General features: G+C 42.5%; 5 protein-coding genes across 7 annotated transcripts; 3 read left to right on the top strand and 2 right to left on the bottom strand.

Moving 5' to 3' along the window:
• Positions 1-76,365: 76,365 nt before the first annotated feature.
• On the top strand, positions 76,366-88,334 carry cep162 (centrosomal protein 162). Of its 2 annotated transcripts, none has more exons than XM_028424793.1 (29): positions 76,366-76,471; positions 76,904-77,005; positions 77,086-77,215; positions 79,424-79,576; positions 79,691-79,868; positions 80,113-80,174; positions 80,257-80,318; positions 80,552-80,582; positions 80,672-80,746; positions 80,879-81,088; positions 81,249-81,333; positions 81,426-81,708; positions 81,898-82,114; positions 82,223-82,374; positions 82,491-82,622; positions 82,714-82,845; positions 82,985-83,097; positions 83,207-83,306; positions 83,378-83,504; positions 83,589-83,752; positions 83,893-83,997; positions 84,083-84,322; positions 84,483-84,686; positions 84,786-85,119; positions 85,308-85,440; positions 85,521-85,662; positions 85,744-85,842; positions 87,506-87,640; positions 87,847-88,334. In XM_028424793.1, exons 2-29 carry the CDS (start codon positions 76,946-76,948, stop codon positions 88,042-88,044), a joined length of 4,056 nt encoding a protein of 1,351 aa, XP_028280594.1. In that variant the 5' UTR covers positions 76,366-76,471; positions 76,904-76,945; the 3' UTR covers positions 88,045-88,334. The 2 variants fall into 2 exon arrangements, with proteins under 2 accessions (XP_028280594.1, XP_028280595.1); XM_028424794.1 differs by having other exon boundaries at positions 84,807-85,119; positions 87,847-88,332.
• Positions 88,335-89,908: 1,574 nt separating this feature from the next.
• On the bottom strand, positions 89,909-128,703 carry tgfb2 (transforming growth factor, beta 2). The gene is made up of 8 exons (XM_028424795.1): positions 127,845-128,703; positions 127,296-127,653; positions 94,956-95,119; positions 93,318-93,450; positions 93,116-93,226; positions 92,865-93,003; positions 91,512-91,665; positions 89,909-91,436 (listed from the first exon to the last, which is right to left on the bottom strand). Exons 1-8 carry the CDS (start codon positions 127,854-127,856, stop codon positions 91,278-91,280), a joined length of 1,230 nt encoding a protein of 409 aa, XP_028280596.1. The 5' UTR covers positions 127,857-128,703; the 3' UTR covers positions 89,909-91,277.
• A 1,455-nt stretch (positions 128,704-130,158) lies between these two features.
• On the bottom strand, positions 130,159-133,834 carry rrp15 (ribosomal RNA processing 15 homolog). 2 transcript variants are annotated; one of them, XM_028425624.1, is made up of 5 exons: positions 133,582-133,834; positions 132,596-132,909; positions 132,236-132,333; positions 131,968-132,157; positions 130,159-130,979 (listed from the first exon to the last, which is right to left on the bottom strand). In XM_028425624.1, exons 1-5 carry the CDS (start codon positions 133,613-133,615, stop codon positions 130,857-130,859), a joined length of 759 nt encoding a protein of 252 aa, XP_028281425.1. In that variant the 5' UTR covers positions 133,616-133,834; the 3' UTR covers positions 130,159-130,856. The 2 variants fall into 2 exon arrangements, with proteins under 2 accessions (XP_028281425.1, XP_028281426.1); XM_028425625.1 differs by having other exon boundaries at positions 132,596-132,906.
• An 869-nt stretch (positions 133,835-134,703) lies between these two features.
• Positions 134,704-137,517, top strand: LOC114448329 (uncharacterized). The gene is made up of 2 exons (XM_028425230.1): positions 134,704-134,832; positions 136,025-137,517. The coding sequence occupies exons 1-2, from the start codon at positions 134,820-134,822 to the stop codon at positions 137,515-137,517; spliced, it is 1,506 nt and encodes a 501-aa protein (XP_028281031.1). The 5' UTR covers positions 134,704-134,819.
• An 811-nt stretch (positions 137,518-138,328) lies between these two features.
• On the top strand, positions 138,329-141,272 carry LOC114448538 (alpha-N-acetylgalactosaminidase-like). Its single transcript, XM_028425544.1, has 9 exons — positions 138,329-138,433; positions 138,741-138,896; positions 139,259-139,399; positions 139,498-139,709; positions 139,790-139,884; positions 140,015-140,176; positions 140,397-140,594; positions 140,720-140,860; positions 140,965-141,272. The coding sequence occupies exons 2-9, from the start codon at positions 138,742-138,744 to the stop codon at positions 141,136-141,138; spliced, it is 1,278 nt and encodes a 425-aa protein (XP_028281345.1). The 5' UTR covers positions 138,329-138,433; position 138,741; the 3' UTR covers positions 141,139-141,272.
• The last annotated feature ends 2,907 nt before the right edge of the window (positions 141,273-144,179 follow it).

Here is a 144,179-nt window from a genome sequence, read left to right as displayed (position 1 = left end):
ACAGAACACAGAAAATAAGAGGAGGGAGTAAAGATGCTAAAAGTCAAACTGTCAAGACTCCCACACAGCCAGGAAATGACTGTACTGCAATTTACTTTCGCATACCTGAGCTTCACAGCGCTAAAATTAAACTCAGACCCTAAAAACATCAGATTTGAGTCATATGCAACTGCAACTTTATTCATAGGCAATGCACTTTTGAAAACAACCAAGAACTCCTAGATCTTCAAACATACCTTAGTATCCCTATCTGTGTCACAAGTACAATGGATGTAAAGCATTTCACCGGGCTGACCATATGTTTTGCATTTTTTGATCTCATTGGCCAAACACCAGTAAAACTATCTGCCGACTTGTCTCCCCCTTAAGGAAAAATATGACGTACAGTCTGAAACAAGCAGCAAATTAAACAATTCCACAAATAGCCACTCCAAAAGTGAGTGAATCCCCCTAGACCTCCATGTTAAAATGTACAAATTTACAGATGAAGTCCACGTCTACAGCATTAAGTATTTTAATTTTTTTAAAATTAATTAAAGGTAGGGTAGGAGATTTTGAAATCTCAGTGAGAGTCAGCCAGATTTCGAAAGTAAACACACGCCCCTTTCTCTCGGAGCTCACCCCAAGGACTGGCTGATGTTTTTAGTGTTTTGTAGCTTCCACAGATGATTCATATTCTTCGTTTTAATGCTAAACTGCCGAACTAATCGGTTGCTATCGGATTGTAAAGAGAAGTTACACTAATTTAACAAAACACATCAGAATGAAATCTCCTACCCTACCTTTGATTCATTTATCTTTTATGACGCCTAACTAAATATATCAACGTTTTGCATTATTTTTAAAGGGAATTACCACATTGGGTGCTGCCAATACAATATTTTAATATCCATATGCCTGTTCTTGTTTAGTCTTCAATGGATTTTCCTATGTCACCATGGTAACTCGAGTAATTACTGACTAATCAGCTATCTGACAATAGTTTTGTATAATTTTGTTTGATCACATATTTCTGACATTAAACCTGATATCCAGTGTTTTATTTAGGTTACACTGGCAGTGCTCTTTTTTCAGTGTTGATACTCTCCTCCTTGAATGTAATTGCAACCACTGCCTTCAAACTGATTTTTCTTCATACTCCACACACGTGTGTCCTCTTCCCAATTATGCCCACTGTTTACACCTACTGACTGATTACTGTAAATCCATGCACCAAAAAAAGGAGCTCTCTGTCCATTAGCTCTTATCACTAGGCTAGTGCATAACAGTTGCCTCTGGCTGCAGTTCAAAATGTGCCCTCAACTTCAGACAGAGCGAGCTCAGTGTATTTCAGTGTTTTGATGGCTCTCCAGGGTCAGGGCACTTGTCGGCTCCTTTGTCTCTTCATCTTCAACTAGCAGTGGGTGGTATGACTCACACTAAAACACACTCACTGTCATCAGCACTGGCTTTTTCTGTCCCTCTTCAAAATAGGAAAAAAAAAATCACACAGACTCCTACCTTTGGCACGCACTGCTTTCAGTATCCTCCATTCAAATGCAAATAGATAATTTGTTTGAAGACTATTTCAACAACAGTATCATGCTACACTTCCATTCTGAGAAGCTCATTAAACACATTGCTTAATACACCATGGGACACACAGCCTCCCACAGGAGGTTACTTTGTATAACACATCTCTCCTCATCACTTACAGTATTTTGTGTTTCAGATTGAAAAAGAAACAACAGGTCTAAAAATGCTAAAGCATTTTGTGGATGGTCAGGCTTGTTCTTAAACTACAAATCATACTTCTTGGTCTTCATAACAAAACAACAGATTTCCCTGACCATGTGAGTAGAACATACAGTGCAGAGGAATAAGAAGGAGAAAGAATGCACTGTGCACTGCCTGCAGGAGAGGGGAGTAGTGCAGAGCTGCCTGGTACCGGGCAGGGACAGCTGGTGGAGTCCCTGTCTGCACCGGCCAGCCACACATGGACAGGGGAGTGCTGGATACAGACTTGATAATTCTCAAAAGAAACGGGAAGAAACAACCAAACGAGTAGCACTCAAATGATACAACTTTGTACTAGAAGATGTCCAGTTGATTGTGATCATATGTCGTAAGACACACATTGGTGGCTAGTGTGTTTGTATAACAGATTTTTGCTCATCACTTATAGTATTTACTATACTGTGAACAACATATTGGATAACTAAAGTATACCACATCTACAGCTTGATCTAATAAATATGATAAACCCTGATCTAAGCCAAGAATTAGGCTTCAAAATACCAACAAAAACAGTTCCCGGAGTGTCCACTTGTGGCTGGCTTTAAAGGTCAATCCCCACAGACTTCCATGTTAAATGTAACAGCAGAAATAAACATATTTCATTATATGTCTCAGACTTACATATATGTGTGGGGTAGCTATTAAAGCTAGCATGCTAACAGATGCCTAAGTGATACAACTGTGCAGCACAAGATGGTCAAGTGAGTCAGTATAGAGTCTATGTGTTCATTCTACAGTCATAGCAGCGGATACGTCTGCATCAGTTTCTCCTCACTTGGCTCCGTCACTGATTTAATTACTAATTACTTGAGTCAGTAACATTAACTGTATACAAATGGACAATGTGGCTCTAAAGTTGTGCGTAATCATGAAGCTGTAGACAGTAGAAAACTGTTTGCACAAATCAGTCATAGTGTTTCTTATTTCTTGGATGTGCTATAGAGCACTATGTCACAGCAGACAATTTATTTTAATGTCACATAGCACAGACCTCTCAGGGTGAAAACCATCCACAACAGCTGAAGATGAACTGATATAATGACTTCAGCTAAATGGAGGTGACCATTTGTGACCCTGCCCCCTTGCATGGTGGAGGCACAGTTTTAGCTGGTAGTATGTTTTACACACTGCACTATGTTGTGAGAAACTGTAATGAAAAGAAAAGGTCTCCAGTGCTTTTTATTTGCAGAGTTGGGAAATGGTAGCCAGTAGCAACGAGCAGAGGGGAAGAGTTGGAGGGATGGCAGAAGGCGAGGAGGGAGCGTGCAACTGTAGGGTCACTTGAGTCAATAGGGAATGGCAGGCTGGAGAGGAGGAAAGGGAGGCGAGGGAGATGAAATGAGAGAGATGGAGAGAGAGGCAGAGGAGAGAGGAAAGGAAAATCAATAAAGTCATCAAACATGAATTGCGTGCTGAAATGACTTCTTAAGTCCCATCAGGAAAGCGAGTGGGAGGTGAAATGCAGTGGGGAAGCTGGACTCCGACTTCTATGTGTCCTTCAGCAGCAGTGAATCACTGAGCTAACCTCTGTTCCGTGCTCACGCTCAGCAGAACAGACTGCAGGGACGCAGCTGCTTTCATAGGCAGAAGCTCTTTATATTTGTGTTTTCCTTTGTTATATAAGCACATCGTGTAGGCTACATCAGTTCCTGGACTAAGAATATATTCGAAATACTTATCTTTAAAGGTGCATTGCACCAATTTTACACGAAAAGACATTTAGGTAAAGATTGAGGTTAGGGTTAAAACAAACCTTCCAACAAAGTTTAACATACTTTACAAAGCAACATTTAGGTACCTTGTTTCGGCTACCATGGAGCCTTAAATACCTGCAGTCCCACAAGGACTCGAAACAAAGTAAGACCACAGGTGGGCATCGGATTTGTGTACACACGAGTTATTTTAGTGGCCTGGAACTCAAACTGGTGAGTGGTGCATCTTAGTTTTGGTGTCAGGAAGACAGAAGACAGAGGGTGTGAAATACGGTGTTCTGATGAGAATGTGTGCTCACACACCAAACAGTCACCTGAATCAGATTTATTTTTGAAAATATATTTATTTATAATCACGAGTATTTAACACATCTGACTTACTAAGGTGTGGGCTTGAAGAGGTGCTTTACTTTATACATTCAGAGGCTTCATTTCTCACCCATTCTGTTATTTCCTTCCCTTCCTCTCCATCACGTCTCAGCTCTTTTCTCAGGTTAGTGTATTGGTCTGAGTGTCCTGTGGGCCATGTGTTTGCTTGAGGGCCAAAGTCATCATTTCTGTTGGAACTGGGTCTACGCCTCTGGGGCTAAGGGGCTGCTGGTGGTGATGGGCCAGTGGACACTGCTTCACACAAGTGCTGAATGCTGACTGGAATGGGCCGTTCAAGGGTTCACACTCCAAATGAGGTCGCAGCGCCTCAGACATTGAGCTGGCTTTCAGACAGCCCCCATTCTCATTGGTATTCAGCCCTCAGCTTTCAGTACAGGCTGCCATTGTTGACCAGCCTAATGGCTTTCTCACACAGCCTAAGATGCATCTTTGATGAGTCAATAAAAACACTTTATATTGTTAAACTAGCCAAGCCAGACTCTCATCAGGGAAGTAGAGTATTGCCCTTTTTGCATATTCACCTATCTCCAGTGCAGAGGCCTAAACAGCATGCTGTGAACAACACAGTGCAGCTTCATGCTGATAACGATTTAATCTCCATGAAATGAATCCATTTAGATAATATTCACTGTCTCCATTAGTGAGCAACATGTTTTATTGTAATCACTGTTTCATCTTTTATTAAATTTATGTTTTTTTCATTTTCCCCCAGGTTTATCAATGCTCAGTAAGGCTGTAAAAAATCACCAGATGTGAACTTAAAAGGGCACAAATGGGCACAAGGAGGACGCTGTTTGAACCTAAGTCAACCACTGACATGTCCCTCTAAAATCACAGTTTTAGCCAATAATGATCCATCCAAAGATGCCTGGTAAACAAAATGCAGTGCAGATGTCTTCACTGCTCCCTGCTATAAGCCTCAAGTCAAAGTGGGACACAGCATTGTTAGGGTTTTAGCATAGAGGCAGAAGGCATTTAGAAGGCAAGTAAATTAAATTACCGCAATTGCTAATAGTTGAGATGCAAAATTTTGGTTTCAAGATCAGTTCGTGTTTTTCTGCCATCTTGCCAGAGCAACATATTACCCTAGAGTTTGTGTCCTTTCATCTGGATTTATTGTACTGTAAATTCTGGCAAATTGTGTGCTGTGAGTGTCATCTGCATATAGTTAAATTGTGCTTTTTGATATTTTGTGCTTTTTGATATTTTTGACAAATAAAAATGGTCCTTGTATGCAGATGACACCTTTGTTTACACTCATAATGCTTTACTTATAGCCGCAATAGCTTGATTGAAATTGTGTTCAAACCAGGTGAACCATTTTTTCATGCAAGATATAGCACAAAAAGTGTCACAAACCAAACAGCAGAGCACAAAAATCGAATCTAGTTTTTATTGCTCTCTCTCCTGGGTTGATGATTAGTGGTGGGAAGAGAAAATGCCCGTTGTCATTTTGACATTAGTTTGACTTGCTGTAAAAGAAACTTTTATATAAGACAGTGATAAAACTAAATCTACCTAAGCAGTAGGGTTGGGTGGTATTAAGGTATTAAGGTATACCGGCGGGGCACACAGGTAGTGACGGTATCATTTTTAATACTGTCAATAAAAAAAATGCAATGTATTTATATAGAAGATAAGGATCAAATTTTAAACATATTTTATTTGATGCCTTGTGTGGTTGAATCTTCAGTTTTACTTCAGTAGTATAATATATTTTACTTTTGGAGACGTTTGATAAAGTTTATGAACATGACGTGACGTGAGGAGAGAGAGAGAGAGAGAGCGCTATAGTCGCACCTGTGACCTGGTCCCTTAGAAGAATGCAACTTCTGCGGTTTAGAGCCAGAGCTGAGATGGTATTTAGTTTCTGAACGGTGTAGGCACAAGCCAACAGTTGGTGCTGCTGTCTGAGCTTACATTTATAACTTTAATTGTTTCCATTAGAAAAACTTGCACGGCTCACGGCACGCCCAACCCTACTAAGCAGAGAGTGAGCTGGATGGCATGTGTCTCTGTGAATGCTCTCTGGTCTTTTCTGCCTGTGTCCAACAGAGGTCAGGCCCAACAATCATCTTCGGAGAGCCTTCCTCTCTGTCTGGGTGGTGATGCCAAACCAGACAGTGATGCGGAATGTGAGGACGTTCTCTGTGACTACTCTGTAGGCCTGAATGTGGGGACAACAGCACGGTCTGGCCTTCTGTAACAGCTTGATGAAATAGAACTGCCGCAGGGCCCTTTCTACTGTTCCACCAGTGCTTCTGACACAGCTCAGGTCAGCTGTCACATGAAGGACCAGAAACTTGTGGCTGCCAGGCTTCTCACCTCAGTTCCTCTAATGGTAGGAGGCTGCAGAGGAGGGATTACCTCCTAAAGTCTATGGTCATTTCTTTGGTCTGTCTACATTGATGAGGTTGTTGTCCTGTCTATAGACAAGAATGTTGTTTTAAATGAAGGTGGACAAAAGCAGACAGACAGCAAAGCACTGATTGGGAAAGTGGATGCAAGTGAGTAGAGTGACAGGAAGGTCAGCTACTTGTGGGATTCCAGGCAGTAGCGAGCAGGCTGGGTCTGAAATTAGTCATCCTAATACACCTGACTAACCCTGATTTGCACACTGTTGGTAACCTGATATGCCAGTTTCCACTAAACCAAAGCTACTTTTAAGTAACATGTTGGTAGTTGTCTTTGTGCGGAAATAAGTACATAACTATTGTCCTCATAGGACATTGTCAAACCAAAACCGTACTCAAAATTACCAAGCCCCCCCCCAAACGATTGACTGAAGCCTGGCAAGTTAGATTTATGTTGCTTTATTTGTCCAGACATTTTTTCAGAGGAAGAATGTCACTGCTCACCCTTGCCCTGGTTATTTCCTGCACCAGTATGAGTGTGGGTCTTGTGCATAAATAGGGTAATTGTAGCAGAGGTAAATAAAGGTTAAGTGTGGTTAAGTGTGGGAGAAACGGCTTCTGTATTCACTGCCAATGAAAAGCTTGGCCTCCCCACAAGAACAGCATTTCTCCTGTGCACATATGGGAGCTTTAAATGAGCTGTTGTGCCAGCAGGATGACTGAACAGGAAGAAATTAGCGCAAACAAAAACCTCACCTGCTCCTCTGATTCTTTAAGCGTTTTCAGGTCAAGAAAACATGCATTGTCCTAACTGGAGGAAAGGATCTGCGATTTGATGGGAAAGTTAGGGGGGCCTTTTGGTGGAAGGGCAGCTATGAATAGGTTCAATGTAACTGAGGTCAGTGTTAAAAGAGGGGGCTGGTCCATGGGAAGTAGTCTATCACACATGAATTGAGGGGGAGGGATGAGCAGACAACACAGTGACAGATTGACAAAAGTGTGAGAATGACAGTTCAAGAGGCAGGAAGGCCTGATTAAGTGGAAACTGGGGACAGAATAGACACAATGATGTCAGTTAATGAAGAGGATGGAGCAAAAAGACTGCAGGACATGAAAACAGAGGGGAAATAAGTGATGTAGGGCTTCTAAAAACAAGGCTTGTTATCCAAGTAGAGATGTAAACAATGAAGTGACAAGGTCAAAAGCTAAAACAGAGCCCAGTCATCAAATACATTGTAATATAACAAGCCAGTAGAGGCAGCTCAGAGGAGCTAAATAGATTTAGCCCAAACCCAGCAGCGCAAGCATATTTTCTACTGCTCTCACCAGAAACAAGTGAGGCTTTTTACAGCTGTCTTTATCAGGGAGTTTTACGCTCACAAAATGATCAGCTCAGCAAAAGACAGAGATAGACGACAGGGACAAGAGGGGGAGAAAATAACAATGGAAAGGCTGACTGATGAATGTACAGTACAGCACTGACTGGTTGAACCATACAGATGGATATGAAGATAAGTCAAGGTGAAAGATACCCTTTTTGTGTAAGATTATATATTTAATCCTTAACAGGAGGTAAAATAATGAAATAATAAGTTCTAAATCATGTTGTATAACGAGCATAATTATTAGTCTTGGAGCTCCAAAAAACAAGCAGCAGTGGTGTTAAGTGGAATCTTACAGCGTTTGTTTCGCTTGAATATCCTGACGTTAACTTTTGTACATATTAGAGTGCCATATAATAACTGTTGCACCTATTATATATATGTAGGTACAGTAGCAAACAATAAAGCTGCCACTACCTAAGACACAGGAATGTCCAGATCTGGCTTCTAAATCTGCTGGTAAAGTGACTGTTAGGGTTAACTAACAGTGAGTGTCCCTGCAGCTGCTCTCAGATCCCATATACTGTTTGACTGCAGTCAGGAAGCTGAAACAGGTGCGATCAATACTAAAAAAAAAAATCTAAAAAAATCACATCCATTCCTTCTTCAAGTTCTGGTTGATTAGTGCATGCTTTGCTTATCTTTTTACATTTACTTAAAGTTATTTTTCTTCTGTCTTAAGAAGAAGACAAGCAGAGACCCATGCTTAAACTTGTGCTTTAATGCCTAACCCCAGCCACGAGTGTAAAACGCGATGAAAGCCAACAGTCAAAACTGTCATAAAGCACTTCACAAAAATAAAGCATTGATCCCACAGAGGGGACACCACCATCCCTCCTTCCTGCTGATATGGATTTTTGTGACCACACACCGTGGCAGGCCAAAATGGACAATTCATGTGTGAGAAAATGGGAGGAAAAAGGCTTGAAACTATTTGGTGTTATTTAAAAATCTGACATTTCCTTGATGTTTTTTTTTACATAGCAGCAAAAAACATAATTCCTCTATGTTTCTCCTCCAGTGTCGGTATTTGTGCTTTCACATTTGTGCATTCACATCTTGCTCTTTAAGCATTCTGTATCACTCTCATCTGCGCAACTTTTCAAAGCTAGAACACAGACACATCACACCAAGTATCATCTAAATCCATCCAGCGCCGTGTGAGCTATCACCTGCTGTATCATACCTGACAGACAGATGGCAGATGGACAGATAAGCTCTCTCATTTTGATGAAACCCTCACATCCACTAGAAAGGCGGGGGGAAGGGGCCAGCCAGGAAATAAAAAATGGAGGAAAACATTTGGCTGACAGTTGAAGAATTTCATGCATTATAATGTGCAGCTAAAGTTGTACAGGGAACTTAACATCTGCCATTTTGTATTAAAGCATGCCAACATTTTAAATTGACTTTCGGCTACATTGTGCATATTTAGTTCCAGTATATTTACTGGATACTGGCAGAGCGTCAGATGAAAACAATGCTTTGAGATTGGGCGAAATGCACCGGTCCATCCATCCATTTTTCCTCAAGGGTAGGGCCCTAGGGGGCAGCAGCCTAAGCAGGGAAACTTAGACCCTAATCTCCCCAGTCACCTTCACCAGATCCTCCAGGAATGTACTGAGGCGTTCCCAGGCCAGCCAAGAGAAATAATCACTACAGCACATCCCGTGTCTGCTCTGCAGCCTCCCCCTGGTTGGACATGCCACATCAGGGCAGATGCTGCGCAATTCTGCCGATCAATCTCCTGCACCAATCTTCCTTGTCGTGGCTCTTTGCTCCTAGTAGGGTCTCCCAAACCAAACAAGTCTGGGGTGAAGATCCAACTTAATCCACAGAATCCTAAAGCTAAAACTAAAAGTAATCCTAAAGAATATTTAGTTTTTGTTTTCTGTGAGAACACTTGTTGTCCACTTGTGCCATTATTGCCAGTCGTCATTTTATAAAACTTAACAAGCATTTTAAAGCGTAGTCTGTTTTTGCCTCACTTTTGGGGAGCTAATGTTCATTGTTTGGATCTGGTCTATGGTTTAAGATGTTAAAGCTACTTGCTCAGGTTCAAGAAAAGATCATGGTTTGACATCAAATACATTTATATGAGGCAAAACTGGCCCATATCTCCCCCTCATATTTCTTCTATTTTAGGTTACTGTGGTAACAAGCCTCACCTAAAACAACACACTTGACCATTACTATATGGCCAGATGTCATTTTGAAATATTGAAATATTGACTTCTTCAAGTCAACCAGTGTTTTTATTAGTAGTGTTGATTGTTGCAGCCTTTGAGGCATGATGTCTCCCTAATGTGTTAAATAGCTGGTCCTTCTATCACAGATATTATTCCACAGAGATTCTCTAAAATAAATAATTGAGATGAGAGTTTTTGTCAGGACAAACATTAAAAAAAGAAAAAAGAAATGAGACTGTAGGAGAGCATCAACTAATCAGCAGCCACTGTTATGAGTGCCCAGCGCTGCCCGGTTTCCCCTGCATTTGATTCATTAGCCCACAATGGAGGAGGATGTTCAGACACCGGGGAATGTGTTGCCATGCGCTGAAAATCTCCTCTGATGTGAACACTGTGGGGAGAAACCAAAGCGGCAACACTGCGGCAAGAAGACAGAGGAATGTGTGGAACAAAACCACACGTCTGGGGAGAGAATCCCAAAAGCCCGAGATCCGCCGCCTCATTGGCAGCTTAATGGTGTGTGTCATAAATGGTGTCACCACCTCATCTCCTACCCCCCCCCCCAATTCAAAAACCTTTATCTTTGCACACCTGCCCGGCCCCCACCCATCCTCATCTGTCTCCACACAATCCCCCCCCCCTTCAATCGCTGCTGTACTCTCTATCCTCAGTCTGGCAGATAATACTTCCAGCCCCACAGCAGGAGATCCTATCTGTCTGCAAGCATTAGCAAAGACTTTTCTGTCTATTCCATTTTATTAAAAACACAATACAAACATTACTATTAAAACACATGTGGGGCAGTAATAATAGACTAAAGCAGAGAAATGAGGGAATAGGAGGAGGAGAGATGACTGCCATGTTATCTGAAAAGAAGAATTCATAGACAAGGCTGAAATCACATGTAGCCTGATTCTCACATGTAATCATTGCGGTCACATTATGTGATTTATTTTGTATAATATGTGAATTCAATCTTTATGGTTAAATGAACCTTCTTGAAGTGAGGATGTGTGGGGTATGATTTTGGGTGCCATCACAGTTGACGCCACAAGGGGCATCACCTTGCAGGTGGGATTACTTAAGATGATCGATTAGCTCTCATCTAAAGACTAGGGCTGATTAAAATCACTCACTTACTCCCTACTCCTATATGGGGAGTTCAATGTTGGGCATCATACAGTTAACTCGTTGTGAAAACATATTTTGGACATTTCGGACACTACTTGCGTCATTTTCTGTCTCTGTTAATTACGTCATTGCTGTCGCAAATTAAACAATCCGATCTCTGCCGGCTAAACAACTATGTTGTTAGCAGTTATAATTTGTGACGTTATATCCCAATAAACGTTTGATGGCAAAACATAAATAAAGCAAACACAACCCGTCATGCTACATTCTTTAAAACATCATTATATTTATAAGACAGCTAATGTAACTTCCGTTCTTGTTCTTTTCGCCGGTCTGCGCAATGCATGACGGTACATGTCACTAATTGTAGAGACCATCGGATGGACACTACTTTTCAAAATGCATTGTCGGATACATTGAGGGCCCTATATGGGGTCTATAATTTCTCACTAAGAATTCGGAAAGCCCTACAAAATGGCGGAGGCACTATATAGGGCCATATATAGTGATTAGGGAGTGATTTCGAACACAGCCATTTAAGGAGCAAGAGCAGGAAACTACAACCTGCTTCCTGTCTTATCCTTATACAGGCTGTATGCACAGCCATCAATTCTCCACTGATGAATTACAAATGAATTACTTTGGTATCGGAACCCGATACCGATACTGGATCGGACCGCCCCAATCCCTACTGGTTATGCTTAATTCAATGCCTTTAGCCAACAACAATCATCTTCTCAATAAATGTATGTTTATAGATGGACTGAAGGTCATACTCAGCTCATAATAACAGCAGATGGACATGTTATTACCACATATTTGGATTTTTTTTACTCATTTAAGCTTCTTCCATGGTGATGAATCTCACCCTTAGCAACACATTTGCTACACACAATAATAATAACAACAATATATCGTCTTCATTTTACGCTCTGCTGATGAAGGCGGGCTGCACAAAACATCAGGATTCATAACAGTCTGAGAGAAAAATGGCTTCACATAATAGTCCTGTAAATGTTCAGCAGTATCTGTAAACAGCACACAATAATGACCATCTGTGCAATTTCAAAAGTGTTAATAGATTGAGGCTGCCATCAGATAATGGATATTTACATAAATATGCTGCACAGACAATACATGTGTGGTGACAGTGTCAATCATCTTGTATAAATGTTTCTAATTTTAAAACATCCCTACTTGTTCACGGTTGAGCTGATGAGTAATGGGCGTACTCCGAGCGCCACCACGGAGCTCTGTGGAGGGCGTATTGATCAGACGAATAATGCCACATCTGTACTATAGTATATCCATATGCTCACAACACAAACAGAGAAGTAACAATTGCTGGCTTTATATGCAAACACATGCACCTCTCAGGGATTTACGCAGCCATAACATGTCAGATCAGATTTTATTAGCAGCAGAGATGCTGTGTGTACAATACGTGAGGGCGAGAGATAACAGACACAGGATATAATGGCACATATAATCCCTCACTGAGCATGGTTTACAACTACTGCCTCAATTACATTTTAATAGACTCAATCTCACAAGTATGACAGACAAAAGCTGTTTTTATCATCTGCACTCAAGAAATATAGACATTAGAGGTGAATACAATGGTATTGGAAGAGAAAACTGCAGTCTAATCACTCACACCAGGTTTCAATTGATCACATTGATTTTAGGCTGCTTGATTCATATGTGTGTGTAATGATGATGGAGCTACATGATGTGTCTGCCCCAGAGGTGTGTGTGGCTGAGATAAAGCTTGTCTTTGTCTGAGGGATAATGGAAGACTCTAAGAACACTCATTTCCAGGCTATGGCCACCTGACATTAACGCTTCTGAGCCATTACACAGGGTCGACAACTGCCACTGATGCTGACCTCTGCTGAAACTGGGTCTCAGAGTTGTTTTCATCTTGGTTTAGCTGGATTAGATTCTTCTAGGATCCAGCCCTAGACTAAACTAAGTCTGTTTGACATAAATCTGACTCTGAGGTATGGACATGATTGTTTTTGTCTTTTGTAGTGAACAGGGAGGCTGCAGCATGCATGCAAAATAATTGCCAAGATAATGTATCCCCATCTCTGATCCAATGAGTTTGAAGCATTTGAAAATGCTTTTCAAATTGAACCACCAACCTTCAATAGTCACTGTTGTGTGTCCTTGGGCAAAGCACTTTACCCGCATAGCCTCCAGTGTACTCACTGGTGTATGTTGATGAAGATTCTCAGTCATCCAGGTCATCATACGTAGAGAAGATTGAAGCAAGGCGTCTGGACTTGTAGAGTTTTCTAGAAGACGTTTCGCTGCTCATCCAAGCAGCTTCTAAGTTTTACCCAGACCCACCCACATAGGTCTGTAACCACATATAAACCATGTTTCCCCACCAAACAGTTAGAACTGATGAAGCTGCTTGGATGAGCAGCGAAACGTCTTCTAGAAAACTCTACAAGTCCAGACGCCTTGCTTCAATCTTCTCACTGGTGTATGGCGTGCCTTGCCAGGTCATAGTATGACATCACTTGGCAGCAGCCTCAAGAAATTTCCCCTCTGTGGGACTAACTTTAAAAAGTCAGCAAACTTTCTGATGGTCCTTGAATGCATCATGCCCATCCATTCATCCATCTTCAACCGCTTATCCGGGGCCGGGTCGCGGGGGCAGCAGTCTAAGCAGGGACACCCAGACTTCCCTCTCACCAGACACTTCCTCTAGCTCCTCTGGGGGAATCCCGGGGCGTTCCCAGGCCAGCCGAGAGACATAGTCTGGGTCTTCCCCGGGGCCTCCTCCCTTCCATCAGAAAATGCAACCTTTATACCTACATGTCCCAACAAGAAAAGGTCTGCAAAAATGAACCATTTGCTGACAGTTGACAGATGTGACTGTGTAGTGAGTTCCAGAGTTTGGGGGCAGAGCGACTGAGGGCCCTATCCCCCCGTTGTGACCATTTTGTTAGGTAGAAGAGAGGAGACTGTGCCATGACTGTGCTGTTTCTACGGAGATAGATGGCTTTATATTGCAGTGAAAATCAGCCTACAATGACTACAAATGTGACAGCATACAGAAACTGCAGGGAATAACAATTTTCTTGTTTAGTAATTTGAAGAATCCTTTTCTATGCACAGACAAAGCGTTATAGCGTTTTTTTAACTTTCAAACTAAGCATTCATAACACTCCTTAGATTCGATTGTGGATGAAAATCTTCATTGTTCATTCAGTTTAATTTATTAAGTGATATATTAAAGAAAACATTGCAGCAACTTCTGCAGGGGCACAGCTTGTGTTTCTGTCATTTAACTCCTGAGCTGCAGATGAGTGAATCACCATCTGACTGCGTGTCCCTATTGTGACCTTTACATTCATTGTTCCAGTAAAACTCAGCCTTATAAAACTCTGCCTTTTGTCACAAATTGAGTATTTTTTATAGAGTCTTAGAAATGCATTCTTTTGTGTTGGTGGGTTCATTACTGATGCTGCGGAGGCGTCGGCAGCATCGCTGTGCAGCGCGCCGCCATTTGCTACAACTTCAGCTCATTTCAGTTCACGGTGGACCTGATTTACAAAGTTAGAGAGCATTTCTTCATCTATTATTATGTAAATGAGACAACCACTCTATAGGCATGGTAATCACTAGATTCTCTGAACCATGATCACTCCACATGCTTATGAGCTTTCTTCCTCTGTTTAACAAGAAAAAGGTTATCACAGCCTGACATATATGATGAATGTTATTTTCAGAAGTTGCTCTCTAAGTTCAGTTTACAGCCAACCATCAGCTACACCTGCTGGATCTTGTAGAAAGTCCGAGGAGCCTATCCAAGCTGGGATTAGGTAAGAGACGGTGTACAGCCTGAACAGGAAGAGACAACAAATCACACTCACATCACCAGTCTGAACGGTTACTAAGGTCATTACATCTGCTCTGTTAGGTCTTCACCGTGCTCTGATTAGTTTGTAGCTATGCTTTAAATGTTGTTTTTTAGCCCTGCTCTGATTGGTTCTGCTCTTTTATTAAAAACAAGGACACTGTCCTAGCTATAGCAGGCTATATAAGTCTGATTGTTTATTGTCTGTCTGCTCAACTTAGAACACATTCAAGGGGTAATTCCAAAACCCAAATTAAATAGGGATTATCTTAGCTTGGTGCTATAGTCATGCTTTAAAAAATATACCTCTTAAATTATGTTACTATTTTCCATTTCCTTCCCATTTTATAGAAAATAAGCTGCTTCTTTGGTTCATTATACTGTCTCCAACTTCCATTTAGTTTTATGTGTATTATCACTATCATTAAGCAGCTTCTGTTTCATTGTTTGTTTGTGTTTTTTTGTCAAGTGTATGTTACTGACACTGTCGAACTCTGTATGTCGATGGTCAGTTTTCTCCTCTTGCTCCACTGAGGTGAGGATTCTGGCATCTCATTTAGGAGCCACTCACTCCTATCAGCGGGAGTGTTGCTCCCAGGTGTGCTGGGACTCTTGAGTAGTAGTGCAGGCAAATCTTTCAGGGGAGGCTGCTTAAACTCAGAACCACAGGGACCACAGATTTCCCACACAGAGCCACTTCAACCTGCTGTTCCAATCAAACGCTCTGCCTACATGAAAATACAGTCTCCACAGTAACTTATCCTCACTCTGTTCGTCTCTCTTCGTATGAATGGTACTTAAAGATGACTTAGTTTGACAAACATGACTTTTGGTAATCAAAGCCGTTCAAGAGGTCACAATGTTTGATTGACATTGCTCTCTTACAGCTCAACGAGAAACCATGCAGAATGGTAATCAAATGTGCTTACATGCTCAGATGACCTTTGAATGTCAGTATCTGACATTTTACATGCCCATCAACAAAGCTGAGAGCTTTCCCACAACAACTCAACAATATCCCCCTTTTTTCCTAATTGGCTCATTGGTACCAAACTGTCACATTTAGGTTTAAAATGCTTTCCTTAAAAGGACTGAACAGACTTTTCCCCATTGAGAGCCTGTTAGAACATGTTTTAAAGACCATGTTTTAACAGGCTCTCAATGACCATAGAAACTTTTTTGGATTGAGCATAACTTTATATGAACAGCATGACGGCTCCCACAGATCAGGTCAAAACATCTCACCAGTGCCTGGCTGCTGTATAGGTCATAAACCCTGCCTATCCTATATTTGTGGAAGTAGGAAGTAAGTAGGAAGTCGGCAGCCAATGTCTCAGCCGAGCTACTGGCTCAACACAGAGTTGGATCAGTGTTTGAGTCAAATACTGTCTCACTACTTACAATGCAGCTTCACCACTGTGCAGAATCTGGTTCCAAGGTGCCATCTTTTTCCAACATGGCAGCACCCATAAGCAAAATATTTTGGCCCCCTCATTTGAGGCAGCACCATCTGTATATACTGTCAGTGAGTTGAAGGACCAATAACAACATCCTAACATCAATGGCCATGGGTTCATTTTTACTGCAGACTGCTTGCAGAACCGCCAGGATGATGTAGGCGTGCACCGAACGTCCACACTGAAAAACATTGGGTTAGGTAAAGACTTAGAACAGATTTTACTAATCGAAATGATCACATCTATCACCTCCTTTTCCAGCCCGCTCTACACAGCACATTTGACTACACTAAACCACAGGAGGGCACCAGAACAGGCCTGAATATTGATCTGGGGAGGAAGAGCCATCCTTGATATTCAGATTTTAACTTGCACCATGTACTTCTCCACAGTTGCAGATATCTTCCTTCTTTTGAAATAGTAAATGTTAAATGAAGACCAAATCTTATTGAATAAATTGTGTTGTCAAAAAGCCACGCCTCCTGGCACCAGCGGATACCTGCAGCTGATATTATCATAATCCCAAACTAGATTTAGGTTTTAGACAAACTGCCCAATAAGGAGTCAGTAACAGAACCGGACAGGTAGCAATCTAGCTAAATGGAATTATATACAGAGACCTAATGCAGCACTTGCAGCTTGTCAATTTGCAGCAGATGGATCAGCTCTGCTGGACCGTGAATAGAGTCCCCCCATAGACTGGGATGACACCTGCTTGGGTGAGTCCCAGCGATGCAGTACAGTGATGACCAATGAGGTGGGCTGACACGGAGTGGATGGGCTGTGGCCCCCAATGAGGACTTCTTAGTGTTAGCAGAATAGAGCTAATTTGAAGAGATGGTTTCTGGCTATGCCTCATCTGGATGTGACTGAAGCATAAAGATAAGAGATGACATGCCATTCATCAAACTCTGAGACTTCCATTTCCAACAGAAACCAAGAATGTTGAAGTGACTTAAAGAAAACATAGCAGCATAGCAGTTCCTTCTGCAAATGCACCTCACTGCGAAAACAGGTCTCTGCCATAAATACCTCTGTGAAGGGGGCTGGAGTGATTGCACTCAGCCCTGCGATACTTCAGCCTCATATTTCACTTCAATTTGACACAGCCGATGACCTATTTCTGTAACCATGAGGTTCAACACAGTGAAAGGAATGGACGGGGCTGAAGAGGTTAACGATGTTGCCGCTGTAGTCAAACTAGGCCAAGCTGACGAGGGCGAGAGAGCTGAGCGGAAATAAGACGGAGCAATGCATATTAAGTGAATTATCTCCAATGCCCCCCCCCTCCATTTGGACTCGTATCTACAATAAATCCAATATACATTTATGCCATAGTCTTTGAAGTCCAAGCCTTGTCTGTTCTCATTGACAGTGGGGCTATTGAGCTGATAATGGGGGCACAGTTGGAGTTGATTTATAGCAGTGCTGGGCAGATTGCTGTGACAGAATGCCAGAGGTTGTGCCCCGTAATGCAGAGGGCTGTAATGAGTGGCCTGTTTGGAGTATGTAGGGGGGCTACCTCTGGTCCTGGCTCATAGGTACTGAAATGACATGCAAAATGGGTCCTCTGTACACCTCAGGGCACTAAGACACAATGTTTGGTCACATGAAAATGAATTTAACAGGATCTAATGCAGCTTGGATGCACAGCTCGCACCACGGTCTCTATTTTAGTCCATCCCATTCTTATCCACACTGCGAGATGAACACAGACAGGTTGAGACAAAAGGACATTTACCTTGGCTAAATCCGTCTGAGTGCTGTGCTTTGCAGCTATTAACGAGACATGGGAGCAATTTGGGAAAGAAATCACAGCCAACTATTACAGTCCCCTGAAAACAGGTGCCAGGTATTAATGCAGATGGCCATTGGTATTCTAATGGTAATGCTGTAGCATTATGAGGCTGAGGTGTGCTGTTACGCAGCATGTGGGATACCTAATTATACCTCTTACATATGGACAATCAAGAACACACTCACCTTGAGATGCAGTTGCACTGCTGAATGGAACACTAACATCACAATGCTTTTTGCAAACTATACACATAAAGACAGAATATTTAGGACACACTTACATGACAAAACAAGAGGTACAGAATAACTCAAGCGTGTTGTTCTTACAGATAGAATGACATAAATCATTTCAATTTCTTTGAACAAAAGTTGGGGTTGCTAATTATGGGAGTTCCATATGCTACATATATTTATTGATTTGCATTTTTACAAAACAGCAGCTTTCACTTTACTCAGCTAAGAAATGAATTCAATGGGAAAATGTTCAAGTTTGACTGACCTGCATTTGTGCTGGGTCCAACTCAGAGCGTGAACTTCCTGTTTTCATGACTGCCCTATAGTTTTATTCTGTCTATAGACTGGACAAATATATCTGCCTGTAGTAAAAATGGTCTCTCTGTTGTGTGAATCATACTTTATTTTAATAAATGAGCTTCATAAACAACATCTTTAGGATGCAGGGTTGTTCCATCAGTGTCAGCTACTAATGTGGAAACAAAGATGTTGTATGACTGAGCAAGAAAGCACCACTGACTGTGTAAACATGACTAATAACTCTCAGACATACTGTGTGATTTATGTGATGTATAACTGTAATTACTGTCAGCCTTTGTGCTGTAAGACTCCCACACTTATGTAACACTTGCAGTTGTGCTTTGTAATAGAACAGAGCAGGAGAAAAAAAGCCTTTGTTATGAGTTCACAGTTCTAAGATGTGTATGTAAGGTGATATGAAGCCACATCTTGTGACCTCATGATCACATTTTGAACCATTGGGAGAGCGTGACAGGACGAGGTGATTCTTTCCTCTTTTGTTACCGGCAATATTTTTTATATAATTATCTGACACCCTCACATACAAGCACCCTCCTTCTCCAACCGGCCATCTGTCTATAGAGTGAGTAATGCATTTGTAATATGCAACCAAATGGAGCTGTCATTCTCGCCCTCATCACACAAGCACATAAACATGCAAGAGCACACGTGCCAGTGAAAATATTAGCATTACCTGTGTGTGTGTGTGAGAGAGAGAGAGAGAGAGAGAGCAGGGCTGTGTGCCAGGTGAGTTGGAAGTGTGTTGACAGAGGTGTGGAGGTGGAAGCCGAGGTTTTTTTGTTGTCCGCCTGTGAGTTGTGACAGGTGTTCGAGAGGTAAAAAGGCCCTTTAATGAGCAGAGCAGTCCGCTGCCGGCAGGATTAGGATGGGCTGGGGGTGGGGGTGGGGGGGTTTGCAGGAAAGGTCACCTTCTATGAGTCCTGTTAGACCTGCCTCAGAAAACCAGCAAGGAAATAGAAGAGGGAACTGAAGATCAGGATTTTAAAGATGCCACATATTAGGGCTGAACGATCTATTGTTTTAGACCGAAAATTGCGATCTCAGATGACGCGATTTTGAGATCGTCAAAGCCACGTTTTTTTGTACTGCTCCTAACTGAATCAGGTTTTGTTTTGTCAAATGCTACGGCTGAAAACGAAAAGAAAACGGAGGAACTGGTCCCTAAAACGAACTCCACCTTTATGTTCGGTGCTGTTTCTGCCGGCAGCAGCGGCTCGTCTTCTAACCCTGTCTGTGTGTGTGTGCGCGCGCGGCGTGTGTCGCAGTGGAAGGGCCGCGTGTATGCGAATGTATTATAATGCTACGAGCGTGTACTTTTACTTTACTTTACTTTTAGATCTACTGATAGTTTTTGAGAAGTGACAGAGTAGGCTACCTGAAGTCATTTACACAGAAACATGCAAAATCATGATCGTGATTTTATCATTAAAGAATCGTGATATAACATTTTTGCCATATCGCCCACCCCTAGGTATGATGTAAGTTTCTGTGAAAAATGCAAATGCTCATGTGAACTAAAACTTGATTTGAAAAAAATCGTGGATGAAATCGAAATCGCAATATTTGCCAGAAAAATCGCAATTCAATTTATTCTTAAAATCGTTCAGCCCTACCACATATATTGAATTAAGTTCCTGAAGCTGAAACCTAATGCTAATATTTATCACTGCTCCTGGTATTATTGTTTTATGTAGAGTTAATATGGTATCTGATTCAAATGTCATGAAGTGGATGTAGAAAAAATTATGTCTCAGCTCTTTAAGGCAGGATGGTGTAACAGCCTGTTTAGTGAAACCCTCCTGCTGCACAGTGATATGATTTCTGCCTCCCACTGTCCAGATCTCCTGGCTGTGATAGCTGTCATGAAATAAGTACTTATGCATAAAGATTCTTCAGTTAGTTGGTCCTGATATAAGGCTTTTATTTTCTTCCTACTAAAAGTCAGCCACAATAAATTAGTATGCTGACGAGAGTCTTGTCATTAAAGCCCAGCATCTGTTTTATTGGTTTAATAAAACCAGTTTTATTGGATTAATCTTGGACGTCCTTCGTGGCCAAAGCATAAATAGTCAATAGATGTACTGTGTAATTATTTTATAAATAATGTCTCCAACAATGTCCTGCATGGGAAACCTAAACCTAAACGCTTAGCCTGACATGACAACTGTAGATTCATTATTCTTTTGGAGTTGATATGCTGGAGTTGTTATATGGTTTTCAGTCTCCACCAAGTCATCCACCAATTCTGAGAGAAATGGCTGAATCGTGAGAATTCATGAGGAAAATGTCTAAAGAACAAAATATCAAAATTCTGAGAATAATTCAGAAAAACCTGCCAAAAAATCTCTGAATCCTGTTAAGACCCAAACCTTTTATTCAACCCTCTTCCTGAATTCTGTCTACAAATACTGAAGAGATTTCTCATCACACAGACAGCTTGGTCCTTTGGGGGTGTGATTAAAAAGTAGTATAAATAAGTACAGACTATAGACTTGAGTTCATGTCACACCTTTCCTTGCATTGTGTTCCTCTGTGTCGTACTGTACGCTGCACTGTACGCCATAACAGAGTGGGTGAGTCAGCTTTGACAGTAGAAGGAATCCTGCCATCGCCTTCAAGCTGTGATTGTTACATAAGCTTTGGTGTGACTGCGAAGGCAGCAGACACACAAACGGGTACAGATCTGCAGTATCAGGTATAACTGGAGTCATCAGCGAGGTTCTGTAAGGGAGAGGCTCACAAGTGAATTATGTTTGGATCCTGTCAGGAAACTGAGTCACAAGTTCAGCAACAGCAGCTTCACAGAAACAGGATGTATCAGCATAAAGTCCCCAGAGGGCTTCCACCTAATAAAGTCAAAGCTCTCTCAGATGATTCAGCTGTTCTCACAACTTCAGGTGGGTGGCGATACAAAAAAAAAAGAACAAGTTTTCTCCTTTAGGCTCAACATATGTGCACATTCAGTCCAATTTGTATGTAGAATCGGATTGTGCTGTTATACGTGCAGCTACAGACTCCATTAAAACGTTTAAAACTCCAGAAACGTTGGTCTTTTAAATAGTGTGTTGGTCATTCACTAAAAATGTTCAGTTTTGGCTGTGATTGTATCCAAAGTGAAGGATTAAACAGCTTCTCTGAGACTTTATCAGTGTGTCATATGACCAGCTAGAGTGTGGGGAGAGCTGTTTTGTCAGAACAGGAATTATTTTTTGAAACTATTTTCAGTGTGTTTGAGTGCAGTCTATTGGTGTGTCGGTGCCATGCACTTTGTGGACCAGACTTACGAGCAAAGCGTGGTTAATCAACCATTTGTGGTTTTTGACTGCCCCCTACAGGTATGTTGGTGACATGTTTCCTAGTGTTGAAGAAGACGTCTTTTGCCAGCCATTTGTGGTCTTTGAGTGCCCTCTAAGTAGTGTGAAGGTGCTGCACACTTACATTGTGTTCAGCAGCGCACTAATGGAGTTTGGCGAAAGTTCTTTTATAAGACCTTTTATATTTCTTACTTCAGTAGCAAGCTTCCTGGGTCACTCTCTCCTCCCTCTTCTCCTATTAGCTCTCTCCTCTCTTCCTTTTTCATACTCACTCTCTACTTTCTATCGCTCTAGTCAGCTGATCTCAAGAAGCATCTCCTTCTCCTATCAGTGACCATTTCCTTGCTCATGCAGCCAATCACATTGGAGCATAGAAATTTAAAACATTTCTGCTGTTAGCGTTCTTTTCATATCGAACCCTCTGGCCCAGGCCAGGTCAGCTTCTGATCCTTCCCTTCACCCAGCCCCTCTCCACCACCACCAGGTCTAGACACCGGGGGAAATCAATTTCGTCAGCTTCCCCTCCCTTTTTTCCACCTTTCTCGGATGATTTCACTTCGGGGTCTAAATGCTAAAACACATTCTATTTGTACTCAATCGAATACATTTGTACATTCTTGCAACTTGGTCTCTCCTGATTAAACTAATGTCTTGACGAAATATGTTAAAACACATCAATCATTCTGAATAGGTGGAGGCTTGGACGGTAGAGCACATGCAAAGTAAGATCAATGGTTTGATTTCAGCCGTCTTTCTAAACAGCAGCAAATGCTGCTTTTGCAAGCACACTAGCAGTTTCTTCAAGAACTGCACATTCTAGTTAAGCCTTACAATCTGACTGAAACATGAAAGAGCAGACCAGGGAGCGGTAGAAATATGCTTTTGAAACGTACTACTCTGAAACCCTGTGCGGTGTTAGCAGACATTGTCAGGACAAATTCACCATCTTTTCTGCACATGCTCATTTTTAATTTCAAACTAAACACAAACTGGCAGGTCAGATCTGTAGGGAGCAGGCTAGCTGCTGAGCAGCTCCCAGTATGAAAGCGACTGTTCAGTCATGACAGGCTCCAGACTTCTATACACCAAGCTCAGGAGCCTGCAAACAAGCACCCCTGCTTTTTACTAACGTTTCAGATTCAAAGATTTTTTAGAGGACATAAACAGCTGATTTAATGACAGCCGCATCACAACAAAACATGTCCTGCACTGTAAAGGCAGACTGTGAAAAAAGACATCTGAAGGTTAAGTAACATAATAAAAATTAAAAAATACATTTTATGTGTTAAATTTGGCACACACTGTGCACACAATGAAGTTTCATCAGTGTGCCTTTTTTCAACCTGGAGGAACAGCATGATACTTGAGTATGTTTAGAATGCATGCCTTGTGTACATTGATGATGAACCTCAAGGGCATCAATAATCTGTGGTCGGCCCATCTGTGACAGACCGCATGCAGACATCAGGTGACTTCCTTCAAACTTTCAAATTAAAGCACAAAATCATCGAACCTGATTGGCTGGGATGTGAAGCAGAGTACAGCGGATTAGAATATCAACACAGACAAATGTAACTCACAAACACACACATTTGCAGATGATGAGTACCCCAAAGCAAACACACACACACACAAATATGGAAATCTATGCAACCAGACATAACACACACATACACACAAACACATGCTAATTAATAGAAAACAAACAGTTACTCAGGCGGTCTGTAGGGACTGGATTATACTGTGTCTCTCCTTGCTGAACAAATTGCTCTCTAAATTCAATCAAACACACCAAGCTCTTCTGTGAGTCTGCAGGAGGCTGTAATCAGCATAACGGAGAGAGTGAGGATTAAAAAAGACAAAACAAATAAATAAATAAAAACAATCTGTGCCCTCAAACTACCACTGCTACTGTATGCAGAGAACTGTTTGTTCAGCACACAGGGTTCAGCAGTTCTCATGAGCAATGTCTTGATTAAGTGCAATTGATACCCGCCTGCAGAGAACTTCAGGCTTCAGGCTCCGACAAAGAGCCCCGAGCAGCATGGGAGCAGCTCTCTGAGAAGCTGCAGCTATCACTCACAACAATCCAGAACATTTATCTCTCTAATTCAACCTCTTTTCATCTTTTAGCCAACCTCATCTGCTCTTGGAGTAATACAACAGAGAATGAGTATCAGGAAATTAATTTGGCTGATGTTTACTGGAGACACTGCCATTAACAAGCTATCCAAAAACAGATCTTGGAGGGTTTTCACTCATTTTTATCTGTTATCTGCTGATTTGTAGAGCTGTGGCCACAAACTAGGGGTGGAGCAGTTCGGGTTGTATCATTGTTCTGAGGTCACGGTTTTCACTTCAGTTCGGTTTTACATTTTTTTCTCTGGAAATACCATAGATCAGTATAAAATATATAGCTTACAGACTGTGGAATACTAGAGATGCTGTAAACCTGAGAAGTACCACCACAAAAATGCCAATGCACGAGTGAATGAACCAGCAGAGGCGCTCATGGGAAGGCGTGTTAACACACCTGTCAGTCCCCTTGTTGCTCAAAATGAATTCACTTCATCAGATCATATTAACATGATTTAAAACATGTCCAACAGGGGACCAGAAGAATGTGCCCTGTTAGATTGGAGGACCCTTCTGTGTGAGTGTGTAACAACACGTGTTGATGAAGATTCTCAGTCATCCAGGTCATCATAATGGTCATCACCATTTCAAACCTATGACAACACTGAGGCAGAGACTGGTTCACCCAAAGGACAAGATTCCCAGGGAGAAACACAGCAATGTGATATATGCAGTCCAGTGCAGTGAGGAATGCTCTGATCTGTACATTGGAGAAACTAAACAACCACTCCACAGAAGAATGGCTCAGCACAGGAGAGCCACCTCCTCAGGACAAGACTCAGCTGTTCGCCTCCACCTCAAAGACAAAGGACACTCCTTTGAGGACAACAACGTTCACATTTTAGACAGGGAGGAAAGGTGGTATGAAAGAGGAGTCAAGGAAGCCATCTATGTTAAGCTGGAAAAACCTTCCCTTAACAGAGGTGGTGGCCTCAGACATCATCTTTCTACCACATACAATGCAGTGATTCCATCCATTCCCAGGAAGTTTGCACATACTCACAGTAAGAACAAAGGGCTGTCAACCAGTCCCCCTCCGGCAGTTTCATAGTCGTTAGCCAGTCGTTAGACACACCTGGCCCAGTCAGCCAGAACATCACAGGTAAGTATGGAAACATTTAGTGCTATTGTTTGTAAGTTTTTTAAAGTTTTACCCAGACCCACCCACTGAGGTCTGTAACCACATATAAACCATGTTTCCCCACCAAACAGTTAGAACTGATGAAGCTGCTTGGATGAGCAGCGAAACGTCTTCTAGAAAACTCTACAAGTCCAGACGCCTTGCTTCAATCTTCTCTACGTGTGTAACAACACCTTTGTCCTCTGGGGATACAAAAGTAAACACACACACACAGCATCCACTCACCTGTTTTAGGAGACTTTGATTGAAGGTATTTATTATGTTTCTGCCCTCTCAACCCTCCTTGACTCCACAGAACGTTTGTTTTCAGGATGAGCATGAAGATGTCAGGGTGATTTTATGTCTAAGGTTTTCTTTGACTGAAAGAACTTAGGTCCTAGAAAATAAGATGTCATCAGTTTTTGCATTACATAGGAATTCCGATAAAGATTTAAATGTCTTCCCGGTCCTTCTGCCATGTCTTGCACCAGATGTTTCACGTGGGCTGACAGGGCCATTACTCCTCCCATCATGCAGTGTGTTAACACAGCAACATTTCTATCAAAGGAAGGGATGGCCTTCACCAGTGTGTCCCCAATTAATTTAAGCCAATAGAAAATGCTGATCCTTGTCAGTGCCATCTGGAGTGTGTCCCCTGGTACCAGAGGAGTGCAGGGATATCAGGTAGTGGGGGAGGAAAGTGGAGGGTAAAGCAATGAAGGAGGGCCTCGAGCTAAGCAGTTAGGATGGTCTATATCCCAAATAATAAATATGCCTCTACTTCTTCTTAACTTAAAGTCTTTGGTCCTGTGAGACTGTGGAAATATGATAAACTGGTCAGCATTACAAAAATATGTTAAAATCTCTTGTTTTATTTGACCCTCTGGCACAGTTCGCCAGTGAATAAAGTAATGCTGAATAAATGCATCAGACACAGTAATATCAGCAAATATCAAGCCAAGGGCAAAACAAGCACCTTACTTACAGTTGAATCTTGTGGTCATCTTAGCATGAGGGCAGCGTTTAAGGACTCGCATCACTTATGAGAGGAGTAATAATGCAGCCTTGGGTACATTTGAATGCAGCAGTTTTAGCCTTGTGTATTGGCTGACAGGGCTCCATTTGAGTGCTTTGTAAACAGTTCCAGCCTAAATGGGAATGATGCAGTTTTATTGATTCCATATTTATATATCGTATGTCATAATCCTAATGTGAAATGTATTCTAAATTTAAAATACATGTCATTAACTGGCTCTTTAATGTGTGATAGATAGATGCAGATGGACTTTTTGGAGGACTAATAGTGAGTTCGGCTCAACAACAATATTTCAACTGCCTGGTAAACAATGTGGTGCTCTTGAAAAGAGCTTGATTGACCTTAAGTGTCTGCATTAGGTTTGATTTTACTGATAGCAAAAATACATAAAGACGGAGCAGGTAATCACAGAGGTGACTCATATCCTTTCTCCACAGATAGGAGCAGGAATTAAAATACAGTACGCCCATACTTGGATTAACTGGGGTCTAGGTGGACTAACTTTAAGGATAAGGGAGTGTAAGAACATAATCTACATGCTTCACAAGCTGACCCAAAAATTACACATTTTATTAACTTTACACTGCAATATGACACAAGCAGAAGTTCATAGTCAATGCTATATATATATATATATATATATATATATATATATATATATATATATATATATATATATATATATATATATATATATATATAGATATACACTCAACAACGCAACGCATATAAACGCAACACTTTTGTTTTTGCTCCCATGTTTCATGAGATGGACTTGAAGATCTAAACTTCATTCCAGATACACAATATTACCATTCCTCTCAAACATTGTTCACAAATCTGTCTAAATGTGTGATAGTGAGCACTTCTGCTTTGCTGAGATAATCCATCCCACCTCACAGGTGTGCCACATCAAGATGCTGATCTGACATCATGATTAGTGCACAGGTGTACCTTAAACTGCCCACAATAAAAGGCCACCCTGAAATGTGCATTTTGTTTCCGCTTTATTGGCGGTCTGGGGACTCAGTATCTGGTGTGACCACCATTTGCCTCATGCAGTGCAACACATCTTCTTCGCATAGAGTTTATCAGATTGTCTATTGTGGCCTGTGGAATGTTGGTCCACTCCTCTTCAATGGCTGTGCGAAGTTGCTGGATATTAGTGGGAACTGGTGCACGCTGTCGTATACGCCGGTCAAGCACATCCCAAACATGTTCAATGGGTGACATGTCCGGTGAGTATGCTGGCCATGCAAGAACTGGGACATTTTCAGCTTCCAAGAATTGTGTACAGATCCTTGCAACATGGGGCCGTGCATTATCTTGCTGAAACATGAGGTGATGTTCATGGATGTATGGCACAACAATGGGCCTCAGGATCTCATCACGGTATCTCTGTGCATTCAAAATGCCATCAATAAAATGCACCTGTGTTCTTCGTCCATAACAGATGCCTGCCCATACCATGACCCCACCACCACCATGGGCCACTCGATCCACAACATTGACATCAGCAAAGCGCTCACCCACACGACGCCACACACGCTGTCTGCCATCTGCCCTGAACAATGTAAACCGAGATTCATCCGTGAAGAGAACACCTCTCCAACGTGCTAGACGCCATCGAATGTGAGCATTTGCCCACTCAAGTCTGTTACGGCGACGATCTGGAGTCAGGTTAAGACCCCGATGAGGACGACGAGCATGCAGTTGAGCTTCCCTGAGACGGTTTCTGACAGTTTGTGCAGAAATTGTTTGGTTATGCAAACCAATTGTTTCAGCAGCTGTCTGAGTGGCTGGTCTCAGACGATCTCGGAGGTGAACCTGCTGGATGTGGAGGTCCTGGGCTGGTGTGGTTACTCGTGGTCTGCGGTTGTGAGGCCGGTTGGATGTACTGCCATATTCTCTGAAACGCCTTTGGAGACGGCTTATGGTGGAGAAATGAACATTCAATGCACGAGCAACAGATCTGGTTGACATTCCTGCTGTCAGCATGCCAATTGCACGCTCCCTCAATGCTTGTGGCATCTGTGGCATTTTGCTGTGAGACAAAACTGCACATTTCAGGGTGGCCTTTTATTGTGGGCAGTTTAAGGTACACCTGTGCACTAATCATGATGTCAGATCAGCATCTTGATGTGGCACACCTGTGAGGTGGGATGGATTATCTCAGCAAAGCAGAAGTGCTCACTATCACACATTTAGACAGATTTGTGAACGATGTTTGAGAGGAATGGTAATATTGTGTATCTGGAATGAAGTTTAGATCTTCAAGTCCATCTCATGAAACATGGGAGCAAAAACAAAAGTGTTGCGTTTATATTTTTGTTGAGTGTATATATATATATATATATATATATATATATATATATATATATATACATATATATATTGTACAGCTACAAGTTGTGATATCACTGCGCAGATATCACACGCTCAGGAACCTTAAATGACCTTCGCTGACATTTCAAGAGGGATGCATGCAAGGAGGATTGTGACAGGGAACAATTCGGTGGAACCACAAACACATTTAGCAATATGGTCAAAATAATGTGCTGTGGGCTGATCATTAGACCCCTCTATACTGAGGCGCTTGGGGCCCAAGGCCAGTCGATGGCCTCAGTCTGACGCTGCGTTGGTGTCACTTTAAAATGACATCTCTGGATCCTGGTTGTCTTTGTGAGAGGCCTGTCCCGCTGACTGGTCATGCCTTGATGAGAGAATAAGACATGAGGAGAGGGACTGACAATGCACAAACAGAAATGAGGAGTCTGTCACATCAGCCTGTGTGGTGCCTCGTGTGGGTTCTCAGCTCATTAACCCTCATTAGGCACTTGGCTCAATAGGTCTCATTAATGAGCAGGGTACAACAACTGAGGGCAGAGCAGACACGTTTCTGTCTCTGACACAGGAGGTTTCTTTTGCTTTGTTTTCATATTGGACACCTTGATGGATTGGAATGACTTTAAATAATATGCGGTATGTGGGCTTTAGCTGCTTCGGATTAAGTTGTCCCTAAAGGAGATGGACTAATGATGGTGCCTGATTGATCCTGTGGTTTTTTTTTGTTTTTGGCTTCCACTTCCACTTCCCCAGTCAGCAGTGTGTGTTCCTAGCCAGGCTGTCACACACAAATGCAAGATGTTCAGTTCCTGTTCCTCATTGTTATTCTTGGCTCTATTTGTGGTTTAGTTGGGACTAATTGCCTTTAATAAGGTCTGGACTTGACTTGGTTTTTCCAAACCATGAATGTTGTTCTTCTATTTTGTTCTCCTTTAACCGTTCTTTTGTAGAACCGCTTGTGTTTTTGGAGTCGTCGTCTCGCTGCGTGATGGCAAGCACTCCTGGAGAGCATAATGAGGGTCTTAAATTCACAGATATCTAATATTCCTTGAGTAAATTCATGAATATGTTTAATACTAGGCCCTGCTGATTTCTGCATCAATATTTAAATAAGAATTCTGAGGCTTCCCAAACTTTCAAGCACCCCTGTATGCATCTGCATGTGATGTTGTAATGTAATCTCAGATTATTAAATGATGATTTTATAGTAATGTCTCGGATTAGCGTCACTATGATTAACAAATTCCGGACAAACCGACACGAACCCTACAGAGTTCTAAACATGTTGTTGTAAAATGTGTAACCATAATGTGAAAGAGAAATTCTCTGGTTACACTTTTAAGTTATTTAACTCTAGCAAGCTTCCACCTTCGGCTGCATTTATGTGTTGCTGTGTTCTTACTAAACTCACACAGGTGGACTTTTACTTTGTAAAGCGAGGAGCCTGAACTTCAAAGGTCAAAGACTGCAGCCCTGACAGGTTTGACATCACTGAAGTTCACTGCTGCTTGAACTTGTTGTGCATTCTTGAACAGTGCAATAACACAATAATGTGACCACAGAGTATCATCCAAAGGATGACTGTAGGACTGGAGGGAGAACATTTCTCATTAACCTCTGCTTGGTGCAGTGGGACTGAGGAGCCGCGGAGTTACTCAGCTTTAATCTTAAGGAGACGCTGGGTTGTTGTTGTTATGAAATACAGTATCCACAGACGGCTGGGTGAAGGGCGGGGGTGTTAATAAAGCCTTATATTTACTCTTGTGCACAATATAAACAGATTCCAGATGAAAGCAGCAGCAGTCAGTGTTGCTAAGAGGATGTGGTGGAGAGACAGGGAGGTCTACATGCTGTTTTCTTTTTGTAGCAGAATGAAGCAGCCTCTTCCACACTGTTGTAGTCAGGGTCAAGTGCTGTGTATTTACTGTCCCATGGTCCAGCCTTATCTTATTTAGACTGTAGATAAGTTTGTGTGATATATCACAAAATCCTAATTTCTATTGCATGTGGCGCTTTGGCTGTGTATTCAAAAACACAGAGATGAAGACAAAGGTAAAATGTTTCATTGAAGGGTGCTGCCATGTTGGAACCAGAGCCTAACCAAAGACCCACTTCTGCATTCCTCAACTTTTTGTGAAGCTTGGCTCTCCTTCACGTTATCTGTTTTTTGCCAACAATAGCTAATTAAATAAATGGGTTTTGTTTGGCTTCATGTTTGGATGGCAGTCGGATCATGCCTGTTTATATACAGTCTATGGGGCAGAGCTCTTGACAGCTGTGGACACTTGGCAAACTGTTGTACCAGAAAACTTTATAGCCGAGTCCCGAACTGACGCCGGTCCCATTTACTGGTCAGATTTTTTTAGATTTTGGCTGTATAAACTCCCCTAAAGCCCAATCGATCACCTGTTTAAGCCAGTTCTACCCTGCGCAAAAATTCTGATAGGTACCACTTGCTTGACATCCCTCCAGAATTCATTCATTTTTTTCTATTTTGTTACGCTGTTGGCAACAACAGACGAAAAGTTCATGACCTGTGTATCTACCTTGGATTAAAAAAAGGTCCACGCTCCTTACTGATGTCCACAATCACGTTTATTTCTCTGAAGATTCTTGGAACACTGAAAACTAAAGACAATAAAACGTTTCAATAACAACATCAACATTAACGTCTCTTTCACAGAATGAACAAAGATAAGTAGTAGTCTCGTCGCTGCTCTTCTCTTCTCTTCTCTTATTAATTTGCAAAATGATTTTTACAACTTAATCCAGCAAATATATAACTATAAATATAACACATAAACACACACTCGCGTCAGCCACAACCTGCCTTTGTTATTCTTCCGTGTTCTCAGAAGGCAAGGGCCACCATGGCAACAAAGAGAAAGAATTTAATCATGTTTTCTCATTTTTGGAGAGCAAATGTTTTCGCCAGAATAATTAAAGGCCTGCTCCAAATAGCCGCCTGTCCCTAATATAAGCAGGGACAATTTTGCGATTTAGGCAAATAAAGGCCCGTGCTATAATTTGAAGCTTTACGGTACTTACTTATTCCAGATTATTAATATTTGTGTTCACATGTAGCCACAAGTGTGGGTGTACATACAGTATGCAGTACTTTTTCCTTTCAGTCCTAACAATGTGCTCAAGCTTGGTTACTTTTTTCCTTTAATATCCACATTTCTGCCCACTGTTTTATATTGACAATGAAATGAGATGTGTAGTTATTTGAACTCCGTGCTGATCCTTATTTTGTTATTGTAGAGATTTCAATACCTGCTACATCTCAGTGGATGTCTCTTTGAAGCGTTAGTACCCATGCAGCTCCTCTCTAGAAGATCTATTCACACATTATCATATTCACTTGACAGCGCTGTATGTCACACATTGTGGAGTTGAAACCCACAAAGTGGCCTCCTACACTCGATGATTGAAGATGCTATCTCCACCGTTCAATCTTGCTCCTCACTGCTGTTATGTATGATGAATAGCAGGCTTGACATACAGTTCCTCAGATCTCATTTGGATGGAAGCCTATAGCCGGAGGGCTTGGCACCATTACTCTCTGTGGCACGTGAATGGATCGGCCGTGCACATGTGCACGAGCAAACATGTAATCAGAACATATTAAACACCTATTTGCATCACTCAAAGTGTAAATTAGGTCATCAGACTGTACTGTGCATGTGCCTCGGTGCAAAACTTTCCACTATGACGGTGCTACCGAAGGAGTCTGCACGTAGGATGACAATCACAAACTACAGACGACGTTAACAGCTGTTTTTCTGCGTACTGCCACTCTCTTATCCCTCATAAAGTGAGTCCCACCTCCTCACTGTACTCCCATTTGTGCGATAACAGTCATAAAACTCAGCGAAGGCCCTGAGCGGATGTGATGGAGCGCCAAACCCTTGGTATCGTTCTCCTCCCCAAGTTTTCTCATCTCCACCGCCCACGCAGCTATGCTGATTATACAGCAGCACAACAGATGTTCATCTTACTCACTTCTCCCACACACGGCAGCATCAGCAGCGGCGGCGGCGGCTTGTTCGCCACAGCAACCCCTGCACTGAGAGATCGCTAGCTGTCAGTGTGAGAGACAGCATCAGAAAACATGGATGTAGGAGGGACAGACACTGTTTTATCAAACTGAAGAATGTGTGTAGGTATAAGACACAGGGACGGAGTCCAACTTTTAATTATCCATAAAGTTACACTACAGAAAAAAATCAACAGACTGTGTGTACAACTGTATCTGCCTGTACACTTTTCTTTTGTCGCTAAAATGTCAAATCACTAGCTTCTGTTGGCTCTGATGCTGCTGGTCTGCCTCTCAGTGGATAGTCTATAAATCACTTGTTATCCAGAAATACATAAATGTAGTCTTTGTTTTAAAAGCAAAGGTCTGTTTTTAATATTGACAACCCAACTTTTTCCACATTTTCAACCAGTAACCAAAAACAAAATGTGCCTCTTCGCAGGCCTCTTGGGCCTAGAATTCATCTTTTCATTCAGTTATTTCTAAACAAATATAATCATCATTCATTCAGTCACTACCCAAAGCTCATGACCATAGGTGAGAGTTGGAACATTGATCGGTAAATCGAGAGCTTCGCCTTTCGCCTCCTTTACAGATAGGGTGAGGAGCTCGGTCACCCGAGAGGAGGTCGAAGTAAAGCCGCTTCTCCTTCACATCAAGAGGAGTCAGCTGAGGTGGCTTGGGCATCTGTTTCGGATGCCTCCTGGACGCCGCCCTGGTGAGGTTTTTCAGGCATGTCCCACTGGGAGGAGACTCTGGAGAAAGACTATGTCTCTCGGCTGGTCTGGGAATGACTCGGGATTCGCAAGAGCTGGAAGGAGTTTCCAGTGAGAGAGAAGTCTGGGTGTCCCTGCTCAAACTGCTGCCCCCATGACCCAGCCCCGGATAAGCGGTTAAAAATAGGTGGATAGATGGATCGATCTAATATGTATCAGTTACTGACATCCAGACCTTCAAAATGTTTCCCCAGTGTCTCACTGAAGGTTAGACACCTAAAAAACTCGCACATTTTAAATGTCACAGTTTCATGGTCATACCAAATGAAAACACAAAGAATCCATGGTCAATCAGAAGTAGAATTATGACTACTACTTGCAGTGGTATATTTAAAGTACATCAAATGTGTAATGAGCAAAGAATGCAATAGTCCTCCAGATGGTGGAGGCAGATTTTTACTCAGAAGTCCGAGGTTCGAGTCCCTATGACGTCACAAGCTGTTTTGTTTTCATGGAGTGTTAAGTTTTATTTTCACTGGCTGCTAAGTTTTGTTTTTAAATGTCGCTGGATTTGGCATAAAAATATACAGTTTGAGATCAGAGATCAAAAAACTGGGTAAAAATCATCGAAAAATTAAAATTTACAGGGGTAAATGCTGCCATGGTTTCAGCTGCCATCATGGTGAGCTGCAGCCAGAGAAACACACACAGGGTGTTTTTTTATTTTTTAGGGGCTGAAATGTCGATCTCATTTTATATTGTGTATTCTCCTGGTGTGGACATGCTGAACGTTTGGCACAGTGAAAGTTGCTGGTCATGTTTACTTCTGAAAAACGTTTGAAAGGACTCATGTGTAATCAGTCTGTTTTTATAGAGATGCACAAATGAACAAAGCCGATGTATTGTTCAGACAAAAGACGCAATCATAAAGCAGCTGTGGAGCGTCAGTTCCACACAGACAGCAAAGAACACAGTAATTATCAAATACAGTCAATAATCAAATGTATGCAGTTTTCGTGTCAGACAACATATTGACAAGTTGTCAGTTGTACAGAACAAAAAGTGAGCAGGCAAACAGCAGTGGGATGACGAGAAATGAAAATGGTGGCCTGTTAGTTGATGGCCGTTCATGAACTCAGCTGGCAGACTAGATGATGCACGTGTTGAAGCGGCTCCACAAGCCTCACTTCATTTGTTACATTTACACAGGAACACCGGCCACTCGATAATCAATGCTTTTAGGAGAGGTGTTTATAGGTGTTTCAAGGAGCTGACCTTTATCAGCTAATCACTCTGTGCCCCAGTTGTTCTCCACACACACACACACACACACACAGTAACTATGTGTAACTATGTGGGGTGGCCTTTTATTGTGGGCAGTTTAAGGTACACCTGTGCACTAATCATGATGTCAGATCAGCATCTTGATGTGGCACACCTGTGAGGTGGGATGGATTATCTCAGCAAAGCAGAAGTGCTCACTATCACACATTTAGACAGATTTGTGAACAATGTTTGAGAGGAATGGTAATATTGTGTATCTGGAATGAAGTTTAGATCTTCAAGTCCATCTCATGAAACATGGGAGCAAAAACAAAAGTGTTGCGTTTATATTTTTGTTGAGTGTAGTTGTCATGGATAGTGTTTTGTCATGGGTCATTGTTATTACCTTAACAGCAATATATTTCACAACCGGCTACAATACAGTGAATCCCAGTTGTGATGCTAACACTGCTACATGTGCTGCAGACAGCACTGACAGTTGAAGTAGCTATAACTATATAAAGCAGAGATCCAGAAAGTGAATTTGAACATCCAACACCCACCCCAGCAAAGAACAGCAACAGCTTCTGCTATGTGGGATCTGTGTTTAAAAGTTTCTCCTTCCTGAGGCAGTTATCCCACCTCTACAGTCGTCAATCACATCAGTCACGTGATCAGTGAAAGGTTGTAATTATAGTTATAATTCATGAACACTTCTATCAAGGATAATACTAAATGTTCAAACAGACAAACCATTATTTATATACAGTGTGGTCTCAGCTTGCAATTAATGACTTCCATCACTGATATGTTTCCAGCGTGTTCTCTGCAGCTGGCTTTAGCAGCAGTGAAGTCTTGTATGTTAAAATAAATCACGCAACAAAGGCACACCTGCCTGCAGCTACAGTATAAAATAAAACAAACCACCAAGGGCAGACGCTTCCAGGCAAAAATAAACAGCTGTTTCTCATAGTCCAGGAGAATCTGAGGAACATGTTGCCTATAAGCAGCATCGTGTTATTATTTCAACAGCATAAATCATCCCCCTCACTGAGAGCAGTAGCGTCCTTCCCTCAGTGGCTTTGATTGGTTACAGTTTATTACACTAAAATCACAGGCCTAAGATCATTTTTGACCTCAAACAACATGAGCCTGTAATGACTTATAATTGTTTAAAATGTAATCATTAGCATGTTTATCAGTTTTTTAGAATGTGATCATTATTACTCTAATTTTAATTTCTAATTGCAATAAGTTCATAAATGACAAAACATATTTGGATACACAGCAGAGTTTAGCATTCTGGTCACTCTGGGGAAGGTCTGTGGGGTGCTGCTGTCAGAATAAGTAAGGTCCCACTGACAGGAAGGACAAACCTTTATTCTGCTTCACAGTATTTAAATATATACACAGAAACAGACATGATACAAACGAAACTGTGCTTCCAGTTAGGTTCTTCTATCCTATCTGTTCCTGCAATGGCACAGTCCTTTAACTATTACAATAATGGTGTACCAAGGTAATTGTTCTACTGTCATAGTGGCCTCTTCTATCAATAAGGATTAAATGCTGGGTATGTACTGGACTGCACAGAACAAACCCGACCTCAGTCAAACTCAAACATGTTTGAATTCTTTAGGCCTAGTTCCACGTTAAGCACAGCACTCTAGGGCTGCAACGATTAGTCGAGTATTGGAGTAATATTCAAGGGCAAAATGCATCGACGACTAATTTAGTATCTGATGACTCGTTAGTGATGTCATGGCATGGCATGCAAGTGTAACACATTTGCAGCAGAGAATGATTTTCTGGCTCATGGTGTCACGGGATGATTGGCGTTTTGGGTGCAAGAGGCCCTGGGCTCAAAACCCGGATGAACCGGTTGTAGGTCCGTGTAGAGTAAGTGTTTAGATTTGTTGGCAATGTGCTTCGGGCAGATGTGGGAATGGGTGAGCGGACACACACACACACAGTTTTAAAGCATGAGATTTTGGCGCTAAGCATAGAGGTGGTCACGGATGAAGCAATGGCAAATCAGCGGTCCAAAGTAGCCGTCCACTATTGAAATAGTCATTAGCTGCAGCTGTACTCATGCGAAAATCATGACATTTACGTGTGATCCGATTACTCGAATAATCGCAAAATAGTCGGCTATGACTATTCGATTATCAAAATAGCCATTTGTTGCAGCCCGTAACCCCTTCGTCAACTTTATGCACAAGTTGGCTGCCAACAATAACTAAACATGAAATGTATTGAAAAAATGAGCAAGTGAACACAAATCAGTGTAGCTGATCGAAAGTGGAAACCTCAGCAGCAGCAGCACACAGCAGTTGTCATTGCTGTCAACACTGTCATTGGCTGTATCATCATCATCATCATCATCATCATCATGAGCATCTAGGGACGCTGCATCATCAAAAACTCAGTGAGTCATGACCACATCCTCCACTTTGAAATGACACCTCTCTTCCAAGGAGGATGTTCGGAGTCGTTTTGATTTCCCCTGTCACTGAGACACATCATCACTAATTATGCAATGAAGTAAGCATTTCCTCTTATGTTTTTTTTTTCTTTGTAAATGACTAAATAATATCGTAGACACCCGTGCATGGAGCTGTTCAACTTCAGAACAGTTGGGTGAGGTGACAGGAAGTCATAGTCTGAGAGTGTATGAGAATCACTCATACACTTGTTTGGAATGTTCTAAGATGATTGATGGGGTGGTCTGTACTCATAATTAGCAAACAAACTGGAACCATGATTTATTATTTCAGATTTTTCATTTTAATATGAAACAAGCAGAGGAACCTCAGTCCTCCTCTGATGTTGTAGTACAAACCCCACCGTACAACCATACATAATTCTCTCCCTGCAGCCACAGACTTGCAGCATAGTGAGAGGTCATGTGTGCCACCACCGCTGCTCTCCAGCAGAGCTTGTTCCATTAACCCACAGCAGAGTGCAGACAGTTAAGGAGACAATAGACCCTGCAGCCCAGCACATGGGGAACTCGATAACAGCAGAGACACACAAAGCCCAGCATTGATCCAGCAGGAAGCCCGAGACTAAGCTCTACTCCTACCTGGACTTGTCATAGTGACAATGTCAGCAGCTGAATGTTCCCCAGTGGTCCACGTGACCATACCAGCACAGGAGATGGAAAGGAAGGTAGATCTGAGTTCATATGACAAACGTCGTCTTTTTAGGCTTGGTCATTATTTCAGGGAGATATCTGGCCTTATAGGATACTAAAGCTGGGGGCTATAGAATGGGAAGTGCAACTATTGGAGGTATGTGATGAGGTCAGAGTTTTACAGGCAGACATTTGGTCAGTAGCTTTAGCTACTGCTCCACCTATATACATTTGATTGAAAATGCACTTTAGTCTTCACATACAGACTCAGACTTCAGTCTTCTTCTGGCTTATTCCAATGGCGCAGACAGAACAGCGCCTCCTTGAGTGGCGCTAAGGTAATAACATCTTGCGCCATCGATAGATTTGAGGGGAAGCAGGTGTCTCAACAAGTTGCACTTCCACAGCAAGCCGAGTCCTTACTGTGTTACTCTCAATTCTGTCTGGGTCACCACATCTGTCAGGGAGGCTTAAAGTCCGCCCGTCTGTACACTTGTCTGTCTCTCCCTCGAAGAAGAAGTAGCGGGGCATCTTCTGGAGTTAAAGAAGAAGCTGTGGGAAGAGTGCACAGCCAACATGTTTCGTCATGGCAACAGGTCTGCCGAGCTTTTGAGTTATAGCCAAATAATATAAGCACTTGTGACATAAATGCACTATTAAGATAATAAATATTCATCTTTGTAAATGGTTATATAGCCTACCTTCATTGTGGTTCCCCCCAAGTTGTGTATATGGAATAAGATGGAAGCCTAATTGTTTCCCATAAGGAGAATGTGTACATTTCTCATTCGTGTGACAGCACAATTATGTTAGGTCATACTCAATCACACCAAAATCTGTGTCCTCTGAGGCAAGGGCACAGCGATAGACGGGATGAGAAATCGCATGTCACGGTGTGATCTGTTTCCTGAGCCTACAGAAACTGTACGTGAAGTAGAATGCATTAAAGCGTGCGTTATCACCCCGTACACGCCGTGTTTACTCAGCGCCGTTCACCAGATGCAGCTTAGCGGTAGAAATTCTTTCCAGGGAATAACCCGCTTGTCATCCCTTCAGCATGGAGAGCAGCAACACGGATGTTTAAACTCACTGTGTATTTCAAACAGGCTGGCACAATGCTACCTTTTCTTGACATTCCATTAAGAGGCTTGTTGCAGCTTCCACGTGGAGGCTGGGCTGGGCTGCAAGAGGAGGAGGAGGAGGAGGAGGATGGGAGGGGTAAGGATAACCTGGCTTGAGTCATACTGCCATCTAGTGTTGGCTCAGGCATCAACAGGTGCTACCCGTGACAATGAGTGTGCAGACAAAAATAGATCAGATTATTCGGCCTCTGGGCCCAGTCATTATATTCTCTACATATATTCCTGCTAGGATGCAGCGTCAGCGGCTGCAGCAGGCAGATCACCGCTGTTCAGCTGGAAGGCTAAGCCATCCAGAAAACACACAAACATATTGGAGGAGTCCTAACTGCAGGACTCAAAGCTACTTCACAACCTCTCTGATGTGCACAAGGAATACCAACTGCCATCACAGAGACAGCTCAGCCCCTGCAGCTTAAGCCTAATAAATTGTAGAACTAATTCATCCCTGGTTCAATTTAACTGCTGAAGCAATGTATGTGCTCGCAAATGGCTGAGGGCTGTGTGCAGTTTATAGAGGGAAATGTTTGCATCTGTTGCCTGTGGTGAGTTAAAGTGGGTCACGTCAAACAGGGGACAGTGTTCCAATTTAAACGTATTTATTGTGGAGTATAAAATTAAATATGTTGTCAGGACAAATCAGTTTTTTTTAGTTTCCAGTACAGCAAATTAGCTGCACTTATAGCTTCCTCCAGCTCTGAATATGACTCATATGATGGGAATTAGATTGATGCTCTTGAAAATGCAGAGTTTATTTTTAGACTGGGAGTAATCGCAATCTGTCAATGTGTTTCCAACTTTACCAAGTACACACAGAAGCACTAATATTCTTAGTTTAGATTAAACCCGTGGGTTCATCAGGGCACAGTGCACTCTGGTCAGTCCATCCCAGAAGCACCAGGTCTGTTTTTAGCATTCATCCATGGCAGAGCTACGTCAATGTGCAGCAAGCAAACCCAGCAGGCAGGTGGTCAGATACAAGAATGTCCGAATACGTGGCTGAATTAAAAAACGAAGATTATCTTGCTGAACAAAAGTTGTTTGGATACATTACTTCCTGTTGTTGTCCTCTGTGATTGCCTGCCCCGCCCTCACTGATTTCACAGTGTATTTGTCTGTTTTCGTACCTGTTGTGTTTTGTGTGTTTGTTCACATTGCACATTTCTCCTGCTATTTACTCCTTCTGTGTTTTCCTCTTTTTTGAGTTACTTGTTTCTACTTTTGTTTTTCAAACTTTCAATTGAGTCATTCTGTGCAGCTGTATTTTACAAAAGCTCATTTTTATAATATTTATTTATTTATTTATTTAACATTTGGGTCCTATAGCTACACACCACAAAAAAAAGCTGTGTGCAGAATTGTACCTTACTTTAGCAGCACTGATTGAATTATCATTTAAATCAGCAAACATGATGTGTGATTAGAACAATGCAGGATGAAAGTAGCTGCAGTGTCCCAGAGCTACAAAACAGAGTGGCTGTTGGTGATGGAGCAGATTTAAAGAGTGCCACCTTCCTGCTAATTCTGACTTTAGGCTCAACAGACCTTGCTAACCTGCTAATCTAGATTTGTAGTACACCCTCCAGTGGGGTGGTGGTATATGTTCCTCTCTCTCTCTGCAACCATATATATTGGTGCAATGTATCAGAAATCCCATGCTAGCACATAGCACGTAGCCTTTACCAGTGCTTTGTGTCTGTCCACTGTCTCATTGGTCTGAAATAGATCACAGCAGTTCAGCCCCCCAAAACACTCACTGATCCACAGCAGAGGCATTACCCTCACTACACACACATACACACACACACAGAGACGTACACACACACACGCACAGACACACACATACACACACAGACATCACCATCAGTCTTTTTGACTGCGGGGCCTGTGTTTTTCTGAGGTCATGGAAGATCAATGTTGACTCCATGGCGTAATCATCTGAGGAATAAGATTAGCATATCTTAACGCCGATTGAATCGTCTCACTGGATGCGGTGGGGAGGGTGATTAAGGATTGATTGTCCCAGCAGGAGCGGTTGTGAAATTCAGGAGACAAAGACGGAGAACTGAGGGAAAAAGAGAGCAGAGAGACAAAAAGGAGAAATACTCATTCTGAATATGACCACTGAAACAGTTCTTATTCCAAATGAATTCTTACTCATCATTATTTATATTCATCGCAGTTATTCATAACTTTATGTCTAAATAAGAACCTTTTTGCTTCATTACCCCTTCAGGCTTATTTTGGTAGTTTGGGCCATTATTTATAATAACTCTCTGCTTACCAAAGAATAATCGCTTTACTGTTCAGCTGCTCTTTGCCCATGTTATGTCTGAACACCTGGTCATACTGATGATCACAGCTCCACATGTTCTCACATTACATTCATAAACTTGCTTTGACATCTGATATCTACAGCATGTTGATGGATGCTTTCATTTCCTCTATGCATGTGTTGTATAAAGGGCCAAAAGACGATCAGAGCTGGCGCTGTTATTGTCACATCCTAACCTTAAACAACCTCACCCTGCTCATACTCCAGCTGTCATTTATTCACAATCTGTTTTCTCTCTAAAATTTAAATTAACACTGGATTAATAAGAAGGTCAGCAGAAAGTTTTTTTATGAACAGCTGTTTTTGTAGTCTCATGTCAACAGTTACAACAAAGAGATGTTGACTTTGCAGGAGTCCAGCCTGGTTTTATTAAGATGTCTAAGGCTGCAGATAAGAAATAAGAAATATAAGAAACATATTTGCATTGGTTAGGTTGATCAGTGGCAGATACATCTGGTTGCATTTTATTTACAGTATATGCTGTTGTCTGTGGTGAGATTCACTGTTATTATGGAAGCAAAGCTCCTAGGAGAAGTGAACAAAATATTCTAAAGAAAGGAACTGATGGCAACAAGCTCTGAAGTTCTTACTCAGATAAAAACATGGACAAAGCCTCTATGACATCATCCTTTGGTTTCTGAAATGCTGTTTTGAGCCCCTGTGGGAAACTCTGGGATGAAGTTTGACATTTTAACATGGGAGAGAACGTATCCTTTTATTAAATGACAGTAAACCTGATCACACACATCAGAGGAGGAGCCTAGAATTCAGTTTTTCCTTCTCTGCATCAACTTTGAGCTTAGATGTAAACACCGAATTGTAAGTCCTCTCCAAACTTGTTGCTCATTCTTTGTTGTCTGCCTGTTTTGTTCATAAATATTCATCCATAAATTCCAACCTCTGACTTCTGCTGCCACAGGGGGACAACAGAAGGGTCCACCACTGTGTGCCAGTGGCTGTCAGAGAATATAAAGAAGCGTCGCCGTGTCTGTTTGAGTTGCTGTGAATAACATTACAGAGTCCTCTGAATGCCTTCTGTGGCTCTCCAGCGAGGGTAAAGGTTTCATCACGTTCATTTACCGCAGCCATTACCTGCACATTCACAGACGCTCTTTACCAGATGCCACTACATTTGGCTCACATCATCAGAGTGTGACTGACAGATGCCAGGAGTGATTAGATCCAGCGGATTAAGGTAGATTGTCGTTGCCTGAAAATACACCTCTGCAACTCTCAGATGTCAGCCATGAAATGAGACAGACACTCCAAATGAGGGAACAGCTCAGGCTAATATCCCATTACAAATGCTGTTTACTGCAGGAGTCTGGATTTAGCTCGGCCGCCCGTGTCTGTGTGTGGCCAGACTGTGTGTTGTGAGGCAGGAGCGCAGCCAGAAACATTTCCCTTGAAACCTAAGGAGACATTCCCAACGTTGGAAGCAGAATGCTCCATATCTCAGCCAGCCAATTCTCTGTCAGTCATTTCTGAAATCTTTCCCCCTTAAGGCAGGCACAGAGACATTCAGAGTCACACAGCCTCGCCTTACAGCCAAAAACAGCACATTACATTAATTATTGAGTTCTTTGTCCTTGTCTTTCTGGATGGCTTCCTGCCTCCTTTATGGACCAAATGAGTTCATCATTAAGAGAATATCACACTTATGGATGTCTCCATGAAGGCCAGCAGTCATCACAGTGATTACTCCCCTCAAAAATGTTTTCTACTCCAACATAACACCACCTACATGCTGCATTTGAACACCGTGACCTTCCCTGACCTCCACACATTGACAGTTTGATTGTGATGTAAAGTGAGGCCCTCTGGGTTTTTAACTGAAACTGGCTAAAAACATATAAAAAAAAAGAATCAGGATGATAAAATAAATCAAACAGCTTACTCTCCATCACATTTGCAACAACACTGAGGAGTAGCAGACTTCAGTACCTTCAAGTTTTCAAATAAACTGCCCACCAGAAGAGCCGTGTCTGTCAAAGGATGCAGTCATTAGAAGTCTAGGCTCCATGACCCATGAAGGATGTGCCGTTGGCTGTTGACAGTCTTCTTGTTTCTCAGGATGGGCTGCTGCTGTCGCCTAGCAGACTGCCATTGATAATACCATCCACAAGTGCTTTGCTTTGGTTAGTAAAAGTTCATTTTGTGGAGTCCACTGTGCTCTGATGTCCAAACACCCTGGGATGTTCTGGGCTGGACCCACCTGATACATCCTTTGTTACCAGGGAAAAGCAGCACACATATGATATGGCGCTCTACCGATGTGTCCTTTGAAGGATGCAACCCCTCCAGTGGTACACAGCTAAAGCAAAGTCACAAGGTCCGACTGTTTGTGCTGCATTTTATTTGTCCTTTAACTTGTAGGCTCAATAAATATATAGAGAGATATGGCATCACAGCCCAAGCCAGACAAGAGACAAAGCTAAACACCTACTTAGAAGAAGCCGAAAAAAAGCAGAGAAAGAGAGAGTGGGCAAGAAGCAGTGATCCGATAGGTCAAAGAGGTCAGAGCTGTGCATTTGTCGTGGCTTTGTAGCAGGGCTGACTCACAATCAAAAACAAACAGCCAGAGCACAGAAGCTAGGTGTAAATCAGCTCCCAGCAGCCCTTATCACACCGCAGCACAACAACAGCAAACAGCAGACACACAGGCTGGACCCTGACAGACAGCATGCTCTGTCTCTGCACACTGAGGGGCCTGTGTGTCTGTGGAGGGCCACCACTCTGGGTGAAGCTTACACTCAAATAATCAACATCCACAAAGCTCATTCACACCAACACTAGTGTTTCTATTCAAGGTTTAGCATCTGTAGTTTTGTGCCGTGTTCAAGGTGCTCAAGGCTCATCAGTGCAAAGGGAAACAGAGATGATCCCAGCTGGTTCAGACTACTGCCCCGTGCATGTCAAATATTCTTCTATCTCTACAATCCTTTTCAATTTTGCTGCTCATAAGATATGATCTGCATCTGCTCTTTGGATTGGATCATATAATAAAAATGAATGTTCATTCACATGACAAGTTAAAATCCATACAATGAAAGATTTAAGTAGCACCACATCTTATTTTCCTCTGCTCTGCTGTTCTTTAACACAAACCTCACAATGTTTGCCAATCATTTGTGCTGAGCAACAGTCAATAATGGGTGAATCAGACTCTGAAATGGAGGGGTGGGGAAGGCTGACAGCAAGGCAACGTTGCTGCGTTTTAGCCTTTAGATCAGCCAGCATGTAACACAAAGTGACAGGCAAAGCCGACTCCAAAAATCAAAGCCTCCTTTAGCTTCCACATTCTGCGAATGGAACTATTTGAGTGGCTTAGAAAAACTTCAAAGCCGAAGAGAAGGGGACTTTTTTAATTTCAGATAAGGCCCCGGAGCTGAATGTGAACTGCTGGAATTGTACAAGTTCACATCTTAATCGACGTGACCAGCTGAATTGAGGAGAGAGGAACTCATCTTCTGACTCCTGTTTTCCTTTTTTTTCCTCTCCTTTTTTTTCTTTTCAAATTTGTATAAGCAAAAGATGTTGCCAGACCTCTGGTTACACAGAGACACAGAGAGCGTGTATTGATTAAAATAAGAGCTTTTGGTTCGTACACATTAGATTTCCTTAGTTAAGCTGCTGCAGTATCATCAGCTCTATTGATTCCAGCGTGATGCTGCTGTCATTATCAAGCCAAGATAATCTCTCCAAGCCGGCCTTCCTGCATATAAGCAGTGAAATCAGTGGCTTTAAGTGTATTAGACTGTTGACTCCAGCTTGTTCCTCTTCATGTGAGGCCCTGTGTGTTTGTGCACAGTGTTCAAGTGATGTTGGCTTCAACAATCACTCTTCTGTCTATTGTTTTGACCACTTTAAAACATATAGTCCTTGTGCCCAAAACATCTGCTGGCCCACATACGTGACAAAAATAAGAATAAATGTGTGTGTGTACATATATTTGTGTGTGTGTGCACTGCTTGTCCGACACCACATATCTCCAACTTGTTTGTACTGAAGGTCTGACAGTTGAACAAAGGCCACACACTCATACAAACACACACTGTCACATATAAATGAGCCCAGTGAAGCGGGAGTGACAGGTCTGCAGTGCAGACGGGGAAGCAGTGCTGTCGGACTTATTACTCAGGAGGATGAATAAGCAGCAGCCTCCTCTGTGTTAGGAGGCATTTTCTTAGTTAAAAGGAGCAAAGACATGCTGTCCCTGAGGGGTCTGCACATCAAGGCTGACACGTTTCCAATGTGTTCCAGGTATAAGTGAGAGCTTGTAGAACATGATGTATATAAAGCGACTCGGTTAGGTTTGGACTAACAGTACTCTCACCTCCTCTGGTGAGAGTACTGAACCGAAGCAGGACTGAAAGCTACGAATCAGCTGATGAGCATGTCACACCTTAACAGACACCACCTCTTATATTGTCTTGTATACCAATATAGGACAAACCTGACTGTAAAACAAGAAGCCCCTTCCCTGTAGTACTGTTTGAAAGAAATTTACATGTTAAATGTGAGAGTGCCATCTCAGTGGCGAGCCTGGAAGGGTGTGCTAGTTCAGGTTTTGCCGTTTTTCTGTGTCTTTCCAGTAAAATAAAGTACAGTTATTACTGAAAGCCAGGAAAAACTAATAGGAAGAGTATATTAGCATTAACGGGCTGTTATAGATTCAATAAGAGTTTCAGGACAAAAATGTAGCCGTCTTTTACTGAAAAACAACAACCAATCAATTTCCTCTCTTGGACTAATTTCATTGGACTCCAGTGATTATGAGCCAAAGATTTTGCTAATTTCCTTGGTGAGAAAACAGCCCTTTGCTCCTTAAGCAAACTAATGGCATGGGCAGACAGCCATGGTCTCGCGTTAGGCCCAGTGCTGTTAACAGTGGGGGAAATGTTCAGGATGGATTGAAGGTGGAATTGTTTAGCTATTTGCACACATCTGCAGATACAATGGAAAAAGAATTTTAATTAGACGACGCTCATAAGAGACGTTATAACAAGTTCAGACTGTAATCCTCCGTTTCCCTTTTTTCCTCCACTTCTGTCTGAAGTTTTAATGAATTTTACTAACCAGTATTTAACTCCAACAAAAGAAAAGCAGGGTTCTTTTCCACCATTGATTTGTTGGCTGAACACATTGCTATTAACAAATTTGGCCAGTGCTAATTAATGAAGGTGTTCCTATGTGGTCTGATCCAACACACAAGTTGCTGCAGCTCAAACTGCTGAAAGAGTTTCTGCTGGTTCTGATAGAAAGGTGTCAGAAGACATGGAGTAACACAGTTTGTTGTGCAGCCAGGGTGTCCATGCTGACCTCTGTGAAGTTTTCTTTGACATCACCTGGTTGGCCAGGTGAATGGCCTCCCGGGGGAACACATAGCACCAAGATGGAAGGATGGGAGGTCAGCAGGAGGAGGCAGTGAGACAGTTTGACCCCGTTCACACTGGGGATTCAGGCCGTATCTGGATATACAACAGCAATATACAACAGCTTTGCCCCAAGTTTATTTTGGCAGGGCTACAAAGGAATAAACTGCTTTTTGAACCCAAAAAATGGGAACCAAAAGAACGAGCAACACCGGACAAAAAAAAAAACATGACGCATGCGCACACGCGGTCCTACCGAACAAGCCAGATTAAGCACGGACACGTGTGTGTGATAGCCAGATTTGAAAATAGGTCTGAACGTATCCAGCTTAAGGGCTATCTGGATTCAATCCTACTCTAGCTGGATTTACATTCTCCAGTATGGGGCTGTAGTGTGATGCTCTATTGGGAAAAGTTGGATCCTGCTGTTCATGTAGATGTTGCATTGACACCTAGCTAATTAGCTAACCATGTCCATGCTTTCATGTAAATTGTTATTCCCTGATGGCAGGAGCCTCTTTCAGCAGGAAAAAAAAACTCCCTGCCACAATGTAACAATGGTTCAGCAGTCCAGCATCTGTGGCTGTGGGATGGGTTGGGTAAAATCTGATCCATGGAGGCCCCACTTCACACCTTGGCGCACATGTTCAGAGGTTCAGTGGAGTCCATGTGCATGCAGGCTTTTTTGGCTACAAAACTGGAACCTACACAATATGAAGCAGGTGATCAGTATATATCAATATAAGAACATTATACTCCCAAAACTTTCTCTGAATTTGTGTACAGCCAGCGATGTGAGGCAGAAGGAGGCATGTTGTATATTCAGTCTTTTATCAGCCTCAGATACAACACTGAGGGTGGGTGACTGATGCCTCTGATACAGCTGATTGTATCTTGTTGTGTAATCACATCATGCACTCCTCCGACAGTGTGACAGCACATGAAAACAGGTGATATGAACCAATATGAGGGATCTTTTTCTGTAAATAAAATCTAGTTTGGAGCCAATTCTAAAGTAGCACTACCTTTAAAAAACTCAGGCATCTTCAGGTTGGCCGTGTTTACCGCTGTGTTGCGCCTGCGGCTGCTTAGCTTGTTTCATTATGTCAAAGTGTGGCAAAACAACCCTGTAGCAATCCTAATCCTGTAGTCTGTGGCAGTCTTTGGAAACTCCAAAGAAAATTCCATTCCTGTGCTTTTCAATGACTGGCTTTCACACTTCAGAGATGGCTGACTTAGTAGCTGTAGGCAAGCGGCGGGAACCCAAACAGCATCCACACTACAGAGGAGCAATAATGCACTCCTCCGGACAGACAGCAAAAATATTTACTTTGGAGCTGCAGCAGGAGACACCCGAGGGAGTTCTTTAACCTTGATGTAATCGCCTGCAGTGACAGCTCCTCACATGTCTCCAAAGCCAACTGTGGATTAGTCTGCATTTTAATGTGCACTTTCCAAAGGCTGTATAATCATCAGAAATACACGCCTCTCTCAGATTCCGCCTTTGTGTTTGGGCTTAAGTGCTGCAGACTGAAGCTTGTCATACAACAACTTACTATATCTAACATCAAATGATTTCTCATATGCATAGCCTCCCAAGTGTAATTATGGTTCAACTTGTGTCTGCCACACACACATACACATACAAACACACACCAGCCTCAGTATGCTTCTTTTCAGTTTATAGTACTTCTTAATCCCCCTTTGCACTTGCTCATCTCAGCAGTCTGCTTTGTGTGTCCTCCTCTGCTCACACTTCTGTTTTTTGGTGGATGTTCCATGCATGTTGACGACTCCAGTTCCATTTGGACCATCGGGTCACAGAAAGCCAAGACTTCTTGTCTTCGTATGTGCTGCTGCTGCTGCTCCCCCACGTCGTTTTGTGAATCCAGATAAACATTAGCTGTGACACGGCACGTTTCAAACACAGATTAGCCTCCTGCACGACGCATCTGCTGGCTGAGTGCATTTCTCTCAACCTGTCATCAAAGCAATTCTCTGCTCAAGATTAAAAACCAAGCTGTCACAATAAAACGCTTCTAAAGATAAAATGTTTTGGATTCCAAAGGGTGAATTATCATGACACTTGTCATGCTGCTGTGGGTGGGAAAAAACAGCCATTTGTTGGTGCACTCTGGCTAACAAATGGCATTATAATAAGGTCTATGCTTGCTCTCAATAAGGGTGAAATTGTGACTCACAAACTGGCAGGTGTGTGTTATGTTAGCATATGACAGTGTTAATTTTGTTTACAAAAGCAATGATACAATATTCATGAGTGAAACAAGAAGTAGCTGTTTCACAAATTGGAACATTTTACATCCAATAATACAATAATAAAACATGAAAAAGTTTCAAACATGATCAAAAGTAGTAAACACAAGCAAAAAGTTTGATTTGATCAATAATACATTAAATAAATGTTTATGCAGAACATAGGGATGTAAAGTCTGTTAAGTGTTAAGTTTGGGGGTATTGGGGGGTACATGCAACACACTGTAGTCCAGGGTTCTCGTCCCCCTGACACCAAAAGCTGTTTTGTTTTTATTCACTGTTCACTTTTGTTAGACATAAAAACTACTGGTTAAGTTTAGGCAATAAAAACCAGGCTCATGTGTTAGGTGAAGATCAACTAAAACATACAAATTCAAAGCAATAAACCAGTTTTACAAGGAAAAACGTTCACGTCCACGGTCACCTTTTTCAGCTCCCCGCCCCCATGAATACATAGAGAAATATGCTCACATATTCTGCCTACAAGGACTGAAATATCAGCGTTATATTCCTTTTTATGATTGTCTTGTAGCTGAAGTCATGGATTCATGCTTTGCCTGGATTATTATAATAACAATAATCCATTTCATCATCATTTCCATAATGAATTTATTTATTTTATCATGCCTTGTAGCAACATGCACCTCCTAAATTTATGCCAAAGAAGTGCTGTACAAAGTGCAGAAAAAATGAATAATAAACAAGCAAAAATCAATCAGATCTACCAGAATCAGCTTTATTTGGCTTAAGTTGTATCCTTAAAACAGAGGAGGGGGGGCGCTGTGGCCACTGGAGCTGGCTCATCACTTTATGACTCAACTTTTTCAAAGCAGCAAACAGCCAGGCATCATCAGCAGCAGCAGCTTAATGCATGCAGCCTCCCGGAGAACTGCTGCTGGTCTTGCGAAGGAGTCAGACTGTGGTCTTTTCCAAATGTGTCAGTGCTCGTAGTATACGGCCATTACAGTAACACTCTGAGTCCAGTGGAAGTGGCCATCTGTCGCCGCCGGCTCGCTGCCCCCGGCCTCATTATGTTGGCATGATGCTGAATATCAAACCAATGGCATGCAGCCACTGAGATGTAGAGTGCCCTGGCACATCCTGAGATACACACAGGTGTAGGCATGCAAAGCACACACTCATTTATTCACACACTATTTATCACTTAGGTCACTTAGAAGAAAAGCAAAGGCACAGAGCTAACACAAAAAAAACAACACAGAGCAATGCACAACAAGCCACTGAGGATTTAAAAAGCTAGCAAGTAGCAGTAAGCAAACATGGAAAATGTGTCCAGTGTCTCCTCACACAGTTCTGATTAGTCCCAACCACACACTGTTCTGACACAAGTGCTTGACGCCTCGTGTCGTGTGTGAACACACACTCAAAGATAACAAATGTGCTTCCAGACGGCGGGTCAGTCAAATTTTGAAGTTGTTGGATGTGACAGATGCTAATGATCATTGATGTAAGGCGCCATTTTGTCATCTCTCCTCCCTTTTAATGCACACTCAGTCTTCTCCTCCTGCCTGTCTCTGCCTAGCTACTCCCAACAGATAGAAGGCGTGTTACTGAGATGATAAATGTTTTTGGAAGGTCAAGTTTGAAGGAGCAGAATCTTCGTCATATTTGTGTGTGGAGAACTGAATTGGAAACCTGAACACTATCCTCTAGGGTTGGGACGGTTCAGAACCGTTCGGTACACGTGTTTCGGTTCGGTTCTGGACCTGCGCATCAAGTAATACAGAGAGGCATTTTTACCACAGCATGGAGACGAGTGTTGGCAACTTGGCGTCTCTCTCGCTACATTTTGTGGCTTTCCAAACAAAAGCAACTAGTGACTCTCTCTGGTGACGTTTGGAGACTGACGTGAAATAATTCTGCAGTCAGGCCACTGTCCTCGACAAGCAGCGACCGTGAGCTCCTGCCCCGCCTCAACGCACTTCCAGCCGGCCAGTCACTGTGGCTTGACGCAGCAGGTTCAGCTGCAGGCAGAGCAGAGAGACCCACAGCACTCTGCGTCCAACCGTGCGCAAAAGCTGCCAAAGGTCCCGTGTGTGTATTTTATGCTCATCTGGTATTTCCAGAGTGTTAAAAGTAGAAAAAACCTCAGCAATGTGAACCGAACCGAACTGAAAACCGCGAACTGAACCGTGGATTTAGTGAACCGTTCCACCCCTACTATCCTCATGGTGGAATCCTCACAATAGTGAAAACAAATATGCTCTTGAATTAAAATGGAAATGTTTATCAGACCAGAGACGCTGCTGTTTCTCAGGCCTGCTGTGTGAAGTGATACTGCAGCTTCACCACCAACTGCAAGGTCAATTAATTGCTTCTTATTCAGGCCATCGATTCCATAAAGTGGTTTGGCTGAAAAGGCAATTTCAGAAAGCGATCCTGACAGTTAACTTTGGCTCAACCTTCGAGGCAATTTAGAACTGTTTAACATGCGTCAATAGGAAATATTTATCTTCATATGAATTAATTGCTCGATGCCAGAAATCAATATTTGTGACTTATCTTTTTTCCTGCTGTGGATGTGATTCCAAAGACAAAAAGGAGATCACTGAGGGCTGAAGCTTCAGGGCTCTGACGTGTTCCCCCCTCTCTCCTGGTCTGTAAGAGCAGAGGGAGAGTGATTAGAGGCTGTTAAAGAAGAGGAGGCTCTGTGATCATGCTTTATCTGCCAAACATGGCCGCTATGCTTCCATTATTATGCTGAGGCCGCCTCCCAAACAGAGGAGCTGTCAGTCTGGCAAAGATGTATAGAAATAATGCTTTGTCCACACTGATATGTTATGTCTGCTTTAAAATGCATAACTTTGCTTCGTCTGTTGACATTACTCTGGTGTTCCAGTGTATGGAACCTCACTTTAATGCCTCTGATAGGCTTGTTGTAGAAATGAAGCACAGTGCATTCTGGGTGTTGAAGTTTTTCACATGACATGACATTGCCCTGTTTCCTGGCTTTTGTATACTCCATAAACAATTGAGATCTATGACACGTATCACTGAGAAATTAGGCCCAGGTGTCAACAACAGCAGTTCCCACCATGACCTTTAATGGGGCTTCACTGCCGCTCTATCTTTGCCTGTACCATGTTGAAAAAAGACGCCATTTGGGAGGCAGGAAGTCAGTGTGCAGTGGAGGTCGAGAGGTGAAGCTGCATGGTTGCTGTTCTGCCCAAACTGTCACACCTTCACAGCTGGGTTTCGCCACTGGCTGTTGACTGTGACATTTTCTTTCCTTTTTAGCCACAAACAACATAAATTATCTCTGCAGGCAAGGGTTATGACCTATACTGCAGCCAGCCACCAGGGGGCAATCCAAATGTTTGACCTCACTTTTGTTGGAGCTGTCATGTCGTCCATGTTCAGTTACAGTTTATGGTGGACTCTGATGCTGCCAATGGTTGGAGCCTCCCAACCAAGCGGCAACCTTCGTGGGGCTCAAAGTTGAAGCCCATGCGGAAGTGTCAAAACTTGTAATTCACGCCGCAACAGCTGGGGGCTGGCTCCAAAAGCGAGTAATTTCCCATAGACTCCCATGTTAAAATGGCCGACTTCACAGCAGAAATTAACATGTTTACGGCCTGGTACAAAAAAACACTCTGGTCTCAGATGATAGGTTCTCTTTTAGTGTCAATTGTAGGGAGGGTGAATTTTTTTACAACTCACTCGTTTCAATGGTATTCTGACTTAAAATTACACCTAATTATGGGCGTTGCCGCTTGAGTGACAGACAGTTGACGTATCACAACGTGAGTTTCCTGCTTCCACGATCGCCCGCCCCCCTAAACCCCGCTGGTGCTCCCCCTTTTTGTCCATATTTGGAGTTTTGGCGGACGTGACGCTGCCAACATGGCGGCGGTCATCAACGTCCTGGAACCTCCCACCGAGCCTCAGAACGGCTCTTCAGAAACAAACGGGTGACGTCACGGAAGCTCTGTCCATAGTTTTTACTGTCAATGCTCCCAACAGATTTTTGATAAAATTAGATTTTTACAAATTTCAGTTTGATAAATAGAAGGAAGTAGAATTTTGGCTTCATGTTCTTCTCTTTCTTTATCCAGCGAACACTGCAGAGAGGCTTAAAAGCTGAAACAATAATTAAGGATGATCTGAAAAAACATGTATTTTTTATTCACTACAAAGAAAGAAAATCATTATATTACTGACTTAAAAAGGGAAAACCAGTTCAGCCAAAGTAATCCTGAGTAAGATTCTGTGTACCTTGCCTCTTTCCTGTTGATTTGAATGCCTCTGACTCTGTTTGAGGTTTTAATTATCTTCTTCACTTATTTATTCGTCTCCACACTGATCATGTCTCCCTGTGACTGGCCCAGCTCTTCAGCTGCTGAGCAGCTTAGAGGCCGTGCAAAACAATAAATGTGTTTTAGAGTCAATGCAGCATTCTGTCATGCATAAATATCATTTTTACCTGCTCTGTGCTAAAATGTTTGGACAAAACAAGGAGGCTGGAATCTGGAGATATGTATGCTTGAAATGCAGTCACCTGTGTGGAAGAATTGCACACAAAAGCAGCACATCTGCACAGTTAGTTCAGCGCTGTGACTCTCTCCTCGCCTATAGAAGTGGAAAGCAGACAGGCAGGAGGAAAACACAGATGGGAAATAATAGAAAAGATATGACTGACCAACCGAGGGGAGGGGAAGGGAGTACAGTCGGAAATGTGGAAGAGGGAGAGAGGGAGAGCAATTTAACAGTGGCTGCAAAACTGTTTGCTTGAGAGTGCCTTTTAATCAGCAGAGAAAGCACCGGCGAATTGGATAAAATGTTATCTTGGAGCTGGAAAAGTGGATGAGGAATTTATGGTACATTATGTTTCTGCTATAAACAAGTGCTCCACAAATTTTAGCTCGCAGAAGTCATTCATCACACGCAGCTCAAAGCACTCCCCTTTCCCTTTCTTTGCTTTTGAACAGTAGCTGGAACTTTGCCTGGACCAATTTGGGGCTCCAAACACACGGAGAGTTACAAAAAGTTAGAGGTGGAGGAAGCACTTTCCCATTGTTGCAGAAGAAAATGGTTGAATTTCTGTTTCTCTTTTTTATCTGTGATAAACATATTGTTTTATTTGTTTGTTGTCTGAGTGTCACTGCAATGCAAAGTGAGGAAATCTCAGAGATGAGCCAGTAGTAGTCATGTAGTCTTTGAAGGATACTGTAGGTAAAGCATCTTCTTAGGAATGAATAAATGAGGTCCTAGACCATTTTTATTCAAAACTAAAAATAATATTTTCACAATATAAACAAAATAAATAAATAAAAACATTTTCTGCCCCTAGCTGACCTTCGGGGCTCAGACTTGAAGCTCATGCAGAAGTGTCAAAACTTGTAGATCACGCCACAACCGCTGTCTCCAGAAGCGAGTCATTTCCCATAGACTCCCATGTTAAAATGGCCGACGTCACAGCAGAAATGAACATGTTTACAGCCTGGTACAATAAAAACATTCTGACCTCAAAAGTTCTCTTCTAGTGTCAATTTTACAACTCACTGGTTTTAATTATATTCAGACTTAAAATTACACATAATGATGGGTGTTGCATCTTTAAAGTGACAGGTGGTTGCTGTATCACAGCGTGACGTCACAGAAGCTCTGTCCATAGTTTTTACTGTCAATGATTGTCAGCAGCACCTCTGCCTGTGGGTTAGAGTTCTAGCCCAGTAACAAGTCAACAGTGTCCTGATGTCTTCACACAACATTACATTTATTCAATTTCCTGAGTGACTCATGTAAACTGGCCTTAAAACAACATGTGTAAAAAATGTACTTTGGAAAAATGTCAGACATTTTGTGACACGTGTCCCAGTTTCATGACAATTGCACTGAATAAAACCGGTTGAAGTGTCTGACCTGACAGGTGTTTTGTATGAAGTTACTTGCACATCACATTAGCCATCGAGCCAGGCACAGCCTAAATGCCACGCCATGCCCATTCTGGAATGAGCAACATCCAGCACTACTCAACCGCTCCGGCCCAACAGTAACAGAAACAAATGCTTTTAGTCTAAATTGCAGAAAAAACGGTGAGGGTTATTCCTGGCCTCAAATGGCCGGTGTAAGAAGGTTTTCCACCATGATGTTCTGTAATAGAGGAGAATGCTTCAGTTTGTTAGAGGAGTGCATGAGTGGATGTAAACACAGAAGGGATGATGGTCTCTGTAACCAAAACAGTAACATCACCTGTAGGAGTCCCTGTGAGCAGCTCTGACTGTCACCATCATGGCAGCATAGTTCAATAGTTTTAAATAAACTATGGCTAAGGTGTTCAAATATAATAACCATATTTATTTATGTGTCTTTACAGCAAGTTAGTTAGCTAAGCTACATAGTCTACTCAAACAAAAAAACCAAAACAAACCTCTAAACAATAGACGTTGCTAGGTAACCATTGAATGCAGCATTACGATGGTTTTCTATTGATGAATTGATCATATTTTTTTTCTACTTATTCCAGACACCTCAGATTTCACTAGATGATTAATATATATGCTTTTTTAGGAAAAGCCATGAACTGGACATGTAGCAGTTTGATTTTAACACTGTTTCATGCATTTAAAAATGTCAGCTAGGTAAAGCTGAGCCCTTGGCTGTTCGAGTATTAAATGTTTGATCGGGGGTATATGTATATATTACTCTTTCACCCGAATGTCTCACTGTGTCACTTTTAGACCTTTAACCATGTTTGAAGTGCGTTTTAAATTCCCACTGGAGCAGATCTTGTCCTTCTTGTTAGCACAGAATTAATTTCAGCTTCTGACCTGCTGGATCTTGTGACATCATTCCCATGAGTTCATCTATGAGTCATTTGATTGAATGTGTAATGTAAGCTCGACTTGAGCGCTCACAGATGAAGTGAATCATTTTCTTGGATACACCAGACAGGAAGTTCTCTCTGGTTGCCATGCAGGTGTAGGTGGTTTGCGTTAGAATACCCTCTACAGGATGTTCATAACCCCAGTGATGAACAGTCCTCCGCCTCCACACGTACCAGCACAGCTTATCTCCCTGCTCTGCCGGGACGCTTTATTAACACCTGCACCGCTCACTCATCCTGGGCTTATTTTGCTGCCGTTCTTCCTCATTGTGCCGTCCTCTCCCTCCCTCTGTTTCCAGCCCCGTTTTGATTTCCTCTCAGCCTGGAGCGAAGGTCACCTCCATGTTGCTGTGGCCATGTGATACGGAGGCCCCGGCAGTAAATGGTGGAGCCGCAGAAACAAGATATGGTGATAGGAGGTTTAATGCGGTCCATGTTCAACATTACAGATGGGCCTACTTGGTGGTCCGGTGAAGAACTCCCACCATTCACCAGCCTTTATCTCTGTTTAACCTTGAAGACTGCAGATAGAGAGGAGGAGCTGTGGTTTCACTCCTTTGACAGACAAAAAGCTCATATCCCGTGGCCGAGGCGCTCAGGAACTTTCATTTACACCATTTGTTCTCTCTGTCACCTCCAGCTTGCAGCTGCGCCTGCTTTCACGATAACAATGTGTTCAAAGTCAAGTATCCATTCAGAACAAATGGCGATGGATTCCTATTTTGGAAAGAAGACTCAAACTACCGCCATTTAGTGTTATGTTTAAAAAGTGCAGACAATATGTAGAAAGATGTTATCACCAACCTCTGATTGAACTGGGAGATTATTAAGCTCAGTGGATTTGATGAAGTGAACAGTCTGCTTTCATCTCAAGGCTTTCCCCGCTGATGCAAAATAGATTCATGGATTTGAAATGAATTTTTTCTTCTTCTTCCCACATTAAGAAAATTGAAAATCCACTCACAGACAAGTGTGTGTGTTTCAGTGTAAAGTGTATGCCTACAGACTGCAGCAGGATTGGCCAGGCCTCAGACCAACCCTTTATTTTTTATTTGTGGGCAGCAGTGGCTCAGTGGCTCAGGGTTGTCCAGTAACCGGAAGGTTGGTGGTTCGATCCCAACTCCTCCCTAGTCACTGTTGTGTGTCCTTGGGCAAGACACTTTACCTGCATAGCCATAGTATGGCGCTCTTTGCTGGGCTGCCTTAAGCAATTTCCCCATTGTGGGACTAATAAAGGTTTCAAATTATACCCGTGGCCCTACACCGTATGCACAGTATGAAGTCATTATCAAGTGGTAAATTGGCTGGTTTACAGAGCGACTTAAACAGTTACCCAGTGTGGCATAGCTACTTTATTGTTGATTTTGCTGATAATTTGCACAAAAAGTCAAAATATTGGTTAAAATAACAGGTAAATACAGGAATGAATCCATCGGATGCAGATGTCTGGCTGCATGTTCATTCGTGTTGTATGTTAGCGGAGGCTATACGTGCCAACTCATACTAGATGCAGCAACACCATAAAAACATGGCTGCACATGCTCCCTCCTGACCCATCTGCAATGGTGTGGGCCTAATAAAAGATGTATAAGCATCCTGTCTGTAAACCCGTGTGGTGTCTGCTGATATTTTTATTTTATCTGCAGCAATGAAGTGAGCACTACTGTTTGATTGTTTCAAGGGCGAGGCAAAAAGATTCCTCAGTCAATGCAAATGAAAGTTCCAGCCTCTGGGTTTAGCTGGGTGTTATACACTGTGCTTCTCCTGGTTTTATTGCTTCTTCTGTTTCATTATCTCAGCAAGGTGTTGTTAAATCTGTGAGGTTTCTGTCGGTCAGTAATTTCCTACAGTGAGATGACCCACTGCAGACTGATTATTATTTACAGCTAGAAGCAGCTGTATGGATTGTCAATACAAAAGAAGCTCTGTGTAAGTTTTATGTGACTGTAATAGGGTTTTATGTGTTGTATATGCATCTGTTCATTCTTGTCCCAAGGTGAGCTCTGAGATCTGAGACAAATACAGATCGTCTCTGATGTTTGGGGCAGTGTCTTTTTCCTGTAGGTGGGTGCTAGGGCTAGTCAAAAACACCCGAGGTCATTCACTGAAAACACAGACAAGGAAGACAAGACAAGAGGGAGGTCAGTGATTTCAAAGTAAAACACAGGAAATGATAAACATAATGAAATACAAAATAAAAGCCCTGACCCAGAGCTGAAACCCTGACAGTGGGCTGTCATTACAACACACAATCACACCCCTTTACTGCTAAGAGTTCAGTTAACAGAGGAAGTGGCATACGGAACTTCATGATAGCTAGCAATCAACTGATGGTAGCAGCATGTTTGTAAGACACAAGGTAGGTTAGTGTACAGTGTTTTTTTTTTTCGAGACAAACTAAAAATAATGGCTTTGACCAACTAAGCTAGATGTTGTGGGACTTACAGACTGACAAGAAACCACTGGGTTCCACTTACAATAGTTCTTGAGTTACTGCATTCATTAAGCCCAAACTGGCAGCACAGCGCAGCAAAAAGGTTCCCTGGTTTGACCCTTCTAACTAGTGCCGTTGGAGGACTCCTCTTGGATTCTCTCCTAGTATCTCATGGAGCTATATTGAGAGCTTCGCTTCTGCTTAAACTCGCTCTTATGGCCAGTATGGCCCAGTAAAGCTCTGCATCACTTCAGAATCATCACCCGGTGTCATGATCCATCATAGTTTTGGGCTTCAGTTTTCTGGTTCGGTCTCTGTTATGTTCCTGGTGTAGTGTCTTTGCTTCTTGTTTTACATTTCTAATAAGCCACTGATTATTTATCTTCCATCTCTATATGAATATGCTAATTCTAATTTCTGCCACTTGATTATTGCAACAATAACACACAGCATCAAGACAACTATTACCTCACAGAAGATACATAATAAGGGTAGTACCAGCATGCCCTGTGATCCCCAGATCATCAGGAATTTATCCACTCACTGCTGTTCGGTAGTAAGTCCCCCAGTGTGGTCAGTGGTCCATTTATTCTCCTATTTACAACAACTAACCAGCAAGACTCACTGATGATATGGGAGATGTAGTTTCCATTGACAACAGGAGAACAAATATGTCCCTGATCTATGTAAAGTATAAATGTGAGAGCAGAATGCCACTCCCCTCACTTTACAGCTGTATCCAGCGCTTTATTTCCTACAATAAAGTCCCACTTAAAGCAGCATGAAAATGACATTTCTATTACTGAGCTCCCACTGCTGTTATCAGGCCAAAGTGCTGGAGAAGCCCAGCCAATTAATCAGAAAGCGTAGCAAGGTTCGCACATTCAGACGTCTCTCTTTGATGGCCGCGGAACGGTGAATGAATCAGGCTGTAGAAAGTGACAGACTGCAGAGCGTCTCTATCAGTTCTACAAAGACTCCTGTCAGGTCTCTGCTTTTAGTGTTTACAGCTATAAAACAAAAGTAACAAAGTGTCCACAGTGGCAACAAGTATGTGTGTATGTGTCTGTCTGCTGGGCAATGTAAAATGACAATAAAACATAGTTGTACATGTAATCATATTCATCCTTGAAATGGTAATGGCTTGTTTTTCCCCTCGTTGCTGCACTTTCACACAAACATGTCAAAAGTAAATCAAACAAAAATATAAATGGTGTTTTGATGTAGCTGCTTTTATGTGGGTTTGAATGGTCGCTTACTCGATCTAGCTGTCGGCTCGATCTGTTAGTTGCTGATTTTTTTTATTTTAAAGCTCGTGGCCCAGGCAAAAAAACCAAATATCACTTGAGTAAATATGTGAATTCTTAATTCTAATTTTTAACTTATTAATGTTTCTTTATTAGTTTGGTAATAACAATATTAAATCAAACAAGCAAATGTTTATAAAGTTGTTTCTTACTGTAAGTCCAGATGTTAAAATGTCACTGTACACTTGAGCATCATCGGTGTAGAAATGTCCCCCAAAAGAACCACGAGGATCATACATTTTGTTATGTGGAAATACAGCAGCCATACTGCATTCTACTGTAAGTCTAAAGGCCTACAACCTTTCAACATGCAACTATCATCCCCCAAAACCATCAGCCCATGTGAGGAAAGAACTCGTGACAAATGGAAGTTGAGCAGATTTTCAACCTGAGGAGAATGCCAGAGCTGAGACTACCCAACCGGAGCACTCAGACAGCAACAGATGAATGGCCCTGACATGGCATATATTAAAGGCTCTGAAGATGCTGGTCCCTTAAAGCAACCTGACAGATCCATTCATCCATCCTATGGAATTCCCAATATGTAATCTCTCCAGTGGTTCCTGGGTCAGCCTTGAGGCCCGGCCATGCCTGGTAATCTTCTACAGGGAGGTGTCATTGGGTGCATCTTTACCAGATGCCTGACCTACAACAGCTGGCCTGTCAATGTGAAGGAGTAGCAGCTATAAATTGAGATTCTCTTAGACTTCCACCTCATCTCAGCCACCCTGCAGAGATGATGCATCCATTCTGACTCTCTGTCAGACCTTAAAGAGACTGGGAAGAGGTCTCAGTGTCACTTTTTGGGGACTTCTTTGGCATGAAGACAAAGGTGGAATGTGATGTGAACATCCGCTGACTGTCAGGTATAATCATCTGTATTGACCCTGTGCCGAGTTTCCCTCACATCTGCCATGATTAGATGATTGTTTGTAACCAAACATAAAAACAGTCCATCACCTTCAGAAGGGGGCATTACTGGCACAAGCAGGCAGTGTCGGCCTGCTCGGATGCCCGCTCATGTGCAGCATGTTCATTAACGACTCATTTATCTGATAGTGTTTTAATGATGAATTTAAAGTAGTGACAAATAGTCATATATAGAAGACATTACTGAAATGAGTGTTTGGCTTCTCCCTCATGCTGTGTGTGTGTGTGTGTGTGTTACTAAATGGTAGTGTGGTCAATGAGCCTGCTGTCCAGACCAAAAGGCCAATGATCCTCTCAGTAGGTGGATGCCCTGATTGTGGGATGGAGTTGTCATTAGTCATTGTCTTGGGCACCACCCTGCCCACCATCCTCTTCATTTGTGTCCCATCTCCCCAGCCAATCATATGCCCATTAGTCTTCATTTCTCCTTTTATGGCCAAGGCCCGCTCGGTCCAATCAGCTCCTGCTCTCATTTTCTTCACATTGGTTTTATCTACAGAATCGACAGAGCTGGCAGCCCTCCAGCCACACACTTCCCCCGTCACTTACTGAGGCCTAACAACTCTCCTAAACACACACACACACACCTCCAATCCAAACATTAAAAATGTGTCTCCTTTAATAGCCTTAAAATTGACCAGAAAACAAAGCTGCTTGAGGTTCACTGTCACATGTTGCTGTCCCGAAGGGAGGTCTAATCTGATTTGAGGGAAAAGGAAAATGTTAAAGTGCTGTATACCTAAAGCTGCATCAAGAGCTAAGAAAGGAGGAAGTTATGTTGTCACTGTAAGCAAATAAAATCAAGGAATGTCAAATATTTTCCACATTTTCTGAGTTCATCATGTGAAAGGTTCAACATTAGCCACCAGGGAGCAAACAGTAACAGGCAGCTTAGAGAAGTTGGACTAAATGGTACTGATCTCAGTGTATGCAATGTCTCTAAATCAGGAAAGAGCAGCACATTAGGGTGACAGAGTCACTTTGGTACTTACCAGTCCTAAGTGCTGCTTGATGTTTTCTTGTGCATTGTCAAGGGGCCATTATATGTGCTTCTGACCTTTCTGAATGTATCCTTCCAGCACTGGATGGTTTCCAGATAGTCATCTTTAAATGTGCAATAGGTCGCTCTCTTTAGTTGTAAAGGAGCAACTTCATATTCTTCTAAATTTCTTTCTTGGAAATGCACCTGAAATAAATAAAGTCATATTTTAAAGGGTCCCTAACACACCTGCAACAATATGTAGCACCAAATATATGTAAAATGAGTGTGTGCCCCAGTCTGACCTCTCCCTGTAAAGTAGTTCTCAGGGCCAGATGGGAGTGACCGTGTTGAACAGAGTGGATCATAAGTCGAGCAAGTGAACCAGCAACTGAGAAGAAGTTATGATGCACTGTAAGCTCATGGTGATGAATGCAGTAATGATGGCAAGCATGAAAAGACTTTAAAATTCTTACTGCGGTCCTAAAGGCAGCAGCTTTTAAGAAATTGACAGCCCACTGTATCAGTACATGGCCAGAAGTGAGGCGCTGCTCATGACCAGAGCCGTCATCCAGACAACAGTCCTGGATATCACCAGCAGCAAGTTCACAGCCAGCCGTGGCTGGTGCAGGAGGATGGCGTGGTGTATCTGGTGTTACTTTATGAACTCTTTGGTCACTTATTCACTGTGAACTCTGCAAACTTGGAGCACAGCTCCTTTGTGGATGCGTGTTGTTTACAGAGGCGGTCACACCCGTCTATATAGAGTCTGATTGTGCTTGTCAATCCTATTTCATGCGGTGTAACTGCACTTACACATCAGCAGCGGGTGCTGCCCTGCGTCTGTCTGGATGATTAGCTGTGCATTAACTAGGTAATTTATGTATGAGGGCACTTATTATGACCCGAGTCTCTTACCACAGATTGCCATGCCAGATCTCATTTATTGTGAGCGGCTGGCGGAGTCCCCTCAGAGCAGCCGTTCCATAGGCTGAGAACACAGCGCTCCAATGCTCCGATTGCATCTCTCAAACAAATAAAGCCATAATGAAGAGTGTTAGAGAGAAAAAAGGGGAACGCAGTGGAAACAATAAGTGACATTTGCTCCTGTAACCTCGCTCCATCTGTGCCTATATGAAGGAATAATGAAAAACACAATTTCAATTTAAGATCCATTTCTCATTTCACCACGGGCGCTGTGTCAAATGCGAGGAATTAAGTTACGGCAGTGAAAACACTGTGTTGGACAGAGGCTTTTAGTTATGCAAATATGCCTCAAAAGAGACAAACAAAGAGTATTAAAAAAGTCCCAAAGCTTCTGATAAAGCTGATGGAAGGAACGCAGAAATCAAAGAATGCATTTAAAAGAGTCAAAGAAGGAAGATAAACTACGAGGAATGAGATTCTTTCATTCATGACAAAGAACTTCATATATTTGAAAGGTCAGCAGCTTTTTTGTGAATAAAATCATGATGGATTTGGCCTCGAGTCTCAAGCGCTCTTTTACTCTGGAGTGTTTGTGGGACGTAAGCAGCATCTCCTGCAACTAAAGCCCATGTGGAAGTGTCAAAACCTGCCTGGCTCCAAAAGATGTAAATGTTCAGCTTTACAGCAGAAATAAGAATGTGTTTACAGCCCGGCTTCTGTTGGTCTCTCTTCCTGCTTTTGCTGCTGTCTGCCAGCTCAGCTCCACTGTCAGTCCACCTCAAAGACTGTGTATAGAGATGGACACTTTGACAGCTCCCCAAAAGTGAGGCCAAAACATCCAAATAGAAGGTGGAGGGTGTTCGTTGGAACATACTTCTGGATGATTGAGGGAGGCGGGCCTGCGTCGTCCATTTTTATCTCCTGCCTGTTTTAGGAGTTCAGCAAGAACGTGGTGACTTGAATTGGAGCCTCCTATAGAAACCTATAGGTGATGTCACAGATGTTAAGCTACATGCTGTCCCAGCCGGTAAAATGAACAGCAGGGAGAACATTTCAGTGTGTTCCATTTACAAGAAGACTGTCCAAGTTCTCTTCACAGCATCAGCACCTAGAACCACAGTTGGTGCTCATCTGTTGTTGCCTGTAATCAGCTTTGTGTTTCACCACATCCTCCCTCTAGTTTTCTGTTCCGGCTTCCAGCCACGTGACTCACACACCCACTTCACCTGCTCCTAACTCCCACTCAGCTGCTGCGCGTCCATAGCTGCCATCTGCCTGTCGGTTAGTCTCAATTGATTCTCATCTGTTACCATGATCAGCTCCATTCTTCCTTGAATTTTTAGTCATATATGCTCATTATCACCTCTTACCTGAGGAGCCTTGATTCCATAATGATGGAGGTGGTTTAGTTTAGACCAGAAACTGTAGTCTCAGAGGGGAAGTCTCTCATTGATCTCTCTCTAGCTGCTCCTTGACCTTTAACCTCCACAGGGGAATACTCTGGGTGATGTCTATGCACTAATAAAAAACTTTTAAGAGTGCAGAGATAAAGGTTTAACTCTTAGCCTCTCCACCTGGTCTTCTGTGATCATGTTCTTTGTCTCTTTTTCATCCTCAGCTTGGAGAATCAAGGCCGTCGAGAGCTGAATCTTAAGCTCTGATCAAAGCGGTGTGTACTTGAGAGAGCTGAGATCAGTCAGTCAGCGTTTAGCAGACAGACACACAGACGCTGAGCGGTGTCATCATGGAGGAGAGCGCACTGCTGGGTGACAGGAACACCTTTGTACTGGAAGACATATTTTGATAGCGTGCTGGATGCTGGGACTGTATTCTATAGAAATACATTTATTGAAAAAATAAAAAATAGGACGGAGAAATGAAAAATAAATCTCACAGTTATTGGAAAATAAGGACTTTTGTGGACTTTTTTTTGACAAGAAATATACCCTGTTCTTTTTGAAGAGACCTGCTCCTATCAGGGCAGAGCATTGCTATGCAGGTCCATGTGTATGATCCTTTTCAGAATTTTAGACACACACCAGACTTCAGATCCCAGTGGACCAGCCATAATGTCCTGAAAAATATCAAATAAAGCAAATCTCAAATCATCTGACAATCAATCACAGGCTGAGATTCAGCATGTGGTTCTAATCAAATTAAGTACGAGTGAGTTCTCACTTCATATTGTCATGTGGAAAAATAAAACAAACTGCAGTCAATGACAAGATTTTTAAGAACAATGCAATATAAAATGCCAGGATGTGGTGGAGGGATGATGTTTCTTGGCTGGCTGCCTCAGTGTGGCCTATTTCATGCAGTCCTTTGTGTTGCTTGTGTTTTCTTCTTCTTCTTCTTCTTCTTCTTCTTAGTCTGTGGTGGAATCATGTGTGCTGTTGTCTGCTGGGGCAGCAGTCTGAGGGTGAGGGACATAAACAGACTCAACAGAATCATCAGGAAGGCGGCCATGTTGCGGGAGAGGACCTGGACTCTCTGACAGAGGTGTGTCAGAGGAGGACGTTGTCCAAAATAAAGACCATACTGGACTGTCCCTCTCACCCGCTCCACACTGTGCTGACCAGCTACAGGAGCTCATTCAGCAACAGACTCCCGACTCCCACGATGCACCACTGAGAGACACAGGAAGTCATTCCTGCCTGTCTCCATCAAACTACTGAACTCTGACCTGTAACAGTCACTCAGACACTGTACATTCATACTGGTACATTCATGTCATGCTCTTTACTATGTAAAGGTTTTTATACAGTAGTAAATATGTTTTTCTAGATTTAAATGCTATCTAGGTATGTAAATATCTATCATATATTTCAATTTAATGCCATCTTTTATCCCCCTAAATAAATAAAGGAATCGTGTTTCTGATTACGATGCTAGCTTGTTGTCTGTTGCCTCCACGCTGGGCACCATAATGTTAAGACTGACCTATCAGTGTTTAGCCCACAAAAACAATATTTATTACAGTTTTTATTCATTAATTTCATTTTTCTTCACAGAAGAGCCCTTGAAACATCAGAAGTTCCAGTTGGAACCATCCTCACAGAATGAAATGATAGAACTCCATGAATGTGTTTATAGGTTTCTATGATGTGCTCACAGTTACAGATACAGTCAATAAAAAAGGCTTCACTGAGATGGCTGTGTGTTTGCAGAGAGTATTGGATTGTGATTGTCACAGCAGATGTAACGTACATCTGTGCTTTCGGCGTGCTCTGTGTGTCGAGTGTCGACACTGAGTCAGAGCGCCGGTAAAACCTCCCCTGTAAGCCAGGCTGACACTTCTATTGAGGAGCTGCCAGGCACCCCGGGGCTCGCTCTATACCTCATCCTTTTTACTGCAGTGTCAGCCCACTCTCACAGCCACTTCAGAAATTACAATGCACAACAATTTACGCCATGCCCCCCCCCCCCCCCCCCCCCCCCCCCAAAATGGACTCCCATTAAATCTTCAGCACACATCACCCCCGATCATGAAGCATTTCACTGCTCACGAGAGCAGAGCATGGGACTGTAAATTTGTAAATCTTTAGAACTGTGTGTGTGTGTGTGTGTGCGGCCACTGCTGCTGAAAGGTTTACGTCTAATATCCAGACAAATGCGCCAGGAAGAGTTCACAGGCAGGTGAATGTCCAGGCAGAGAGCTGGACGCTCTGCGGCGTTGGTTCACCTGTCCTCTGCCTCACACCTGAGAAAATGTGATAATAGTGTGAAAAGCCCTCATATTTTATTCATAGAGTAAACAACAGAAAGACTGTACTGCTGTTATAAAAAAAAAACGGAGGTCACCTTAGTCTCCTGACACTTTGTACCAGACGGGAAGATTATCAGTATTCATATCAGATGTGCTTTGCTGTTATATCACCAAATGTGCCTTAATGTGACATTAAACCCCTGAAAATAATGATGATTAGCAAAACTTGTCAAACAGGACATTTACTCTTATATTGGGCACTTTAACATGAAGGTTAAAGGCGGTGAACTAAATTTTGGAGATGTTTAAGTGGCTGTTTGAGAAACTACAGTTTGAAAACATGTCATGTAGGTTAGCCTGTTTGACATTTTATCCACACTGTTGAGTTTAGACTGTTAGCATGCTAACATTTGCTAATTGTTTGTATATAAACTGTACATTATTACTGAGGTTACATTTTACCCTAGCTAGCTTCAGCTGGTGCCTCATGGAAAGTCTTCAGCCTTTGTTTCAGGTAGTAACATGGTGCTCAGGTCAGTGGCCTGCTTGCTGACTGGGACTGTTGCTTGTCCTTGAATGTTTCATTTTGTGGTGACCTGCCTTGTTTCACCACATATTACTGTACATTCAGTTTCACAGTTCTGTGATTCTGCTACATCCCTCCGCAGCCAGGTGCCTCTCTCACTTTCCTTTCATGGCTAACTTCGCACCGGGCCTCTGCGCCGTGCTGTGAATAACAAGCACGGCGTCCGTGGGGCTCGGAGCAGGACTTGGCAATGACATTTCATTTGGGGAAAAAGGTGCAGGTTCAGCCTGCTGGCGCTGACTCCTCTGATGGCTACAGCTCGAGCAGGTCATGTCTTTCACAGGAGACAGCCCAGAATCAGAGGAGTGACTCTGATTAGCACTGCCTGACTTCCACCTGTTAACCCACAAACAAGCAAACTAATCCCATTTAGGAGACCTGGTTCAGATGAAAGGCACTGCTCCACTGACATCTGGGGGCTGACTGTTAAAAATAATGAAACAAGTCACACATGTCACGGTGCAGATTTTAAAGTGAATCCTTTTCTGACAGGAAGTTTAGCATGGTTGATGGTTGGAACTTTTACCCAGGAGCCTGAGATTCATGTCCTCTATGGGACCATGGCTTTTTATCAATCATCATCAATCCTTTGGTTAGGTTTAGGTGAGGATGTTTTCACTACACTCAACACATTTTAAAACACCACTCTGTGCTTTTTGGGCCCCAGTGGGACTAGGACCCATCCCCCAAATATTATTTATTCCAAAATAAAGCTGTTACAGACGCCTAAATGTAGAGGGACTGTCCTGGGTGGAGGAGTATCTCAGGGCCAGGTCAACTGTAGACTGGGTGCAATCTGCACTGATTCAGGCATCAATTTTCCAGTTAGTCTACATCCCTGCTCTCACCTATGGCATTTAAATGTTTTTTTTTTCAAGCATCAGAAGTGAGAGCTGCCTGGGGCTTTTCTTTCTTTCTTTCTGAGACTAGGTTAAATGTTTGATGATCTGAAAGAGGAAGTAGAGAACCGTCACTGCTTCTCCACATTCAGAGCAGCCAGTTGGGGAGGTTTGGGCACAGGGTTTGGATGAGTGTCTGGGCACCTCCCTTTGGTGAGGTGGTTATCCAGATGGATGAAGTAGTGTAGAGAAAGAATGGATGTATTGATATGTCCTTTTTTATACCATCACCTGCTGTCCCCTACATAATTATAATGAATTCATAGTGTCACAAACTACAGATAAATCCTTTGGCCTTGCCATGGTGTGGTCACACAGAGATGCTGTGGGTTACCAGGTCTGGATAAACTGTGCAAATATTCTGAACTCATGTCCGCTGTTGGCACGCCAGGTAGTCCCCACAACCAGAAGTTGATTTCTGTCAACTTCTGTTAAATTTTATCTGCCACCAGATGTTTTTTCCAACTAAGTGTGAAAAAGCAGAAGTAAAAACTCCTGTTCATCACCACCTGTGGTTCCTGCTGCTAGTTGCAAGACTTTTTCTTTCTTTCTTTTTGTTTGCCACATCACCGGCAGGTTCATATTTGTAGCTGAGGCTTAACTGGTCTAAATTTAACCCAGAGTTTCTGCAGAGCCCAGCTGTGCATCAGCCACTTCCCTTTTTCACAGAGAGGGAAAATTACCCTTCGTCTGGTCAAAATAGCTGCTTTCATCCTGCACGCAGACAACAGAGCGGCGCAAGCTTCACCCAGCAGTGCTTCCATCCACAGCGTATCATACAGCTCTGATTATTACAGAGCGCGAGGTGAGTGGTTAAAGACTGGCATGCATGCATAGAGAGGTTCATGTTTTCAGCATGTTGTGCTTTCTTTCATAGATGGCGAACAACAGAAGCAACCATTCACTCTGTCTCTTCATCCTGGTCTTGTTGACGGGCTTGACCTCATCTCTGCCGACCCTGGACTCTGAGCAGGAGCTGCAGGACAGCGGCTTCGGTCAGCCTCGACCTCCTCGCCACGGCGGGGTCCTGCTCAGGTGGTATGTGAGGAACTGCGTGGACAACAACATGAGGGCTTTGTGTGATCCCCAGAAAGGAGAATACGGGTTCCATTGGTTTCACAACAGCCAGCGCGTGCTCCCTGTGATAACAGACAAGAAGCAGTACAAGTACTACACCATCGGAAACCTCAACCCTCGGTACGCCAAAGACCTGCCTGAAGAAGTCAAAGAGTACTACGACCGCAAAAACCCCGACAGCAACATGGACAGAGTGCTGGTGAGATATAACATGAACAATAAACTGATCGTAGACATCTACGCATCCGCACATTACGATAAGAAGCACACTTACAAAATTGGTCAAAACCTTGTGAACAGTCTTCGTCAGAGAGAAACCTCTGTGTGGATAGAAAAGTGATGCAAACCATCATGTGTTTGGAGTCAAATGTTTCAATTATGAGTTTAGTTTGGAGCGTAAGTAAATATATACAGTATGTAACCTGCACAGCCTGCCTGCTTGAGAAGAATCCTCCTGCTCCTCCACCATACGATGGTTGACAGCGTGTTTTTGAGTGTGTGCGTTTGAACTTTTAGCTTCTTTAAAGAGTAAATAGTTGTTGTTGAGGCTGAGACGAGAACAATGTGTGAATATGAAAATGTTACTTCCCCTTTCTGACTCAAACTGAAGTGTGAACCTCTGCATTTTGGTGGGGATGATGAATCAGCCTTTGTCCAGATGACCACAGAGAGGCGCATGGTGATAAACAGCAGTTTCAGTGTTTCACTGCTGTCTCTTCTCCTGGTGATGACAGCTTTTAGCCTCCTGTGTCCACTCACGCTCTTTGTATCACTGAGGAAGAAGGCGATAAAGATGCTGTACTGCAGGCAACAGGTAGACTTAATTGAGATGTATATAGAAAATAAAGTGTGTGACCTTCTCCTGAGGATTTGACATATTTTTACAAAAATATAATGTAAGCATTCTCAATACAAAACTTCCACCAAGTTTTAGGAATTTGCATGAACTCTGATATCAGCTTGAAAGCAGGCAGTCAATCAAAATGTTGACTAATGAGTTGTGAAACAAGGCAGCGAGACACCTTCATGGCCAAAAGGCTCCAACTCCTCCTGAAAAACTCACTTTCAATATTATGATGACAAAGCACCCTGACGCCTGCAGCCCTCAAAACCCAGAGAAAGGCCTCATTCATCTTCTGCTCCCCCTCTGTTTCCAATGGGAGGACCGCTGTACGCTAACAGTTTGAATTCAGATTTGATTTGATACTCCCGCTGAAAATAATACAGGGCTCCTGAACGAGGGCCGAGAACAAGCAGGGACCAATCTCAGCAGATAAGAGAGATTTATAGGGCCCTCTCTCTCCTGTGTGGAGCATAAAAGATACACCTTCTGATTTTGTTACAGCCTCAAACATCTAAAAAAATGTCATGTCAGGTTACTGCTCATATGTTGAAACCATAGCAAGTAGGCTTCACCTACCTATACTCCACCACCCAGAGGTTGCCCGTTTATATTTCCATGCTCCACACAATCTCCTCTACACAAGGTACCACTGCCAGTTTACACGGGGTGACGTCACTGACGTAAGACTACTGTCAGTTCCCTCCACAGCCTCTAGGGGGCTATAAACCCCTAGGCTGTGCCCATAATCACTCCCTAATCACTATATATGGCCCTATGTAGAGCCTCCGCCATTTGGTAGTGCTGTCCGAATTCTTAGTGATAAATTATAGTCCCCATATAGGGCCCTCAATGTATCCCACAATGCATCATGAAAAGTAGTGTCCATCCAATGGTCGCTACTTTTAGCGATATGTCCCATCATGCATTGCACAGATCGGCAAAAAGAACGGGAACGGACGTTACGTCACCTGTCTCATAAATATAATGATGGTTTAAATAATGTATTATGAGCGGCTGTGTTTGTTTATTTATGTTTTGCCATAAAACTTTTATTGAGCTATAACAGCACAAATTATAACTGCTAATAACGTAGTTTGTTTAGATTGGCTCGTTTAATTTGCGACAGCAATGATGTCATTAACGGCGACAGAAAATGACAGAGGTAGAGTCCGAAATGTCCGAAAATGCTTTCACAGTGAGTTCACTATACGGTGCCCTACACCGAACTCCCCATAGGGGGAGTAGGGAGTGGTGTTGTGATGTGTGTATGCAATACTTCGTCAATAGTTTCTTCGCATCATGTCAAATGATGGAAGATCTGTCCTGACAAAGTTGTTTCAAGAGCAGCTGACACTTGTAAAGACCGAGATAAGAGCCTGAAAATGAAGTGAAGCGACCCTGATAATGCTCTGAGCTTCTTAATGTGATATTTGAAGTTATTTATGTATTTGTTTAATAATAATAAGGTTGAAATGATGAAGATGTTTCTGCATGAGCTACATGACGTTGGTGGGTGCGGTATCACCACTTATTTACTTGCTGCCCTCGCTGTGTTTTGTTCATTTTAAATGGATTTGAATGCAAAATCAAATTGAAGACGGCTCTTACAGCAGCCTGGCTCTGATGTTTCACCCGGCCTGTCTGTGCTTAACGAAGGACGCTTTTCTCTGAGTGGATGGTCTGGTGGAGGGGGAGAAGCGGCTGGGGTGGTGGTGGTGGAGGTGGTGGTGGAGTCCAGGCTCTTTGACAGAATTGTAAAGCGGCAGAATGAACAGATGTCTCCCAATGATTAATGTTCCTCCCTGCTTTGCCTCAGAGGAGCTGCGTGCCCATGCATCTCTAACCCTACGCCTCCTCCCTGGCACCATATAAAGCTAATTTCCTTAACTCACAGCTTTTCACTATCTTCTCCTGAGTCCACCTTCCCGATCCCTCCTTATATTTATTGTTCTTCTATATGTTTAACAACACTAGAAAGAATGCTGACTGAGACATTCCAGTCCAACCTGGAGGGCAGTAACAGCCGTGTACTGTACTGCAAATATTTACCTTTACATAGAGAATCCTCTTAGCGTACCATAATGTGCAGAGACTATAGACGACAGAGCTGTGTGTTAAAGGGATCAATCCCTCCCTGCTGTATCAGACGTTTACACGTGTAGAGTAAGCCTGACTCCTAGTGGCAGACATGGGAATTACATCATATTTCCCTAATGAGCAGCAGATGAATTAACAGTGTCACATAACTGAGTTCATAAGATCTCATATGGGCTGAACAGGCACACAGGTAATCACAACACTTACCTCTGTGTCCATTTAACTGTTGGATGCTACTTTTTACGCAACAAATAAATTAAACTTATAGATAGTTTGATTTTCTTTTTATTATTTTCTATTATTCTTGTTCCTTGTTTCTTTCTTTTTTTTTGATGGGCTCTCCAGTCAAGTGTATAACAACAGCGCCCCCTGCTGCAGCTACGAGGGTTAAAATAAAACCCTCCAAACACACACACACATGCCACACACACAGTCCTTAGGGAAATTGCCCATTAAAATCCAGCATCGCATAGTAATGAATACCAGGCCTATGGTAAAGGGCTCGCATTAAATATTTACACACTTGCTTAATATTTCATATGGTAATTTTGTATTTAAATTGGATTTAATATTTAATATAAATACAGAGCAAAGTGGAGTATACTGTTCTCAAACACCAATCCAGACACCTTCCATATGACTGAGGGGGGTCAATACGACACGGAGCGCATACATATGTAGATCCAGCACACACACACTCACACACACACACACACACGGAGCAGGTAATATCCACCTGGGCTGCAGCACTCGAGTTAAGTGTTCTGTCCTCTGGGGAGAACAGGGGTCACCTGAGTCAGGTCTTTTACACCACGGTAACGGCTCCATTATGTTCAGCGTTCAGGGTCCTGTTTGACTCATTTAATGTTGTAAAGTTCAAAAAATTGAATTAAATGTAAAACCATTCGTTGCAGTAAATTCTAACAGTGATGGTCCAGAAACAGGACGGTTAATTTAAATTGATTTGATGATTAAAAAGTTACACCCCCTGTGGTCTGGGGCTGTATGTAAAACTCGATTTACTTTTACTAAAATCAATGCTTCTGTCTTTCACAAAGGGAAACTCGATCATTCGAGGTGTTGTCAGATTTGTGTTTATTTGTGTAAGTATTGCCGAGGGAGGATCACCAATAACGACTGCTCCGTTCTTACCGCAGTAACTGGCTGATTGATTGAGATTGGAACGCTGACCAGCACCCTCCCTGTTTCATGTGCATCTCTCATGTAAATGCACCAATTCCCCGCTCTAATGAAGGCTTTGTCCTCTCCTGTCACGCTGACATTGGGAGCGCAGTCTTGGCGTTGGAAAGTGGACGGCTACCTCCATCCTCCGCCCACCCACCTTTTTCTTCCTCTGATTCATATGCATATGTACACTAGGTGCTGCTTATAGAAAAAAATGGCTTATGGAGATGCCTTTCCATCACAGATAATTGGAGTGACCTTTACAAAGATGCTGTATAAGTGCAGCGTTCAGCTTCCAGCCTTTGAGTTGGGGAATTAAATGAAGTGCAATTCATTTCTCATGTACAGCATCATTCTGGCTAATGTGTTCTTTGTAGAGGCTGGATGGTGCCAGCTGATCCAGCTGCAGATCTTTGCTCACGGAGCAGCTGAACTTGTCCTTTTTTACACATTTGGACAGAGGCACTTTGTGGTGCCGGTGTTATCAGAGATCCACATTCCTGGATGGTAGCCATCACCATGTTACCTTACAAAGCAGCTGGATTCTAGGCTGGCTGGGGTCTATGCCTGTGTGTGTGTGTGTTTTTTCTCCAGGTATTCCTCCCACACACCAAAGACGTGCCTGGTATGTTAACTGGAGACTCTAAATTGGTCATAGGTGTGAGTGTTCCCCGCCTCCCTGCCCATTGACAGCTGGGATAGATTCCAGCTGTCCATGACCTTCCACAGGACAGAGCGGGTTAAGAAAATGGACGGACAGACTTCCACAAATCCACCCGGCCAGGCTTCAATCCATGTGCTTGCATCCAATCAGGAAATACTGGGTCATACGTGTGCTAAAGCAAGTGTTAACAGCAGAAACCTCTGATGCAACAGATGTACCTGTTTATTATTTACAGCAGGTCCAGTACAGACCTGGAACATAAACTAATTGAATGAAAATCTCTGGAAGCTCTATGACTATTGATTATGATAGCACTGAACAAGGTGACTAATGAGATTATTCTGCATAACTTAAAAAAAGTCTCAGAGAGATGAGCCGTTAGGATGTAAACAAAGAGCAGCCTTCATGTGAGATTAGCTTCTGCTAATCTAATCACTGAAAGTTATGCTGCTAATAATCCATCCACCAAAAAATAAATACAACAAGGACCACACAGACAGCTGCAGAAGTAACTTCAGTGGGTTTAATGATAGGAGGGAAAAGGAAATAGCTCATTGGCTCCTTTATACAGATGTCAAACAATGATAGATACTTCTGTCTCCAATAAGAAATATGATAATGATGAGCTAACACACACACTGTGTGTATCATCTTAAAGGAGATGTATTCCAGGTGTGAAAATACTGATCTATGAGGAGAAGGATAAAATGAAGATCAATGAAATAAAGCAGGATAAATGGCTGAAAAAAACCCGCCTCACCCAGAGAGCTAACAGCGTGTCTGCAGCTCGTCCCAGTGACGGATTCATTCAGTCTGCACTGTTCACTTTGACGAGAGGAGCTCAGCACTGGTGAATCCTCTCCATCACTTTTCCTCCTGCGAACGGCAGAATGTCTCCGCTGACAAAAAAAGAAAAGAAAACAGATGAACGTGAGGAAGCTCTGCACTTCCTCCCTATGGAGACAGATCACTGCGGCGCTGCCTGTTCCCCCCTCCGGGCTTTAGTTTGAAATGACAGCTTACCCGACAGCCACTGATGAGGATGACATACCCTCAGATATCGCTGTGTGCTATCTCAGCTCTTGTTGTCATGTTGAGGAATCATCCTGATGCTGTCAGTCTCAGATTTTGCTCTGTGCCCACACGGATGCCAAATAGGTCAAATGTTTATTCAATTCAATCCTCAACACTGGCCTGTCCTGTGTAGCAGGATCTCTGCCTTGTTCTGGAGTTATCCAAGATTTCTTTTGGTGTCCTCTGCCATATTGACGCCTGCCAGTTCCAGAGGGAATAGATTTTCTTGGGTAGAGTGATGTGATGTTAAGCTGTGGGAGGCGTTCATGTTCATGATTAACCTCTCCCCCTTCTCTTGGTTCTCCGTGCTTTCAAACCACATGGTTTAAATGTATTCATTCAAACTAGTGAACACACAGGGACATAGTATTTGTCTTTGACTTTAACATGTTCTTTGTAGTACTCCTGTCTATGAGATGCTAAGAGACGTGCTGCTTCTAGTTTTTATTGATGCTGATGTTGGTGACGGGGGGTGGGTGCCATTTTAAAAACAAAGTTGTCTTATGTTGATGAAGATTCAGTCATCCAGGTCATCATACGTAGAGGAGATTGAAGCAAGGCGTCTGGACTTGTAGAGTTTTCTTGAAAAGAAAGAAAACTCTACAAGTCCAGATACCGACTTTGCTCTTTGTTCAAATTCTACCAAATTTGGTACATTTGTAGCCAAGGAAGAGCTGAATGTGATCAATGGCTTCTGTATACATAGAATCATTGTTAGTGTAGTGTAGGCGAGGACAGAAATGCCACATTTCTCCCTTAGTTTATTCTAATTTACTCAGGCTCATACTAATAGACACAATATCTTATATTCAATAACACTGGAAATGCATTCTCTGCAGCCCCCAGATGCCCCTAGACACCAAGAACATGCATATGCACATATTGCTGTGGTGCATTTCTAGCCGTTTGGCTAGGGTTGAAAGGGTTAAAGTTGGAACCATACAGTACTTTTTATTTGTTTGATCAAAGTCACTGTTACCTTGATTCCGGCCGTGATTTAAGGATTCATGTCATGGCCAGTGTCACCCTGAGGATAAATGTTGGTTCTTTATTAAGCATCTCAAGTGAGTTTAAGGAAGAGGAATATGTACCTGCACATTACCCATGGAGGACAGTCAGATCAGTCTGTTTGATGTGTTACATCCTTGACAGCGTTGCAGTGTGTGTGTGTGTGTGAGGTTATGAGGGACAGAGCTGTATATGGATGCAGGTGAGTCTGTATGGATTTGTCCTGACCTTTGAAACACAGAGAACAGCGAGCCGAGCAGAGTTTATTAGATTACTACTGATCTTTGGTGACGGGCTGCCCTTCCAGGTACACCTACGCACGGCAGGGACGCAGCGCTTCTCAGCTCCACACTGCCACCAAGTGCAGGAAAGTATGAAGACAGCCCTGCTTCCAGAATCAGGGTCTTTAAAAAACCCAATTTTAATTTAAAATGTAAAGTGTTATTTACTCAATCATTTTGATAGCTTTTTGTCTATTTTTTTTTTTAAACTGTTCCCAACATTGAGTTTCTTGTGTGCATTAGTTTGTCTCTCTGTAGATGTTCTGGGTTGTTCTGTGTCTGCTAATTATTATCATTATCTATATTTTCTATATTCTGTTTCTTTAATATCTCCACTTCTCCACACTGAGGGTAAACGTATGCTCTATACATAACTGAAACATAATGATAATAGTTTTATTTTGTTTACATAATACAATAAAGACTATTATTATTTACATTTCTGTATTTTATAATTATTTACAACCTTCCCTGACCTGTCATTAGAATTAAAACGTATGTTAACATTAAAATAATAGAAAAGTCAAATAGATGTATTTTTATATTTATATTTTTCAATATATGAAACTGAAGGTAACCACAGGAGATGCGTTATCGTGCATAATTATCGTAAATAATATTTACAAACCGCGTTTTGACATCTTTGGTCTCTTTGGCTTGCCGTAGACGTTGTCAGGCGGTAGTGTCGCGGGAACTGCTGTAGACTCAAAACAACAAACCATAAGAAAGGCGACATTTCAACAAGTGTGCTGTGAAGAAAGGGTTAAAGTCACCTCAGATGTAAGTTTTAGTTTATTGATTCAAGACTGACATGTTTGCTAATGACCGTAGAATGCATAAATCCGCGCTTACTGGAGAAAAGTAGCTCTAATCAGCTTATGTTACTAGCAAAGCAGATATAGTGGCTACTTAGCTCCTGATCAATGTGCCAAGTTTCCAGTTAAAAAAATGAAAATAAGTAAATACAGCCTTCACAACACGACTTTGTCACGACACCTACTGAAATTATGAATATTTTGTACGATAATTAAGCTAGGCTAATGATACGTTAGCACCGAATTTCGTTGTGTTGGTCTGATCTGTCAATAAGTTTCACGTACAAATAAAATAAAATGAGCTGAGCTTCAGATAAACTGTTTGTTAACTCGAACATGCAGGTAACTCAAAATAAAGCAATAAATCATAAACGTCCATTTTCTTCTTCTTTTCCAGTTATGTCACTTCCTGTTGGCTGATGTAGTGAATTATGTCACTATGTCTCACAGACTGACTAAAGAAGAGTTGGATGCTCAGTTTGAGCTGTTCTTAAAAGAGGTAATATAACACCAGCTAATATCATGGTTTAAAAACTAAATAATTCCTTAATTTCTGATTAAAACCCAGTTCTCTGTCAGTCTGTTTCAGATGAATCGGTGGACCTAGCTGACAAGCAGCCCCGCGTGAAGAGCCGCCAGAAACCAGCCCAGAAACCAACAGTGTCCTGGTGGGAAGATGACGACCACAGCAGTGGAGGAACAGGGAGAGGTAATCGCTGACTTTTTCATTTCCTCCACAGCAGCCAGGACTTTGTGAAGCACTGGATCTCAACAGAGTCTTTCAGATACTCCACACATGTTGCGGGATCTCCTAATTGTACAAATCCAGCAAACCTGTGAGGAAACAAAACAGTGCAGTGAAGCAGGTGCTGGAAGCTTATCAAGTCAAGTCAAGTCAAGTCAAGTCAGCTTTATTGTCAACTCTGCTATATGTGCTGAACATACAGAGAATCGAAATTGCGTTACTCTTCACTCCGCAACATATAACATGTAACTAAAAAACTAAAGATAAATATAAAGTGTAAAAAATGTACCTACAATGAGGCACACACAAAATACAAGGCACATAATGAAGGCACAATGCAGTCAGAGTGCAAAAGATGTATAGTGCAAGTCAGTGCAGTTGGCATAATATAAACAGGAATGGTTTAACTTATAACAGCTTATTGAGACTGGTATGAGAGTGCAAAAGATGCAATGGTGCAAGTCAGTGCAGTTGGCATAATGTAACAGTCCAGGAATAGATTAAGTTATAGCAGCTTATATGAGACTGGTGTGACATGACAGGGTAAAAAGTGACTGGTGCACAGAGTTCCTTTGGTAAAGTGGCTGGTACAAAGAGTTCCTATCTTGGGTGGTGGTAGGGGTGAGGGGATGGTGGTAGGGGTAGGGGGTGGGGGGTGGTGTCAGGGAAGGGGGAGAAAGTGGGGCACAGCAGGGAGAGAGTTCAGCTTCCTGACAGCCTGGTGGATGAAGCTGTCCCTCAGTCTGCTGGTCCTGGCCCGGAGGCTGCGCAGTCTCTTTCCTGATGGCAGCAGACTGAAGAAGCGGTGTGAAGGGTGGGTGGGGTCTCCTGTGATGCGGAGGGCCTTTCGGGTGAGACGGCTGTCGTAGAGGTCTTGGAGGGAGGGGAGAGGGACGCCGGTGATCCTCTCAGCTGCTCTCACTATGCGATGAAGCGTCTTCCTGCAGGTGGCGGTGCAGGCTCCGTACCACACAGTGATGCAGCTGGACAGGATGCTCTCAACAGCCCCTCTGTAGCCCCTTTGCTTATTGATCCAAATGAAGATCATCTCTGTAACTTTCCTTCCTCTTTCCTTCTTTGCCATTCCTCCTTATCCAGAAACATGACAGTTGTTTCACTCTGTTTCTTTCTCCTTGTGCCTCTTGTGTCTTTCTGCATGGGTGACTAATGTTTACAGGTTTCATTGTAAAGCTTACTTACTGTGAAAACTGTTCATGTCTTCAATGTTTCAATCAAGCCTGCCGGTTCAGGCAACAACTCTCCTCTGACGTATTGCCCAAATGTCATCTGAAGAACATTCAGGTGCACCTTTTTGCAGCTCTGTGTGTGTGTCCACTAACTCCTCTTACTTGAACTATGTCCCTTTTTGTTTCTCATCTCTCCCAGCGGAGACAACCAGGCGCAGATTTATCAAAACTAAAAAAAAATCCCATCATGAGAACAAGGGTGAGAGCAGCTGTGTGCACAGATTACTGTCACTTCTCACTCAGTCTGCTCATTTTCTGAGCTTATAATTACCTTGTGGCCATTCCTTTTATCCTCATCCTCATATTCCAGACACTGGTTTGGAAGTTTCACAAGCTGTTGAAAGACCCAGGGCTCCTTCTGATGGGTCAGGCTCAGGAAGCCTGAGCAGCCCCGTTCATGAAAGCCTGCAGTGTGGGTCAGGAGAGAGGAGCCCTGAGGCCACAGCAGACAGCACTGACAGTCATTCTCAGCTGGACAGTGAAGATGGTAACGTTGCCTCAGCCTCATCCCAAATCCCTCAGTAACATACAGCCGTAGGCTCCCTAGTTTTTGTCTTTCCATGCCTGCATCACCCATAACCGTGACCTTGTGACCTGTATTGGTGGCAGTTGCTCCTTGTGACCATTCATAAATCCTGTAAATGCCTTTAAAAAGTCAGGGAATGTTGCATTGATCAGACAAGACACTAGGTGTCAGTAGAGGACCACAAGAAGCGTTTGCCTTGCGTGATGGTGTTAAATCTACTGCATGGTAACTGTCAGATGTGTTGTGTGTTGTGTTTGTCCTCCCAATAAAACCTCTAGTAAATGTGTGTTAGTAATAAATATATGTGGTGTATTGACAGTACATTTGTATTTAGATTAGTCGTCCTGCCTAATCTAAGTGCATTATTATGTGTTATATATTTTTTCTTTTGAAACTCAGAAAAATGGGGATCTGGGAAGTCGTTCAGGAAGTCTTTGAGGACGTCTCAGCCAATCCATGAGGAGGACGAGATTCCAGCAGATGCAAGTTTGAAGGAAGAAGCTTCCGTCAGAAGAGACAGCACAGAGACGGAGAGTGACTCCAAGTTAACCGGTGAGAAGATGCATGTTATTTACCTTCTGTGGTCATTCTCTAACAAGAACCAGTTTGTTGGATCATGTTCTGTTTGTGTTTACCTTGTGTGTGTGTGTGTGTGTGTGTGTGCAGATTCTCCAAAGACACCAGCGCTGAACATGACCAGTGTGGGGTTGGACACTGTGGAGGAAGAAGAGGAGAAAGGCCGATTCTACGCTCAGCTGGAGGCAGGAGCTTCATCTACTATAGATTACTCCAAGCTGAACAGAGAACTGGACTCGACAAATTCCACCATCGCCACTAATCTCAGGTATGACGGCAGAGGTGCTACGTTATATCTCTCCTGCAAAACTGTGAGGTCAAATGATAGAATGCATAGTTCAGTCAAGTGTAGTTCTGTCATCCTGTAACATGGCTGTAACTGTGTGGGTAAGGATCTTCCTGTTGACCTGTGTTGTTAGCATATGTTAGCATATCTAACTTGAGGTTTGAATTATGTTTAATGGTTTGATGAAACTCTGCAATTTCCATGTTTCATACTTGAACCCTTCCAGGAAAGCAGAGGAAGCTGTAGAGCAAAGTGATGATGATCAAAGCAAAGCCGGCCAGTCTCCAGGTGAGAGATGAAACCTGAAATGAACCCTGAGCAGACCTGGCTGGCTCTCCTCACCTGGTCTCTTCTCTCTCGTCCTTTACAGGCTCCCCACACTACAGTGAGGATTTTGAAGACGAGGAGAAAACAAAAGAGCCGGTGGAAGAGGTCTGTAGGTCAACAAGCACATTTATTATCTGCACTAATTAGATCAATTAATATCAGTCACACACTGAAGTTAGGAGTGTAAAAAAACAGTCCCTGAAGAAATGAAGAAAACAGTTTGGATAATTAATGTTCTATAAGCTGCATGTTTGATTAAGACTATTACAAACGCATGTGTTACTGTTACGTGAGTTAGTTCTTTGTGTTTTCATTCATTTCATATATCTGTTTTTCAGAAAACCAAAATACCTCCGATTCTTGCCAAAGGTAAGAGAAGCAGGGTTTTTAACAGGAAGTGCAAAGCTAATCAAAAACTGTAGAAAGTTCAGTTTAACTAATTTAGTTTTTGTCTCCAGTTTCTCTCTATGATTCTCTGGAAGACACTGGTGGGGACGACAGAAGGAAGGACACAGCAGGGTCCCTGGACAAAGGTAACACAAGTACAGGACCTAAATACGCAAATACAGTGTGACATGATTATTGTTGTTTGACAGTAATCACAGTAATCACCCGCTCTAGATCCTTTTCAGCTGGCATCCTGCATGTTTCTGTTCTCTGTTCAGGCCAGTCCTATGTGCAGAGTGGAGCATCAGAGGTGGAGGCGCTGCATGAGGCCTACAGACAGATCCATGTTGTGGAGGAGTCAGACGAGCATGGTCACAGTTTTTTAGCTGCGGAAGAGAGAGGGGAGATCCACAGACCTTTGTCCCCATCCTCCCCTCCATCCTCCCCCCCTCAACGGTCCCTTCAGCCTCCTTCCACCACTGAGTCAGGTCAGACAATAAAAGAGTTGCTAAAAGGCTCAGCCCTGCTGTGTGTGTACTCTGTGTGTCGCAACATTTGAACTACTTAAGGTTTACTGCAGGAAATGTTTTTGGTTTTGATAAAATCACATGTGGGAAATTTGAGAATAATTTGCGTGTGTACATTTAGACTTACCCACTGCAGAAGAGATGATGATTCGCATCCGACCAGAGCCCAAGGACCAAAGTAGAGGTTTTGCCACCCAGCCTGCCAGGTAGCAAACTTCAACCACTACCTGTTGGACATTATGAACTTGTTAAAAAACGGGGGAAACTGTGGTTTTTACTTAACTATGTCTGATTGCAGAGCTGTGGAATCTAACCAGGAAAAGACCTCCTGGGCCACAGAAAGGACTTTCCCAAATATGACGTATGACTTAGAGTCACGTCTCTATCAACAAAGAGCAGTAAGCCCTAAAACTCAGATAAAAGGAGTCAGGAGTCTGACTGGCCATCAGACCACCTCTCAGGACCCTCCTGACCATGACCTGACATGGAGCATCAAGAAGGAAGTAGAGAAGCTGATGCAGGAGCACAGAAATCATTCTTCTCACACATCCTACCACACTGGCAAAGCTAAGAAACAACAGGTGAGGTTAAGTGTTTGAAATATGTTTCCAAAAGTCAGTGCTCACATCCTAAAATACATATATAGAACCTCAGGCAACGTTGTGTTGGTTCAAACCCAGGAAAGAGGAATTTTATTTACATAAGATTTAGGTCATTGGCATTGTACACAGTACAACACAATTGTGTGCTATTTCCCCCTGTCTCCTTAGGCCTCCACTGCTTTTCATCCCTCTTCATCTTCAGAGAGGAGAACCACTGTGACTCCCATCAGAGGCAGGAGAGTGGATGGGAGAGCAGCAGTGACTCCCAGGTCGTATGGGATGAACAAATCTGCTGCTACCAAGTCCTCAGTACCTCGTTTTCCTCAGCATCCACACACAGCCAAACCCACAAAAAGCCAAGAAAAAGACGAAAGCAGCTCTGCAGGTTATTGATGCCTCCACACACACACAAACATCATGTCATCAATTCACTCAGATCATCTAAGATCTGTGGAGTCTGTCTGTTTTAACAGCTGTCATGATTGCTTAGCAGAGCCAGAACTGAGAGTGAGCAATGAGCTGGTGGCATCGGTTCAGTCTTTAGTGGCGGTCCTCCAACAGCAGATAGACACCACCAGTCACCAGGAGCCTGCACAGGAAGTCACAGGCCCTCAAGGAACCAGACAACATCTGCCACAGATCAGCGTAAGGAAACACGTCATCCTCAGCTGATATATTGTTCTCTGTTTTTCAGAACACAGGGGGAAAAACAAATATTCAGCATGATAATACTGCTCACTACCGTTTGTCTCGACTTTCAGGGAGGTGAGGGCCCCGTGATGGAGGAGCTGAGAGCACAGCTGGCACAGAAAGAGCGGGAGCTGCAGAGGATGAAGGACGGAGCAGAGGAGCTCAGCTCCCTCAGACAAATGAACTTCCTGTTACAGAGCAAGGTGCATAATTTCTCTGTTCCTCGTAGCTGTTCACAGTAATCATGCTGTTACAAGATGAAGTGCTCACCCTGTGCCGTGTTTCACTCCTCAGCTGCAGAGTGCAGAAGAAGCCGGTCAGAAGAGGAGGAGGGTGGAGGCTGTGGACGCTGCGACTGAGGGGAAGCTCCAGCAGATTGATAAAGAAATCAAAGAACAGGAGACGCTCATAAAAGGTTACCAGCAGGTCTGTTTTCTGCCCTCGGATGTGACTCTCATCATAGATAGGATCTCCTGAGGGAGAGTTATGCTGTTTTTACTGTTTCTTCTTGTGTTGTTAGCATTTATGCTATAATAATCTGTACTAAATCTGGTGTGTGTTACAGGAGAACGAGAAGCTGTATTTGCAGATGAAGGCTCAGCAGGCCAAGAGTAAAGCCAACGAAGAGGCCATGTTTAATGAAAACCAGAGGCTGCTTAATGAGCTGGCTTCCACAAGGTGGGTTCAGTGTCCATCAGAGCTGTGGCTGCATCATTTCTTCTAAATATGGATGTTTATTTAATAATGGAGATATTGATGTGTGTTGTTTGTGTTGTGTGTTCCTCAGAGAGCAGCTGAATAAAGCCTCAAGGCCGGTGACGAGCGTCTGCTTAATGGATCACACTCAGCGCATTTCAGACTTGCTAGCTGAGATAAATGCACTTCAGGTCAGTGCCCTGTTCACTGATAAACTGATATTTCACGTCAGCCCCTTTACTTTCCTCTATTTTGTGTGCAGAGGAATGAGGAGAGGCTGTCGGAGGAAATCCGCAGGCTGAAGCAGGAAAAGCAGGTTCTGGATGTGGAGCTGCAGCTAATGAAGAAGGAGAGAGACTTAGCTAAAAATCAGGCTGTCTCCACCTCAGGTGAGACGATGCTAATGCAAAACAACAACATGGAAATGATGTCCAGGTGAACATATGTGTGTGTGTCTGTTCTGAATGTGTTAGGTGATGAGGCGTTTCGGATGCGCGTATTGGAGGACACACATAGAGAGGAAGTGGCGGCCCTGAAGAAGAAGCTGCAGTGGTTTGCTGAGAACCAGGAGCTGCTGGACAGAGACGCTGCCAGACTGAAAGCTGCTACAGCTGAGATACACCAGCTCCAAGAACAGGTCAGGCCCCCTTTACACCTGTAGTCTAAGCAGCATGTCCTCTGTAGCCCTCCGAGGTCACAGTTGTTAAATGAGACAGACTGGTCTGGTGAAACATACTGCTCCTTGATTGTGTAAGTAAAAGTTTGCCTCCGTTTCAGGTAGAAAAGCTGAATCAGGACGTGAGCAAAAGAAGCAACGAGAAGCTGAGAAAGACTCGAAGCACATCTGCAGACACGAAGAGGATGCAGGACCTGGAACGACAGGTTTCTGACGCAGGCCGATCGGACGTTTTCTCATTACCAGGCCATTCTTCACTCTGTTGTTTAACTGTCTTCCTCCTCCTGACAGGTGAAGGAGCTGGAACAGATACTGAGAAACAGAAACCCGAACTCGCTCCCTGCTCTGATCTACGCTGCCGCCTCGGCTCCCGGTCACGAGGGTGTGGATGCTGTTAAGACGTCTCTGCCCAGCGGCATCACTGCTCTGCTGGAGCGCAGGATTCAGCGTCTGGAGGCTGAGCTGGAGAGTCATGATGAGGAGGCCAAACGCAGCCTGCGGGCCATGGAACAGCAGTTCCACAGAATCAAGGTACAGCTCTAATAACTGCTTTATGTTATGGCTTGTCATTGGGTTTTAAATCATATAGTATTTTACAGTATGTACTGTGTGTTCTGATGGCTTTATAGCTTGTTGAAGAATGTTTCCTGTGTTTATTGAGTACTGTAACACTTTTGTGGTTACCGTGTAGCTCCGCTATGAGCATCAGATTTCAGAGCTGGAGCAGCAGCTTGAAGCCAAGCAGCAGGCTGAGGGAGCAGCTGTGTCAGAGCCGTGGAGGTCAAAGTTTAAGACTCTGCAGGAGGAGCTGCAGCATGTGCAACACAGCCACCAGGAGAAAGAGAACTCCCTTCATGACCAGATTGAGTCTCTTCAGCAGCAGCTCAAACACAAGGTCAGCACACAAATTACCACGGTTGAATTCCAGTGTGGTCTAACAGGCTAGCTAAAACATATAACAAAAAGGGGAGCTTTTTTGGAATTGGAAACTCAGGTGAACCCATCATTCGTGCAGACCCAGAGTCCAGGGCGACATCAGCTCCAAGCCCAGGCAGCGCTTGGCGTCCGGCTAGAGCGTCTCAACCAAGAGCTCGCCAGTAAGACGCGAACCATTCAGGAGCTTAACCGCACTGTGGAGAAACTGCAGAAAGAGAGGAGGAACATGCTGTCTGTCCACCACCCCCCACCTGTAAGTCGAGCTGCAGACAACAAACAACAACAAGGCCCGACTAGAACACTCGGTCCTACTGCAGGAGAGGCACCGGCCGGGGAAGACCGGTTTCCGACTGCTCAGTTTGAGAAAACCTACCAGCCCACTGTCTTCACAGGTGTGACAACTTGCCTTTGCCTATTACTATTGCAGTATATACATGATAAAAGAAAGTGAAAATCAAAGTCACCATGTAGTCGATCGCCATCAAGGATGCAGCATCTGTGATACTTTCCTGACATTCTTTGCTAATTGATCAAATGTTAGTGACCTCAAACTATTTTGTAACATCTGTCTCTTCAACAGGCAGTCACATCTCAGAGGTTCTGCAGGAGAACGAGGCTATGAGGCAGCGCGTGGAGCTGCTGCAGCTGCAGGCTGAGAAGGAAAAGGAGACGCTCCAGGCTGATGCTACACAAGCCAAGGAAGAGCTGTGCAGGTATATACATGTATCTGAACAGATGACATAACTGAAGGGACAGCATATAACATGGCTCTTCTTCTTATGTGATCCGTTAGGCTGCAGGAGCACTTTGCAGAACAGCTGTCCTCGACGAAGGCAGAACACCTCCGAGCATTGGACCATCTGCGGGCCGCCCACGCCTTGGAGCACTCATCCTCAAAGGTCGCAGAGCTGACCAATAAACTCAACACTCAGGAGGTATGGGCTGTCTGAGCTGCATGTTGAACAGGAAGTCCTGAAAAAAGAGCCTGTTGCTTTAGCTTTGTCATCCCCGTGCAGGTTGTGATGGCACATTTGAAGGAGCAGCTGAAAGAGCTGCATGATTCCAAAGATGCTCTGCTAATATCCAGGACCAGAGAAGACGCTCTGCAGAAGCAGGTGAGCAGGTGGCGCAAGCAGAGTGGTGGTGATTTTGAGTTTTTAAGGATTTTCAAGGTCTGCACAACCTCAGTGTCAGTGTTAACTGACTGGCTTAGACCTCCACAGGCTGCAGTTAATCTCCCCGCTACTACTGTGAGCAATAAATCTACCGGCTTCTGCGTGAATGCAGGAGGAAGCAACTGCAGGGTGGCCACGGGCAGCTGTTCCCAGATTTGCAATGTATTTAACTGGTTTGTCTGCACAGCTGCTGTAAGGGAGCTGAGAAGAATGTTTTTCCAGTAATGACAGTGAGTTTGGCTGCACAGATGTTATACAGCATGAGATTTCCTAGGAAGAGAATTTCAGCAGGCTTCTTCTGCATATTTATCTGCAGATAGTTTACTGCCCAGCACTGAAGAGGTTCTTCAATTCTTGACCAGTCGAGTTATTACAGTCCACTGAAAAATGGGCAGAAGACACTTAACCCAAAGTTGTTCCCAGTAGTTGCACCTTTGCCTTGTGAATTATTGTTTGAGGTATTGTAAAGCTCACTGAGTACCACCAAGGTAGAAGATAATTGACCATCTGCCCTCAGATCCCAGGTGACAGAGCAGGCATGATCAATATTTCCATGTGCACCCTGGCTTTTGTAGGTAACCATTGTGTTCTAAGTGGTTAAATAGCTTGCTTCTGTTCTTGTGATGTTGAGTAAGTGTACTCAACAAATCAATGAGTGGATGAGCCAGAACTTTCTCCAGCTCAATGCTGACAAAACAGAGATGATTGTTTTTGGCCCCAAAAATGAAAGAGCTAAGACCAGTGCTTACCTTGACTCCATGTCACTGAAGGTCACAAACCAAGCCAGAAATCTCGGTGTAATCTCGACTCAGACCTGAACTTTAACACCCATGTAAAAGCCATTACTAAGTCTGCCTATTACCACCTGAAAAACATTGCTAGGATCAAGGGCTTTCTGTCCAAACAAGACACAGAAAAACTTATTCATGCATTTATTTTCAGTAGACTAGATTATTGTAACAGCATCCTCACAGGTCTTAGCAAAAAATCAGTCAGGCAGCTGCAGCTGGTCCAAAATGCTGCTGCTAGAGTTCTGAGTAACACCAGGAAAATGGACCACATCACACCGGTCCTCAAATCACTGCACTGGCTTCCTGTGAGTCAAAGGATCCAGTTAAAAACTTGACTCCTGGTCTACAAAGCACTGAATGGTCTTGGACCAAAATACATCCTGGACTTACTGGCTCCCTATGAACCATCCAGAGATCATCAGGGACAGGCCTACTGTGTGGACCCAGGGTCAGAACCAGACAGAGTGAAGCAGGATTCAGTTACTCTGCCCCTCACCTGTGGAACAGCCTGAACACCTGAGGTCTGCTCAGACAGTCACTTCATTTAAGTCAGGCCTGAGAACACTGTTTACTGCAGCATTCTCCTAATTTCTTGACTGCACTCTTCTCATTTAATCATCCTGATTTTATTTGATGTTTTTATGATTTTATGATTTTATTTTTTTATGATTTTAATTTCCTTCTTAATTTAATGTTTTAATATGTTTTTATTCTGTGATTTCATCTTATGTAAAGCACTCTGAATTGCCTTGTGTATGAATGGTGCTATATAAATAAAGCTTGCCTTGCCTTGCCTCCCACCTCGTGTTTAGTTGACCAGACTGCTGCAGGAGCTGAAGGAAGCTAAAGAGGCTCAGAGTCCTGAGGTGAAACTTGTGTGCAGCCTGGAAAGAAAGATCCTAAACATGGAGCTGAGACACCAGCACAGAGAGAAGGAGCTGCAGCAGGTATGTAATATGTAATATGAAGTGTGTGTGTAGGTGATACGTCACTGTACACAGGGTCTGTATTAGCATGTATGCTGAATCCATATCAGCACCTCTGTTTGGTTTACAGTGGAGATGGTATTTGGAATACTGTCCACAGCATCAGTGATGTGCGGTAGATTTTTTTTTGTTAAACTCTAAAACTCGGGGACCCTCTGCTTTCACAGGTGATCGGCATTTCGTGGCAGACACCGGCGGCTGGTCAGCAGTCAGAGGCGGAGCACTGGAGGCGCCTGGCTACGGAGAAGAGCAGAGACCTGGAGGCTTTCCGCTTGGAGCTGGACTCCATCCTGGACATCCTGAGACACCTCCAAACACAGGGAGTGGTCCTCCCCACGCTGACCCCTGGCACTCAGACGAGTTGATGTCCAATATTTGAACACTGACATGCAAAGTAGTAGACGACTAGTAACAGCAGCCAACACAGCAGGACGCTGCTTCCTGCGTTCAGGTTAGTAGCTGTCTTGCTATCCGCACTGTTGTATTTATTAATCTATAGACACATTTAAGCTTTTTGTAGTTTTAATTTAAACGATTATAATTTATTTAAGAGATAAAGAAATAAATGTTTTTTTCCCAGTTTTAAACAGTGACTGTGAATGTTGTAGTTTTTTTTTAGATGTTAAATTATTAATTAAAAAATATATATGTGTCGCCTTTTACAATCAAACTCATAGAAATGTTTTGTCACCTTCTATAACTCCCAGAGCGCTCCGCTTAGCTGCTACAAGATGTGTTCATGGACATCGTGCGTGTTATTTTCCCCAAAGACACCACGGCGCAATAAATTATTAACAAAATAAGTCTATAGACAGCTGCTGTGTCAGCCTTTATGGAAAAAGGGACATTTAAATGACACAGTGGACGACCCACTTAAAAACAACAGAACAGCAGCTGGTCTCCCCCAGCAGAGGGGGTCTTAGGACCCAGACAAACTGTGAAAGTAATTTGATGTAATGATATGAGGCTTTTACTGTAAGACACAGTTTTGATGTCATTCTAGAACTCAGGCTGAGGACAGCAGACAGCACTTCCATTGAAACTTAAATAATTTATTTACCACTAGAGCACACCACAACACTGTGTTACAATACAGCAGAGTGGGTCTCGATAATATCATCAAATGGGCATCTTAAAAACATCGTCATCAACAAACAGCAACAAATAAACATAGAAAACACCTCCGTCACATCTCCTGTCCCTTCCACTGATCAACCAAACACCTGACCATCACCGACACCAGCACTCCTCGCTTGGGTTGGGTGTGTGTGCGTGAGTGTGTGCGTGAGTGTGTGTGGGGGGGTTACATTAAACTAAACTAGCTAACTACCTACTAAGTATAAATTTTAAAGGTATTAATATGAAAACAGCATCAGTGCATTTATTATTCAGAGAAACAGGAAGACAGCTTTTTACTTGAGTTTCTGTTGTGTGAACACTGATGAGGACAAAGACTGTGAGGTGTTGTTGACGTTTGATACATCAGGATGCAGATATTATCGATAACGGCCGATTACAGATTTAGTATTAGTGTAGATGTTAGCCGATTGGAAAACCTTTTGTTTACAGAAAAAAAACATTCAACTCCATCTGAGTCATGTAGCGAGGTAGCTAGCGAGTTATAGTTTCTCAATAACAAATATATAGAGTAAGTATCAATCCATTGATATCAGGATGCTTTACTAACTAAACAAATTGCCCCAGAAATCCAAATATCAGCCGGGCTCTGGTTAAATCTACTCTTCACCATCTGTTCACCTTCTGTTCGCCCTTCATCACACTCCTCACTAACAGCGTTTCCCAAACAACAGCACCATAAACACTTACCAAAAAAAAACTCCCCCCTCTGAGCACAGACCGTTCAGCTGCTGCGGACTAACACACCATGCGCTTTATTATTTGTAAGGGATAATCCGCCGTATTGGGACTAACTTTATCTCCTAGTTAAAGTCATAAACATAAAATAAATGTTTTTAAAATCACATTACATACTCTTTGTTGAATGAATCATGGCTAGTTTCATGTAAGGGTGATTGCAGCAGCAGCACAGGCTTCGTGGCTGAGGCAACATAAATATTAAATATAATGCCTCACTGCGCAGGAGCACTCAGCTACAGCAGCATACTGGGACCACATGTAAAAAATCAAATCAAATAAAATCAAATAAATAGGAACCTGAAGATCAAAATGCTAAATTAATGTGAAGAAAGTAAAAATAGTTATTGCTCATTTGACGTGTGAATTATCCTTCATTAGCTTGGGTTTGGATCAATCGTTAAACTCAAATTATACTTTGTTATTTAATCACTTTACTGGATAGTGATTTTTATTCTATATGGAATCCCTGTCTTCTTTTTACCTTTGATTTACAATAACCACGTACATGTTAAGCAACCTAACGATGGAGAATGACAAACACAGATATTAGGATGTGGCGACTGAAACTATGCGGGAGAGAGAAGCGTTTAGTAGCGTCTGTCTTATTTCACATATATACACTTACAGTATACTTCCAGTGTTTGCCTTACTCTCATGTCTCGCTGTGTGTGTGTGTCTTCAGAAGAACATAGCATTACAAAAGCTAAATGTTTGATTGTCTGACGTCCTGTGCACTGATCCATGTTGTGCTGTGGCTTTAGAGTGTTTTGTTATAAATCAGATGTAAAAGCAGGAGGGGCGACTATAAAAGCAACTTTAATTCTAAAGATCAAAACATTCGTTTATTAATTGTGACACTGATTGGTAGAGGATTTGGCTCTACGCCCAGAGTTTAAAGTTTAAAGTAGAGTTTAAAGTAAGAATTTAGACTTTTCAGTCCTTACACTTCAGAAAGACTTTGTTTTAGTTATCAGAAAACTGATTTTTTGACATTTTGATATATTTGAGTCATCAATAATATTTAGAATTGTCTTTTTTCTTTAGTACAGCGGTTTAATTTCTGTTCTGTAGCTCATGATGATAAACGTACGATGACAGAACTGTTTCTACTTTAAAAGAACTGACTGGATACAAGTAATGAATGTGTGATGCCACATTATGTTGAATATAATTTGTCCTGTCATAGAGAGATTTTTAAAGGTGTCTGGTTGGCAGAAACATTTGAGCCAAATATGGAATGATTTCACATTGATTTCACAATGTGTAAAGCTGCCCGGGTCATGTGGTAAATCGTGTTTTCTGTCTGTATCAAATGTCCGGCTGTTCTTCCTTTACTTTACTTTACTTTGTTATATTTACATAAAAGATGCTGTCATTCACCAAATAACTACTTTGGATCTCCTCCAGGATCAGGGGGTTTAACGGGTGTACAAAGCTGCGTAATCAGCAGCTCCTAATGCAACCTGGACTCATGCGTTAAGCAAAGGAAAGTCTATGAACACAAGCTGCTTGTGTCCTGATAGAGGATACAACTCTTTAGTTTCTGCACTGGTCCTGTATGCTGAGTATGCACGGAACTGCTCTCTTCTTCCTCCACACACGCCTCCTGCCTGTGGCTGTGTGGAAATACTGCTGCGAGTATAATAGTGCACTGGAAAGTACAGATGAACTCTGACTGCATGTTGGTTAAGTCCATGTATGTGCTGTGTTGGAAGAGCTTCTAGCTGCACTTGCAAGACTTGACCTTCATATTTGAGAGCTGCTCTATTTTGGGGGTCTTGCCGATGTAGTAGAGGATGGTGAGGGGCTCCAGGTCCTGGGAGACGCAGCAGGGGGACGCTGATGCTTCAGGGTTGATGGTGTTGTACAGGCCTAACACCTGGAACATTCAGAAAATAGGATTTCATGTAAGTGGCTGACTGCTTATGACTTCTGACACATTCCCACACGGTACCTTAGAGTGCTGGGTGTCGGCACTCCACAGATAGGGACAGGCCCCGGCACAGAAGTTGGCCTCGTAGCCTTTGGGTTCATGTATCCACCTCCAACCCAGGTCCTTCTTAAAGTCGATGTACAGGGATCGCAAGCAACAGTTGTCCTGAACATTTCTGTGAAGAGACGAAAGGAAAGCAACATTACATCCACACAGTCTCAGCTAATAAAAAGGCAGCAGGATATGGTCAAATATGTGCAATGAACCGGTTAGCTTGATCTGCAAGACAAGCAACTGGAGCACCATGCATGCAGCCTCGACACACAGAGACTCCTACTAGCCACTGGATTTCAGAGGTTGTTTGAATACAGATCCAGGTGGTTCCCTTTCAGTCAAAAGTAGTCTGCAGTGCAAGTTGTACTGGTCTTGCACGCTGGTCTTGCAACAAAATTTTGAGTCCGACTTATTTCCTCTGACAGCAGAGAAACATCTCTGTGCTGACACAGGCAGGATGTGTGCTATGGTTTTATGCTGAGAACTTCATGGCAGTTACTTGGGATGTCCTGATCAGGTTTTTTTGCTCCCGAGTCTGAGTCAGAGTCATTCCGTTCAAACTGGTAACTTTCACAAAGCACCCGCCTCATCCTAGTCTCGAATCCTGGACCTCTCACACCCAAACCAACAATCACACTCCTGCACAGCACTATGCTGGATTAATCCGCAGACACGTTGACAGCCCTAATACAGATATATCCGAGTCCTGATCGAGTTGAACGTCCGATTCTGATCTGATCTGAGTCTGAAACCACGTTATCGGGCACGATTTCCGATCATGTGATTGGATCAGGACATCCAGCAGTTACCTCACACTTTGTTTTGCACTCATATTTTATATTTCTATTTTCTGTAAATAATGTCTATACTGTTTATTTTTATTGTTAGAGGTATATGTTTATGCTGAGTGCCTGTATATTGCTGCTGCAAAATTTCCCAGCTCGGGATGAATAAAGTATTTTTATTCTATTTCTTCTCACTTGTGTCACTGCTGGAGGAGAACATGGCTTCCCCTCTGCAGACTTTTTATCTCTTATTTGTTTGATTGGGTTCTCTTTGTCTACTTATAGGACTTATAGGACTTGTGGCTTCACTACTGTTAGCTTAGCTTAGCACAGTCAATGGCGTCAAAGGTCCTACTAGCATGTCATGAGCATAAACAGCAAAACAAGCTCTCTATCATCCTCTAACAATCCGTCATCGCCCTTTACACTGGTTTAATTTGTTAGTCATGTAAACATGTGTCGGCAGCTAGGACAGAAGGATTTCAGACTGGATTATTTTAGACCCCCTTGCATGTGTGTGTTAGAGGAGTAATACCTGGAGCAGTAGGCAGCATCCAGGGCTCTCTTGGATCGGTGGGTCTTGTGCTGGGACTGGGATTCCAGCCGGTATGAAGGCAGCAGCATGAGGAGCAGGTGTGGAGCCCGAGCACTGTGCCTGAAGCTGTCATCAATACCTGCCAACAAGAAGGAGACAGTTTCAGTGTGACACTGCACATCTGTGTACAAAAGACAAGCTAACACCACGCTAACACACTGACTGGAAAAATGAGACAATCTTCTAATAACCTGCAAAGCGAGCCTCCAGCTCCTCGCTCTTGTTGGGAATAATGTAGTTATTAGATGGGACAAATGTGCAGCACGGGCAGTGCAGGCTGATTTTGAATCCACTGTTTCTGTCTGTGGAGACACACAAAGGCAGTGACACAATGGTGCAACAATAAAAAAAAAGTAGGGATTTGCTTCAGTGACGGCTGTGCTGTGCACTCACTTCTGTGATTCAGCCACTCGCTCACCGCCTCCGTCACATCGAAGGACAGCCACTCGCCCTCCGTCTGCGTTCGTACCACCTTGCTGTCGATGTAGCGCTGCGTCGGGGACGCCAGGTCTTTGTTTCCTAAAATCTGTGTACACAGAAATACCAATAACAACAGCGTCTGTGGAAGTAGAGAAGGCAGCTGGGCTCTTCTATCTGTGATTGATCGGCCAGGTCTGGTCGGAGCAGCGACACTGTAAGCAGACACTGGACAGGCCTCTTTATTCTGCTGTTCTTCATGTGTTTATGTTGGTTCATTTCTGCCTAATGTGTAAAACATCATTCCTTCTGCTTCCACTCAGATGTGCTGTTAGGCCAGATTTGTGTGGGAAACCTGAAGCCCAGACACAGACAGCGAGGATCCAACAGTAACAAAGTCTCACAGACATATGAGTGAGCTGGCTAGCGTTACTTCTGAAAGTACTCACTGAGGAAAGTAACTCGTTAGAGTACGCTTGCATTACCAAGAATGAGAGGTCCTTGTGGACAGCAGTCACATGACAGATGCATGTAATCCAGGGGTGCCAAGCTTGCGGCCCGCGGGCTGATAATTGACATCACAGTTTAGTGTTAGTGCGGCCCGCACATTTTTCTCACACACACATTTGGTGAAGCTTGCCCTGTGCGTTTTATATGGTTTTATCACTTATGGGCCACCATAGCTCAGGCACGTGACAGCTTCTGGTGGTGTTTGTTGACAAGTTAGCCAACTTGGTCACGTGGTTGGAACGTGATTAACTAAGAGGTTCTGAGGTTCTATGTTCTGAAGAACTGTTCATGTTCTGACCTGTAATTAATCAAGATTGAGAAAATTGGACTCCCCCAGCGGCCCCCCAGGTAAACTGAGTTTGAGACCCCTGATGTAATCTATAAGATAGTATTTTTAACTGTATGTGTTTGCACTGCACACAGGCATGCTTGTGCTGATTCCACAGAGGATTTTATAATACTGTAGTTAACAAGGAGCTCAAACTGACTTAATGAAGCTCTTAGCGCAAGTTCAATCAGGAAGACTATTTCCACTCTTTCATCACTTCCCTCCAACCGCTTCCCTCTCGTCCTCCTCACTCCTGTCCCACCTGCTCCCTCGCCCCTTTTCTCTTTTCTGCCTCTCACCTAATCAGCTGGGTAATAGAGAGCAACTCCCTCGCTCCTCTCCTGCCCAATCACCGCTCAGCAATTCATTTAAAAATCTCCCCGTCTCCTCTCCAGCTGTCTTTCGAATGGATCTCGGCAACCCTCCTCCACCCCAAGCTCCACCAGTTCCTCATCAGGACAAGGCCTCTCATCCCCTGCTCTTCTGCTCCTTCACCACCGCCACCAGGTCTAGACCCGGGGGGATTCCTGCCTAAGCGGCCTCATCTCCTGTCCTTTCCCCCTTCGGATGTCGGTCATCGCATCGGGGTCTAGAACGCCAAAGCACATTTAATTCATTCATTCACTGTATTTCAATAAATTCTTTCCCATCCGAACACCTAGTCTCTCCTGATTGAAATGCATTAAGAGGGAGTCACTGGCTTCCTGAATCCACCAACAACATTAAGCATGAGGCTCAGCCCTCGTTATTGTACCTCTGAGTGGAGGTCAGTTTACCTGATAAAGCTCAATGCGCTGCTCAGATACTCGGGCCCCAGGGTTTTGTAGACGGAAGATTCTGAGCTCAGCTTTCACCAGGTTGGACGCGTTCTTTTCCATGGAGGACACGTCAAAGGTCAGCCGCCTGAAGTAAGGGTTGAAGTGTGTCGGAGAAATGACATCTGCAAAAAAAAAAGGAGAGAGAAAGTGGTGAGGGGAGGGGATCAGGGGTCGGTAGTTGATAAGTCATATACAGCGATGTACACAGAAACACATGCACAGTAAAACGCCAGCAGTTATATCGGCTTTAAAGATGGATTTAAATATGTGATATCCCCACTGGGATCAGATCACACACACCTCAACAGCACACAGTAGCAGCAGCAGCACAATCCCCTCATGTGCTGCTGAGGACCATGTGTGTAGAAGTGTTTGACAGGACTGCGGTGACACGTGCAGCACTGACAGCCAGATGTGTTGCAGAATACACACACACACACACAATGCATTACTGGGAACCTTGTGTGTGTGTGTGGAGGAGTGTTGGACAGTCCAACAACATGGTGAATAAAGAGCTCTTTTACAGGAAGTGAGGGAGTGTTTTTAAATAGCTATTAATATTAATGCCCAGGCACCTCGGCACTCGTTCTTCCTTTAACATCCAAGATGCGCATGTTAGGTTAACTGGCCATAAGGGTGAGCCCTGCCTCTCACCCACTGACAGCTAGGATAAGCTCCAGCCCCCTGTGACCCTGTAGGAGAGGACGAAGCAGGCTCAGAAATGGATGGGTTAAATATCAACCTTGGTAATGCTGATAGTAATTAAAATGATAACAGGTCATTGTTCTTAAGGAAGTCAGTGACTGGTTGTGAATCCAGATGAGTGTGAGACTCTCCCTGACACGAGAGTCACGGTGGCTGAGTGAAGATGCAGTGTGTTCATATCTATGTGTTAAATGTGGGCTCGTATCGGCCGAGCAGCTCCTTAAAGTTTGCTCAGTGAAGCCAACCCTGAGCGGACGTGGACTGTCTGCAGCGTGAGAGCAGAAAGATCGTATTCAGCGCTCCACTCTGCATTCTCACAGCCACACGTCAAATATCTCTGCTGCTGTCTTTCAACATGGCTGTCTCCACAAAGTCTCTCCCTCTGCTTCTCTAGAGAATTCCACATACAGGCTACACACTGATTCAGCATACAGCAACTCCACCTGACTCACCAGAAAACACACGTTTTAATAGTAATAATTTTAGGTTTTGAAGTAAAAACATTTTCTGACCTGGACCTCGGCTACTTTTATTATAACCGCAGCTAAACACTCTGACTCTGTCCCATGGTGGACTTTTGTCCATTTTTGCTGCCACAGATTTTCAGACAGCACCGAGCTCAGGTTCAGTCTGGTTGGACTCTAATGCCCCGTTCACTGGAGAAAGTCAATCCAGCTAGAGTAGGATTAAATCCAGATCACACACGTGTCTGCGCTCAATCCAGCTTAACACGGCTTGTTTGTTGTCCTCCAAACCGCTAGGTGGCGCCTCGTCATATACAGAGTCCATTCAGGCCATGGTAGGACCACGTGTGAGCATGCGTTGTGTGTTTTTTTTTTTTGTCCTGTGTCGTCTTGTTTTTTGTTCAAAAAGCAGTTTATTCCTCTGTAGTCCTGTCAAAAAAAAACTCGGGGCAAAGCTGTCATAGTTCGACGGTTGTTTACATACTGCTTTTGTACGCGACCCGGACACTGTCCCTGTGAACCGGAAGTATCATGTCACTAGCAGGATTCACTAGCCACATTTGCGTTCAGACCTGAGCCAGATGTAAGCCAATCAGGCTAGATCCACCTTTGAGAGGTGGGTTGAAATCAGATTTGCGTTGTTCAGACTCAAAAAAAAACTGTCCAGATATATCCAGATACGGCCCAACTGATTTCCCCAGTGTGAACTGGGTCTTAAGCTTCTCCTACAGGAGCCTGAGAACTCGAGCCATGCTTCCCTCCATTATGGCTGGCCTCCCCCTGAAGCAGCAAAGCACCTCAACAAATTCACACTGCCACCACACAATGTTCTGTTTCTGGAATTCCAGATGTAAGAGGACTGGGTCCTCCTCTCATCAGTTTATAGAACTTTCCGTCAAAGGTCAGACTCTGTTCCTCTGCTGCTGTTTTTTGGATATTAGAGTCATGAACGCTGACCTTCACTGAGGTGAGGGAGGCCTATAATTCCTTGGATGTTTTCTTTGGAACTTTAGTCACTTCCTCCTGGATGAGTGGTCGCCGAGCTCCCACTTCTGGGAAGGTTCACTATTGTTCCAAAATGTTCTCCAATTCTAGATAATGTCTCTGCATGTGGAGCCTCAGATCCTTAAAAATAGCTTTCTAACCTTTCCCAGACTGATATATTTCAACCACCTTCTGGAATTTCTTTCAGCTGTCCAATCTCCCTCCAGCGCTCCTGCTAGCAGGGCTAGAAGTCTCAAGTATTCTTCCTCACCACCAAACACCATCCACTCCAACAAAACATGCCTCTGTTGCACATTTCCTCCTTCACTACACTGATGAGCTGAAATATAAATCATTAAATGAAGGAAATCTGATCAATAATGGATGAAAACAAATGTAAAAGTTACTGTCCGATCTGGTGGCAAATTCATTAAAAAAATATGTTTCTACTTCTGTAGTCTACACTCGTTGACTTGTTCCTGGACGAGTCTCTTTGCACAGCTTACATCGTACAGATGTTTTAAAGGTTTAAATGTGAGCTGAGAACATTCAGAGTCGGCCTTAAAATGACTTTAACACAGCCCTGAGTCTCATTGTTCTGGACCCTGGCCATGCTGTCCTCAGGTTAATTGGTCCTTCCCTTAATTAAGTGTGAAAAAGTGACGGATAGTTTCTGGATCCACACAGCAGACCTGGTCAAAAAGGTCACGTCTCATTCTGTGGGAACCCACTGAATCATACAGCGATCATCAAACAAGCACCCCCCCCCCCCCTTCCGGCCAACATGAAACATCGTACAGCGTGAGCAGCTGAGGCAGATGAGCCAAAACTAACAATGCTCTTTCTGGTTTTCTTTCCATATGTCAACACAGAAAGTCACACTTCCAGCTCCTGGAAAAGGCGGACTGTTTACCCAAACTGCTGCGGGGCCTCATGAATGAGTCCACTGTGCTTTAACACAACACGGGACGCATTGAGCTGAGGTTCAGCCCCGGTGGCATGCTGTGAACGGCCAACGTAACCTTACACATCTGCCGGTCCTGGTGGAAGCAGGGCTCAGTGCTGCTGGGCTGGACTCAATGTGTCTATACCAAATACTGTTTTTATTTTATTTTTTCACTGAATGTCATTATTATGGAAAACCCAGAGAGCAGACAATCAAAGGTTCCTGTTAACCCAACACATCTGTTTATCTCTCTGCATTCTGGCCTGAACTGCAGGTCCACATGCTTTTTGTTGTTATAAGCACCATGTTCTACGACAACCTCCAGAGTCAGTGATGGAATGACACCAGTCATCAGTCGTTACACCAGTTCAGATCATGCTAGCCTGTGAGCTAGCCAGCTATGATACTAACAAAAATATGCTATAAAGCATGCTAAGCTTAGCCAGGTGGGAGGCGGACCAAGAGTTATTATTTTCTGACCTTTTGTAATTTTTGTATAGAAACTTGAACCAAGACTGTTTGGTTGTTTTATTTAATTCAATTTAGCATTTTGATTTTGTATTATATAATACTTTTAATATATTTTTATTTATGGTCCTTAAAGCATGCTATTCTTAGCCAGTTAGCCGTCACATGGCTACTCTGCATGGTTCTGACAGCAGTTACTTCATAATGGGCAGCCAGTGGAGGGTTAAGGTTCATGTTGGTCATGGATTCAGGTTTGATTCAAGTCATTTTTCACTTTTCATCACCTAACTGAGACAGGAAAGGGAAAAAAAGGCCGTTAAGATCCACCTTCCGCTTAGTGTGACACTCAGCAGAAAAAGTTTTCTTGTAGTACAGACTATAGAGAGAGGAATCATCTTTTTATTTCCTTGGGCTTCGAAAATGAACATAATTGTTTTAAATGCTAAAATAACAATAATCCTGATGGTGTCGATAAAAATAAATGCACACACAGTAGAGTCTTGAATTGTTTTTCTACTGATACCTTGTTTTACTTCATATGTTGACATCTTAGCCTGTTACTCTTGTTAGTTTAGGTGCAAGTAAAGAGAGGAAGTGGCTCAGTCCTAGTCCTAGTCCTAGTGTTTTAACTGATGCACACACGTCTGATAACTGGGTTTGATTTGCTCATCATCTATCGCCCTTACAGACGGCGCGCTGAGCTGAGGCTGCTTGGTGCTAAAGTACTGGTTGGTGGTAAAGTGAGATCTGCAGGGAAAGTCCCGGGTCTGCCTGGGAGTGTGGGGCACCCTGTAAGCAAATCTGTGCTGACGGCCCGAGTCGGCCCACAGCGCCGCTGATTTATCAAATGCTGACATGAAAATGATCCACCACAACTGGTGCCACTGTGGTCCACTGCAGTAATGAAAGGCGAGTGATGTCACATCCCATACACACACACACACAAATGAATACTGTACTGTTCTACAAGGAAGGGAGGCAAACGTAAGCAGCTTCTACCTCTGCACACTCAGGTTTTAGCAACAAAAAAAGCTTTTAAAGTGAAATTTCATTAAGCCTCGACTACATCAGATTGTAAGCAGGTACATTTTAATTTCCATTAAGAAGTTCTCTTAAACGCTTCAATAATCCAACCAGAAATGATGCTAGGGTCTGATTACTAAATGAAGCTCTTAGCGCAAGTTCAATCAGGAAGACTATTTCCACTCTTTCATCACTTCCCTCCAACCGCTTCCCTCTCGTCCTCCTCACTCCTGTCCCGCCTGCTCCCTCGCCCCTTTTCTCTTTTCTGCCTCTCACCTAATCAGCTGGGTAATAGAGAGCAACTCCCTCGCTCCTCTCCTGCCCAATCACCGCTCAGCAATTCATTTAAAAATCTCCCCGTCTCCTCTCCAGCTGTCTTTCGAATGGATCTCGGCAACCCTCCTCCACCCCAAGCTCCACCAGTTCCTCATCAGGACAAGGCCTCTCATCCCCTGCTCTTCTGCTCCTTCACCACCGCCACCAGGTCTAGACCCGGGGGGATTCCTGCCTAAGCGGCCTCATCTCCTGTCCTTTCCCCCTTCGGATGTTGGTCATCGCATCGGGGTCTAGAACGCCAAAGCACATTTAATTCATTCATTCACTGTATTTCAATAAATTCTTTCCCATCCGAACATCTAGTCTCTCCTGATTGAAATTAAGATTGTTCCTTAGATGCATCGCAAGTCAGCTGACGACGATTCTGAATCCATTAATAAACGTTAAAGCATCACCGGACACTTCTTCACTGAGACGGAAACCGACAAGCATGAGATCAGTCTGTCATCTAGTTTTATGAGTTTAAATACACGGTATTTCTTGCCTTTTGTTATCATCCATTTACCAGCCTCTCTTTTGACTGAATGCCCACAGCCTGCCTCACGACACACAGACTTATCAAAGTGTTTAGACATTTATTAAACCTTTTATTTGTGCTCAAGTGCAGCCTTTTATCTTGTTTACTGTTTTGTATGAATAAGCTAAGACATATTTTCGTGTAATTCCATTCTAGTGCACATGCCTTCTATTTAGTTTAATAAAAGACCATTTAAATAACTTCACCTCCACCTGTTTACTTGTTTAACTACAAATGCACACCTTTAAAAAAATAGAGGGTGTCAGTGGTTAGTGGTTAGAGTGAGGGAGAAATCCTACTTAAAAAGTGTTTTAAGGTACCTGGATACCTTTCTATAATAGTGGAGGGTTCTGAGTTATTCAGCGAATGTTACACAGAAAGGCAACAACGCATGAACATGTTTTCAAGGCAATCTTCTGATGGTGGGGACAAAAACAAGCTTAACACCGTTAAAACATACAGAATAAAGAAGCATGTGTCTTAAACTGGAGAAAGAAAAGCAGCCTTCCAGCAAAAGAAGCTTATTCCATCTGTGAGCACGGTGGTGGTAGTGTCATGTTTGGGCCTGTTTTGCTGTGTCTGGACCATCAATGATGAAACAATGAATTCTAGTGCAGCAAGACAATGACACAAACACACACGTGGTTCTACAAAAGCATGGATAAAGAAGAACAAAGTCAGAGTCCTGGCTGACGTCGAAGCTACTGGAAATGTTTAGTTGCTGTTATTGCTGCACTGAAAGCAAAGGTTGATCACGTTCACGACTCAGATCTGAGATATTTGATCTTTTTTTCCCCTGAATAAATACACAATCATCTACATCAGTTTTAAACTGAGGCACAGGCAAAGATGTGAGTGATACTGTATGTTGGTTTTAGGTTGATGTCATGCTTCTGACTCCAGCAAGACTAGACAACACAGACCAGTCTTTGACGCTGTCAGTTCGCTCGGTCTGAGCGCTCCGTCAGGATGTCTGCTTTTGTCATTAGTTTCCCTCTCTCAGCTCCTTCTTCACCCTCTACACTATAGAAACCAGTCTAACATGGAACATCTGAGACAGAGCTCCATTTGACGAAATCCTCTGGTTAGCTTTCAAGGTCTCATGTGCTCTACAGCATCTGGGGATCCTTCCCTTGAATCACGACAGAGAAGCGGATAAAGTCGTGAGCTGGCTGTTCTCTTTTCCCAAACTATTTAAAATAATAAAAGTCTTCCTGACCGAAGGAGCGGAGCAGTGTGAGGACTCATCAAAGGCAGGCTGACTTCCTGAAGGGAGAGCAGTGAGGACTGTGCTGTGTTTGGCTCCCCTCTCCTCCCCTGGCCTGCACACTCTCCACTAGCTTTGTCAGCAGAAACCACTGGCTTCGCAGACCGCTTCCGCCCCGCGCTGCAGAGTCTGTACCACTGCTGCTGGCTGATCTAACATCTTTTCCATATGAAATGAAATGTGTAGCTGCACGGGGGGAGAGCACTCTGCTGAGAGTCCAACCTGTGATTAGCCTCAATGTTTTTGCATAAGCGTCATTTATGGCTAATACAAATATGAAAGTAATAATTCTAATAATATCTCATTAAAGATCCCCAGGTGCTCCAGCTAAGGCTCTTCTGGAATATAGGGCAGGAGGAAGTAGCTGCTCTGCTCCAACACTGGTGACCTAATATTATAAATGTACTTTAAAAATAATTTCAGAAGCTTATTGACAACAAAAACTCTAGAGATACAAACAAAGGTAGACTACTCAGATCACTGCATAAACAGCAGCTGACAGGATCTGAATTCTTCTTCAGTGGTTGCCATGGCAGCACAGCACAGCTTCATGCACCACTGAGTTAAATGTTTGTAGTGTGTGTAGAGTCTCATAAACTGACGGTCGAGTCCTTTAGAACCCGTCTCCTTCCTTCCTTTTCATGAGGTCACGTTCAGGTCGGGTGCTTTTTAAAAAGCACATTTACATCTTTCAACCTGATTATTTCGTTATTTGGGATTCTTTATTATCAACTAGTACTGTTAGTATAATTTGACACACTTTTATTTACTTGTGAGTGGAGACGAGCTTTGTTGGGTTCAGTGTTAGAATATTTCAGCTTCTTGTCACATGCTGTAGTCAATTACTGCATGCATCGATATTTTTTGGCTTAATAGGTTAATATCTGATGTTTGGAAAGCAGAAAACTTTAATTTACTTAAATTTAATTATCCTTACTTTTAGTCAACTCTGGCAACTCTTTAAAAATCAATTATTGTTTCTTCCTTGATTTATTTATTTTTGTCTAACTGACTGAATAAATTGGATGAAAGTAGATATTTTATAATGAATATTTTTAATATGCGCTGGATCCATACTCCTGTTCAGAAGCAATTTCAGGGAAAAAAATGGACTTATAACCACGGCAGCTATTATAAAAGACAATGTTTTTTCATTAAATTTCCTGTTGCGCAGTAAATCTTTTTTTATGCGCCTGAAGTCCTCTGAAAGTGAAGTCCCTCGGCCGACCTCGGCTGACCACAGACCCACTTCCTGAGCGGCGCTACAGGTTGCAGCTGATCAAACTGTATTTCCACACAGAGTCGACAGTCTGTGAGGAAGACGTGTAATGATTCAGCTGCGGCCGGCCTGGCCTCACTTTTACAAGGCTACTTTACACACTGTCAGGGAGTTGGAGCTTGCAACATAAAAGGGCCATTATAGTCCTGGCTCGGCCCTGACCAGGACACCTGCAGTGGGCAAACACACGATCCCGAAGACGGGAAGAAACAATTTGAGCTAAAACTATTTGACTTGGAGTCGGTTCATGAGAAATCAGACGGCCTCCAGAGCTCTTTCATGAAAGCTTTTTAACATTTCCAATTTCATTTTCCAAACCTCGGCCCTCTGACATGACCCAAACAGGTGGCATCCATATTATTCAGCTTCTAAGTGTGGGATGTATAAATGAAAACATTTGCTGTGACATAATTATGCTGTGATCCCAAACTGTTAGGAATTCAGCTGTGAGTGCTTTTCCAGATGTACTGCTGGCATGAAGAAATCCATGTGTGTCTCCTCAGCACTGGTAGTGGGCTCTGGTGCTGACATCATCATCATCATCATCATTATCATCTCTTTGTTGTGCGACCTTTGAACACATCAGTTACCACAGAAACCTTCACCATACATTTAACATCCATCTTTACATATTTTTAGAGGATAGTCTTCTTTCCTACACTGAGCAACCCCCCCCCCCCCCCCCCCCAACTAAGATTTATTAATGGGTGCAACTGTTTACTACTCAGAATCACTTTTACCATTTGAGAATGGAAATACGGACTAAAAATTGGCCTCCGAGGCTGAAATGCAGGGACTGACTCGAGGGAAAACTATTTGACCTACTTTTGAGTATTTCTCACTTCTGTAAGACATGCTCGGGGGAAGAAGACTGTAGAAGACAGTTTCTAAATTTACACTGAAAAAGTCCTTAAAACCAGGAAAAATTAATCATTTAAGTCAAGGCAGAACTATAGAACATTTTAAAAAGTTATCTTAGAAATTAGAAAGAATTTGAAAATGTTTAAAGAAAACTGCAGTTCCCCTCACTGTCACTAGAGGCTGGCTCCAAACAGGAGCCAATTCCCTTAGACCTCCACCTTCACAGCAGAAATAGGTATGAATTTAACCTGCACTTAGAAAGAAAGAAACTGTAAAACCAGGAGTTGTTCGACTTTATAATATTCCTTCATATTTCTTTTGTGTCTCAAACATCTGCTGAAGAAAAAAAGATTCTGTAAAAAACAAAAAATTCTGCACACTTCGCTGCAACTAAGAAGTCATGACTCACTCACATTGGTCCAGCGGTCACGTGGCAAAAATTCAGCAAATTTGGATTTTTTAGAATTGGTACAGAATAGAGTGAAAAAAGGTCTGTAGAGGATGTAAAACTGTGAATAGTTAAATGTCCACAGCTTGTGAAGCTTTCACTTTTTTTCTCATGATCAGTGAGTAGTTGGAAAAATGTTATATGAACTAATTCCAGTTTATTCATTTGAATTTGAATCAGAGATTAGAGGCTTTATACCTGTAGTTTTAGTTCTCTCCACTTGTGGCCATGAGTGTGCTGTGCCGTTTCCACGGAGGTGCGGGTTTTTATTCGGCGCTGCCAAGATGGCGACGGCCTGATCCTCCCACATTGAGCTTCTTCAGAATAACTAAGAAATAAATCTTGATTTTTTTGAATGCGTCTGTTTAATTTTTAAACAGTTTTTAACAATGGAAACAATGAGGATAATAATGATACAATGAAGAGTAAATATATTTAAAGATGACTTTGCAGCGACAGCAAATCAGGCTCACAGGGGTGATTTATGGAAAAGGAAACTGGACAAATTGAGAGAGAGGTGGCAACAAAGCAAAGGAAGAGGAATGAAAGAATGATAAAGAGAGCAGGAGATAGAAGCAGACGGATACAGACGCACAGCAGCCAAGAGGAAATGAAGAAAACAGCGAGAAGACGGTGGACCGGAGGAGGAGGGAGGTGTCGGGAGTGAGAGAATAAAAGGAAGGTCAGAGAAGAAGCCGAGAGGCTGCGAGGGTAAGAAAAAGATCTACAGTGAGGGAATGTGAGCTCCTGCCTGTCTGGGTCCCTGCAGACGCCTCCGCCCAGCTGCTCACCTGCCAATAGCAAATTGAAAACAACTCCGCACATAATCCCTGGGAACTAAAAATACTCTGAGCTATAAAGCCCCGTCCACCGCGGCCTGTCAGTCTGCAGCAGGCCGAATTCCCAGCAACAGATAAACACACACATACACAACATGACACAGTGTTTTTAACGCGCTGTGTGACAGGGATTATTTGGTCGTCAATTACTCCCACAGAGTAAACTTTACACTTCGGTTGCTAACCTAAGGTAGCAGCACTTAAACACCCAGAATGCACTGCTTCAGTAGTTCTTAGTGGGCAAAAAAGGAGCCAATCAGAGGCAATAAAGTGAGATAAAACCCAGTGACAGCTCCACCAGATGATGTTTTTACATCACCCATGGACCTTCACTGCTAAATGAACAGGGAGCTCTGGGAGAAGCTGCATGGAGGGAGGGGGAGACGTTCTTCACAAAAAGATACACAACAAAAAACCAGTCCTAAGGGTCCACACAATCACAGAAGGAGTTGTACCATAATCTGGCACTTGTGGCACACGATTGGGTGAACCATCAGTCAGTCGTTTTCAATCAAAGGTTCAACAAATCAGCCAGCAACAAACTGCTGAGGAGAGCCAGCAGCGGGCACAATTATTGCCGCTGAAGGCCTGCACTAATAAACACAATAAGCAAAGACAAGAGTGTTTACACGGGCTGCTGATTGGTCCAAACCAAGATGGATTTTGTGTGAATTTTACAGCTGCACTAAAGACTCTCCATGTCCAACTTTGTGTATTTTAGATTTTTGGACCAGGACTGGCTTCCAAAAATGTTTGTGATGTCACAACGAGCAGCTAATGTGCACAGAGAAAATAAACTCATTCATCAAGGATGTGAAGCAGCTTTATAGTACCAAACTCTACGCAGCAACACAGGGGAAAAAAAAGAAGAAGAGAGGCCGAGTTTTGATGGAGGGGGCCTCCTCCTGCTTGATGAAGGCTGTGACGGCCTGGCTCGCTTCCACTGTTGCTGTATAGCAACAAGGCCATTAGAAAGCAGGGCAGACGCATGCAGAGTGGCAGCGGGGCAGACTCACACTGCCTCATTACTCATGACACACATCATCCAGCAGCCTGTTGCTGTCCAGACCCATTCAGAGCATGTGAGCTGCCCCTGCGGCCCGGCCCGGCCCAGCCAGAGCCCAGGCATCAGAGCCCCCCCCCTTCCTCCTGGAGCTCTGGACTCTCATCTTACACAGGGACCGGTGCCGTTGCTGTAAACAATACATCGCTGGTGGAGAACTTGTTATTGTTTTAACTCTCTCGCTCAATCGCTCCCTTTCTCTCCCTGCTGTTACGCAACGCTGGCCACAGTGGCTGAGCAGTTCAAATGGCAGCAGCGTCCAGGTCTTGCGTAAGTGAACAGAAAGCAGGCTCTCAACAACAACCCTGTGGCGAGCTCTGTCACTCAGGCAAATATCCCGAGGTCTTAAAGTGTTCAGCTCTCCCTGCAGCTGCTTTTCTGATCATCACAGGAAAAGAGGATCATGATTAGGAATTAGGGACAAAAAACAACAGGAGCTGCGGACATCGTCACAGCATCACACACTACTGAAACACAACAAGGGGCAGTCACCATGGAGTGTGTTTGCAGCAATATCAGCAGGAGGCTGAAAAAGATCCATCACTGGGCTGTCAGTCCCAGTCTGCTCGGATATGACTGAAATAATAACACAAACCGTGGTCTGCACAGTGTCCAGGCTCAACACTGATAAGACTCCGTTCTGCTCACATTACGTCCAAGTTCAGCTCCCAAGGTTCTACCGATCCATCCATTCTGTAAACTGCTTAATCCATCCGAGTGATAGTAGCACCAGGGGGCAGAGAAGCCTAGACAGCTTTCTACAGCTCCTCCCGGGCCAGCCAGAGATGGAATCCTTGCAGCAGTTCTTAGGGTGGTTTCAGGATCTCCAGCAAGTGATGCCCAATACAATTCTAAAGGGTACCTCCTTGCTAACAGGTAATGCCCTCTTCCCTAAACCAACACCTGTAAATCCTGTCCATGGACATCACATCATCAATAGGAGTGAAGACAAGTCCACTGTCCATTGGGAACAGGTCTGACTTCATCCTGAACCTCCAAAGTCTCCCAAAGCACCTCCTCTAAAATCCATCCAACTATAATCAGTGGGCAGCCATTCTAGTTCTTTTTCTAATCTATAGAATCAGTCTGGATAGACACTGTAGCTGCTACAACACTGGCTCAGGATTGGATCACCATGTAGGGTCATAGACCGCACAAAGCAAATCCTAATATAAAATAACCCCATGACATCATCTTCTAAACAGAAGGCATACATTCTTGGAATTGTTGCAGATATTTATGTTTTTTTTATCTTTAGATTCACGTCTGCAAGTTACTGATTCATGACCAAAAGTCTGCATGGTCAAAGCTCTTCATACTTTCTGTAACAAACATGAGGTCTGCTGTGTTTCAGACTGACAGTTGGTGTCACATTGGTGTGGCGGGCGTGAGGCTTCCTATAGCCGGATCGGACACTCGTTAAGAGGTCTGACCAAATGTTTGCTGATGGAATTAAAGGACATTTGCCCTTTTTTCCATGACGCCTCGAAGGACATTCACCAAGCAGGACGTTACATTTCAGTGTAACAGACACAGATGTTGGCCTAAAATTCAAAATGTACAACAACAAAATGAGGATGAAGATGAGAGGTCAGTGGGTATACGTGGCCCTGTACAGTCCGGTGGCAGAGAGCCAGCTGGAGCGAGGCATGAAGGGTTCATAGCTCCCACTGGGATGATCACTCATTCTTGAAGTGCATAGCATTTACTCAGAGTACTGAGATCAAACTGCTGATCTGACTCTCCAGACTCATGTGGGAACCTGGCAGCATGTACAGTTGTCTGCTACATACCGTGCATTGTTGTATTTTTATATGAAGGCTCAAAAAGGATCATAAACCGAGCAGCTACTTCTGTCTGTACAGCGTAAACCAACAGGTAACCCAGTGGGATAAACTCAGTATGTTTTCCTATCAGTCCGGTCTGCCCCCCTCCCACAGTGCTGAAGCCTGATCCGAGTGTGTGCCTCCCCTCTACAAACCAACAGCTGCCACACGACTGGGTTTATTTAGAGAAGTGCGGTGGAGTTTAGCCAGAAGTTTCACTCGGATTAACCAAACACCATCCATCATACAAAGGCTTAACAGCACCGGGCGCTACACATCACAACACACAAACACAGCCAGGCAGGTGCCCGTGCCTACCCCTGAAACTTCAGAGCATGGACACACACTTCATCTTTTTCCCCCTCTCATTCCATGCAGACCTTTCCAAATAAACAGACCAGAAGAGAATCCACCAAAAAAATCACAGCCTCGTTGCCTCATCTTGTTAAAAATAAATCACAGAGGTGGTCTCGCTCATCATCATCATCATCATCTGTGTTATCACAACTAAACACTTGAAACTTTTAGCAGTGGGTTTTCTTTTCTCTTGTTGGCTACCGGGAGAGCTTCACACATGAACACATCTTCATGATGCTCGCTTTTCTGGCTATAAGGTTACAGTCAACTTTTTCCTTCTCCTGGCATCTTTCATAACATGAACTATAAATAACGATATGTGTTTAGTGTCGCTTCCCAATACTTATCGGCTGCAAATTGCATCTTTAGCCCAATAAAAACTAAATTTTCCATCTGGACAGTCAAAGTGCAGGTCCTCCTGTGTCCTCTGGGGGCTGTCCATCCACTGGTACAAAAAACATTTATATATATATATAATATAAATATTATATATATATATAATATATATAAATATTATATATATATATAAAACCATTGCCTTTTATAGTTTACAGTTTTAATTATATGAAGATTTTTTGCAGAACTTTGGACGTGGCCACAGTAACAGCAGCCAACTCTTGGTGTGAGCTTCTGCCTGTCTTGGATGTTAGGCAGACTATGATGCTGTTAACATGGTGACGTCAGAGCCGGCCACATGAACTAAAAATACTGTTCAGAAACCAATGGGTGATGTCACTGATGCTCTGTCCACAGTTTTATACAGTCTATGACATGACAGGGTAGCAGTTTGTTGTTTTTACATGAATGGAAGAAGCTAAGAACTAGAAGCTCTTCTTTAACCTCATTACTTCTTTTGCTCTTAAAGCTGATCAATGATGTAAAACATGGTTCCTGTTAAGAATTTAACCCAGGATTTCTGGTGATTCACCAGGACCCACCCAGGGTGCATGACTAGATACTGGGATGTGTGTCTAAATGTGTCCTTTTATAGTCAGGCTGTATGTAATACTAAAAGCCAAACAGTCAAAATCACTGAGTCTTCCCTGAAGTTTCTCTGTTGGTTATTTTGTGTAACTTCCATGAACCTTTTCGAGACCTTTGCTAGGTCCTCTAAAGTGATGGAAACACCGCTCTCAGTGTTTGTATGTGGGTCCGGGGCGCTTCCAAAGCACACAGCAGAGTAAATCAGATTCTACATATCATCAAAGACAAACATTGGCTGTGAAAGAGCAGGTTTTATCAGCGAGCGTGGGGGGTGGGGGTCTGGTGGGGGGGTTGGAGTCAGAGTGTGTTCAGTCTCCCTTCAAGGACAGATCTGCTTTCTCCTACGCTGTGCACGGCACACAGAAAAGAAACACACACGGCTCTGCTACTTTGGCATTTTCTGCTGAGTTCAAGGGCAGCATCAATCTCTCATTCTGTGAGATGGAGCCAGCAGTATTTTCCAGCAGCTCTAAGCAGAACTGAAATACTTTTTTTTAATAATTTAAGGCTACCTAGGGTTAGGGTTAGGGACTGCTGACATGTGAGAAAACATTGTCGGCCATCTTAGCTGCAAACACTCTGGACGCTCACGGCAGGACAGTGACAGTGATGTCACACTTTTCAAACTGGTCCGCTGCAGTAGTGTCACATGCGTGAGTGAGAAGTTACCTGCTGTCAAACGCATTGCATCCGACAGCAGGTGAATAAGTGTTATAGTCTGTGGGGACAGACTCTCTTTTGGACGAGTAATCCACAGGCAGCGACTGCATCCAGCCCCAGTTTGAATCGAGTAAATGACATATTTTTGATTGGTGTATTCATCCTTATTGTTGGTTAGCACATGCCTAAAATCCTTAATAAGGTCTACTGAGTAATTCTGCAAAAACTAATAGATTCATTGACAATAAAGCTGCAGCCGTGTTTGACAGCTAGTAGCATATGTCGATTGTCTAGATACTGCAGTTACATACATGGCCTGTAGGGGCAGTATGTGGATTTGAATGGTGTCAAATTATAACGTATACAAACGTATAGACCAAGCCCACAATCAGGTGAGGAGTGAACGTTGCGTTCATGTGGGATAAATCCCCAGAGCTTACTTTTCCAAGTTGCCTTGAACGCACCAGCAACAGTGAGAAAATGCAGTTTACGTGATGTTTTTAGTTGTTATCGGAGTAAAGACATTTACACTCCGTCTGCTGTCGCTGCGAGCGTCGAGGAGGGAGGATGTGAGCACAAAAGCAGTGGCTGCCCACTGCAGCACATGACCTTTTCCCCAGTTATCAGGTGCTTTCGGTTGTTTGGTTTGGAAAGGCGCAGTTGAACGGGAGGTTTAGGTTGAAATTGTGTTACTTCTGAGCGTCCCTCTCTCACCGCTCGAATGACCCTGCCCACAATGACTCACATCTGCGTCACTGTGCAGTAACTAAATTATCAATGTGAGAATCATCTTTTTAAAATGTGAGTTGCAGCAGAAAAGTGGTCACTTGTGAGCCCGGTGTTGGGTCAACAGTGAGCGCAGACACAGCACACAGTGGGCTGAGTGTGTTCAGAGGCTACTGCAGGGGGAAGCAGGAACTCTATAGCACTCCAGAGACGCACAATCAGCTCGAGGGCACACAGGCCACTACACACAGGCATTCTGTCCACTCAGCTCTATGACAAACAGGGAACACTGTGTTAACCAGACGACGCCGGACTCTCTCTCTCTCTCACACACACACAGGCAGCAGTCAAGGTGATGGTCAAAACCTTCAAGACCTTCTAATCACTGATGTGAAAGAGGTTTTCCCTGCTGCTGTGATTTAACAAAGAAAAGTTCCGCCATGGGTCCTGCTCAGTAGCAGTGAGCAAAAGAGTCTCATAATATTTCAATCATATTCATGCCAATGTAGCAGTGGTACTGTGGACAGTATGGTAAGGCTAACGCCTACTGTCCATGACTTTCTCCAAAGTACCTTTGGGGTATATTTGAGCAGGTTTTGCTGAAGTATTGACCTTCAATTTGGCACTGTCTTGTTTTTAAAATTATTTCAATCAGACTCCTGCTGCTGCTGCTGTGAGGTCTCACATCATCGCATCATAGTCTCGTATCTATTTTTTTCTAATTCTAAGTTAATTCTAAGTTTTTCTTTTTTTTATAACTCACAGTCAAACAAGAAGAAATGAAGTGTGAAGTCACTCTCAGGAATGCATCTGCAATTTATGACCCACAGTCTGACATTTCTCTTATCAGGGGCCTCTCAGAGAGAGAGAGAGAGAGAGAGAGAGAATCCTTAAAAGTTAAATTCCTTTTGTTATGAGTACAGCATGTTTCTGTATCTTCAAAGGAGCATCGGTCTCTTCAAGGGAACAAAAGCTTTGTATTCTGAGGTTTTATTACTAAACCTAATTTTTTGTCATGTTAGCAGCTTCAAGCAGGGAGCATCTCACTCTCATTCATATAGGCCTGGACAGATACAGGCACCTAGAGAACAGGTCGCTGTGGATGATAGGTACCTACAATATGATCCCATGAAGAGGCTAATTAATTAATATTCATTCTTTCATTTTAACCAGTCTGAGAGGTGACTCAAGTCAAACATGCAGAGTGTGAAGGTAGCCGTTAGCCGTGCTGATCACCATACGACAGGTGGCTAATCTACTGCCACATCTACTGCTAGGAGATCAGAGACCCCCCCAACCACCCACCCACACTGCTTTTGAAAGAAATCAGGTGTAGCTGCTCAGTTTCAAAGGGGTTTCAGGCTGTATGAGAGGGAGAAATACCTGGAGAGAGTAGAATTCTCAGGCAGATACAATTACATGATCTCTGCTTTGATCAAGCTGTGTATAAAAAGTGGAGCTAGGCAAAGTACGGCACTGAACAAAGCAGCACAAGAGCACTTTGGCAGAAACTACTTTACTTTTTAGATGCACACTTCTCTGCTTTGATTTCCACATGGACCACACCATGTTCATGGGGCCTCTTTCATAGATCCAGTATTTTTTGAGAATTGAAAATCGCTCAAAAGAGCTCTAACACCCATAAGAATAATCCACCAAACGAATGAAAGAAAGAACAACTTAAAGACTAAAAACTATGCGGACTCCAGTGTGTGTGTGTGTCTGTGACTGAAGATGGGATGGTCTTTCTATAAAATCTTCAAAGCAGCTCACAATAGCAGTGACGCTGTTTCCAAATGTCTCCACAAACTGGTGTGACAAACTCTCAGGCTGGCCAGTGTACACAACACTTACTGTGACTCTAATGACTGACATCGCAGCAGCAAAAACATGGCTGACATGCTGGATCAACAGAGTAAATCTCAGACATATGAAGATCATCTAAAAACCTCTTGACATTTTTCTTCATGAGGCAGAATTCACATTATATGCTCATGGTATGTAAGTGCAGTGTAGTGTTCTTCTGGCATTTTTCACATATTTTTTGTGTCCATGCTTCAGCAGCCTGTTTTCTTTTAGCAGACAGCTGATACATTCACTAAGCATACATTCCTCTTCACTCTGGTCATCGGGATTTTGTGCCACCACCTCCTTCTCCTCTGCTTCTTGTGCTTTCGGCTCTACTTCCTGTCAAACCCCCACCTCCGCCTCATAATGAGCCCTCTGCTCTGCTTCCTGTCGAACCCTCTTTTCCACTTCCTCTCCTGCCCTATCCCCACTGCTCTCATGTTTCAAGTGTTTCCTCAACTTTCTCATTCTCACCCTCTCACAGTGGACCAGAGGCAAAGATGGCCTTCGGTCAGTCATTGTAGAAGTCCAGCAATATTTGATAAGAAAGAAGTATGTGCTGCAGCTTCTATGGATTATACATAGTGATTTTTTAAAAAACAATTATTTATAGTGATTTTTTTTAAAAATGCTATTTTTCCAATGGGAGACTATGGGATTTTTTTGTGCCAATATAACTTCACATTTCTCCACAGTCCTGCAGTAGATGTTCATGAAACTCACTATTGAGATAGAGAAGACCTTCTTTAACAAAAATCCAGTGAAATATGTGCTGCAGCTTCTATGGATTATACATAGTGATTTTTTAAAAATCCCTTTTTTCAATGGGAGTCTATGGGAGTTTAGAGCAAATTTAACTTCAAATTTCTACACAGTCCTGCAGTAGATGTTCATGAAACTCACTGTGGGGACAGAGACGACCTTCGTTAAAAATAATCAAGTGGAATATCTGCTGCAGCTTCTATGGATTATTTATAGTGATTTTTTTAAAAATGCTATTTTTCCAATGGGAGTCTATGGGAATTTTGTGCCAATTTAACTTCTCATTTCTCAACAGTCCTGCAGTAGATGTTCATGAAACTCACTATTGAGATAGAGAAGACCTTCTTTAACAAAAATCCAGTGAAATATGTGCTGCAGCTTCTATGGATTATACATAGTGATTTTTTAAAAATCCCTTTTTTCAATGGGAGTCTATGGGAGTTTAGAGCAAATTTAACTTCAAATTTCTACACAGTCCTGCAGTAGATGTTCATGAAACTCACTATTGAGATAGAGAAGACCTTTATTAACAAAAATCCAGTGAAATATCTGCTGCAGCTTCTATGGATTGTTTATAGTGATTTTTTTTAAAATGCTATTTTTCCCAATCGGGGTCTATGAGAGTTTGGTGCCAGTATAACTTCAAATTTCTACACAGTCCTGCAGTAGATGTTCATGAAACTCACTGTGGGGACAGAGACGACCTTCATTAAAAATAATCCAGTGAAATATGTGCTGAAGCTTCTATGGATTATACATAGTGATTTTTTAAAAATCCCTTTTTCAATGGGAGTCTATGGGAGTTTAGAGCAAATTTAACTTCTCATTTCTCAACAGTCTTGCAGTAGATGTTCATGGAGATCATTGTTGAGATAGAGAAGACCTTCTTTAAAAAAAATCCAGTGAAATATCTGCTGCAACTTCTATGGATTATACATAGTGATTTTTTAAAAAAAACGCTATTTTTTCCAATGGGAATCTATGGGAATTTGGTGCCAATTTAACTTCTCATTTCTCAACAGTCTTGCAGTAGATGTTCATGAAACTCACTGTGGGGACAGAGAAGACCTTTATTGACAATAATCCAGTGAAATATCTGCTGCAACTTCTATGGATTATACATAGTGATTTTTTTTAAAAATGCTATTTTTCCCAATCGGGGTCTATGACAGTTTGGTGCCAATTTAACTTCTCATTTCTCAACAGTCCTGCAGTAGATGTTCATGAAACTCACTATTGAGATAAAGAAGACCTTCTTTAACAAAAATCCAGTGAAATATGTGCTGCAGCTTTTATGGCTTCTATAGTTCTTCTATAGTGATTTTTTAAAAAATGCTATTTTTCCAATGGGAGTCTATGGGAAGTTTGTGCCAATTTAACTTCTCATTTCTCAACAGTCCTGCAGTAGATGTTCATGAAACTCACTGTGCGGACAGAGAAGACCTGTATTGAACATAATCCAGTGAAATATCTGCTGCAGCTTCTATGGAGTATTTATAGTGATTTTTTAAAAAAATGCTATTTTTCCCAATCGGGGTCTACGAGAGTTTGGTGCCAATATAACTTCACATTTCTCCACAGTCCTGCAGTAGATGTTCATGAAACTCACTATTGAGAGAGAGAAGACCTTTAAAAAAAAATCCAGTGAAATATCTGCTGCAACTTCTATGGATAATACATAGTGATTTTTTTAAAAAACGCTATTTTTTCCAATGGGAGTCTATGGGAATTTGGTGCCAATTTAACTTCTCATTTCTCAACAGTCTTGCAGTAGATGTTCATGAAACTCACTGTGGGGACAGAGAAGACCTTTATTGTATGGTGCCAATTGTTTGGTGCCAATTAATACATGCTGCAGCTTCTATGGATTATACATAGTGATTTTTTAAAAATCCCTTTTTCAATGGGAGTCTATGGGAGTTTAGAGAAAATTTAACTTCTCATTTCTCAACAGTCTTGCAGTAGATGTTCATGGAGCTCATTGTTGAGATAGAGAAGACCTTTAAAAAAATCCAGTGAAATATCTGCTGCAGCTTCTATGGATTATACATAGGGATTTTTTAAAAATCCCTTTTTTCAATGGGAGTCTATGGGAGTTTAGAGCAAATTTAACTTCTCATTTCTCAACAGTCTTGCAGTAGACGTTCATGAAACTCACTGTGGGGACAGAGAAGACCTTTAAAAAAAATCCAGTGAAATATGTGCTGCAGCTTCTATGGATTATACATAGTGATTTTTTAAAAATCAATTTTTTCAATGGGAGTCTATGGGAGTTTAGAGCAAATTTAACTTCAAATTTCTACACAGTCCTGCAGTAGATGTTCATGAAACTCACTATTGAGATAGAGAAGACCTTCTTTAAAAAAAATCCAGTGAAATATCTGCTGCAACTTCTATGGATTATACATAGGGATTTTTTAAAAAAACGCTATTTTTCCAATGGGAGTCTATGGGAGTTTAGAGAAAATTTAACTTCTCATTTCTCAACAGTCTTGCAGTAGATGTTCATGGAGCTCATTGTTGAGATAGAGAAGACCTTTAAAAAAAAATCCAGTGAAATATCTGCTGCAACGTCTATGGATAATACATAGTGATTTTTTAAAAAAAAACGCTATATTTTCCAATGGGAGTCTATGGGAATTTGGTGCCAATTTAACTTCTCATTTCTCAACAGTCTTGCAGTAGATGTTCATGAAACTCACTGTGGGGACAAAGAAGACCTTTATTGACAATAATCCAGTGAAATATCTGCTGCAGTTTCTATGGATTATTTATAGTGATTTTTTTTGAAAAATGATATTTTTCCCAATCGGGGTCTATGAGAGTTTGGTGCCAATATAACTTCTCATTTCTCAACAGTCCTGCAGTAGATGTTCATGAAACTCACTGTGGGGACAGAGAAGACCTTTAAAAAAAATCCAGTGAAATATCTGCTGCAACTTCTATGGATTATACATAGGGATTTTTTAAAAAAACGCTATTTTTCCAATGGGAGTCTATGGGAATTTTGTGCCAATTTAACTTCTCATTTCTCAACAGTCCTGCAGTAGATGTTCATGAAACTCACTATTGAGATAAAGAAGACCTTCTTTAAAAAAAATCCAGTGAAATATGTGCTGCAGCTTCTATGGATTATACATAGTGATTTTTTAAAAATCAATTTTTTCAATGGGAGTCTATGGGAGTTTAGAGCAAATTTAACTTCAAATTTCTACACAGTCCTGCAGTAGATGTTCATGAAACTCACTATTGAGATAGAGAAGACCTTTAAAAAAATCCAGTGAAATATCTGCTGCAACTTCTATGGATTATACATAGGGATTTTTTAAAAAACGCTATTTTTCCAATGGGAGTCTATGGGAATTTTGTGCAAATTTAACTTCTCATTTCTCAACAGTCCTGCAGTAGATGTTCATGAAACTCACTATTGAGATAGAGAAGACCTTTAAAAAAAATCCAGTGAAATATGTGCTGCAGCTTCTATGGATTATACATAGTGATTTTTTAAAAATCCCTTTTTTCAATGGGAGTCTATGGGAGTTTAGAGCAAATTTAACTTCTCATTTCTCAACAGTCTTGCAGTAGATGTTCATGAAACTCACTGTGGGGACAGAGAAGACCTTTAAAAAAAATCCAGTGAAATATCTGCTGCAACTTCTATGGATTATACATAGGGATTTTTTAAAAAAACGCTATTTTTCCAATGGGAGGCTATGGGAATTTTGTGCCAATTTAACTTCTCATTTCTCAACAGTCTTGCAGTAGATGTTCATAAAACTCACTGTGGTGACAGAGAAGACCTTTAAAAAAAATCCAGTGAAATATCTGCTGCAACTTCTATGGATTATACATAGGGATTTTTTAAAAAAACGCTATTTTTCCAATGGGAGTCTATGGGAATTTTGTGCCAATTTAACTTCTCATTTCTCAACAGTCCTGCAGTAGATGTTCATGAAACTCACTATTGAGATAAAGAAGACCTTCTTTAAAAAAAATCCAGTGAAATATGTGCTGCAGCTTCTATGGATTATACATAGTGATTTTTTAAAAATCCCTTTTTCAATGGGAGTCTATGGGAGTTTAGAGAAAATTTAACTTCTCATTTCTCAACAGTCTTGCAGTAGATGTTCATGGAGCTCATTGTTGAGATAGAGAAGACCTTTAAAAAAATCCAGTGAAATATCTGCTACAACTTCTATGGATAATACATAGTGATTTTTTTAAAAAACGCTATTTTTTTCCAATGGGAGTCTATGGGAATTTTGTGCAAATTTAACTTCTCATTTCTCAACAGTCCTGCAGCAGATGTTCATGAAACTCACTGTGGGGACAGAGACGACCTTCGTTAAAAATAATCAAGTGGAATATCTGCTGCAGCTTCTATGGATTATTTATAGTGATTTTTTTAAAAATGCTATTTTTCCAATGGGAGTCTATGGGAATTTTATGCCAATTTAACTTCTCATTTCTCAACAGTCCTGCAGTAGATGTTCATGAAACTCACTATTGAGATAGAGAAGACCTTCTTTAAAAAAAAATCCAGTGAAATATCTGCTACAACTTCTATGGATTATACATAGTGATTTTTTAAAAAACGCTATTTTTCCAATGGGAGTCTATGGGAATTTTGTGCAAATTTAACTTCTCATTTCTCAACAGTCTTGCAGTAGATGTTCATGAAACTCACTATTGAGATAGAGAAGACCTTTATTAACAAAAATCCAGTGAAATATCTGCTGCAGCTTCTATGGATTGTTTATAGTGATTTTTTTTAAAATGCTATTTTTCCCAATCGGGGTCTATGAGAGTTTGGTGCCAGTATAACTTCAAATTTCTACACAGTCCTGCAGTAGATGTTCATGAAACTCACTGTGGGGACAGAGACGACCTTCATTAAAAATAATCCAGTGAAATATGTGCTGAAGCTTCTATGGATTATACATAGTGATTTTTTAAAAATCCCTTTTTCAATGGGAGTCTATGGGAGTTTAGAGCAAATTTAACTTCTCATTTCTCAACAGTCTTGCAGTAGATGTTCATGGAGATCATTGTTGAGATAGAGAAGACCTTCTTTAAAAAAAATCCAGTGAAATATCTGCTGCAACTTCTATGGATTATACATAGTGATTTTTTAAAAAAAACGCTATTTTTTCCAATGGGAGTCTATGGGAATTTGGTGCCAATTTAACTTCTCATTTCTCAACAGTCTTGCAGTAGATGTTCATGAAACTCACTGTGGGGACAGAGAAGACCTTTATTGACAATAATCCAGTGAAATATCTGCTGCAACTTCTATGGATTATACATAGTGATTTTTTTTAAAAATGCTATTTTTCCCAATCGGGGTCTATGACAGTTTGGTGCCAATTTAACTTCTCATTTCTCAACAGTCTTGCAGTAGATGTTCATGGAGATCATTGTTGAGATAGAGAAGACCTTCTTTAAAAAAAATCCAGTGAAATATCTGCTGCAACTTCTATGGATTATACATAGTGATTTTTTAAAAAAAACGCTATTTTTTCCAATGGGAGTCTATGGGAATTTGGTGCCAATTTAACTTCTCATTTCTCAACAGTCTTGCAGTAGATGTTCATGAAACTCACTGTGGGGACAGAGAAGACCTTTATTGACAATAATCCAGTGAAATATCTGCTGCAACTTCTATGGATTATACATAGTGATTTTTTTTAAAAATGCTATTTTTCCCAATCGGGGTCTATGACAGTTTGGTGCCAATTTAACTTCTCATTTCTCAACAGTCCTGCAGTAGATGTTCATGAAACTCAGTATTGAGATAAAGAAGACCTTCTTTTACAAAAATCCAGTGAAATATGTGCTGCAGCTTTTATGGCTTCTATAGTTCTTCTATAGTGATTTTTTAAAAAATGCTATTTTTCCAATGGGAGTCTATGGGAAGTTTGTGCCAATTTAACTTCTCATTTCTCAACAGTCCTGCAGTAGATGTTCATGAAACTCACTGTGCGGACAGAGAAGACCTGTATTGAACATAATCCAGTGAAATATCTGCTGCAGCTTCTATGGAGTATTTATAGTGATTTTTTAAAAAAATGCTATTTTTCCCAATCGGGGTGTACGAGAGTTTGGTGCCAATATAACTTCACATTTCTCCACAGTCCTGCAGTAGATGTTCATGAAACTCACTATTGAGAGAGAGAAGACCTTTAAAAAAAAATCCAGTGAAATATCTGCTGCAACTTCTATGGATAATACATAGTGATTTTTTTAAAAAACGCTATTTTTTCCAATGGGAGTCTATGGGAATTTGGTGCCAATTTAACTTCTCATTTCTCAACAGTCTTGCAGTAGATGTTCATGAAACTCACTGTGGGGACAGAGAAGACCTTTATTGTATGGTGCCAATTGTTTGGTGCCAATTAATACATGCTGCAGCTTCTATGGATTATACATAGTGATTTTTTAAAAATCCCTTTTTCAATGGGAGTCTATGGGAGTTTAGAGAAAATTTAACTTCTCATTTCTCAACAGTCTTGCAGTAGATGTTCATGGAGCTCATTGTTGAGATAGAGAAGACCTTTAAAAAAATCCAGTGAAATATCTGCTGCAGCTTCTATGGATTATACATAGGGATTTTTTAAAAATCCCTTTTTTCAATGGGAGTCTATGGGAGTTTAGAGCAAATTTAACTTCTCATTTCTCAACAGTCTTGCAGTAGACGTTCATGAAACTCACTGTGGGGACAGAGAAGACCTTTAAAAAAAATCCAGTGAAATATGTGCTGCAGCTTCTATGGATTATACATAGTGATTTTTTAAAAATCAATTTTTTCAATGGGAGTCTATGGGAGTTTAGAGCAAATTTAACTTCAAATTTCTACACAGTCCTGCAGTAGATGTTCATGAAACTCACTATTGAGATAGAGAAGACCTTCTTTAAAAAAAATCCAGTGAAATATCTGCTGCAACTTCTATGGATTATACATAGGGATTTTTTAAAAAAACGCTATTTTTCCAATGGGAGTCTATGGGAGTTTAGAGAAAATTTAACTTCTCATTTCTCAACAGTCTTGCAGTAGATGTTCATGGAGCTCATTGTTGAGATAGAGAAGACCTTTAAAAAAAAATCCAGTGAAATATCTGCTGCAACGTCTATGGATAATACATAGTGATTTTTTTAAAAAAAACGCTATATTTTCCAATGGGAGTCTATGGGAATTTGGTGCCAATTTAACTTCTCATTTCTCAACAGTCTTGCAGTAGATGTTCATGAAACTCACTGTGGGGACAAAGAAGACCTTTATTGACAATAATCCAGTGAAATATCTGCTGCAGTTTCTATGGATTATTTATAGTGATTTTTTTTGAAAAATGATATTTTTCCCAATCGGGGTCTATGAGAGTTTGGTGCCAATATAACTTCTCATTTCTCAACAGTCCTGCAGTAGATGTTCATGAAACTCACTGTGGGGACAGAGAAGACCTTTAAAAAAAAATCCAGTGAAATATCTGCTGCAACTTCTATGGATTATACATAGGGATTTTTTAAAAAAACGCTATTTTTCCAATGGGAGTCTATGGGAATTTTGTGCCAATTTAACTTCTCATTTCTCAACAGTCCTGCAGTAGATGTTCATGAAACTCACTATTGAGATAAAGAAGACCTTCTTTAAAAAAAATCCAGTGAAATATGTGCTGCAGCTTCTATGGATTATACATAGTGATTTTTTACAAATCCCTTTTTCAATGGGAGTCTATGGGAGTTTAGAGAAAATTTAACTTCTCATTTCTCAACAGTCTTGCAGTAGATGTTCATGGAGCTCATTGTTGAGATAGAGAAGACCTTTAAAAAAATCCAGTGAAATATCTGCTACAACTTCTATGGATAATACATAGTGATTTTTTTAAAAAACGCTATTTTTTCCAATGGGAGTCTATGGGAATTTTGTGCAAATTTAACTTCTCATTTCTCAACAGTCCTGCAGCAGATGTTCATGAAACTCACTGTGGGGACAGAGACGACCTTCGTTAAAAATAATCAAGTGGAATATCTGCTGCAGCTTCTATGGATTATTTATAGTGATTTTTTTAAAAATGCTATTTTTCCAATGGGAGTCTATGGGAATTTTGTGCCAATTTAACTTCTCATTTCTCAACAGTCCTGCAGTAGATGTTCATGAAACTCACTGTGGGGACAGAGAAGACCTTTAAAAAAATCCAGTGAAATATCTGCTGCAACTTCTATGGATTATACATAGGGATTTTTTTAAAAAAACGCTATTTTTCCAATGGGAGTCTATGGGAGTTTAGAGAAAATTTAACTTCTCATTTCTCAACAGTCTTGCAGTAGATGTTCATGGAGCTCATTGTTGAGATAGAGAAGACCTTTAAAAAAAAATCCAGTGAAATATCTGCTGCAACGTCTATGGATAATACATAGTGATTTTTTAAAAAAAAACGCTATATTTTCCAATGGGAGTCTATGGGAATTTGGTGCCAATTTAACTTCTCATTTCTCAACAGTCTTGCAGTAGATGTTCATGAAACTCACTGTGGGGACAAAGAAGACCTTTATTGACAATAATCCAGTGAAATATCTGCTGCAGTTTCTATGGATTATTTATAGTGATTTTTTTTGAAAAATGATATTTTTCCCAATCAGGGTCTATGAGAGTTTGGTGCCAATATAACTTCTCATTTCTCAACAGTCCTGCAGTAGATGTTCATGAAACTCACTGTGGGGACAGAGAAGACCTTTAAAAAAATCCAGTGAAATATCTGCTGCAACTTCTATGGATTATACATAGGGATTTTTTTAAAAAAACGCTATTTTTCCAATGGGAGTCTATGGGAGTTTAGAGAAAATTTAACTTCTCATTTCTCAACAGTCTTGCAGTAGATGTTCATGGAGCTCATTGTTGAGATAGAGAAGACCTTTAAAAAAAAATCCAGTGAAATATCTGCTGCAACGTCTATGGATAATACATAGTGATTTTTTAAAAAAAAACGCTATATTTTCCAATGGGAGTCTATGGGAATTTGGTGCCAATTTAACTTCTCATTTCTCAACAGTCTTGCAGTAGATGTTCATGAAACTCACTGTGGGGACAAAGAAGACCTTTATTGACAATAATCCAGTGAAATATCTGCTGCAGTTTCTATGGATTATTTATAGTGATTTTTTTTGAAAAATGATATTTTTCCCAATCAGGGTCTATGAGAGTTTGGTGCCAATATAACTTCTCATTTCTCAACAGTCCTGCAGTAGATGTTCATGAAACTCACTGTGGGGACAGAGAAGACCTTTAAAAAAAATCCAGTGAAATATCTGCTGCAACTTCTATGGATTATACATAGGGATTTTTTAAAAAAACGCTATTTTTCCAATGGGAGTCTATGGGAATTTTGTGCCAATTTAACTTCTCATTTCTCAACAGTCCTGCAGTAGATGTTCATGAAACTCACTATTGAGATAAAGAAGACCTTCTTTAAAAAAAATCCAGTGAAATATGTGCTGCAGCTTCTATGGATTATACATAGTGATTTTTTAAAAATCCATTTTTTCAATGGGAGTCTATGGAAGTTTAGAGCAAATTTAACTTCAAATTTCTACACAGTCCTGCAGTAGATGTTCATGAAACTCACTATTGAGATAGAGAAGACCTTCTTTAAAAAAATCCAGTGAAATATCTACTGCAACTTCTATGGATTATACATAGGGATTTTTAAAAAAAAACGCTATTTTTCCAATGGGAGTCTATGGGAATTTTGTGCAAATTTAACTTCACATTTCTCAACAGTCTTGCAGTAGATGTTCATGAAACTCACTGTGGGGACAGAGAAGACCTTTATTGTTTGGTGCCAATTGTTTGGTGCCAACTAATACATGCTGCAGCTTCTATGGATTATACATAGTGATTTTTTAAAAATCCCTTTTTCAATGGGAGTCTATGGGAGTTTAGAGAAAATTTAACTTCTCATTTCTCAACAGTCTTGCAGTAGATGTTCATGGAGCTCATTGTTGAGATAGAGAAGACCTTTAAAAAAATCCAGTGAAATATCTGCTACAACTTCTATGGATAATACATAGTGATTTTTTTAAAAAAACGCTATTTTTTCCAATGGGAGTCTATGGGAATTTTGTGCAAATTTAAGTTCTCATTTCTCAACAGTCCTGCAGTAGATGTTCATGAAACTCACTATTGAGATAAAGAAGACCTTCTTTAAAAAAAATCCAGTGAAATATGTGCTGCAACTTCTATGGATTATACATAGGGATTTTTTAAAAAACGCTATTTTTCCAATGGGAGTCTATGGGAATTTTGTGCAAATTTAACTTCTCATTTCTCAACAGTCCTGCAGTAGATGTTCATGAAACTCACTGTGGGGACAGAGAAGACCTTTAAAAAAAATCCAGTGAAATATCTGCTGCAACTTCTATGGATTATACATAGGGATTTTTTTAAAAAAAACGCTATTTTTCCAATGGGAGGCTATGGGAATTTTGTGCCAATTTAACTTCTCATTTCTCAACAGTCTTGCAGTAGATGTTCATGAAACTCACTGTGGTGACAGAGAAGACCTTTAAAAAAAAATCCAGTGAAATATCTGCTGCAACTTCTATGGATTATACATAGTGATTTTTTAAAAATCAATTTTTTCCAATGGGAGTCTATGGGAGTTTAGAGCAAATTTAACTTCAAATTTCTACACAGTCCTGCAGTAGATGTTCATGAAACTCACTATTGAGATAGAGAAGGCCTTCTTTAAAAAAAATCCAGTGAAATATCTGCTGCAACTTCTATGGATTATACATAGGGATTTTTTAAAAAAACGCTATTTTTCCAATGGGAGTCTATGGGAATTTTGTGCAAATTTAACTTCTCATTTCTCAACAGTCCTGCAGTAGATGTTCATGAAACTCACTATTGAGATAGAGAAGACCTTCTTTAACAAAAATCCAGTGAAATATGTGCTGCAGCTTCTATGGATTATACATAGTGATTTTTTAAAAATCCCTTTTTCAATGGGAGTCTATGGGAGTTTAGAGAAAATTTAACTTCTCATTTCTCAACAGTCTTGCAGTAGATGTTCATGGAGCTCATTGTTGAGATAGAGAAGACCTTTAAAAAAAAATCCAGTGAAATATCTGCTGCAACGTCTATGGATAATACATAGTGATTTTTTTTAAAAAACGCTATATTTTCCAATGGGAGTCTATGGGAATTTGGTGCCAATGTAACTTCTCATTTCTCAACAGTCTTGCAGTAGATGTTCATGAAACTCACTGTGGGGACAAAGAAGACCTTTATTGACAATAATCCAGTGAAATATCTGCTGCAGTTTCTATGGATTATTTATAGTGATTTTTTTAAAAAATGATATTTTTCCCAATCGGGGAACAGTCCTGCAATAGATGTTCATGGAACTCACTGTTGAGATAGAGAAGACCATCTTTAACAATAATCCAGTGAAATATCTGCTGCAGCTTTGAAGGATTATTTATAGGGAATTTTCATAAAATGCTATTTTTCAATGGGAGTCTATGGGAGTTTGGTGCCAGTTTAACTTCACATTTTTACACAGTCATGCACTGGATGTTCATGAAACTCACTGTGGAGAGAATACCTTCTTTAACAATAGTCCAGGGAAATATCTGCTGCAGCTATAGATATAATAATATATTGATCCTAATTTGAGCCGGCAGTCTTCCTCTCTGGCAACGGCAGCCCAGCAACATAGGACCCACCTGCTGGAATTTTCCATGGAGCGAGCATACACACTAAATACACGTAATGCCTCACAGCTAACTGGGTGCGCCTGTGAGACCAAGGACAGTGTCTCTACACCCCCCCCCCCCCCCCCCCCCACACACACACACACACCAGCTCATCTCTCCTCACCCTCCCAGCACTTCTGTAAGGCTTCCAAGGCTGCTTTGACCCACATTCAAAGCTGTGTGTGAGATATTCACTTTCACAGCCACTCAAGAGTCAAGATTAAACTCTAGATTTAATCATTCATATCAGCGTCCTGTCAGCGTCTGTCTCCAGCGGTGAAGACCTGGCCAGTGTCACCGGTTCACGGGAAAGCGGCCTCCGTTCGTCCCTACGTGCTGACTCTCTGAAAATGCCTTCCTGACTTTACTTGGCATCCAACTTGACCTATTCATTTACAAGGTATTTACACAAGAGGCAGGGCAAAGCATGACATTAATGCAAAATACACCTCAGGGCATACATACAACATGTCTTGCTAATTTATTTTTGCTTCAGTTCACATATGTGGAGGGGAAAAACATTTAGGGATGAATGCATCTGCCATGCTAACACAGCTAACACTGCTGCCTCTGCAAATGTTCAGAAACACCATGTTGTATCGCCTTCATAATAAATAAAAGTACATTTTCGGCACACCTTGCACACACACACACACCAACTGTCCTTTTTTTCTAACACATCCTTTGAGGTGTCAGCCAGCACTTTAGTTGAATCTGTGGAATGCTGGAAAATTCTTTGCAGAGTAAAGCAGTGGTGTAGTGGTTCCTGGAAAAGTGGGTATACTCTGGATTTATGCCCCAACTTTTCTTAAAGCGGCCCGTCCGCTGGGTGATAGAACACTCCTGCATATTTTATCCACATACAGATAGCAGAGTGGTGTTTGCACATTAATCCCTGCCTGGTTCAGGATCATTTGAGATTAAAATGAGCTACAGAGGAGGTGCAATCAGAATCAAGAGTGATATAAGAATACAAAGTGATTGTATCCATCCACAAACTGCCCTCTCTGTCTCTTTGAAAAATGGAGGACACCATTATAACATTAACAACCAGGACAAACGTTGACTACACTACTCATTTTAGCATTTCATTTGTGATTTTACACCACTTTAGTTTCCACCAGACACCCCTCTGGCAGCACATTTTTAAAATGTGTTTATTGTTATGAATGTATGTATTTGAAGATTATATATGGTCTTTACCTAACCCTAAGTCTTGTTTTTAACAATCAACTAGTCTAAACCTGTAGATTTTAATGTCAAACTGTGAGTGGAAATAAAACTTCAATCAACTACTTGTTGCTTTTTTGTTCTATAACTGTCTGACATGAAGTCCGCTGATACAAGCCAAAGAAAGCTCAAAGAAATGATCTTCCCTGTCTGACCTGACCTCATCACCCTTCATCAGACCTTACAGATGCCTAATGGGCTGGACTGGGAACCAGAAACATGGAGGCCATCGCATATGGAGGCTGGCTTGATGATTCTTTCCACAGTACTGTGGCAGAAAGTATCCTACATGGACACATACGCACACTTAGCTGTGCAGGATGACACCGGTCTGCTGTCTGGCAGATTGTTTCATTTTCACCATGCTAATTCAACACAACTGAACTGTGAGGGGGAGGAGTTCATCCAGATCACAGGGCTAAAATTCATGAAGGGCCAAAAATAAATACATTCAAATCTGAGGGAACGCTGTCTTTTCTAACCACTCTAAAGGTCTCAGAAACTACTCACAATCCATATAAGCTGAAGGTTCAGTTTTTAAACTGCAATGGGAAGAAGGGCCAAAATACGTCTGCGGGTCCCTAACTGGGCAGCCCTGGTACAGATGCACTGGGTTTCCTCTTAAGCCACATGTATGATGGTGATTTTTCAGGAGTAATATCAACAGTCCACACCAAAGCTAAAAAACTTTTTTAAAAACTTATTCAGGCATTTCGAATGTCTGATGGGAGCCGTGCACTGTGTAGTGTCTCATGTGAGAAGCTGAGGACTGCTACTCCCCAACCCTCCTGCTCTCCTCCACACATCCAGCTGAGCATGATGGGAAGGATTTTCCAAAACAATCACAAACACACGTGACCACACACAAACGCAATTTGTGACTGTGTGTGTATTTAAGGCTGAGGAGGAGGGGGCGCAGACACACACACACACACACACACACACACTTACTCTCTGTGGGGTAGAAGGGCTGCATGTCGATCTTGTGCACCTCCTTGGCGTAGTACTCCTCCTCGCTCCGCTGCCGCTCACACGTCGCCGCCCGTTCGTTGGCCTTCTCCAGCAGCAGGTCCCGGGTGCTGTTGTAAATAGCGACGATGTCCTGGGACATCTCCTCGGGCTCGGGAAAGTCCTCCGGGGGTTTGCTGAGTTTCAGCTTGCTCAGGATTTGGCCCCGGATCGCCTCGATACGCTTCTTCTTGAACTGATCCATGTCCAAGGTGCTGCATGTAGACAGACTCAGAGCCACAGTGGCTAGATTCAAAGTGAGGAGCAGGCTGACCATAAACACGTTCATCTTCTCGAATCTCTGATAACAATAAATAATAAAAAAGAAAGAAAGAAAGAAAGAAAGCAGGAGGGCCGTTAAATGTCGTCAGACGGACGCATGTCGTGAGCAAAAACCCAAAGTGGAGAACATTTACGCGTGCGAGCCGAGAGGCCCCGAACACTCGTGATAAATCCGTGTGGTTCTGATTCTTCAGATTCTGTAAGGCGTACCTGAAAATCCATTCAACTGCCTCGGTACAAAAGGGGGATCCGTCATTCGGGGGGATAGCGTGGATCTACTAGTCCCGGCTGACGTGAGCGCACAAAGGTGCGACCGAGTCTTCCAGATGTGGACGCGGGGACACGGTTCTGCGATATATGGATAAAAAAAACAGGGGAGACCAAAAGTGAGGGGCTGTCGTCAGCGAGACGCGAAGCTCTGGAGTCTGTGGGACTAGTAAGCACACCTCCACCGCACCAGAGAGCCCAGCTCGCAGCTCCCCAACCGCACTTCACCCCCAACAGCAGCAGCAGCAGCAGCAGCGCGGGGTCCGAGGACAGAGTCCGTCAAACTTCAGCGTCCAGACACGCACGGCATCGCCTTTAGTCCTCCACACCGATAACAGCCTGTTCAGAAACCATCCACGCTCAGACGCCGTCCAGGCACAAGGTGCCAACTTTTCCCAAGTCCGGCTGCCGCCTTACAGCGAGATCAAGAATCCAAGTCCGGATCTCAGAGTGTAAAAGTCCTCCTTCAGGAGTAGGCCGCGTACCACATCAGGACGATTAAAAAACCAGCAACAGACAGGTCGTCACGGCTGCAGACCGCTTTTACGCGTCGCGCCTCAGCCCATCTAGTTCGGAAACGGTTCGTCTCTTACTGCTGCTGCGGAGTGAGCAGCTGCGGCTGCAGCAAACAGCTTCATACGGGTCTGAAGTCAGCGCGTGTTCCCCCCTCCGCCAGCTTCAAACCCAGTCTGTGGTCATCACTTTCCGGAGCAGGAGACCCCCCCCTCCAAATGTAGACTGCGAGACCGGACTGCTCGCTGTGCCCAACGGGATGGCGCCGTGAAGTTAGCTTCAGGTTGGATGATTAGCACACGTTCACACAGGTTCCAGAGGCGCCTGGCGTAGGAACCATCAATAAATCACCAATCACAAAACGTAAAAAATAAATAAATACATAAAATCACGTATATATTTTGGAAATTATTATTTTTTTATTCTAAAGGATATTGTGTGGATATTTCTATGAATAATTACACTGAATTGCAATTTCCCATAAAATTAAAATGTCTTATTTTGCTCTTTTGTTACTATAATTCAGTATAGGTGGACTCATTCGTCACATGACTATTAATAAATGTTGATTTTCTTCCGTTAAAACTTAATACTAAATTACATTTTCAAAAAAATACAATATAAGATAAGATAAGATATAAAAAACCCACAAGAATATAACATTCAAATTTTTTCCCATTGTAATGAAGAGAGAAATCCAATTTTTTTCATTTGAAAAAATAATATACTTGATGTTTTTAATTCCAACCCACAGAGGTGTGTCCTCTTTCACTCTAATATATCGGGACTAGAATTCAGCTTAGTTTGGAGTCTCTTGGTTTAATGACGTGGATATTTTTCCCCTTAAAACTTACACAAAATTGCAAAGTTTCATAGAAATATTAAAATATAAAAGAACCCCTTAAATCCAATTCAAACATTTATAGACTGCTTATTTTCTTTTAACCATTTTTGTAAAATCGAAAGGTGTGTTCAGGGAGCGCGGGTTCTTCGAACATTATTATTTTTGAGTTATTCAAATGGTAATTTATTGACGGTCCCTAAGTCAGACGCAGCTGAAGAGAGTTAAGGTCCATCAAACATCGAACTTAACACTTACTTCGCTGCAGTTGGAGTACCGGGTACAGCGCATTGGCCCACAGGGCTGGTGCTGTAGGGTCCTAAAGGAAGTCAAAGCGAAGCCTCGTTTATGAGTCGCTGCTTTTTGGATTTATTTTTCAGTCTAACTCACCGTTATCTCAGAGACCCGGACACAGGAAGACACTTAGTGTTCACACGGTTCTCTTGGTGTCTGTGTCATGTTTGGATCGTCTCATCTCCAGCTCTCCCTCTGACCATTTAAAACTTCAATCTTAACATTCTCAGGCAGCAGCAGCCACTTCTGATCCTTTGCACTGCTGCAAACCAGCTGGTGTCACTAAATGAACACACACAGAGACAACTGTGAGACAAGGCGATGCTGACCTCTGACATCACACAGACCTTCATACTGAGAGATTCTAGGCTTTAAACGAAGAGCTGGGTGCACGTTAGACATCATAACAGGACCTATAGAATGACTTTGTTTCAGTGCTTTTTGTGTCCTGGGTTTGTTTGGCACTTTATTTTGAGCTTTGCCCTTTCAAACACAGCATGTGGTCTCCATAAGCAGAACGAATCACATTCCATTTTATATTAAGACCAATATATCATCACATACAGGAATGGCTAATAACAGACAGAAGAAAGCGGCTCCAGACCTTCAAACACTAAACAAAGCTCAGAGGAGGCTGTGCTCACCAGGTTTATTTTAATATCAAGTCTGCAAAGACTAAAATATAAACACACTGATGTAACACACACACACACACAATACAGTCTAATGTGCATTATATTTTCCTGATATGACACTACACTGTAACAGCTGTAACACATCATCTTTACCGGCTTTAAAATGAACATTTTGCAGTAATTGCAAAGATTAAACACGAGTGCAGTACAGGAAGGACGTCTGTGGATCTTATCTTTCCTGAATAGTCTAAATTTTGCAGGTAATTGTTGATTAGTCCGTGGATGCTTAACACGATCCTTACAGCCTCTTTCAGACAGGACACACCAGCACCACTGCTGTGCTCTGGAGCCCATCAGTGGCTTCATGAGAACATAATACACTTGCTTTGTACTCCGCAAGTCCGTCAAACAGGGCGCAGTGTCCCTCACGGTGCATTGTGTCCCATCTAAAAGAGGCTCCACTCTTTATCTTTCAGCATGAATCTGAAAACGGTTTTAGAAAAATGACAGAAGGAAACAGGTAAACATGTCGAATCCACGCTCGGATGTCACACATGACTTTACTATGCATTGATTTTTTTTTATAGGCAGAGGCTGAGTTAGTTTCCTGTTCCTCAGACTGTCCTTGAAGGCATCACTGTCCCTTCAGTCAGCATGGCGAGTGACTCTGAATCACTCGCCTCCTCCCGCGCGCGTCCCCGCCTCCTCTGTGTCGCTGTCTTTGTCCCAGTCTTTCATGGTGGCTCCCATCATGAAGTCGTCTCTGAGGACGCTCCAAGCAGGCTTCTCTGCTGCCTGAACACACACAGAACACAACACACTGTAGCAAACGCACGCTTGTGTAGAAGCTAAGGTGATGTGGAAGACACAGTCAAATCCTTAAATATCCAAATGTTGGCTTCTGTGAATTCTAGCCACTTCCATGCACACACATACATTTATGGTGGTTCATAATTACTGGATCAAATGGCTGACAAGCCACTGCATGGCCAGGCCACATTAATCCATGACTAATCAAGCAGATAAAAGTCCTGAAGGTGGTTCTGAGTGTTGTTTGGTAGGTGTTCACTCTCTAGAACTCCGACAGGATGTCTAAAGAGGTGTCTATGCAAGTGAAGGAGCCCATCATTGGGCTGAAAAATGATGAAACTAGATGAACCTGTACCAGAGTGCTGGCAAAAGAAAAGTATGGAGAAGGAAGGGACCAGACTTCACTTCTTTATGGCATGGTCACGTATGTCTGCCAGAGGAACAGGGTCACTGCAGTTTATATGCTAGATAGTTAGAAGCATGTCAGAGAGAATCAAGGCACACAGACTAAACGGGGGCAATCCAGTCAATCTGGATACTGAAACCAGACACTGTCCCGTGAACCCGGAAGTATCACGTCGCTAGCCGGATTTGCATTCAGACCTGAGCCAGAAAAGCCAATCCGGCTAGATCCACCTCCGAGAGGTGGATAGAAATCAATCCGGATAGATCTGGATTCGCATTGTTTAAACGTAGAAAAAAAACTATCCAGATATAACCAGATTAGGCCCGAATGTGCCATTAGACAATATTTTATATCCTGACAACATTAACTCTGCTCTGTAACCCCCCCCCTCACACACACACACTCTGATTTAACCCCATGAGGACACACACATGACAACTTCACAGCAAGGGGAGTGAGTGTGTGCTTGTAATCTTAGGTAATACCTATATTAAAAAGCTCATACAGCTGATATTATTTTGTTTATTGTGAGGAAGCGATGCTCCCAAACAACATATGTGAACTTACAGATTCCTTTTCTGTCTTCACGGTGACTCTGCTGCCCTCGTCTGTCCTCCGCAGCACGTCGATGAAGTCCTTCTTGGAGACCGAAGAAAGAATCTTTGCCTTTTTCCTCTCCGAGCCGCCGACCTCCTTCACCTTTTCATTCACCGTCTTCTGGTGTTTCCTCATGGCGTTGAAGAGCTGGACCACCCCTCTGAGCAGAGCAGCACACGGAGAATCAGGAGCGATGCTGACGTTTCACATGTTACAGATGAGGTGTGAATATTTTTACCTGGTAGCTATTCTCTGTAAAGCTCTTTCAGCCTCGCGGTCCTTCACCACGTCAGGCTTCTCTCTGAACATCATCTCCCACGCTCGCTTCTTGTCGACCTGCCGGACACACTTCCATTAATTTTTGCCTTTTTACTGTCTACCCAACATTATTACATGTTTTCATCATCAACACACATCACACTGAATTATGGGACATGCTATATAATCATAGCCTCGGCCCCCAGTGACAGGAGAGCACATCTGCAGAGCAGCTGCTGAACACTTAAGTGCTTTAGCAGCTCACATAGAGAGTTTCCCGTTTCCTGCAGCATTTAACGTGATTATCATCTGTGATGTAAAAACATGAAAGGTACTTTACTTGTGTCTTCCTCTCCAGCTGCTCCTGTCTGTCTTTCTCCTTTATCTTTTTCAGCTCTTTGTTGTTTGTCAGCAGGCTGCTCTTGCTCTCCGAGGTCTTCTTCCCCAGGATCTTTGCCATGGCTTCAGCCCACCCGGCGTTGGCATTGGCTTCACCCGTCTCTTCATCCTTTCCTCCATCATCGTCCTCCTCTTCATTCTCTCCATCACTCCCAATGTCAGCATCGTCTCCATCACTTCCTCCACCATCATCACTGTTTTCTTCTAAATCACTCTGCTCACTGTTGTCCTCAAACGGAGCGACGACATCATCTTCTAACGCACAGAAAGGAACACACATGAGTAAATTCACCTGGAAACTGACTTTTCACAAAATGACTATATGATTTACAACTAAACAACTATAACTATACAACCAAAGTGTATATATATATATATATATATATATATATATGCTTATATAGGCCAATAAAACTATAGATCAGAGGTTATTTTAGCCAATATACACACATCACTTAAACAAAAGATACTTAACTAAATAACAAGGGGGAGCTTTAAATTGAACTATTACCCATTTATATAACTTACTATCATTTATTTTTACACTTCAGGAAAATCAACACATTTTGACACAGAAAACAGCTTCAGCTTTAAATTGTAGCAAAACAATAATAATGCATTTTACCTTTTTGAATTACTAATGTAATAGCGATTAACTGTTAATGCCCGGTCCGTTTATTATTACACAACACTAAGGTAAAGTCAGTGTGTGTTTCTCACAGTAAGCGACAGACATTCAGGAGGTTGAAGCGCCGCATCTGGACTTGTAGCGTGTTCCTGGAAGTCCAGACGCTTCGACCTCCTGAGTGAGAAAGACCTGGGTGACTGAGAATCTTCATCGACAGACCGACACTGTGTCGTGTTTTAAAGCTGCAGCAAACACCACATTGAATTTACAGCGTGTGTGTGGCAGAAAAACACACTCACCAGACTGCTGCACGTGTGTTTTCACCAGAGCCATCGTGGAGTCCTCCTAAAAGGTTCCGTAGAGCACCACGAACAAACAGGGAAAGTTCCGTTTTCTCTGTTTTAATGTTTTACTATTTAAAAGCGGATCCAAACCAACCAACGCTCGGTGAGAGTGTTTTATTACCTCCGACTCCTGGATAAACCTTCTAACTCTCTAGCTAACCAGTGGTCTCACCGGTACAGCGCCTATTTGTGTCCGGCCTGGAGGGAACTCCACACAACGACAAAGGTTCCGTCGTCTATGTTCCGCTTCTCTTTTTTTAATGGCGGCTGGAATTCGGCTTTAATGCGCATTACTGCCACCTTGTGGAATAAAGTGTCGGGCAGGAAGGCTAATACTAACGTTTTTATTTACAATAAATACTATATAAACCTGAAAATAACCCAAAAGCATTTAAATCTCAGACTATCTTGTTATACTGAACACACTAAAAATATTTAAAACAGATTCAAACAATTACCTGTAGCATGTATATTCATGATCATCATGTTAATGTACCATTCAGGCCAGCATAACCAAACGTTACTCCTGATACCCTGATATAATTAATCTTTATAGATATCTTCCTTCACTTCTTCTGACTTACTTAAAGCCTACTTTTAACTCACAGAGGCACCTCTATAGGGTCTCCAGGAAAAATTCAAAGTGGGCCCCCTTAAACCAGTGTCCATCAATATTATGTTACACATAATCATACACCAGCATCTGCTACTTTCTTTGACCAAAAGGACCTGGAAGCCATGTGAATTTTACCTGCTATATTAATCCGTAATCACAATGTCTTGCCAACTTTTCTTAACAGCTTTCCTGTGTATACCATACATCTTTATCACTATCCCTTTAATTTGACTCCACAGTTGATATTTCTATTGTTCTGTCATATTTGGTTCCACATTGTTCTTCTTCATCATCTCTTCCAGTGACAAAAAGGCCTGAAACTATGGAGTAGAAGTTAGAAGTTAGAAGTAAATGCTGGTGATAAATGATGACACATGAGGCACCAATGTTCTGCAGAGATCCAGGAGATTAGGACAGGATCTGCAGGAGGGAGGATACAGAGAGGACAAACCTGCACAGGGTGTGTCCTGTCCTGTCATATAAACAGAAGAACAGTGTCAGTGCACACAGGGTGCTGTCAGGAGGAGACGGGTCCACAGAGGAAGATTCTTCAGGGTCCGACACATCTTAGGACAACATGATTAAACCTGGTAAAGACATTTTACAAACATCTGTGTGTTCTTGTTCCTAATAGAAAATGTGTGAATTTAAAAAATGTTTATGTAATTATTATACTTGATAAGTAGCATGTTGTCCTTCTCTCACTGTAGGGGTGAGCTAACTTTCTGTTTATTGCTCCAGTTAGATTTTAATGTCATTGAAGGTTACATGCAGAGTGTGAACAGATAGCAAAGGAGGCAGCGTGGAGTCTCAGCAGGTTAAACCTGAACGACCAGTCTGCTGAGAGGGTTCACCACGCATTACATGTGACTCCTCCACATGTCAACAGAAAGTCCGTTTGAATGAAAGCACAGGATATCTCTCATCTTTCACTGATTGTTCTGTCATTTCAGGTATTATTTCACATTATCAGTGTCACGACGCCAAGTAGAAATGTGAGCAAAGGAATGAACAGTACTGATAAACAATCACTGCATTCTTGACCTTATACTAGCCTCAGCTATACCAATTTGATGCACTTTATATTTGTCTAAATGTAATTACATCCAAATATTACAACTAAAATTATGTATCTAAAATCAAGAACTCCAGTTTCCAGGAGACCCCAAAAAAAGTGGCGGACCTGGCCAGATGATGCTTGCATTTTGATGTTCGAACCCTGCTGCTAAAATTGAAGTTTATTTTAAGATCTTGGTAGAAGTTTAGCTTATTATTCAGAATCAGAATCAGAATCAGAATCATGTTTATTGCCATGTAAGTGAAGGGGGTTCACATTACTAGGAATTTGCCTTAGTGATTGGTGCATACAAAGAACATATAATAATTAACATGCAATAAGATAAAAACTAAGATAAAATTAAGTAAATAAACTACAGTAAGGCTAAATTTACATGACAGACATGGCGTAACAGACATACAATGAACAGAACATAAAATACTGTGCAGATGAAATGGTAAACATAGACTCTTATATGATCGAATGGAACAGTGTAATAATGTAATAATGTAACAGGTACCACATGGATCAGTGAGGTGGTACTCGTGTGCAAGTAGTGCAAGATGGAGTAAAATTCAGCCTGCCTCTTAAAATAATCTGATATTCTTTGGGAGTCCTAAAATGACTGTCACTGTCAGAGTGACTGTGACACAAATATGCAAAATAAAGAGATAACTGATGATGAAGTATGTTGTGTAAATGTTATAATTTCTGTCATGTTTCAGGATCTCTGAGCACTGTGAAGGAGGCTGTAGTGGGGTTTGCTCTGGGAGCGCTGGGAGGCTGCATACTGGGAGCCACAGAGGATCCAGTGGACAACATCCTGTCAGTGATGACAGCCGCTGCGCCACTAAAACCCGTGATGGAGGAAGTCAGGACAGTGGGCCCGCTGGGACTGGGGACCCTCATCGGAGCCGCGGCGCTGACGACGGCGATGACGTCTGTCATGGCCGGAGTGATTCTGGCAGCAGTGGTGGCGTCAGTGTTCGTGGCCATGAGGAGCTGCGGGGCCTCCTACACGCCCTCCCTCAGCTTGTGGGCCGTGGCAGCATTTGCAGGTGCTTTTGGGACCACGCTGAGCGGAGCCACATTCGGGCATCTGATTGAATGGATTGTGAACCGTTATGGCATGGTGGGCCTTCTGTGGTCTCTGAGCATGTTCACCGTGCTCAAACCACCGCTGCGCTTTCTGTTCCAGGTCCTTTGGAAGCAGGGAGAGGCCTGCTGCGCTCTGGGATCTGTGTGGGCCGAAGAGACTAAAAACATAGAGATCTCAGAGATGCAGCAGAGACAGAGGGTGGCTGTGCAGATCGAGCAGAGGATCATGACCCTGGAGAAGGGAGGCAGTGCTGGAGGGACGGAGGACCGAACAAAGTGGGCCGCTGAGCAAAGGGAGAGGGAGGCGATAGAGAGGAAGAAGATGGAGAGGGAGGAAGCAGAGATGTCACAGAGAAGCATCCAAGACTGGATCAACACTGTTGTGACCAAACATGTGGACTTCCTGGCTTTCTCAGGGATACCAATGACGGTTGTTGCCTTGGTAACGTCAGGGTTTGGGTTGTTTGGCTATGGATCACACCAGGCGGCCTTGTTTGTGCATCTGGCTTTAGTTGCAATCATAGCTTATCTCCTTCTGAAATCCTCTGACTTTAAGTATTGGATGCTGGTGGGATGCATGGGAATGATCGCAACGTTTGTCATCGCCATGCTCACCCTGCACGCCGGACAGGAGGCCCTGACCTCTGCCATGAAGATGAGGGCGGCAGGACATGTCCAGTCCAAAGAGAACATCAGCACTCACATGACCCAGCAGTCCTCCCTGGAAGCCTTGAACGCCGCTTTCTTCGTGGCAAAGCTGTGTCAGCTCGGTTTGGGGGCGACAGTGGGAGGGGCGCTGGTGAGGCGGGCGGCCGGGGAGGTGAACGTCATAGCGGCGGCGGCTCTGATGGCAGGAGGGTTGCTGGCCGGGGTGGAGGTGTTATCAGCAGTTCTAGGAGGAGGAGGGCAGGCGGGGGCGCTGTTAGGGGTTGTTGGAGCAGCAGGGATGTGTGTGGGCGCGGTGGCAGCTACAGCTGGAAGGTGGTCCTCGTGGCCCGGAACTGTGGGAACAGTGGGAGGGCTGGTTATCGGAGCATTAGTGATGGGAAAGTGGCATCTTGTCAACATTGGGCTGCAGGTGCCCATGGCCTATGTCTTTGCAATGACCAATCCATTTTAAACTGTAACTGTAACTGTGACTGTAACTGTAACACTACCTGGCTGTTTTCCTGATCAATTTTTGTAAAAACTATTAAAAAACATCAGTGTTACACTGCATGCCATGTCCCTTTATTATTATGAAAACACACACTCAAGATATCTAAAACCAATTTTTAAAAAAGGAATACATGTTGATTATTATAATTTAATGAATTTATTTAAAGCCCTTTCTCAAGCTGTATCCATAAGATTAAATTCCAAAAACTAAAAAGTTCTGTAAATGGCCACTTGAGGGCTTCAAAGCTCCAAAAAAATAAATCAGTCAAATCAGTAAAAATGCCCAACTTTACATCAACAACTGTCATTAAAATGTTCATTCCTTTCTGATGGTTTCAGTCAGAATGAAGGTGAAATCAATTCAAATCAAGTTATCTATAATTAAATGTATGTTGGAATGTGCACAGAGAGGACGGCGCACATTCCTCCTGCTCATCTGATCGACATCGGTATGATCCACGAACTTGTGACTGACACGTGACGAATGCTCACACAGGTGTTCTGAATTCACCTTCAACACTGTGTGTCTTGTCAGCTGCACAGTGGACATTTACAGCAGGTAAATTCGGAGGCAAAGCTGTTTCTATGTTTAAACAGCACAGATCCTTTAAAATCCCTGAGAATCTTATAGATTATTTATTTACATTATCAATGTTTGATTATGCATAGGCTATACTCTTTATAATGTGCTGTGGTGAGCACCTGCCTGACACCTATATCCTGCTTCTGTTTTTCCTGTTTTATCATGTGATGCCTGGTCACATGACAATCATCTGACCTAACCAGGAAGAGTTTGCATTGTTTAGTTCAGGGCAAATTCCAGGAAGTGCAGAAGCCTGTGATAAGCCTGTGTGAACGCTGTAGCTGCAGGTTAACAGGTGAGGAGGATTTTAACTGTTTGTGGTCGAGTATTTCTGTCATAAAACACGATTTTTTTTGAGTGTATGTGTAGAGGTGGCATCTCCACTCACACATTTGTCTGCTGGTCATGTTGTGTGTAGCAGAAGCTTCTGTTAAATCAGTCAGGCTGTAATCAGTGATCGAGTAATGACAGCTGTTGAAGTGTTTTAAACACTCTTTAAACACACTACACAACGATATTAGATGTCCTACAAAACAAGAATAGTTAAACAGCCACTGAATTAAACTTCAGTAAGGGTTAAATTATTTTGTGTTTATCTGTAGAATGAGACTCATAGCAGGAACACACCTCTTTGCCCTGATCTCACTGACTGCGGCCCTGGACAATGGATTGCTGAGAACTCCACCTATGGGCTGGATGGCCTGGGAGCGCTTTCGCTGTGATATTGATTGTCATGACGATCCACAGAACTGCATCAGGTAGGAATAACCGGTGGACTTTGGACGACATTGTTTGTGTTTGTCCCAGCGGTAGAAGTCAACGCCCGGTCCTATCAGCTCCTTAGCCTGTGTAGAGATCCAGACCGATACTTATTAGTAGACCTAATGGCCATAGTCTCATTGTCTCATTGACAGATGACAAAATCCATAAACAGACCAATGTTTGTGGTCATCAAGTGCCCTTAATTAAACTCACGCAAGCACAGTGTTTAAGTGCTTGTACTTTACTCCAGTATTTCCTCTTCTTGGTTCTTTAAACTTTCACTTTGCTACATGGATGTCTAAGGCTGAGACACTTTGTTGTGACACAGACACTTTTTCCCACTTGCGTCTGCCCACAGTGAGGATTTATTCAGAGACATGGCCGACAGGCTGGTCGAGGATGGCTGGAAGGAGCTGGGCTATGAGTATGTGATGATAGATGACTGCTGGATGTCGAAGCTGAGGGATGAACAAGGAAGGCTGCAACCTGAACCTTCTAGGTGGGTCTAGTTCCTCCAGAAAATACATATTATTTAAAGTTGTGTGAAGGTTTTGTCTGTGTCCTGTTGAAGAACCAGCTGCACTTACTTTTCTTCAGGTTCCCAGGGGGCATTGCCAAACTGGCGAGGTACATCCATGACCGTGGACTGAAGCTGGGCATTTATGCAGACATGGGCACGCACACATGCATGGGACTCCCTGGCACCACACTGGACAAAATTGAGATTGATGCTCAGACCTTTGCTAGCTGGGGGGTGGACTATCTGAAATTTGACGGCTGTTACTCAAATCCACTAGAACAAATGTTGGGTAAGAGCTTCTACTGACCTACAGAGCATAAAAACTGGGAATTTTTTAGCTACAGTGAGCGCTTCTCTTGTATCACACAGGTTACCCTCTGATGTCTTTGGCTTTGAACGCTACAGGCAGACCGATTGCGTACTCCTGTAGCTGGCCTGTCTACGTCGGAGGACTCCCACCTGTTGTGAGTGTCGCTTAGGTTACTGAGACCAAACCCAGAATAGATTTTAACACTGAAAGTAGAGGTGCACTGAAGCTGTTCAGAACTGCTCCTACACAGCTGATGATATTCCACCACATTTGTTTAATTCCAGGTGAACTACACCCTGATGGGGAATATTTGTAACCTTTGGAGGAATTACTTTGACATCCAGGACTCATGGGACAGTCTTCAAGGCATCGTTGACTGGTTCTTCAACAACCAGGATGATCTGCAGCCAGCTGCTGGGCCTGGGCAGTGGAATGACCCTGACATGGTGCAGTGTTACTCTCATGGTTTCTGAAGACATCCTTTACTTTGGTGGGCTCAGGTGGTGTGATAAGACAAGAGTTAGAGTCTGTGAGCATAGCTAGTCCTTCAGATAGGATGCTTGTTGGTACTTTATGTCCTCATTGTTCCATGTTTGCACTCATTTTGCACATACCAGCATTTTGAAGTGTTTCTCAGCTCCGCCTTCTCTTTACCTCCTCCCGCAGCTCATCATTGGAAACTTCGGTCTTAGTCTAGAGCAGAGTCGCTCTCAAATGGCTCTGTGGGCGATAATGGCGTCCCCTCTCATCATGTCCAATGACCTTCGAAACCTTGACAACGGTGCACGGGCCATCCTGCAGAACAAAGTGGCCATTGCTATCAACCAGGATCCCCTGGGTATCCAGGGCCGACGCCTGCTGCAGGTCATCATCATCATCATATTATTATCATTACTGGGACATAATTTTGCACAGTTAGCAAACAAAGTTGTGCGGTTTTACATTTTCATTTATCATTTTTTGTGTGATGTGTGTCTGTTTTTACACAGGAGAAGAGTCGCATTGAAGTATACTGGAGGCCTCTGGCTAATTCAGCCAGTGCTTTAGTGTTCCTGAGCCGGCGGAGTGACATGCCCTACCTCTACCACACCTCTCTGGCTAAGCTCAACTACAATCCTGGAAACTACGGGGTGTGTACGCCTCCTTCTCCTCGGTCATTCTAAATCCTGAGTTACATGATGGATCCACACACGGCAGCCACATGTTGATTTTTTTTTTGTCGTCTTTCTTTCAGGTCTATGACGTGTTTACTGGCTCGACGGTGACCGGTTTGAACACCACCACACTGTTTACAATCTCTATCAATCCCTCAGGTGTTGTCATGTGGTACATCTTACCAGAACACTCCAAGAAAACACACACACACCATCATCTGCACAAGACAGCCTCACACTTTACTTTCCTCTGAGCTAAACTGGGAAACCTACGGTATATGACCTTGATGTAAATTTACAATGATCTATGTTTTTATGAAACCAAATACATTGTTATGTTTTTTTAATTGTATAGGTGTAAAAAATAAAAATAAAACTTTCAATTGTTGTCATTGTGTGTGTGTTTTTTTATTTAAGTTAAGGGCACATTTTTAAGTGATCAATGTTTAATATAAGAATGAAAATTGGAATTAGAAATGTATCAAACTGGGAATTATGATCATTATCTTCCTGTTTTGCTTTGGCTTAATTTATGTAGTACTTAAGGAATTTTCACCTTTTTTAGTAGTATCAAGTGAAAGTACTAAGCTTAAAAGCAAGGTGGAGCAAAAGGTGGAGGGAAATTTAGATTACTTCAAAAATAATCAGTTATGTTTTTACATTTGACAATATTTCCTTCCTATGTGTGACTGCAGGGTTTAAATGGTTTTATTTAGCTTGTGCATTAGCTTCACCTTAGAAGTACAGCTGGTTAGCTTCTATGCTGCTTCCTGCAGAGGGCAGCAAAGTCCAACAACACTAGCTTGATCACACTTCTCTTAGTTTGTTTGTTCCACATCTTAAACACATGAGCACAGACAGACTTCACACTGCTGCTGTAGTGTAAAGTAATCTATGTGAGCTGCACAGAGTTGGCGTGCTCTCCTCTTTGTTGTCTTGATGTGTTTCTCTCTCTCTCTCTGAACAGCAGCGTATGATGTGTGTGGGATTTATTTGTATTTTTTTTTAAAGCTTGATAGCAGATCTGTGATCATCATGTTAGACCCTCTCTTTTGTCCCTCTTCCTCTCTCTCTCCCTGTGGATCCAGCTGAGTGGCAGATCATTACAATTTCAAAACCATTTGCCAGATCATTACCAGCTAATCCCGTGTTTGGTCTGATGAGTCACGCGCCTCATTTGCCACGGCGCGAGGCAGCTTGGGGCCCTTTCACAAACACTGGCCGAGGATCACCGGCCTGCACTGTGGGGCCAGCAGACTGCAGGGGTTTGGGTGTTCCTGAGGAACAATCAGAGATCTCAGCAGAGAGGAAATTAGAGGCCAGAATGTTACAATTAAATTGAGACAAGATTTTCAATTATTTAGCCATAATTGTCATTATGAAATGTTAAACTTAGTCTTCAGTGGTCCTCTCACTCTGGATAATGAAAGCAGCCGACAATTAAACATTTTATTTTATATATATTTGAAATATTTTTCTAATATTGAGAACTTAGGTGTTTACAAAAATTATCAGATGAGATTATTTCCACATTTTTCTCCCCATTTGTGATGTGGTGTAGTTTTGTTACTAACCTTAAGGTAGCAGTGTTGTTTCACTGTTACAAAGAGACACAACCAGACACGGTATACGCTTAACAGAGCCAACTACAGTCAGCTAATCCGCCTCGACACTGCCGTCTCTAAAACAGTATAAAATTATTTCCTGTGAAAATTCTCACATATGTGATCTCACAAACACACACCGGTCTCCAGATGGTTCGTTCCACAGAAGGTTGCCCCAACAAACTGTTTGGAAAGAACGGACACTATCAAAAGAAAACTTGGGAGCTGAGAACAGTCAGTCAGCACATATCATGAACCAATTAAAGCAAACAATCACAGAAATGTCCAGAACTTCCAGTGCTGCTTCAATTCAAATCTCGTTGCAAGGCGCTTTGCTATGATGATGAAGAACACAAGAAGAAGTCCAAACAACACAAAATACTTAAAGAGGGCATGCAACAGAAACAAACAAACACAGGCGAAGCAGGTGGACTAAATGGGTGGGGGTAACGAGACACAGGTGGAAACAATAAGGGTGGGGCAGCCAGTTAGAGGGAAGGGAAAGACACAAGGACAGGAAGTAAGAGGAGGCCACCCTGAGAGAGCGTAGCTGACCATTCTGCCTCAGTCGCGGCAGACAGTAAAACTCTACTGGGACTTGTGAGGATGGAGTCGACTTTAAGTCCTATATTCTTTATCATTTAAGTAAGTCTGATAACTGTATGATTTGAACAGGGTGTGTGTAGGCGGTGCAGAGAGAGAGGGAAAAGTAGCAGGGCGAGGACAAGTCCCTGGGGGACAACAGTTCTAAACGTCTCTACACCAAAGGTGACTTTTCCCAGCTGCACCTGCTGCTCCCTGTCTGTCCGGATGCTGCGGGTGTACTATATAGTAGAGAAAATAAAGAGGCTTCAGCCAGCAACAACTGTTATTTTCACATCTTCCCATCTGTGCCAGGACTGCACATCACAGTTGTGAAGACGGGCAGCATGGAAACCATTTGGTCCTTACCAAAGTCAACCCATTAGACCTTAATGTCCATCTGCTCCTTCCCCTCTGTTTAGACCCTTTTATTTTTGCCAGTGTCTTCGTGTATTGTGTTTTGCCAGATTCACACAGGCTGGCAGACACACACACACACTGTATGTGTGGAACGCCGGCCTGTGTTTGCCTCACTGGGTCAGATGTCCAGACAGCTCGTGATGCCACAGAACAGAGAGTATCCATGGCAACGCACAAGGCTGAGCTGGGTAGATCAACAAATAGCTTGGGCAACTATTGTGGTAGACTTTCTACTCGTGTACGCCTCATGGTTAGATTATGTCAGGCCGATTGCTGAAATTGGCGTTCTGGCAATTTGGCTATGTTGTTTTCAGAGTTAAATTTAAATAAAATCACACCTCCTGTAAAGTAACAGACATATTTCAGTGAGAGCAGAGCCTTGCTGACCCTTCACCTCTGAACCCAGATGAAGCTGGCTGTGTCTAACTCAGATCCATGTTCATGGCAGGTCAGCAACCAATAAATCACTCAGACAGCTCCAGGAAGATTTAACATCCAGTTCTCATTTACATTTTTTTGGAGGCAATTTCAATGAACATTGTGTTTTTTGACAACATTTGAACTGTATAGAATCCGGGCTTTGTCGGTGAAAGAGCATTTCAAGGCCAAGAATGTGTCTACAAGTGTCTTCTCAGGCACAGACATGTCAGAGCAACCAAACCGCCTTCTCTCCATTGCAGAGGATCAGC

This window comes from Parambassis ranga, chromosome 16, assembly GCF_900634625.1.
Source record: "Parambassis ranga chromosome 16, fParRan2.1, whole genome shotgun sequence".
Classification (NCBI taxonomy): Eukaryota; Metazoa; Chordata; class Actinopteri; family Ambassidae; genus Parambassis; species Parambassis ranga.
The sequence above is the reverse complement of the archived record's forward strand: the minus strand, read 5'-3'. Positions and strand labels throughout refer to the sequence as shown.

Excerpts from the sequence above, each read along its gene's own strand:
- cep162 (XM_028424793.1), top strand. The coding sequence starts at position 76,946 with ATGTCTCACAGACTGACTAAAGAAGAGTTGGATGCTCAGTTTGAGCTG. Across the intron at positions 79,577-79,690 it reads GAGTGACTCCAAGTTAACCG|ATTCTCCAAAGACACCAGCG; the intron begins GTGAGAAGATGC and ends GTGTGTGTGCAG. Across the intron at positions 83,753-83,892 it reads TACACCAGCTCCAAGAACAG|GTAGAAAAGCTGAATCAGGA; the intron begins GTCAGGCCCCCT and ends CCTCCGTTTCAG.
- rrp15 (XM_028425624.1), bottom strand. The coding sequence starts at position 133,615 with ATGGCTCTGGTGAAAACACACGTGCAGCAGTCTG. Across the intron at positions 132,334-132,595 it reads AGCTGGAGAGGAAGACACAA|GTCGACAAGAAGCGAGCGTG; the intron begins GTAAAGTACCTT and ends TGTGTCCGGCAG. Across the intron at positions 132,158-132,235 it reads TTACAGAGAATAGCTACCAG|AGGGGTGGTCCAGCTCTTCA; the intron begins GTAAAAATATTC and ends TGCTCTGCTCAG.
- tgfb2 (XM_028424795.1), bottom strand. Across the intron at positions 95,120-127,295 it reads GCCCTTCTACCCCACAGAGA|ATGTCATTTCTCCGACACAC; the intron begins GTAAGTGTGTGT and ends TTTTTTTTGCAG. Across the intron at positions 91,437-91,511 it reads CCGACACCCAGCACTCTAAG|GTGTTAGGCCTGTACAACAC; the intron begins GTACCGTGTGGG and ends TGAATGTTCCAG.
- LOC114448538 (XM_028425544.1), top strand. The coding sequence starts at position 138,742 with ATGAGACTCATAGCAGGAACACACCTCTTTGCCCTGATCTCACTGACT. Across the intron at positions 139,710-139,789 it reads TCCACTAGAACAAATGTTGG|GTTACCCTCTGATGTCTTTG; the intron begins GTAAGAGCTTCT and ends TGTATCACACAG. Across the intron at positions 140,177-140,396 it reads AGTGGAATGACCCTGACATG|CTCATCATTGGAAACTTCGG; the intron begins GTGCAGTGTTAC and ends CTCCTCCCGCAG.